At 41.2% G+C, this 144,179-nt stretch overlaps 1 protein-coding gene and 1 long non-coding RNA gene across 2 annotated transcripts; one reads left to right on the top strand and one right to left on the bottom strand.

Annotated features, from left to right (window-relative positions):
* Nucleotides 1–61,562: 61,562 nt before the first annotated feature.
* CCDC85A (coiled-coil domain containing 85A) lies at nucleotides 61,563–143,965 on the bottom strand (the record flags this gene model as incomplete). Its single annotated transcript, XM_082480221.1, has 5 exons — nucleotides 61,563–63,588; nucleotides 70,673–70,792; nucleotides 80,325–80,401; nucleotides 140,185–141,100; nucleotides 143,747–143,965. 5 exons carry the CDS (start codon nucleotides 143,963–143,965, stop codon nucleotides 63,499–63,501), a joined length of 1,422 nt encoding a protein of 473 aa, XP_082336347.1. The 3' UTR covers nucleotides 61,563–63,498.
* LOC309670773 lies at nucleotides 97,900–104,413 on the top strand. The gene is made up of 3 exons (XR_014269043.1): nucleotides 97,900–97,958; nucleotides 98,786–98,831; nucleotides 104,361–104,413. It is a non-coding gene; the product is annotated as an uncharacterized lncRNA (long non-coding RNA).
* Nucleotides 143,966–144,179: the final 214 nt, after the last annotated feature.

Below are 144,179 nucleotides of genomic sequence, written 5' to 3'. Positions count from 1 at the left end.
TGCCTCATTTGATCTTAATTAAGCACCTAAGGTGCACTTTCCAGGTTATGTCAAGAGGAAAATTCCCTTTGATCAGTATTTTTTCTCTGCCTATTTTATTCTTGTCTTCAACTGCCAGATTTACTCCGAAATTCAAACAAGACTCCAGCAACATACCACAACTTGGCATAGTTCGTGCACAGTTACATCCTTTGTGGTCTTCAAGAAAGAGAAGACTGTCATGAATTAGGACTTACCTGGTTGCGGTACCGACAGCCGGCGTCTCTGCTTTTATGAATTATTTAGATTGCTGCATTTACAAAAGAACTGCAAGGATCTACATAATGACAAACAAAAAAGCATATTTGACCTTTTAACATGTAATAAGTTAAAGTACATCTGCAGGGATGAAAGACACATAAACTACGTCATGCTGTTAGAATCAGCTGTAACATTTACAGGCAGTGATGCTCACTCTTGCAGCGTTTGCCAGTCTTTGTATTTACCTGTGCTGGAGCTTTCATTCTTCTTTACAGAAACCAAGGATTTTCTTGGGATCATTTAAACAACAGCCAACAGCTTATCTTGCTCAGAATAATGCCTTTCCCTATGTGCGTTACACACCTAAAAGAGTTTAAAGCATTTTACGGTATAATTTAGATACAAGCCTCACCGTCTTTATCACATGCTTTAGTCAAAGGAAAGACTACCAAAATTTGAAGAGGCAGCCACTCCAGCCTGCTAGGGAGTGGTCTACAGGCATCAGCATTCGTCAGCCCAGAGGTCGAAGAGAGTAATAGACTGAAACAGCAGAAAAAAAATTTCAAGCAAGATAGTAGGAAAAAACTTTCTAATTCTAAGAACAGTGAATCACTGAGACAAAGAGCTGTAAAGTCTTTATGTGTCTTTAACAGATTAGAAAGATGTCTGTCAGGAATACACAAGTAAAATAAGTGCTTCCCTGGGGCTTGATAACATCCTGAGGTCTGTTCTCACTGGATGGTTCCATGATTTTATCATAAAGATCAAGCTGACTCAAACGACATCCATGTAGGAATTTGGACAGGAATTTTGCAACCATTTGGTTCATTCCTGGTTGTAGATAAATCCTTTAATGACCCTGAAGAACAAGTTCCTGTCTCTCCTCGGTGTTTAGAAAAGCCTGAGCTAGGAGATAAGTGCCTTCCTATGTGCACTGGTGGTTTGCTTGGTTAGTCTGGTTCAGTTGCAGGGGAGGCAATTGCCTTCACTTGGAGCGATCCACCCACGAACAAAATCTGAAGGAGAGAAAATTTGCTTGAGAAATAAAGCTGGTTTGCAGCTCACCTTCATCGTTTCCTGGCATCCAGGCTGACGTTTGCTTTAATAGGAAGGTTACCATTGGTAGCGCAGGTTTTTGGTGATGAGCTTGCAGTATCTGCCCCGCTACTCCCTTCCTTGTCCCCTATCAGAATAATGAGGAGGGCTGCCTGGCGTGACTTTATACTATTTATATTTTCCTAAGCACATAGACACAATGTATTGGAATTTATTCCCATATTTCATAAGCACCAACCAAAACTTTTAACTTCACATTTCTCCCCTACTGCTTAACATTTTCTGCTTTCTAACCACTCTCCTCTACCTTGTAACCACTATCTCCAGGCTCTTTTCAGTGAATGATGGGTATGAAAAAGAATTCAGACTCTCATGTATTCAAAATATTCCTTGGTCCTTCAGCCATCCTGGCTGCCTCTGGGCCACTCCATCTCCAAAAAATGCAAACAGCTTCCTGGGTTCCTCTCCGGACAATCTGGCAGCTTTATAGATATCAGCATGAAACTGCAAACCTGACTGCAGCAGAAGTATGGCTGTTGACCTTTTGCTAACGCAAAGCATGCAAAAAACACCGACAGCTCCATTTTGGCTGCTAAAGTGTATAAAGGTTTAGTTGTGGGGCCATTGGGGTTTTATTTAATCAGAACATTTTTTTACCCTTCTGAAGGGGAAGTTGTGGAGAGAGACTATTGACATTTCTGTGAATGATCTGAGCATTAGCAACAAGATTGCTGAATCGTTACCACAGTTAGTATAATTCAGATTCAGATGTCAAAGCTATCAATTTTTCAAACTAAAGAATGGGAAAAGCTCATATTTGTACAATGCTATGGAGGCTAAAGGGGAAACAACTTTCACTTGGTGATCTCACACCCAGGGAAAAAGATGATGAACTGGCCATCGAAGAGACAAACAAAAAGACCTTCTTGGAGCAGGGAGCTGTCACCTTCATCCCAGGCCTGAACTTTCCACACCACTGTTAAGGAAGGGAAGCCCTTGATGGAGTTGCAAATGAGTATAACACTGAGGTAACAGACCTCAGACCTTTGGGGGTTTTATCCTTTCTTGAGACTAATCAAATTTGTTCCTGGCACAACACTATGGAAGTCACCCGAGGGAACAGTTTGGCCTGTTGGCTGATCAAGGTTTTAATATAAAATGACATCTTTGCCTTTGAATATGCCATTTGAGACACCACAAAAGGGAAAAGGCTAAAACAAACGCAGAGACAACAATTCTTAATAAATGTCTTGCTTTTCCTACCCCAAGTTCTGTTAAAAATAAAGCTATTATTTTGCAAATGTGTGATATATACCAGTGGGGTTTTTTTCAGTTTTACTGCCAAGTATTGCAGTTTCATGGCCTAGTAGGTCTTCTCTCACTGAACCACTGCAAACCAGGGCGAACCCCGGGCCTTGAGCTGGAGCCTCATGGACTTGTGCTCAGCACTGTGCAAGCCCCGTTGTCCTCCCTGGGGAAAGACACCATCGATTGTGATTTTTAAGGATTGGGTCAATTCTGGCCTTAAACTGAGGGTGGCTTAGATGCATGTATTATTAAACCAAGTGGTTTGAAAGCAAAAGATATCTTAATGAATTTCAGTTGCTTTGTTGTGGGTATTTGTAATAAATTATGGCAGACATTCTGATGCAGATAAAATGAAAAAGTATGCCATATTATCGCAAGCAAGCAATGTTGCAGTAGTCTAAATCACGGCACCCACTCTTATTTCCCTTTGTTTTTTAACTAGGTCCATCCAGGTAACTTTTCTTGTGTTGCTTGTGTTATACTTTCCAATTTGTATTTTAGTCAGCACGATGCACATTAAATTTGCTGACAGGAAACAGGAAATCACTGGACTATGATGACACGACAGGTTAATAATACAGCTTCCATGTGCCTAAATGCATTCCTAATCCATATTCACAGGAAAAACAGCCTTCTGAGTGGTGGCATTGTTCAGTAACTTACCATGCCAAAGACACACGACGGTTTGATACAGCTATCAAGGAAACAATCTTTTCCAGATGGCTACTTTGTGTGGCTCCTGTGATATCTGGTAGGTTTGTAATGAAAGAAATAATTATAAAAATGATAACGTAAGACAAGTAGCAAAAATACTGAAAGCATATGTGTCTTGTGTGGAGATACATACAGCGGGAGGAGATCATCCACCAGATCCGGCACTGCAGACTGTTTCTCCTCATGTAGTCCAATATAATAAGCATTCGAGGCCCCCTGTTGCGAGCGAGTATTTAAAGATTAACATTAAAGGGAGGATAAACCTTTCCAATCAATTGTGAAAGTAAAATCAGCAGTGAAGCAACAACAGAAATTGAAGCACAGCTAGAAGAAAATTAAAACCAGCTACCCCAGAATACCTGTTTTAATTAACTGTTAGTTGGGAATATGTGAATTAAAATAGGAATGACATTTGAATTAATAAAAGAGCAGCAAAATTATTCAGGATTTTTCTTCTTTGAATGATGGCCTAATTTACTGAGATTCAAGACATGTTTGCTGTCTAGACAGACCGGCTTTACGTGGACACTTTGTGAGAACCACTCCGTCTGTAGCTGTGGTTAATGCAGCACCTTTTGTGAGCTGACTTAGTCCATCGATCCAGAGTGTCTAACCAAGCTCTCAGCCACCTGTATGGTATGGGCTGTAAAAAGATAATGCGTGGATATTTTTTTTTTAGGCTGTAAACTAGTGTACAAAATGAATTGCAAGAATGTGTCGGTATGTGGAAAGCCAAAAGAAGATGCTGAGTTGTGTATGGTAGTCAGAAGAGAAAAAGAACTTTGAAATGTGACCAAAACATTTCTGTGCTGGGGAATTTTTCCACCACTTCCTTTGGTTCCAAACATACGTACAAATTGAAAACACCACAAAGCCCCACAAAACAACAAGATACAGCGAGATTAATTATAAGGTAAGAGCTATTTAAAATTATTAGAAGAACTAAAATTAAAGATAAGGCCTTAAAATCATAGAATCAAGTTTACGTCAACTGTATCTTTCCAGATTTTTAAGGCCATTTTTCTATGAACTAAACATTTCATTAGAGAAGTGTTGTAAAGTACTAAACTGGGCCACAAGTACTATACCTCACATATGCTGTTGTTGGACTGAATTAATTTATATTGCCATAGCACCCGAGATCTTTGGCTGCAAGATGATAAACACAGACTTAATATTTTTAATAAATACAGACTTAGTATTTTTGTCCACGTATTTGTTAATACATAGTGAAGTGCCATTCACTTATACGTCATGTAAGAATAATGTAGCCCTTCTGGAACCAAATATCAGTTAATATTTCTGCCTCTGCCCTCACAATCCCTTCACAAAGCTTTGAAACCACAGGGCCCTCTAAGAAGGAGGCTCCAGCAGACACACAGTGCTTAGTTTTGAACACCTACTTTTCCCGTGCTCTATCGTTGCCCAGCTCCATCAGTCTGTTTTTCTGAATACACAGCAGGGTTTTTAGGCACCTTTTTTTTTTTTTTTTCTTCCATACTTTGCTCCACTAGTACCACAAACTCATTTTTCTAAATGTATTGGCTCCTGAGTGCCCCCCTGGGCAAGACCATGTTTTAGCAGGACTGCAAGAAAAGAAATGCAGCTTGATACTCATTAAAACTCTGCTGATGGTCTCAGACTTTCCTGGTATTGAGGATTCATCAGTTTTTGCCTTTTTTTTTTCCACATAAGAATGTATTTGAATGCAGTATTTTGAAAGTAGAGCAATAGATACCAATTATATCCTAGTAAAATCTGTGTCTGCATACAAAATTTCTGTTGTGGTGAGATGGTATTAAATTTACTGGTATATTGCCAGAATTTGCAGTTATTAACTGTAAATTCTGACACAGTGACAAAAACATGTTTTTGTGGTGTGTTGGAGCCTCAAAGAGGATGTTTGCACACTCCCTTCTTCACCACACACTGATGCAGAAGAGCTCAGGAATCAGTATTTAAAAAAAAAAAAAAAAAAACACAAAAAAAACCCACAAACAAAACACAAAATATCAAGGTATTTGGGGGGGGGTGAGTTGGTGGTGGGGGTGGTGGTAATCACTATTGCAATGTGTCACCCCAAAAAAAGCTGGCCAGCTTGGACACTCTCTGCTCTCTGTTTAGGTGCTTGGAGCTGCAGCTTTGTCTCTGCTTCCTCGGTTTCTATGCTGATGATGTGAAAAAAAACTTTAAAGGTAAAATCAGGGAATATTTTCAGGCTTACATCAGCTCCCTCAAATGTGGATTTCTGGTCTTGTCTAATTTTTAAGAGTAACAAAGTACGTAAAAGATATAAACAGTTGAAAGTCAGGAGACTTGAGGCTTCCAAAGACATTTGAACACAGACATGAGCTGGTATATTAAGTCACACGGGCGCTTTTACAAAGCTCATTAGCATCCTGTTCTTGTACAAAGATGCCCTTGGTTGTTCTGCTGCCTTAACATCAGCAACCAAGATCCTATTGCTTTCCCTGAGACATGGTTTCCCCCATGCTTGCAGCTCAGCCATCACCTGGAGAAGAGTGCTGTAAAACCTTGAAGAGAAAGTTCACAGAGGTAATAAACCGGTAAGAGAAAATACCTGGGGTGGGTGTGCAATACACCAAAACACGTCTATCAAAATAATAACAGGACACAAGTCAATAAATAAGCGCTGATCTAGAATACAGTTCCAAGCTTCCACACATAAAGATGTGTGAAATGAATTGCCTGGAGGAGCAGGTTATGGGGAGTGGAGGAAATGGCAATTCATAACAAGTAATGAGAGAGAACCTTCATTTATTCACTATAGGAGGCAGCTGGAGGCTGCAACCAGCAGATTTGAACTCAAAAAGGAGGATGTGAAACTTAGAAAATAGCAGTGTAATGGAGGGTGTTGGGTGAAATAAAATTACTCTGTTAGAGAACAACTAAAGAAAAAAATAACTTGGGATTAATATTAAATGTAAGCTAGAGAAGTTGGAAAGGGTAAATTCAGCCAAATGAGGTTTTAAGGAAGGGGCAGTATGTGGTCTGGTGGAAAACAAGGAGAGCAAGTCCATGCTGGTGCTGTTTCTACATTCTTCATACAGGAAAAGAACTGGAAGCAAGCCTGAAGCAAGGCAAGAAAAATACTATATACAAGAAACAAAGCAAAAGGCTCCACATTTAGTTCATTTCAGCAATGGTAACAGTAGGAAACAAAACAATAACTGTACTAAAGCGACAGGAGAGACAGTTCATCCTCAGCCAAAGAAGAAGGACATCCACTTCCCTCATGTTATCATCTCTACAGCTCCGCGGGTTCAAGTGGATCATTTTCAATTTAGAGCAGTGCTGATGAGGGCAGATTTGCAAGGACAGCGAGGCTGGAGAAAAGACATTACAACAGAGAAGGAGACCACTTGGTTTTCCTCTCTGACCACTGTGTTCTCAGGTGCTCTCTCAGGCACGCACCCTTCACATGTTAAATATTGCATGTCCATCCCTTTCAGTATCTGTCGCTCATTTTCTGCTCGTTAACTTTGTGTAATATGAACTTCATAAATCGTAGCCATCCCATCTGACATCCACGTGCTGGGGAACCTGCCCCTAGCTATTTTTCTAGGCAACTTTGGGGAGAAGGTTATAATTGGAGAGCCAAGTACATTGCCAAGAAAAAAAAAAAAAAAGGAGGTTAGTTATGGTATTTCAAAGAGAAATATTCAAAGCTCCTGCATATGAAAAATTAATAAGCTGACCAAACATTTGAAAGCTGAATAAATAACATTTCCCTAGCAAAAATAAAGCTGAATGATCTGAAACAAAATAAGGGCGTCCATCCAGCAAGGAGAAGGAAAAGATAAGCTGTTTTCCTCTAAACTTCCCCAGCTTTCATTAGAGGTCACACAGTTCAAAGAAGATTGAGTTCAAAAAGGACTTCAGCAGTTGAGTCCAACCTTGATCACAGCGCATTTTCTTGGGAAACAGAAAGTAGGAAATTATCAGTTACATTCCAAGATAAGGTGACACATTAGAAAGCAGGGGCCTCATCCTGCACCCTGGCGCACAAGCTTTGTATTATTTCCCTGTACCCTGTGCACAGCACGGCTCTCCACCCGCTGCAGCCGCAAAGGCAGCTCGTCCTTTCCAGCCACCTCCATAACACTCTAGTTGCAACAAATACATACATCATTCCCACCCGTCAATGGGAAATGTCACCCATCCCTTACAAAACCAGCTCCACTGCTACCTGCACCTCGCAGCAATCTCACATTTTCTTGCTCACTCTTGAGCAAGTCCCAAAACTCTCCAACAGAAGGAGGTCTCCCCCTCCTGCCATAAGGTCCTGCCTGACCTCTGCTTTAACGTAGAGCAAACCAACCACACTGATACTCTCTGCCACAGTTATGTTAACTATCAAATGGTTTTCCACATAGGGAGGAAGTAAAATGCTCAGAGGAGATGGAAAGACACATCCTACGTAGAAAGATTCTTGCCTTAGTGCTTGATCGGGCGGCAACTTTGGAGTCATTTATTCAAATTATTCTTTTGATTTGAATTACAATTGAATCTTTCATATAACTGAGCTCAACCTGCGCTTTTAAAGCTTGAATGTTCATACTGAGTCAGGCCTGTCTATAAAAGTGGTGAATTGAATATTCTTATGAGGTTCTTGGGATGCTTTTTTCTCCTGAGTTCAAACAGTGGCAACTTATTATGCAGCAGCTTCTCTCCTGAGCCGCTGGAAGAATCAGCCTTTTGTCAGTACATGGTACCACCGGCACGCTCATTCTCCCCACAAAACTCCCTCGTTTCCAAATATCAGCTTGACTCTCAACTGCATGCTAGATCTGGAAACTGTTTGTATGGCGAGGGTAATGAATATACAATATATGCACACTAGCAAACAGCTGATGAGTCATTCCCAAATTTGTCATACATTAACTTCACAGCCAGTCTCCATTGGGGAACTGAAAGGCGGTGCTTGAAAAGAGCTTTGGAAAAACTCAGGGGACATGCTGAACTTTCAGCTTGTTTGCCAAAAGGTATAATTTGTCAATATCAACAATGTTCAGAAAACGTCAGGTTAACGCATTTAACTTCTCCAGGTTTTCTTTGCCATAGTCAGAAAACACACAGTCCCTACGTAGCCTTGCAAATGAAATAGTAGCTCAGATATGCTTATATAAAGCTGCCTGCAAAATTACCACAAAAAATTGAATAAGCCTACAGAAGATACTTTCTCAGCTTTACTGTGATGTCTGATAGTAATAGCACAAAGTAATTTTCCTATTCTTCCATTTAGAAAAACCTCTTCAGCCTTATCAAGCTGGCAAGTTGAAACCACTAAGACCAAAATACAGCCTGACAGACTGAATTCTCATACAAGCAGCTGGCTTTGATAAAAACCAGAGTATCCCCATAATTTTGAGTGACTATTTTGGTTTAATCCACCCTTCCTCCATTGCCTGTGAGTCTGAGTATGCATGCACACAAGCGATAATGACAGTGTATTACCATCGCTTCATTTTTAGCCCCTTATCCTAAAGAAATAATGTTAATGTAAATACATTGCATAGAAAACTGACCCATTTATTTTTCTCACCAAATTTTGTGCTTAGCGCTCAGCTTCAACAAAATCTGTCCAAATAGTTGCAGCCTTCAAGGTATCAGTTGCCAGACATGGCAACAGGGAGCCGGCCCCTCCGTGGGGCTGCAGGCAGCTCAGAAACGCACTGAAAACCAGAAACCCAGTTATTCACACAAACATTTGTCAGGTTAGCTTGTTTGGGGATGTTTGCAACTAATTCTGCTTTCCATTAAAAAGATTCTTTAACAGAGTAACAGCAGTATTTGGCCCACGTTTCCAGGGTGTAAATACAAAATCTGAAAGGAAAGCTTTCCGTTGCCCCAAACACAGAGAACCGATAATGGCAATTAGTTAAAAATAGAGCTGATGTGTTTATTGTTGCCCCGCAACCCTCATCCATTGCAGCTGAGCCTGATGTTTACCTGTGGGTGCACAGGCTCTCGGTGTGTTCAAAACCACAAAAGCTTCCTAGCGATGCTCCTGTGACTGAGCTCGTGCAGGTTCTCACAGACGGTCTGGCAAAAACCCCACTTCTGCCTTCTGTCACGGTGCTTTCACGTTGCAAGTTGGTGTTGAACAACGTGATAAAGACCATTCTTCCCCAAATCTTACTCATACCATGTGGCTTCTACCAGTGCAAAGACTTTTGCTCCCCGCCGCGCGAGGAAACGGGCCAGGCACTGCCTCTTGGACCGTGCTTTGAGACACAAGAACAAGTCTCAGTCCTTCTTCTGCATGTCCATTTTCACCCAGTGGAGCTGCTGCTATCGCTCCCTCACAGGCTTTGTTTATTTAGTGCCCTAGGATTAAAACAGCTTTATAGAAATAAAGGCTTTTCTTCTGGAACAATTCAAATTAGGATCTATGTTGGAGCATGTAATTACCCTACATGTGTCTGAAATCAAGGAGAGCCAGTCAGATGCCTATCTGTAACACTATGTTGTTTTCAGAGCATATAATTTTCAGATCAAGCACATCAATATTATAATTATGCTACGGAAGCAAAGGGTATCTTTATTTACATACATTTCTTTTAAGTCAGAGAAGTGCTATAATTTCCCTTCTCCTTAGTAAATATTTTTCTCTCAAAACCTGCATCACATTAGAATGCCTGTATGACTGCATTTTGTGTTTGAGATGGATGGCCGGTGGCTGTGAAAGCCCTGCTTGCTACAGAGGTGATTTCATTTGGTAAATTAATTCTAATTGCTGGCCTATTTCCTGCGAAGCTTGTTGGATGGAAAGCTTGGTAGATTGAAATAAATTTGTGATTTTAACCAGAAAACATTCCAAACCTAAACATTCACAATTCCCAGAAATATAATAATATTACCTACTTTAAAAAAAAGGGGGGTGGGGGGGGGAAGACCCACAAGACTTGCAAAACAGCAACACATGCTGTTTTCAGGACCACACAGTTTCAACACCCAATAAATTTTTGTTTCATATTGATTGGTATCTTGTGGTGGATTGACAGAGGCATCAGCGGAGCCTCTTCCCCAGCGACATTGATCAAGCTTCCCAAAATAGGATTGTTTGGTCTCCAGTAAAAAGCCTCACTAGAGTCTTGTATTTGGGTTGGACTTTTCTAGTGGGTTACTTACTTCAATCTGCTTAGTGCCATGAAATTTGTATCAACATAATAATTTGTGAGACTTGTGCTCTTCTTCCTTGTAAAGTTTGGTTGGAACTGGCCAATGAGTTTAAAAGTTATAAGCCTATGGAGGAGCAGGAGAGAGGCAAAAAGAATTTTCTTTAGAGAAAAGGTGACTCAGATAAATGCACACTATGACTTCTTTGTCCTCTGGTTTCAGAGCTGTTAGAAAGTACTCGGGTCGTGTTATCGATTTGTTTTCAACATGAAGACTTTTGGGTTTTTTTTTCTTGTCAAAAATGCCATCTTAGATTCAAAAGTCTCTGGAGCATGATTTCAAGGAAAACACACAAGAAGCCACAAAATGTTTGAGCTCATTATTAACACTAAAATGGGTGTTACATTGGCAGCATTTGTGCATACCTAATATAGTAGCCACAAACCTGCTCAGCCATGAGGCAAGATTTATTTCTATTTTTGTTCACGTCTTAGTGCTATAGAGTCTGAGACTGTTAATATCAGCGTCAGCTGAAATCATGTGCAGTCTTGGAATGATGAATAGTCATTTATTGCGAACTGGTTTGAAACAAAAACTGTCCAAGAAAGCTAAATAATACAAAAAAGGACAAAAAGTAAAGATGAGTAGAATGTAATTTTTTTTTTCTTGGCAAACCAGCAATACTGAGATTTACGTGTGATTAACTTTAAATATAGAGGGGTTTATAGGCTTGTCTTTATGTTTTCATTCCAGCACCTATGAAAACCACATGTGCAAAGGAAAACATAATAAATATTAAATTGGGGGTTCTTTTAGTAAGTACCAGAACGATGCATTAGTCGCAATTCCAGATTAATCCATTATGGAAGATTTCCTCACTATTTTTTGGCTTTTCAACTGTTCTGTTGATATTTTCATTGAAGTTTGCCCCTGACTTCTCTGCAATATGTTTCTTGCCTAAGGAGCTTTTGGCTCACAGAGTTTTCTAGACTGACCTTCCTGCTGTCCTTGCCACAACGTGCATCTCTCGCAGAGGACCCCATTGCTCTGATAATGCCATTAAGTAAATCTCTGGGCTCAGTAAATGCATGTCTTTGGCAGTGGGGCAACTCCACGGAAACTTTGTCTAAGCAATCTTTTAAGATTCAACCTATGCAGATCATCTAAACATTGACAAATGCAACTGTTTTCTTTCCAGAAATAATGTCCAATAATAATACAGTGAATCAGTGATCTCTGCTGGACTTCAGGAAACATTATCTTCAGGAAACAACATATTTCGGCAAGTTGTTTGGTTTGTGAAGAACAAAGGTACTTCAAATCATGTCACAGAAGTGTGCCTATAGCGCCAAGTCCCATGTTAAAAATAAAAGCAAAAAACTCTCTGGTAGAGGGGTTTAGACCACTCAAATGTTCTTAAATAAAGACTTGGATTTGTTTTTCAATTTCATGTGTCTTTTCACTTAGAAATGTCCATTTTCTGTTATTTTTTAGAAAACGTTCTTGCAATCAAACCAAGACCTTCCCTTTTAGTTTGACTTGAAGCTATTTTTGAAAATTCTTGAAATTATTATTACGACATTCAAAACTGCCAGTAAGCTGAAAAATAAGTTTCCAAACAGTTCTGATTCACTTATTATTATTCTGCAAGTCTGGCTATTACAGATGTTTCCGAATTTTCCACTGGGAGGCTCTGATCACCAGAATGAAATGATCAATTGCTCTAATTTAGCTTTTAAACTGAACTGAATCAGATTCTCCATGATGTCCTTGTTCATGGGTTTTCAAAATGAAGCCTCTAGAAGTGGGGGGGGGGAGGTACTTATTCTAAGAGGTGGCTGCAGCACAGCAGGCCAATTTCCTACCATTTAACATCACAATAGTGGAGTCACTGCTAATAGCAAATTCAATTTATAAATCCATTAAAACAACAAAACAGCCCCATTTGCTATATAAAAAGTAATGGTTGTGTCCTAGAAGAAAAGATGTTTGTTTCCACAAGACAGGGAAGAGAGTTCTTCTTGCGATTACTGTCCTTTTTGCCCCCTCTGCTTATACAATACACAAGATTTGTAAATGTTCTTACTTCCAGCAGCTTTCCGGGGCCAGTTTCTGCCCTCGGCTGTTCTCATGAAAACCTGCTTAAGGCAAGAATTGAACCAACATCTAATCGAGGGCAGAAGCTGACCCAAATGTGTTCAAGCAAAAAGACTCAGGGGCTCAGCAGGAATTCAAGCAAAAATGGGAACGAGAAGTAGCAAAGGAGGGACCCCATGTTGCCACAGGCTTTGCGCTCCCCACTTGTCTTGCCCAAACCCGGAGGGGTTTTGCCCCGTCTGAGCTGCCAGCGCCACAGACTGCAAGCAGTGCTGGACACACACAGCTCCTCCAGGTATTTACTCACCAGATTTATTTGTGGTGCCTCACGTAGTAGTCCCCATAGGTAGGGCATGTAAATGTTTCTGTAATGCCAATAGTTGTACTAATAGTACAACTGTTCAGAGTCAATTACGGTTATAAATTTTGACTGCAGAGATTCTGTATTCAGAACATCACAGTGAAGATTCTCTGAAGACAAATATCAAAAACCTAGATCATTTTACACGTCTTTCAGCAGAAATCTTTGAGCCTCGCAAATCAAATTACAAGAATGAATGATGCAGGCATTTGATTGGGTAATTATTCTTAATTAGATTTTGACACGATCTTTAGGAGACAGGCATTTCAGTCATTTGAAGAGATGTTCTTCTATCAAAATTCACAAAAAAACCCTGCAGCTTTTGGGTTGAAAAGCCAAATACAGCAGTTTAGTGCCAAAACAGGTGATTCTACCCAAGCAACAGGTAATGAGTCCTGAAGCCACCTCAGCTCTTTCCATCCCCAGGAAGCCTCTTCTGGCCTCGAGGGGTGTGTGTCCAGTGCAGCAGCAGTGCTGCCTTGCAGACTCCTCCTTCCATCCCCTCTGCTAAGTACCCTATGGATATTTCAGAGTCGCATTCCCATTTTTCTCAGAGTCCTGTTTCCTGCTATATGCCCTCCTCATCACGGTGTTTGTGTCAGTCTGTACCTTACCCCACCTTAAAAATGGGCACATTTCTGGACACCTGCAATAAACCAACCCGAGCACTCAATAACAAGGATGAAAAGAGGAAATAAACTACCTAGTTATTCCAGGCGGGTGCCGTGTCTTGCGCTGCCTGTCCCACAGACTGTGAGCTGTCTGCAAGAAGGACCATTTCCACCTTTTTTTATAAACTGTGAAAACACCGTTAGCATATAACAAAAACCCAGCAGGTACTCATTTCTTAGACTTGGACTGGATAAACAGAGATGGGGAAAAACAGAGGAGGAAAAGGGAGATTTTAGTCAGAAAATGAGAACTAAGAGAGAAAAGTTCGAGCTTTCCTTCATCTCTGCCTGATGGCAAGGAGGAATTAACCAATTTTTTTTCCACTAAACAGAATCATAATTTTATGGAAACTAAAAAATAGATTTGACCTGTTCTTAGCTCTTTATGACTGCAATTTCCAGTTTCCTTCCTTTATGTCTTTTGCTTGAATAAATTGCACAGAGTGGTTGGTTTAATGTGTAGCATAGAGATGTTTTCCCTTCTTCGTGAAGATCCTTCCCCTGGGAATACAGCCTCCTCATCTATTGCTTTTTTGGCTTTGAATAGCTGAGAGCCACATTAGCATCCCCTTGACTGGAGTGTGGACTGGGGCGTTGCTCTGCTGGTTCGTACTTTCTTTCATCTGCCTCCTGAACAGCCTTTGGTAATGCTTCTATTTGAAACTTCCCTTTTTAAGTGGTTGAATTTCCCTTTAACTCATTCGCACTATCTGAGGAAGATTAGCACTGAGGAATCAGCCACTTTTGCTCTTTCTCTCTCTTTTCTCCTGTCTCCCTTTAGCACTCCTGAGTCTTAAATACATGTCACTTTTTTTACTCCTGAGTGTCCCAATGGTGTCTATCAGCTTCCTCCCACTTTCTGCGCTAAGGAGCTGATGGGTTACCTTATAAAACAGCACTTGTGCCATGTTTTTTATTCCAGTAAATGTGTTTTGACCAGACCAGAAGCAACAAATTGTAACTTTATGGTAAAGGTAACTCTAATCGAAAGGGTCCTTCATGTTGGAGAAGACCCACAGGCAAAGAACACGTCCAAAGCTGGGTTTCCCCCAGATCTGAAAGTTATACAGTTGCATGTTCGGAAGCCAGTTAAGTCAATAATGTGCAATTGCTTAGTCCTTCATTTAATGAGAATACATCTCTATATATGTTTGTGTGCGTGTATGTGTGTGTATTAGTTACCTAATAATTCTCTAGTGACTCCTGCAAGAGGCAAGGACACCAGACACAAAGAAATAGGAAAGAGAAAAGTAGGGTCCCTTTGCTCTGCACTTAATATGTAACAGAGTGAGCAAAACTTAAATATTTGGAAATCTAGACCTACGCTAAACCTGCCCTGCCAAGGCCTTCTCTTGTTTCGACTGGAGATGGCTGCTCTCCTGATCCATCTTCAGGTCTCTACTGTGCAAATATCCTGCTTGCAGGAAGCACCTGGAAAATAAAATATGCTCTACACACATACACTTAAACCCTGAAATAAACGAGTCAGTAATCTTTCTGTGTCCTGCAGTGAAATAGGAGAAATTTTATCTCCTGTGATTAAATCAGTGCTTGGCCTGCAAAAAAAGTTGTAGCATATGCTTTCCCTGGATTACTTCTGTGTAAAACACTTTTCTTATTTTCTCTCTAATTCCTCAGTTGCAACTGAACTCCCATTTTGGGAGATGAACGTTACTCTTACACATTTCAGTCTGTAGATTACATCATCTCCAAGAGTTTTTAATTCATTGCAGCTCTCATTTGTATTTTTGTTTTCTAACACATTTTCCTGCTGCTAACTTAGCATGTTAGGAACGAAATTATCAAAGGTAAGCAGCAATGGGGACAGATTCAGGTGTGTGTATTTTTGCAGATTTCCTCATTTCACAGTAGGAGGTCCAGTAGATACACACATACATTTTTCAAGAGATCAATAATCCTGCTTTTGTTTGCTTGCATCTTCAGTGCAGTATTTCCATCTTATTCCCATAGCACACAAAAGGCTTACTTCTTATTTAGGTACCACCGAGCAACAGGTGAATGTTTATGCACAGGCTTCAAGAAGGTTTAAAATAAGACAAAACCAACTTGCTCTTCCCTGACAGTAAACATGAAAACAATAAATTGTCTTAACACAGACCAGTGGTCATGGCCAGTGGAAAATAATGAGCATCCCTGTCTGGTTTTGAGGGATTCCCTAAGGATGCTATGTAACCAGCAAACGCTTTTTTTGTCTAACCAAGAAAAATCAAGCTGCAGCCCTGTCAGCCTTTCTTGTAGAATAAATGAGACAGAAATACCGAAATAGCAATTATCAGTAGACCCATGAATTATTTACAAAGCTGAATGTTGGCAGGTCCCCCATTCACTGGACTGTTTGGAATGCACTGTCTACCATAGCTGCTCCTGCACGTAACACATAGGATGAGCATCTCGATAAAGTCAGCCTAAACTGTACCCTACACTGCTGCAAATACAACCTGTCCCCCGAATCCAATGTACCCAATGGCTGCAGCTGCAAATCTGGCCCATCGTATTTAATGGGAGTACACAACTGTGACTGAGAAGTCTCCCTGCTCTGTCCCAGCGCTAGCCAGGAAAAATAACAGATTCAACGGAGAGCTAGAAAAATTAAGACTAATTATTGGGTCTGATCCTTGAAACTCTGAAATGAAACTGCCCAGTTTAGCACCAGACTGTCAGAAAGGGGCATAATTTAGCTCTTTCTGACCCATGGGTAAATCTACTGAAGTCAACGGCAAGTTCATTAAAAGAGAGTAGTTTGAGAGCAGAGCAGTATCTTGAGCGAATGGGGCTCAGAAGGCGCTTCGTGCTCCTCATTTATAAAGACCGGTGCAGAGCCAGTCCCGTTAGCTGAGAGCACCGCTGAAGCAGCGGCAATGCGAGCCCAAACAGGATACCTGCCAGCACAATCCTGCCCCAGAAACAACACGCTCTTCTTACAAAGCTTAGTCACTGCTTTATTCTAATAAGTTTCAGATGTTAAAAAAAAAAAAGACCCAAACCCCACAACACCTTCCACATTTGCCATCACGAAAAAGGAGACCCCGAGTGCAACAGAGTTGATAAATTGGTATGGGACTTTCAACATGATATAGGATAAGGTTGGCTGCCACTACACATTTAGGCACGAGCTTTGCCTCGTTTCTACATCCCAAAACTTAGTGCTATGTCTTCCTGACTGTGCTGGCAAACCCCTGGCACGGCACACGATGCCAGCAGCTGCTTTTTGCTGCATGATTGGCAGTTCAAAGGTGTAAACTGCCTTTTCTGCACTAACCTGATTTGGGGCTGGGATGAATTATATAATGCTTGCAGATAGATATTCATCAGTGCAGGCTGATGACATTTGATCTTGCACAAATCTACAGCAGAAACTAATGAGAAATTTAAGAAAGAAGAGGAAAAAGTAGAAAGGGGAAGAGATAAAAAAGACAAATGTATTCTTTCTAAAAAAAACCCAAGCAACAACAATAAGCAGAAGAACTAGAAAGTACAAGAAAGATCATTTTTCTGAAACCCTTTGCCTCTTTTGTTCCCAAGGCATATGTGCTGGTGTTTGTGTCTCCACTGAGTTTTCTTACCCTTCTCACTAACTCTGCATTATCAATTTGTCTAACAGCAGACAGCAAAAAAAAGAGTACATTAAAAGTGATTTAGTCCATTTTCCCAGTACACCTTTGCAAACTGTATTATTTACCATTAAGCAATTTTATATTCAGCACTTCAGGAGACATTTTCTTAAGTAACAGTTCTGTTTGTCCACTTCAGGAGACATTTTCTTAAGTAACAGTTCTGTTTGTCACTCTAAGATGCAGCTGCCAACTTTAAAGCAGAGGCAATTTTAACTGCAGTCAGCAGAAATGCCACTAGGTATAAGTAACTCTTCCATAATAAATACAGAAAAGTCTATTTAATTGGCATAGCTCTGGTAGAATCAGAGATGTGGCAGCTAAGGGCTGTCCTCTCTGTGTAATACAGGGACAGGGGAGCACGCGGCAGCCAGTGGGAAGTGAAGGGAGGCTGTAAAGTATACATCATGTTGTTAAGCTGTTACCCTATTGCACCTGTTACAGAGACAGGGCGTAAAGGGCTTTATTGGGTTATTTTTCTTGTAAGTCCTCGTTACGAAGCCATCATTGACCAGGAAAGAGGAAGAGGCCATGAAGTCTTTCAGGTACATTTCTTATGGTTAAAACCTCAAGTTAATGATGTCAAATATTAATATATCAATTACTTCTGCAAATGCATCTCTAATACTCTTGGATGAACCTGCTTTGCCTTCTCTCAGGCTGACTTCAAGATGCAAAACGCTGCGCAGATTTGGGTCCCAGAGGACCAGAATGATAACAGTGTTGTAGAAAGGAGAGCGGGAAGAGATCCTACAAGGTCAGTTACTGCCTTCTCCAAGGCAGGATCAGCTCTGCTAAATCAATCCTGATATTATTTATCTAGAGTGTTCGGAAAAAACAAACAGTAGACCTTAAATTTGCAATGCCAGAGTGTGATCTTTAATACCTCTCCCGTGAATAACTCTTTTTCCCTACCACTCACTGTGTGCAGCCTTAGAGTTAGCTGAGCAGGACAGCAGTGCACCCCCTGGCACCAGTAGTTCTCAGGTGTTTGAGACTTCAAAGCAGGATAACCACATGGTTCCTCTAAATACAGGTTAGAAACGAGGCTAGACATTTAGGACTTACAATTTGCATTCTGTAATTTTCTTTCTGTTCTCTCACAATGATTTTATCATTTCTTTGCTAAACAAGGAAATGCTTAATTCCTTGTGTTAACCTTCTTTTGATACTCCAGGATTCTCATTTATTTCGGTCCCGCACAGCTTAAAGGCAACAGCGAATAAAGCCCCATGGAATAGTCTTAATGAAAGGCTAATGAATTTAAACCAGCCTCTATCCTACAAATGCAATATAAACCATGGGATTCCTGTAAAATACCACCAGGTATATTCATAGCAACAAATGGCTTTGCTTCATGCAACACTTTCACACTACAACCAAACATGTTCCCATCGCAAAGCTGAAGGCAGGGGCTGGAGAGTGAGAAGAGCCTGTGCAAACCTCTCCCCTTTCCCACTTCTTGGTTTTCCTATCACAGCTACTAACTCGATTTGGAAAGAACTGAAAAACTCATTTTTGCACCACACCAGAGCAATGGCTCCTACCAGTGGCTGCACACATGGATGCTTTTCAGAGATCCTTAAATCCCAAGAAGATTTAAAGTTATAGTAAAAACAAAGAGAAGGGTTTGAGCAAAGTCATATTTTTCCATTGCTGTGTTATGGCAATAATAACTATATGTCTAAAAAAACTGCACTGCTTGTTTCTTGGTGGTGCTTGAAATTTCATTTTAAATCGCCCAAAACACACTCACAGTTACCGGTGATAAGAAGGTTCAAAAGTTAAAGCACTAGGAAAATAAACTGATGAAAAATGGAAAATTTGACCAGCTGTTGATAAAACAAATCAGTCATGGTACATCCATGGATTGAGGAGAAATCTCACATACATTTGAGAGAAATCATAGTGTTCAAACATTTGTAGACCATTTCGACGCTTTCCATTGCCTCTTTCCAAAGTGACTTTGAATCAATGCCTGTCACAGAACAGGGTCAAATACATTCCTTTGCTCAACAGGAGGAAAAAGCAAGTACCAAACAGATTTTTGCTCCCAAGTGCTTATGCATTAAGCACATCAGTCACTTGGACATTCATGAATATGTTATCCCATTCTTCTGTAACAATATCTGCTAAATTATCCTGCTTGTCTCTGTAAGGGAGTGAGCTTGGACAGAGGCCAGCCACCAGCTGAGAGCTCTCTTGGCCAAGTCTGTCACATAAATTGATTTTCCTCCAAGACCTTTGGGCCTCTTTGAGGAAAACGAAGCCATATTTCATCTCCTTTTTGCTCAAAGGTCTTGGAGCAAAAATCTAGAATATGGACTAGAGGACACAAAGTGCCACCCAGGCACTGGCCACCTACAAAACTTTTGCACGTGGCCTAAGTTTGGGCCATCTTGACAGCGCAAGCCATTCACTCTGACAGTTTCACTGTCCTCTGCAGCCATGCTGGGCTGTGGTAAGTTGTCTGGTCACTCAGGGGACCAGAGAAATCAATCAAAGTTCAGAAAACCTCCCATTCCTCAAAAAAACAGTTAAAATCCAAAGGACCGCATGTTGCATGGCAGCAAGTCACGAGCAAGGCGAGCCCACACGTATACCTCTCTTCGTGCTGAAGATGAACTTTGCTATACAGCCTCCATGTCTGTTGTCTCAGCTGCTCTCGAGTCCACTGTAAGCAGCATTTTGGGAATGTCTAGGGCACATCTTTGCTTGTGTAGACAGCAATGTTGTCTGGTATCAGCAGCAGCTGATGAAGGATCAGCTGTGAAGGCTCTCACTCACTTCTGAGATACAAATGCATTGGTCTGTCTGCTTGTTCAGTGCAGATATTTTTAAGGTACTGTGCTTGCTTGTTTTGTTGGTTTTTTTTCCTTTCCATCATACAGCTGTGCCTCAGTTCATAAACAGTTCTGGAAATCCATAAAAATTAGTAGACTTGTAAAAAAGTAAATTGAAGATATTTGTTGCACCAGGGTAGGCTATAACATATCACTCTGGTGCATCGTTGCCTCAAGTGAAAATAACAAGGGAAGATTTATTGTGTACCCTCAAGAATAGTGGAGGAAATAAAATCTGAAGCCAAAGGTTTTCCACTGAAAATACCCACAGTTCTGCCTTGAAACAGGCACCTCTTATGACTTCTCCTGAGTTTTGCAAGAAGGGAAGCATTAAAAAAGTCACCAGCTTTCATAACACTAGAGATCTCACATTTCTAGTTTAAGGACGTGTTATACACCAGCGCCTTCATACAAGTTTTGGGGAGCTAATTAATGTATTTTCTTTCATGTGATGGCCATCAGTCCCACGTTTGCAATCACTCCTCGCCCTGGCCAGGGTGATACTCCGTTCCCTGGGTCTTCAGCAAAATCCTCGCCCCAGCACAGCCCTTTGCTCAGCAGCACCAAATAGGTAAACAAGCAAACAAGAAACAGCCTTGTAGCAATCCCATTATTTTTACCATTTCAAAAGGTGTTGTGTGCCTAGTCCTGGCACTGCTCAAACTCTGGAATAAGCTTTTTAGTCCCAATATTTCATGTACGACTCTTATTAGCAATTGATTGCTGTGAAAATAAGCTTTGAATAGTCTTAATGTCTTTTTTAATGGAAGTCAATGCTAAACACATAACGTTTTAGCAGAAATATTTCTTACTTTCTTAGAAGGGAGATAACTAGCCTCTGCAAGCTGTGGTTGAACTCTAAATGGTTTTTAGAACAGCTTTGTTTTAATTACAATTATTGTTGCCAATTTCATCAGGACAATCCCTCTGCCCTCCCTGACTTTCGTCTACATTTCCAGAAGTGGAAGAAATACATGTATATTCCAGTGAACCACAGCATTTCTGTGGAGCTTTCTTCACTTTACACTGAGTTCTGTCTGAAAAGTTCACTTTACATCATATACACCAGAAAGAAGAATCAGATATGATATAATTTACTGCACTTTGAACCTGCCAAGGTTTGGATCCAAGATTTTGGTTTAGTCTATGCTAAAAACCAGCTGTGAAATCTAGGTTTGCATCTGGGTTTAAATGTAAATCATCTATAGGGAGAGAGAGGGGAAGGTCATTTCATCTCAGCGTTTTATCTCAGATTTCCTACCCTCTCAGCTGGAACAGCAACCTGCTAGGCGTGATCAAAATCTTGTTTCGAAGCACTCAGATAAGAACCCGTCACTGTTTATGTTACAGACTTAGAATATTATAAAGTATATTGTACCTTAACTCTCTGTGGCTTAATATAAGCTCTAATAATTCCCTCACTGATTGTAAATCCAGCCCCTCTCTGGTTTTTTGCCAGGGACAGTTCAGAGTGCTCCAGGTCAAACTGAGTAATCGACCTCAGTAACACAGTTGTTCCTGAACTCCAGCAAGTCCCTCAAAAGTGGCATTGTCAACGATCTGGGAGGATTAGGGACCTGTGCCTGGGCTCTGCCCTTGCACGAGTACTGGGGAGAGCCAGTCATTCTTTGCTCACATGTAATTTAGTGCACCAGCTCCCTGGGATGCACCTACTAAATACGGTCTCATACAGACACAATGTTTTCAGCTTTTCTATATGTAACAGCCAGGCTGATTCTTTATCCAGTCAAATTTACGTGTCTGTCCACAGTGGGCGTTGGAGAGGGGAGTAATTGAGAATGGTGAGGAATGAAGATCTTTTTCTCAACCACAGAAGGGAAAAAATTCTGGAGTAAAGGAAGGACATAATGCTTCTCACAGCCAGTGAGCAAAAGCACTTGCAAATAGTGGGGACACTTGCTTGTCCCTTCTGTACAGCCACACGGCTCTACCCAGAAACTCACCACTGGTCTTGCACAGAGAATGAATCAAACTTCTTCAAAGACCTGTTCTCCTTCCTGGCCCAGGACAGACCCAGGCAGTGACCATAAGAGCTTGCAAACAGCACCAGTGAATCCATCCTCTGCAATTTCATAATTTTTTGTTGTCTCCTGTTTTCAAAAGCCTTCATCAGAAATGCTTAGTAGCAATTAACATGAAAATACAAGGATGAAGGCAAGCAGATTGTTAGTGCAGGGTAACGCTGCCTGCTGTCTGCAGAAGCTCTTTATACGAGAAGATGCAGTGTGAGACAAATTTGTGGTGCTTGATCACTGCATGGAGGCTAAGCTCAATTACTGAAGTACATGATCACATAAACAAAACTGCATCACAATCACTTGGTGAACAAAGTGACGCCAACCTTTCCTCCCACACTCGTACACTGCTGCCACTGTTCCCAGTCATTGGCAGACCCCTAGATCAAAGCGAGGATGGATGGTCTAAATCTATTGCAACCATTCAGCTATTAACAAGATGCTTCCCTATGGCAGTGACTGATATAGCACAACATGTCCAATCTTTCTCCTGGGAAAAAAGGCTGCTAATAAAAGTAGCAAAGTGTCATGAATTTTGTCCGTCTGACAGCAAGAGGCACTACAAGCATAGTTACCATGGTTTGGGCCAGACTGGCAACTGAAATGAATGACATGCTCTGCCCTACCTATCCCTTCACAGAGAGGAGGATGAGAAAGAGAGCGAGTTATGAGTTTAGAAAAAAAACTAAACTACTTTAATGAAATACTAACAATAAAATACTAAGGAGAAAATATAATAATATATAAAAAAAAAGAAAAGAATGAAATATATACAATATATGCAAAACCAGTATCAAGCTCCCAGGATGACAATCACATCATAGGCAGGCACTGGGAAAGTCCCAGACTGGACTCAGTGATGGATGGGAACTGGACTCTGGACCTGAATTCAGGAATGCATGCATCAGGACCAAAGGCAGACAAATACAGCCCTCCTCAGACACTGGCCATTGAAGAAAGAAGACTGACCATTTTATCCCTCAGCTTTTATACTGAGCGTGATGCAGATGGGATGGAATACCCTGTTGGTCAGTTTTGGGTCACCTGTCCTGTCCACTCCTCCCCACAGGTGCGACCCCCCTACGCTTTTCCTCTTCTGACCCTCCATCAGGGCACATAACAAACTTAGCTGACCTTGGTTGTTATAGCAATAAGTATAAGCAAGAGCCTCTCTGCATACCATCCCTTGGTATTAACTATAAACTTTAGGTCATCGCTCTGGAAGCAGATTACTGTCTGAAAAATACGCTGTTAATTTCAGAGTTCGGTTAGTTAGAAGAGGCTTAGCTGAAAAGTAAAATTACTGAACAGAAAGTTAGTTCTGTTTTACCTCAAACCAGGACACACATCCAAGAGGGATGAGAAGAAATAGAACAAATGGTCAAAAATCCATGGGCCAGATCTGCAGTTAGCAGATGTGGACAAGTTTTTTTTTCCACCTGCATATTTCAATGCACTATTACAACCCTGACAAAAGACGGGATGCACATGGGGTTGTCTCCATTTCAGGAAACTAGTTGTGGATATAAAGAAAACACAGTACAGATGGAGTTCAGCCATGACTGAGTTCTGCAAAAGTGCCTTTGGGTAGTATTCATTGTAGCTTTCTGTAAACCGAGGGGGTGGGGATTGCATGCAGGGCTTGTGGCTGCTGCTAGCCCCGTGTGATGAGCTGGTCAGTGTGCATCCCATCAAGGCAGCCCTGAGGGCAGGGTGCAGGTCTCGCATCACGATCCAGCCTCCTGGTTTGCATTTTCTGGCACGAGTCTGCTCTGCCGCTGAATCCAGCCAGAGCACTGCTTCTAACGCCTGTATTGCCAAGTGCGTGGAGATCAAATCGTTTTTGTGATATGCTCTGTAAAAATCAGGCTACATTGTTGGGTGCATTTGATCATCTCTCACTTGAAAACAGCCACAGCTTTCACATACTGTGGTCTATTCCCCAGCCTGGGAATCACTGGCTTTCTGTTCTCTGCTCGGGTAGAAACCGCTATTTCCATAATCACAGGAGTGACAAAGCAGCAGGAAAAGCAGAGCAGTTACATGTAAAATACAATAATCTGCAGGAAGAACAAGTATCAATGGGTGTACTGAGTTATTTAAGCCATAAAGGTGATGCTTTTTGCTCCCTGGCACGGTCCTTCCCTCATGGCAGCAAGCACCTAGTCCCCTCCAAGACCATAACTTCAAAGACACACATCTTGTTCAAGCACCACATCACTTTTAAAACCCACCACACTGCCTGTCAACAGCTCCAGAGGGTTAAAATCCGTTCACAAAATGTGCTTTTTTTGTATGTAGCACCCTAAAGTACTTATCAGGTCAGATACTTCCTGACTTGTATGTGGGGGGAGTTGACCCTCCCCACCTGAAGATCAGAAAATTCCCCAAATCACATCTAACCTTATTTTCCTATTTCATTGGTTGCATCTACCTGAGCACACACATTCATTTAAGTGCAAGGCTGATGCATTTTTTAAGGCATTCTTTTACCTTAAGAAAGAGAAGTGCTATAGCAAGTCATAAAAAGTGACCATCTGAACTGTGAGAAAAAATTGGCAGAGATGTGGAAAGCTTGGCAGAGCAGATTTTCACTCCTCACAGCTGGAAACCAGGTGTGCTGATAGCCCTGAATCCACTAGGAGTGCAGGTCAGAGCACTGCAAATAGATTTCCTTGAGACATCCTCTTTTCACTTGCAAAGGGAGAACATTTCTGCTGAGAAACAGGAGTGACATAACCCAACCGGTCAGGAATAAGCAGCATCCCTCTCCCACTGCCCCTCACAGACACAGATCCAAGCAGAAAGTTATTTGAGTTCATCAAAAATCACTTTCTTGACACAGCAATGCAAGCGGTGTACGGCCCTGGTACCAAGATCCCCCTCACATACACATTGCCCTGGTATCTGCTGTTTGCAGTGCCAAATCCTACAAGCATGCTGATGGCAGCATGAGTCACAGCGGGGAAAAAAGTGAGAGCAGGAGCAGAGGATGATCCAAAGCCACAGAAATTTGTGAGAAAATCTCTGCTCCCTTCGGTGCACATTGGGTACTCCAAAGCGGGGTGTGCAGGTAACAACTCGGTGTAATTCAACCAGTTCCTCTACAGCACCTTTGCTCTAAAAATGCAACTTCTAGTTGAAAAAAATGTCTGGCATTTTAACAAGCGATCCATAATAACAGGAAGGATTGAGGCAAACAGACCTATTTTATGCTTGCATTTGAATAAACATGCACAATTTTAAAAGCATCCATTTGCTGTTCTTTAGTGCAAATGTTATTTAGCCATTTGGTGGAGCATCATCCAAATTTCCTTTGCTCTTCATCTTAAGAAGCACCCTATAGTATATAAAGAAAGAGGCAAAGTATTTATAAATCACCATTGATTTAACATTATCCAACAGGGAATCCATGTTTGATTTGATGCAGTTTATAGTTTGCCTCATGCTTATTAAATATGAATACAAATAAATGTTCTTTATTTCCTGTTAGATAACAGCCTCTCCAGAGATAATCTCCATAAATCAAGGTGCAGTTTACCATACCTGACACCTCAGTAAAGAATGAGGTTTTGTGGCTGTTCAAGCCAATAGCTGTGCATTTGCTGTCGGGAGGGCGGGAGCCAGTCCAGACCTGCTCCCACCAGCCAATGCCACACCACCGACAACCACAGCAGACCCCAGTCTGCCTGGTGCTGGTTTGCAAAGCAGAACAAAACTCCATCCAAGTTTGCCAGTATGAAACACCAACTCATGGAGAATTCAAATCAGCCAAAATAAAACTTTTCTTTCAACACAGAGCCTCATTGACCTCTGAAACTTAACTCCAGAAGATGGCAGAGGTCAGCAGTTGGTAGAAACAAGAAATCCATTTCATCTGATAGGGGCATTGCACATGGACCAAAGTTGCTCCCCTACAGTGTGGCACGTCGCCCCTGGAGATAAATAATGCAGGTATTTAACAACTGGCCTCACAGCCTGGGGTTCAAAGAGAGCCATTCAGAGAGGCTGCAAGCAGCACTTTCACAGCCATTTGGAGCCAAAAGGCATTATGAGGGAATCGGGCATGGAGGCGCAGAGCTGGGTATGACTGTTTTTGTTGTTTGCCTGGCTGCTATGAATCTGTACGTTGGCCTCAGGTCTCACACAGGCACCTCCAGCTCAGCGTCTTTTTTGCCTTTTGGGACTTATGCAGTCCTGCTAGGCAATACGAGGTACAGTACAGAAAAGGATTAAACCGCAGAGCTAGGCAGCTGCTACCTGTCTGCGCTGATGGCGTTTCTTACACCAGCAAGTTGCAACATGAACATGTACAGCCAAGTTTTACGGAGCTTTCTCTGAAGCACCGGGTATGGCTGGTTCTGGATGGAGGCACCAGTCTGGGATCTGAGGAGGAGGAGCAAGTGGGAAGCAGTGGCTGCTTGCAATACACATTATTCAACATTAAAACATTAAACATTATTCAACAGGCAACACAGAGGGCAGTTATCCAAACCCACGTGCTCTCTGCCCAGCACCTGTTAGCAGAAGGACATTCAGGCTGGGGTAAAACAAGGCAATTCCTGGGCCTCCCAGGTAATGACAAAATTCACATGTAAAATTCACCTGTAAAAACAGGAGGGGAATGGAAATTGATGACAGAAGAGTAGAGTCCAGGAACTGCAGATTTGATGTTTGCGGGAAAAAAAAAAAAAAATCACTGTACAGTATTTTTCTTTTTTGGACCTCAAAAATGTCAAGACCTTTTTCCCCAAAGTATTCTTTTTGGAAGTTTTTTGCTTCCAAAAAAGATTTGCACAGACAATTCTGTAGAAAGCTCATCACTGTCTCACCGGCAGAGCTGATTGCATCTGTAATTAGTATTTTTTCCCTTCTTTAGTAACTGCAAGCTTTCTTACAAGCCTCATACCATATCAATGGCTGTCCTGCAAGAAAGGCTTCGCTGAAGCCCACAATCAACTATGAGGTATAAATCCATGAGCAATCAGTCTTCATTACTTCCTGGCTCAGGTAACCACTCCTCTTTTAGCTGCCTTTGCAAAGCTGAGCCGAGCCCAGTGCAGTTGAAGGTCTCTTTTGAATGTCCCAAAACTTCACTGCTCTGCCATCCTGACAGCCTGACGTATTGTTCCCACTGTGGTGCTCAACAGTGTAGTTGCTACCATAGGCTGTCCGCATAAGGGAAAAAGTCAGAAACTCAACAGATTTTTAAGGGGTATATATTTGGCTCAAAATTATTGATTATTAATGAACTTAATTTTGCATATCTGTGCATGCCTAATACAAGTAACCTTTTGCTTTGAACGGTGAGAACATAAAGAGCATAATATCCCGAGCTTTGAGAATGCACTAAAAAAAGTCAACTGTCAAAACTCTACTCTTAGAGGAAGGTTTATTTTCATAGTCTGTCACTATAATCAGATCAGTGTCTTCATCTCCCTGCACTATCCCTACATTTCACCTTGACAGTAACAGTAGTCACAATAACAACGCAAGTCAGAAAGACATCAAAGACAACTCAGAGGTACAGCACAGAGTCCTTCCCCAGTGTATGGCTGTGCCCATCTGCTGCAACTTCAAACAAACTTCCCTGGGAACTCCCTACAGAGAAGCGAGGCACACAGATGCATTTTAAAAAGCTGAGCTTCATCCTTAAGTCCAAAATCCCTGGCTTTTGTGGGTTTAGACCACTGATGTTATCTTAATGCACTTACTAGTCTTGAGAATATGTGGGAACCTTCTGAGAGTGGGGCACAATTGATTTAATCTCCTCCAGCCAAATCACCTTCTCTTTGGAATATATTGGCTTTCAGTGGTTGGTAATATGCCGGCTACTGCCAGGCCTAAAGTACCACGATGCAAGAAAACCAGCACAAATAAAGCCAACGCACTGCTTAGTGTTCCCATTAATGGCACTTCAGCAAGGACTGCAAGGGAAAGCAATGGAAGTGGAAGCCTTTGGTCAAAGACTCAAGCGTTCACCAGTTGCAGCATTGCAAAACAGGTGAGATCAGAATCAGATCCCACCCAACCAGTAGTAAATATCCTTGGAAAGGCAGAAAGGAAGAGGCCACTTCTTTGTTCAGTATTTGTTTTTACTTATGGGAGACTCTACCAAGATCAATTTCTGTGCGCTTCCCTCATACATTGATTATCTTCTGCTTTCCAGGACAGCCGGGGCACCCAGCGTCTACTTATACACCCTGGGGCAGCTGTGGCACGTGAGTCAAGAGCAGCCTGTAAATTTCTTTTTTGTTTCTGTGAGGATTTTTCAAGAGAAAAACCCTATCCATTTGGTTTGCTTCTAAACCCCTCACCATCATAGTAGCTGCTGGCATCCAGCCATCCTTGCAGCGTGCCTCTGAGAGGTGAAATCCCTACAGACAAGTCTGGAGCCAAGCCAGGAGTGCAGCCCAGAGAAAGAGTGAATTCCCCCAGCACAGGATCACCTTGTCTGCCAGCTTAGGAGCCCACGTATTTCAGAAAGGTCTATCCTTATTTTTCAAAGTGCAATGGAAGAATTAGGCCTATTGTTCAGAATTTATTGCTATTTTTAGTGCTCTGCGAGAGACACCTTCCGCTAGAAAGCATCTTCTTTTAACAAAGACTATTCTTTAGCAGAGCATCCCTCCGATTCATCATTTTCACCACCGCTTGTGGGTTTATAAAACTCATACCACCTTTTAAACAATCCTTTTGCCACCAGATACTGATAGTCTCAATCAATATTCCTCTCAGTCCCTTACACAGCTCTCTTCTCTTTTTTTTTTTTTTTTTAAATTGTAGACTCCAGAAAAGATATTAGCTTAATGCAAGAATGGCTTGAACTTTCCTCCAGCTTTGAGCCAGCTGATTCCGAGTGGCAGCCGGAGGAAGCTGGGGAGGAGATCAGCTATCCCCACGCTGAAATGAAGCTAACAGGCAGAGGTGCAACTATCATTTAATCCAGCCTCCTTTCATCAGGGGTATTAAGGATTCATCTTCAAGCACTTACGCTCTTTTATTTAATCTTCCCTTATCTCCCAAGTGGTCCTAGAGCAGCTTCTTTGAATTAATAGGGCTCAGTGCTAATAAGCTCAGGAAGAGCTCTGGAGCACACTGTTTTGGAAAGGCCATGCAAGACGCTCCTCAGCCCTCTCCCAAAGCACCTAATGCAATTGCTTCTCTTCGCAATGCAATATCCACAGATTCATCTGCTACGCGCTCAGCAATTGCACTCGGATAACCAGCTGAAAGCAGAGGACAAACCAACTTTCAGAGGGTGCAAGTCAGGGGACGCTGGTCATGGCTGGCTGCTGCACTGGATGGGAACAAGGGCAGCACTGTCCCGTGCACAGGATTGCAGAGAGCGAAGAGGCTGGGTGATCTCCCAAAAGCCGGAGCCTTAAATTAGATAGTTACTGGAGATCTTCGGCCGATGCCTTTACTTTCTTCTGTTGGGGGGTGGAGCTGGGGTTGTTGGGTTTTTTAGCTGCATGCTTTAATTAGGCTGCAAGGCTGCAGTGTTTCTCTGCACTCACACTGGGGCTCAGAGGGAGATTTCCTGGAGACAAAGCTCTAGTTAAACCAGTAAATCTCTTGTGCTGGTTTCTGGCCTCTATTATTACAAGCTGCCTCTCTTACAGCTTCAGCGGGAGATCCTTTCGGTATTACTAAAGCAATAAAGAGTTGGAAGAGAAAGACAAGAAAGGACAATGCGGATTTCTGCAAGGGGAGAGAGCAGGAAGGCAGTGCTGTCCCGGTAGTGCAATGACACAAGGGAGAGTGTCAGAAGAGCCACAGAGGGACATTTCAGGTATGTTCTCTGTGCAGTCAGCCTGGGCTGTGAGCCAGGTTTGATCCCAGTCCTTTTCCTGTCCACCCGGACACTCTTTACTGTGGTTTTGGAAGTGCCTCGTTAATGTGTGAAGATTAGAGCCAGGTCTGAAACTCTCCTTTTGCTCAGGAACCGGGAACTCATCGTTTTTTGCAAGTTAATGCAGTTGAATTCGGGAGGGTCCCCAACCCTTCCCCAGTGAGACACCATCATACCATCCACCAATGTGACTGAATGAAAAAAATCATAGATCACAAACAATCACGACATATACCCCCAAAATTCTTAGGCGGCTGCAAAAATAGTGAGGCCATGATAATTTAGGAAGGGTGTTAGTACATCTACACTCGCAACTCAGGCTACCTTCAGTAGTGGATCAGAGCATGTCACAGATGGCTGGAAAGAAGCCCTACCCACAACCAGTATAATATATTTATTCTTGGTTTATGTTTCTACAAAACCTAGCACAAGAGAGTTGTGTTTCATGGTGAGGGCTATTCTGTACTGTTGCAAAAGAAATACTTTAAAACAGATACAACACTTAACTACCTACAAATCAAAGGCATGCCAAAGGTGTGCGGAGCTGAGATCACCACTTAATGTGGCCTTGTGCTCTTAGAGAGCCTCATCCTACCCCTGACTATAAATGATAAAGACATCATATAACACGGAAAGGAACAAAAAAATCCCTTCACAACACAAAAAAACTTCCAGTGACTTACTGGCCAGCTCAAGAGATAAGAAACAGAAGATAAGTGAAGGCAAGCACCACAATAGTGTTTCCAAGTGTCAAATGCTATACCCAGACTAAAAGAAGAAAATCTATTGCTCTTCTTAGGAAAGAGAGTCACAGGCTCTCTGTTCTCTCTCTCCAAGCATGAAAATAATGAACAAGATCTCAAGACAGTTCATACTGCTTAGGAGACAGATGGGAGAGATGTTTTGTCCTTTTTTGTTGAACTTTTCTCAGCAAAATCACTATTTTACCAATAATTCAGGTTTTTTCCTAGTATTTGTGCTCTGACCTAATATAGAAAAAGGATTTGTAGAAAATGTGAGAACACAGAGAGTCCTTTCAAAAGTAATCACACATCATTTGACTAGGCATTGCTTCCCTATTGCAGTAATAATAAAAATGAACGTACCCAATGCTTTCTTCAATAAGTCATGTGGCAGAAAGCCACAGGCTAGGACGGAACAGCCTGTGAACATGTAAAAAAGTACAATTTAACTAAACCAAACCTTCTCCAGAAACATACTTCAGGTCATGCTGACTTTCTTAAGCAGAAATAGAAATAGTTGACTAACACCAGATTTTGCATAGTTTTAGTGAGGCTTCTCAGCCCCATTCCAAGGAAGAGGACCCTGAATGAAATGTCAGAAGAATAAATGGAAAAATTCATGTTACAGTGAAAGGTCTTTAGATGTGGGCCGTCTACTGTGCTCTCTTGGCAGACCTATTCATATTTACACCGGTAAAATTACTCACAATTTAGGACATATCCTTTTTGTGTCTGTCATACAGTTACTTTATCCCAGATACACTGTAGAAATACCCCATCCTGACCACTAAGCGCGTCACTGAAACTCAAGTCATTTAGGCAAGTCATGCCATCAACAGGGCAACTGGAGTCCAGAATAACAGCTCCTTATCTACGCAGTGAGGCAATTCACTCTCCAGCAAGTGCATTATCACCTGCATTTCCAGATACGCTCCTGGGTATTTGAATAGAAACCAATGTCATTCTGTAATTCATTCGTCTGCTGTACAACTCAAATTGGTTGTTTATTTTACAGGCATTCAAAATACAAGCACCTAACATTTACTAACAAGGATATTATAGCCAAGAAAAAATAAGCTGTACTACCTCCACAAAAAAACCCTGAAAGTTGGCTCCTTTGGTTGTTCCCATAATTTTTGCTGACTTGATATTATTACCAAGCAGTTGAAATCATCATCCTCACTGGTATTTATCTCCGAAGTGGAGCCACCAGTTAAGCCCATGGGACTGTACCTGAAGCTGGGAGCAAAGGCTTGTCTCACACTGGTAAATATCAGCAAGGCCTTGAGGTTTGGGAAAAGATATTTTAAAATTTGATTAGACTAAGATACTTCCAAACGAGACACAACAATGAAACAGAGCCAAAAATACATGATGGTCACGAAGTAGGAATTAAAGCAGAGGGGTATGAAGAACTTCATTTTCAGTCTACAAAAGGGAATTTATTTCACAAGCTAGTTGCTAGTTATGGCCAAATCAGCACTTCAAATGCTGAAGAGATGGCGGGAGGAGATGGATGGAGCAACAAACACTTTTGACTTTGATGATATTTTACCCTCATTTTTTGTTATGTTTCAAAATATTGGTAAAAATGTCTATACATTTAATTTTAAGTTTGGGAGTAGCCTGCTATAATTCAGTCTTGTGTAAAGGTAAGCACATATATGCAGGATCACTTTATCTTTATTTAGGAACAATGTAATTGTCCACTTTCAACCCAACATTAGATCTTCTCAGAAGATTTTCTCCTTAATGTTCACCACTAGAAAATGTAATTTTTTTTTTCCTTTTCCCTAAAGAGATTAAATGCCATTATTGCTAGAATTTGTCCTACTTCTCTACTGAACTGTTACAGGAAACAAATAACGTTTTCACTAGACTTAATTAAAACTCATGTTAATAGTGAACCATATATAGCAAATATTTTACTATTCGAAAAGATACGTTATATATTTTACTATATTGGCTATATTACATCTTCACTATCTATATTTTTTTATATTTAATATAGACAAGAATGTGTGGTTATTAAATATAAATGTGAAGTATATATATAAAATGCATATTTTTATATATATGTTCAAATGTAAGGAAATTGAACATCAATACTTTCTAAGTTACATTGCTTTCCCTTTTGGTAGGTAAAGAAATTACTTACTGATTTGTCACATGGCTAAAACCAATGCATTGAGGCTCTGAGCTTGTAAATACACGGTTCTGGAGACCCTGTGCTGTCACTAGGTGCCCAGGCCAGCCTGTGCTGTGCTCTGCCCAACTACTGATTATTTCTTGCAGCACTTTGAAGGCAATTAAGTCAGATTTATTTGAACCTCCTGAAACGTAAGGCCTTATAGAAGTAGCAAAATTTCCTAAAAATACAAATTACTACTAAAAGTACACATTCTTGCTCAGTGTTATACCTGGTTTGATCGGGACATGCACAGAATCACTCCCTTCTCATAATTTGGCCCAGTTTTCACCATGTGTACAACAAACATATTGACAGCTGGCAAAACTCCGCCTGAGTTGCAAACATATTTGCTTTTGAAGTTAGTACCTCACGCAGATACCATCTGCTCTGCAGCGAGGAGGTAAGCAGCACACAATAAACAGGTCTGGGATAGCCAGCCAAGCTCCTTCCCCATGCCTAATAGCTGTAGCTTGAATTACTCCTAGAAGCAATATCATCCCTGGCTTTAAAAACTGGGTTAGCGTGATGTCAGAAGGAGTAATCACTCCTGGGGTCTAGTGTGTCAGCTCATCATCCTCTTCTCACCCAGGAAGAGAACTGCACGTGACTTTTTTTTTTTTTTTTTTGCATTTATTTGCATTTGTTGTCCTTGTGTTTCTCCAGGTTCACTCCTTCCACAATATCAAGATGCATTTTCCTTCCACAGTAAAGGAAAAAAGGTACAAAACTTCATTTGCAGCATACATCTATTTTTCTGGTCAAGCACAACCCACAGAAAGACAGGTCTCAGGTCTGGTTTAGACCGCAGTCCAATTAAACACTGCAGGAAAACATGGATTACATGATCTTTTTATAATTTTGCTGATTTGGCATCACTGTCCCTCACTTCTGCCCATCACATGGACCAGTAAAACAAACTAAAGCAAACACAGCCCTGTGGTATCCTGGTTTGAGGGAATAGATTTGAGGTATATATTACATGCTATGACAGAGGTGTATTGTCAAGAACGTCTATATTGTTTTATTGGACATAAAGGAGAAAATGTGCTGTAATAAATTTAAAAAGTTATGCCTTTTAGCATCTAGATGGCCACTTTAGAAATTTAAGACCTCACCTTTAAAAAGCGAAACAACTAAGCTATAATTCATATTTATTTCACTCTTCCACTTCCCCATGAAAGATTTTCACTCCACATAGAACACTTTTTTTTTCCCAAAAGCTGTCAAGAATGTAAGAAATTTTGCCTTGAAGAAAAACACACAAGCATTTCTTGGTGCCCTGAGATATAATAGCATATGTTTCAATCCAGACAGGATTGCAGCAATTACATTTATGCAGATTATATTTCATAAGATTTCATCAAGGCAGGGAATTTGCCAGGAGTTTTAGAAGAGAAAGGCTAAAGCTCCAGAAAGGATTCTGGAAGCTAAATATTTCAGGAAGGACCCAAAGGGCCATTCCACACTGTTGGCTCATCTCCTTCGTGAGGCTGAAGCAGCCTCAGGGCTAAGCTTATCTGCTTCAGCCTTTCCAAAAGCGTAAATTCATGGTTACAGAGTGCAAACACATAATATCTTGTTCAACTTATTTCTGAGCATGTTTCACTTTGGTTCAACGTTGTGGTTATTTTGCCATTTCTACGCTTATATTTTTGGTTCTCCAGGCAGAGGAGCATCTGAATCATGAACACCTCGAACAAGCAAAGTCACATCTCTCATGGACCATCGCCAGTGCTCTTCATTTCTGCAACAGCCCACTTTTATTGCCGGTTGGGTGAGAGGTGTTTTCTCACAACTCTGAGTACCCCCATTTCTCTACAGACCTTATAGACAGATTTTTAGTAACGCAAAGCAAAACAAAAGCAAGAGTACAGGTCCTTCGCTGTTCCTTTTTTGGGGGGAAAGCAGTACAACTTTGCAGCTCCTTCACCTCTGATGATGCAATGAATGTTTCTCCTGCTTCACCCAGTTTAACCCCTGCAGAATTTTACTGTGGTGCACACTACGGGTTCATTCCTGTGAGCCTGCAAACTCCTGTGAAATGCTGAGTGGTACCTATTTCTCCTGACTTCAAATTAATCCAGGGTCATGAATATTTTCATAGGGGAATTAAAGCTTTTTAGGATCCCAGCCCTTTGGGTCCGCTTTTGCCTTGGGTAATGGAAATTGCCAAAGAGAATATGGGCTTATGAAGTTATTTTATGCTTCCTTTACCAATCAATACGCTACACACTGAGGTATATGCTGAGAGACAAAGTTTACAAAAAGTTACACTCACGCAACCCCAATCAGCCTCACAGCATTGAAGCAGAGGCTTTCAGCAGTACTTCAGCTTCCTTCATGCCTTTTGCCTGCAGAGTCGGTTCCTGTCATGCCCTCAGCTGGAGGACAAAGCTAAGTCATTGCAGAGGGTTGCAAACAAGCGGCTGATTACAGTGCACAATTAAGAGGCAGCGTGCAGGTCCCTGCAGATTGGTGCATCGTGTAACTTTCCATGCTCAAAAAGTCAAAGAAAGTGAACGAATTGGGAAGTTGGATTCCTGTCACCCGGGAAGCTCACTGCAAGCAGATCCTTGTCTTTTGGGGAATGCATGTATATACATTCAGATTTAATTGCAAATGGCAAACCAGTATGCCAATGAGATGACAACATGTCAGTCTACTGCAAGCATGTGAGCTTCAGTCACCAGCCTAATCCAGGAAAAAAAAAAAAACAAACACAACCTTATGAGCCTGGGAAGGTGATAAACTTTTCCACAAGGGTATAAGGATGTTCCTTTGCTGCGAGTGTGACTTGCATATATTTGTTATCTTTGAGACATCTGTCTCATAAACACAGCCTCTACACCACAGTCTGGTATGGCTTTCACTTACACTACATTTGCAGCACTTTCTTGCTGAGTTTAATGATATGCTAGCTTGGAGAAGCAAACCTCTGCATGAGTTTTCAGATCTATGCGATTTAGGCATTCCAAATTTTAGATTACTACCTGAAATAGAGGCTTACGAGATTACAGCCCTGTGTGAGCAAACGCAACCGAAGAGGCTAAAAGCAAAACGGTGAACACGCAATTCTCCCTAACACAAGCCCAATTGTATTTTCATTCTACGTGCACACCCCTGGTTCCAGCTGTTACCATAAGAATGAAAACTGAGGCTGATGCTACAAACCTCACAGGCTAAGTTTTGTCTCTGTAAATAAAACCAGTGGTATTTTTTTCTCTGAACAATCGTTAGCAGCTTGATCCTGCCTCTGGGAATGATACTTCCCTTCCAGAAACCAAGTCTGAAGGATAATTCACACAGAGCCATTAAATGCTGAGGAAAACCATCGGAGAGAGCAGACTCTCTGCCCCGGGAGGTAAGCGCCACTCACTTTGATCTGCAAATCCTTTGGCTACTGGTGAGATCCAGTGTAACCTAACATTTTTGCACCATTTCTGCAAATTTCTCGTGCCAGGAGCTGACCTTTGCTACATTCGTTGTATGTTCACATAGACTATTCAATGAATAAAGTTATGTACAATTTCTATTCTTCCCTGTGTCTTCAAGGGGTGATTTTCTGTGTTTGAAGGAGTCTGTGCTGATATTTGAAGCATCTGTTGCTAGATGCTTAAAATGGCAGAGTAACTCACAAATCAAACTAGAAGTGGTGGGTTTGCACGGTCTGACCAGAGAAAGAAAGACTGACGCTTTTAAAAATATTTCTGCTGAAACTTTCTCTTCTGTCTCAGAGGAATAAAGCATTTTTCAATGAGGTTGAATTTCCCTTTTTGCAATGCCTTCACTGGAGAGGGAGCAGTCTCTCAGGCTCCAGAGACAAAAGATTAAAAAAATCTTTCATGTCTAATTTCAGCTTAACTTCTGTTATGACTCCCTGTCTCTGGCTCTATACCAGGATTTCCTTTGCTTTCTGAAGCAAGAGTAAACTCAAGTATTAAATAAAATCTTCTCTTAAAAAAGAAAACAATTAAACTTTTCATGTGTAAATGTATACATTTGTTCCAGAAATTTAAACTTATCAGACATCTCCATCTAAAAATCATGCTGAATAAAACAGGGGTGGTGCTGGTGTCCCCTTTAGTTGTCCTTACAATGAATAAATTCAAACCAAGAAACAACTACGCACACACAATATAATAGAGTTACAGCAACTGAAGAGTTAATACTGAAAAGCTGATTATTCATTTTCTGGGCCTGAGTTCTTCTCTCAAGCTTAAATATCTATATTGCACTATTATTTAACAGAGACCAGAAAAGCAGTTGCAAACACCAATCCCTATGTTGCAGGTAGGCAGGTCCTGTACGAGCATGACATGTTGAGACACCCTTTGGCCCAAACCATACAGAGACAGTTATAAAGTCAATCTTCAGATCTAACAATGAGAAAACAGGGGCCCAAAACAAAAATGAGAAGATTAAGAATGAAAAGATAAGCTGAGGACACAGTGCAGCCTTTATCTATAGCTGATCTCATGCCCTCCACACTGCTGGAAGCTGACTGGAGCATAGCAGACATACATATACCAGTCCCAATTTCATTTACTTTGGCTCCACTGCTAGCAGAGCCTTAATACAGAGCAGAAAACAGGAGCATATTAAAGCCAGCTGAGGTACCCCAGGGCGATGGAGATGTCCCCTTACATACACTTGGATGTGGAGGCTGAGCTCCTTCCAGCCATGCTGAGAGCACTCAGTGCCCATGGCAGGGATTTGAGCATAAAAGCAGCAGATCATAGAAGAACAGATCTGTTGAAGTGGCCAATGAGATATGCAACCACCAACGGTTTCTGTAGCTGCATTGCTGCTAAGTCTGTTTAAAGGAGATAAAAGTCATACCCCATTAATTCCTGTTATTCTGGAAGTTGCAAATATTGCCATTTGTGTTCTGTAAAAATCACAACAATACACTCCTGACATGCATTTAAAAAAAAAATAAATCTTTTATACTACCTATGACCAGAAGTATATAGAAAGAAGTTTAAAATGCAGAAGCAGATGACCAGTGAAACTTGTCCTCTTTGTTCTTGCCAGAATGATGCTCTGAATTCCCCCCAAAATGTATTTCTTTATAAAGCACAAGTTTTATTTTTAAATGGGCTTAAAATGCCACCAGTGCTCACCAGACACACATATGCTCACAGACACAGAGCCACATAACGTCAGGGAAAGCTCCAAAAAGACTTCCAATATATTTTTGCTCACAGCATTGTACGCAAAGCCCACAGCCCAGTTCTGACGGCACTTGTACAAGTGTGGAGCCCCATTCTCACATCCTTATCCACAATGTGGCAAGTCTGACTTTAACGGGGTACTTAAGTTACCGCGGAAGCAAAAGCCCAACACCCCTAACATGTTTCCTTCCAGGGCAGAAATCTGGTGTTACTCCATAAACCACCTTATTCATTTAGGTAGTGACAGTCCAGAGCCAAGGCCCCAGCACTGCATAGCCCCAACAACAAGGGCGTTTCAGGTACTAAATACAGCGATATGGCATAAAAAAGTAGTAACTTCTGGCTGTGTAATTGTAAGCTGCATCATTATGCATGTGCACGACAGAAGGAGAGGACAAACTGAGGTCACCCAAGAAACTTTGACGCTGGTGTTTCTTCACCTTCAAGTATCTGACTTTGCAGCTTTAATAATACTCTTGTCATGAAGGGGTTTTGCTTAATTTATATATAGATTATGGGTTGCTGTCTATTGGCAGACACCTCTAGTATTGGCTGAATGCAATTTAAAACAGGAAACCTTCTCTCTGTTGAAAACACCTACTTTAGCTAGAAGACCATTTCATTGCAGGTGTTATTTACACTCTGAATGAAATAGCCTAATTTTGATTCTGTCATATGCCCAGGTATGACAGCATCATTTAATGTATCCATCAAAAGTTACTAACTTGATCGTAATTGAATGGGGAACAGTGTATCTGACCTTTCTTTTAAATTACCATCACAGACTTTTAATGGATTTCTCTAAAGTTATTGTTATTAACATGAATATTACAGGAATGAAATCAGCCCATTAAAGCCAGCAATCACAATGCTTAAACAAAACTGACACCTGCAAATAGTCTGCTGAGGTATCAAGAACTGTTTTCTCCCTAAAGAAAGACTAGATTGAGACAAATATATTGACTGAGGTAATGGTAGCAATATCAACAGAGTTAATCATTGTTTTACTGAAAGTAATAGAAATAGTGAATTAAATGGGACCGAATTTAAGTGGGGATACGAAGTGACTTTACAGCGTGTCCTGTGGCTAATAGGCATAGGCTGATCTTTTGCATTTTCCACACTTGGTTTGTTCATGATGTACAAGTTAGCTCTATGGTGCAGGGTACTGACGTGTTACGTATGCTGTGAACCTGCAGCTATTATCATGCGAGATCCTGCAGCCACGTATTGTTATTAATGTCAGATTTGCAGGTAAGGTTAGTGAGCAACACAAGGGAACAAATTCCTAAGCCGCTGTTAACCTCAACGGTAACTGAATCTTTGTGAAGATGCCCCCTTTTTATTCTTATTTCTAAATTAGAAGTGAATAAACTGTTCAGTCACTCAGGATGAAGGAAAAAACTCAGCCATATCTAGCTCTGTTAGTTTGCTACTAATCTTTCTTTAGTGCCCCTGGCCACTATGATTGGTGCTCCAATGGGTCCCAGCATCTGCTGTGTATAAATCACTTTTTACCTCACTGGAGGAAAAACTACAGTAGTGGGTCTGGAAGATGTCTGCTTATTCATGAAGAGGTGCAATACACACAGCAGTGATAAATACTTCCCTAATGATCTCCCCTTGAAGCACATCTCAGTCCCAGGCTGAAGGGATCGTCTCTAGCTTCAAGACAAGTCTTTGTGCTTTGGCCTTTCTGCTAAGAAAGAGGCTAGCTTTTATGGCGAGCACATTTTTTTTATAATAGCCTCCCATTTCTCACAGTTCTAGTAAAGAGTTACCAGATCACTGTCAGTAATGCCTAAGCTAGAACAGAGCCCTGTCTGCGCTGTGTCATCCAACAGCCCTTTGTCCAATATTCCTCTTTACTTGATTTAATATGCTAAATGCCATCTTGTGAGCTAAAGTACCACTTACAGAAATCAACGTATAACTAAGTTACTAAACATGTGAAATTGGCTACAAATAGCAAAGGCATTCTTCCAGTAAGGATTCAGATTTTTTCTACCGTGCCATAGTTTCCAGCTATTATTGTCATTTCTTAAGTATAATTATATATAGTTGGTGCTAAACTGAGTTTACAACCTTCTGTAATTCCCTGTTTTCATTTATTTTTCTGCCCCAGCAAGCCTAACTGCCAATAACAGGAAATATCCACCCCATTTAGAAAGAGAAAACCATTATACTTAATTCCACAGATAGATCAACTTAAATACCATAAATTTTAATATTGGGCATTGGAAAGGACACTTAGCTATGTACTATGCTATCTACACTGACTCAGTGTGTGCAATGGCTCTGTAATACAAGTCACTAAAGACACCAAAAGCTACTGGAAATGGAGCATATCTGGACCTGTGAAGCACCATGCCAATAGCTATGTATTATCCTCCTTAGTCATCCAGCCTTTTACCTGGCATTTGGCTAAACCCAATAAACTAATTATCACTAGATTTTTTTTTACAAATGGAAATGCTGCAGTTAGATGCAATCTGAGTGCTCCACACTGAGCACTGTGCATCAGGCAAACAAATGACTGCCAATTTTTTTTTTTTCCTGTGGAGAAGGCGGCTATTTGCTCTCTCGCTCCCTCCGACAGAGAAAGTCATAGCTCTGTTCTCTGGATCCGCTGTTCCCGGGTGACAGTAGCAGAGAGGATCTGCCGTTTACCGTTACAAGAAAGACGATTCTCGCAGTAGTCTTATTGAAACACTTACCTGCAGATCCCCTTTTATTATATGCAATTTCTCATTGCTTTTTCCAGATCACATTTTCACACATCATAATGTTACACTGCTGAGTTTCATCTAGTCAGGTCCAACACAAAATTTCCTGTTATAGAGAATCCCACAGGCTCCTTCAACACAGCATTTATATAAAAGCTTTCTGATAGTCATCTATCCTCTGCAAGAGCTATCACATTTCACATCATAGCTGATTACATGGCTCATGGTCTCGCTGCAACTTGCTTTCGGCACGTGGCAGGGGCCCACTAGCTTGACGCTGGGTTCCTGGCAGGGGCAGCAGAGGCACAAGCAAAGCTGCTAAGCAGCTCCGGTGCCTCCAGCCATCACCCAGCATGGTCTGTAGCCACCACCATAGCTCATCCCAATCTCACAGCCAGGATTGTGTTGGCAACAAAAAGTGCTGTTGATATTTACCCTGACCATCTGAAAAATTAGCGGCAAAGGAAATGAAATACCAACAAGGAATATGAGTCTCTGCTCAGGATGACAAAACCAGGAAGGTTATTTGATCAGGAGAGTAAGTCTGTCTCCTTCGCAGCTGTGGATATTCTAGATGACACTGAGAAGCCATCTTCACTATTCCAAAGATGCTCTTTTTGGTCTGTGACTACAGACACCTTCAGAACTGTCAGATACAGCTATCCTATCTCACAATTCCTACACAACTCCCCTTTACACTACCAAAACTGTATGTATGACAGCAAAGTGGCTGCATCAACTCCAGTATGCTGCCTCACACTGTGCCTGAATCCAGCCACGTGCTGCAGAGCCTCCTGGGTTTGAACTGGGGCTGCCCACTGCTCCCCACACATATCTGCATCCCTATGGCTTTTGGAGGAGAAGACATTTGTTGCTGGAAAGACAGCTAGAAGGCCTGGTACATTAAGTTTATTATGTTCTTCAAATTATTTGAGAATATTTACTGGAAGGTGACAACATAAGGAATTTTGTTTTTTCACTTATTTTCCTTAGTCATTGCCCACATCCTAAGGATCCTGCACTGAGCCCTCCTGGGAATCCTTCAGAGACCATTCTCTCCTGTCAAGACTAGCCCAGAAAACAGTGGATGGTAAAACACAAAAGCCGTCGCACAAAGTAAATGGGAAATTAATAGCAGTGTTTAGCATAAGAAAAACACCAAGGGTCCTTCTCCTTGAATGAGAGGATTTGCATCTGAGAATGTGCATCTGGCTGTACAGAGGGAAAAAATTAGTATGGTATAAGGAAGGACACATAGAAAGGCTCTCAGGAATGCTTTTACCTGAGAAGGAATTTTTCCCTGGGAGTCTACAAAAAAGATTTTTTGCTTCGCCTGCTGCCCCATTTACTATGCTGCTGTACAGGTCAATAGAAGTCAGCTCAGAGTGTTCAGGTACAATTGAACACATTTTTCAATCATCAGTCTCCAAAGGAGCGCAGGCACAGCACTGCCATGGACACCTTCAGACCTGGGGGCTCAGACCAGGATCTGTAGCTTCTGCAAAGTTTCAAGGGCATTCCCTTCCTCAATCTACATGGTACAAATAGAGTAGCATGAGCAGATGACTGCACCATTTTGGAGCACTTTTTCCACTGCTGCGGACATCTCTGCAGGCTGTGAGTGCTCGGTCCAGAGTTTTCACCGAAGTCATATGAATTTTGAAACAGAGTGACTCTGCAGCCTTGGCCAAGGATTACAACTGCATTCCCCAAGCGTTATGCTCACTGTGCTAAAAAGCACCTGCAAAGCATTTCTTTGTGATATTTACTCTGTAAAATTAAAGCACGGGGAGAAAAAAAAACACATCAGTTTCTTTCTGCTATTCCTAGTTTGCGTAAGCAGTCGATTGTAAATGTCAAATGGCAGTGGTGCATTAGAAAAGGATCACAGTGAAAAATTCTCCCTTGAAGGCCAGAGCCCAAGCTCCTCACCAGCCCCAAGACTGCTCTAATATCACATACAACATCCTACATTAGGACCATGTACAGTAATGCCTAATTTAGCCATCAGAACTCCAATAGGGTGGGAGTTAAAGAGGCTCCAACAGCATGTGTGCAGAGGGTTCACCCTCTGCTAAATTTCAGGCAGTGCCCCTCTGCTTCAGACAGCTCTGTTCAGGTTCGAAGGGGTGAACGGGGAATACTGTGAGATCCGAGCTCATTAGAGGAGCAGGTGGGGATGTCTGCAGCTGAATAAGCAGGTTGCTTTGGGAATAACATGAAACAGATGTCCTGTCTTCGCACCCCCCGAAAATTTTCTTCAAATAAATTGCAAGCGCAGGGTTTAAGGCTGAGTCTGCCATTTATCTCTTTAGCAAGTCCTCTTCTGTTTTCTTCTGCCTGTTTTCTTTCAGGGTAGCGCATCTTTCCTGTAAAAGAATGACTCTAGAAGCTAGAGAGCAAAAAATGCTTTTTGATGGAGCAAGTGAAATGAAGTGCTCCCTGCTAAATGAGTTTACTGAAGTTTCAGGTAGAGAATACTGGGAGGTGCTCTGCATATGGTCCAAGATAGGTACGTATTCAAACAATGTCAAAGCCATTGAAGAAAAATGTCAAATGTCATTGAAGAAAACTATACTAGAATTTACTAAGGGGATTTCCCTTCAAGATGTTTTCTCAGCAACATTTATTGCTGAAGTTGGGGAGGGACTCGGGGTTTTACATATGCTAAGTATAGCTTGTGGTTTGTTATTTCATCACAGCAATGCACTTATTCATATCAAATGTCTGAAATAGACGGAGAGACGCTGGTTCTGATTTACGTACCCAAGTCCTGGGAAACACGCAGGCAAGTCTAGAACCATTCATAGAGAGTTACCAAAAATGTGCTCACCAATACGTTTACCAAAAATGTGCTTTCTTTAAGTAAGAGATTACTTAAAGCACATACAAAACCAAATGAGACTCGATACTTCTTCACGCATGAAGGTTTTACTTTGAAAGACCAAAGCACCCAGCCGTCTACAAACAGGTAATGTTTTGGGATGTCTTTTTTTGAGACACCACCCCAGCCTCTACCAGAAGGCATCTATTGGTCATCAGAAAGTCCCTGCTAGAAATGTCTCAGTGAGGTTTCTTTAGATTAGGCAACCATCCCTCTTTGTCAAGGTCCAGGATTTATACTTAAAAACACATTGCACAGGTAATGTACAAGGGACTAAAACAGGTAACAAACTTCTAAGACTTAGTAGTGGAAAAAACGGGACTTACAGGTCCACTGTCTTTGCTTATGATTGACAACTTAACCCACAGTGATGTAGGAATGCCATTTATTGTCTCTTCTACTGCCTATGGTGCTGGGGTAACCTTTACGATGTGCAATGCTCTTAATAATGTGCATAACTCAGAATTATGCAAAAGAAACTTATAAAAATCTGCACAGAAAATTAGCTCAAGTCTCAAGACAAAGACGCAATAATTCACCAACTCCATCAGCGCTACCAGAAGTTAATGCAAAATAAATTCCATGGGAGTTTGCAAAAATGTCAGATGACAATAATACCTTAGTGAGGCAGAGCATATTATATGCATCCTGCTCATTAGCTGTAAAGCCTGTCTGCATGACTGTTTTTTCTCATTTGAATTAATCAAACTGTATATTACGAAGAGACCCGCTGAGCCCTTTAGTACATAAAGCATTTAAAAGATGTTATTAAAAAAGTTATTTTGGAAATTTGCAATTACACATCTATTTGTACACTTGCATTTATTGCTTCTCTTACTGTCAGTCTGCATCAAGCTAAAGACATAGGAGTCTGTTTACACAGATGGATGTTTGGAACCATTACAGGCACGCTTACAAAAAGTAACAGTATTATTCTTACGAAAGGCTATAAATTTTAAAACCCAAGTTACAGAGCAGCTGTTTGGCATAAGTGGATTTGTCAAACTATTTCATATTAAGTTTATACAGCATCTCAACTTTGATACGCATCCCAGTTCCAAAACCAGGAACCCAGAAAATCCCCGTTCAATCTAGGCCGTGAATAGTGCCAACAACCTCGAAACGATGCCATGTACTGAAGCTCCTCTATGTGCAATATCTCGGTTAGTCTGGAGCCTTAAACATTTAAGGCACAGAAAAATCCCTTTGCAAGTCTGTAAACCCAACCGTCTGTCTACCCATGGACGTCCCCTCACATGAACTATGTGCTGCTCCTAAAAAGAAATTCAACTTTTTGCTTCACCCTTTATAGGAAGACACTATTGCTAGCTTGAAGCCCTCTTCCAATTGATACAATAAATGCAGCCACTGCTAGTTTATCCCCATTTGCTCCTGCAGCAGGCAGCTCTTCTCCCTCTCACCCTCAATCTATTGATTTTAATAACCAGCATAAAATGTCCAGCCAGCCCTGAAAGTGAGACTTAGGCACTGATTTTTGGGCTACAGCCTCAGTTTTGTGTACAAGTCAGACAAGAATCATTTCCACACACAGGAGTCTTCACTCTGCTAACATTAATAAGAGTCGGAGAATAACAGTATGAATTTCACAGCCCTATCTTATGAAATTTGTGAAATGCAACAAACAGGTTTTGCTCAGACACCCACAGACTGTGATGGTAAAGGTTGATGCAAGGGCAGCAAACCCAAGCTCCAAATGGATAAAATGGCATCCCCAGCAGTTTTTTTTCCTCATTCATTATCAGTGTATTTTTAGAGTCACCAAATAACCCTGCCCACCCTTCCCCACAGGAATATCAGTATCGAGTCACTTGTCAGCAGAATATTGTCACATTTTACAATATCGCTCTTAAATAAGAGAGCCCTCACAAGGCAGTGCTAGAGGTTATTGATTTTGAACCACTGACGCAGCAGACAGCATCCCCCCAGCAGGAGAGATGCCCAAGGTCAAATGCCTTCTTAAAATACACATTTGGCTACCAGGAGTTTCATTAAGTTCAATAAACCATCAGGTATTGACTGGTGGCACTATTTATAAATAATCAGCCTAGTACAGTGCTGACCCCTTTTTTATTTAATGAAATTTGTTTTCTCTTGTCAGTGTCAGGTATTTTGAGTTAGCGAAATGCTGTGACCTCTCTCACGCTAAAAATGAAACTGTATATAAAGACTGTCATAAAAGCCCAGCAGTAGCAACAGCTCCCGGAAATAGCCCATATCTATTTAGGCAATACAAACAAGATGTCAAGTCTTTAAAAGCGTAAGCTGTTAAACCAAGCGCCAAACCATCCATAAACGTTTGCATACCACAGTGTGAGAGAGAGCTCTCTCCTTCATTCAGCCTCCATAAAATAAATAATATATTATGCACGAGAAAAATTTGTGTTATTGCAGCAGTGACAACAAGTCATCTTGAATTAAGACATTCAAGAATTAAAGCTCACCCTCTTTGTGCATTTCCTAATGGCAATATTTCTTGCACAGGAGCTGCAGTGTCTTGGACCAGGGCTGAGCTTCAGCAGAGCCACCCAGCTCCGAGCTCCCAGTGTCATGCCAATGTCCCACTGCACTCAAGCCCCCACACTGCCTTAGTTCAGCATTGTTTTCTCCTCCTTATCCCAGACTGGGCAGGAGCTTTATCTACCATAGGCTAGCAAAAGCTCATTTTGAATTAATGGTCCTTTATTTCCGTAGGGATTTTCCTTATTTCCATTCTTTATGCCTCCATGGTAGAGGTAGGGATCCTTCCTCCTTCTGCCCCACTGCTCATTTGCTCACTTGACCTTTAAATTCTTCTGCACCATCCATAAAGGGGTGGGGGGAGGAAATCACAACAAAAAAAAAATCCAGGAAACATAATCTTATAACTTCAGGCCATACTATATTTAGCAGTTCCCTGGTGTGCTGCTATGGTTTTAATTGCTGTTGTCAGAATATATTCAGGAGAGGTAGTTGCTGTTTTACAAAATAAGAACCCTTTATACCCAGGTGTTAAGTGCGTGACTGTCATCCAACCAGTTAACAGAGGCATGAACTGTCAGGGTCAAACACAGCACCTAAACCCTGTTATTTGCCTAAGGCACTGCTCTACTATACATGCCATGGAAGTTGGTTGGTTTTGTTTCTGTGCACACAGAAAGGGGTGTATTTTTGATGTGTGTATACATATTATATTGCATGACGATTGATTTGCAAGCGAGCGGTGTTCAATGATATAACGTGTAATGTATATGGGGGATGGATAGATACAGTTATTACAAGGCAAGATTAAAACTCTTCGGCTGATCTGTATTGATTTTATTTTCGCAGTACTGTCTGCCTGATCATACGTCTTCCCATTTCCACCCTGCTGCTAGGCGGGAGGGGGTGCACGATTCGGCTGAGACTGCAGAGCAAGGCATATATCTGCGTAGCAGAGAAAAAGCCGCCGGCATCCTTGAGTGGTTACAAATTACAGACCTCTCACTAGGGGACCAGACTGAAGCCAGGATCCAGCTTTTAGTGTGCCAAAGCCAAATACAGCTAAATTACACTCTCATCTGCTTTACCAATCAGCCACTGTGGAAGATGCAGTCTCCAGCAGGTCGTCGCCCCATGGCCAGGGCCACCTTGCGTGGCCATCTGCACTGCCCCATGCACAAAGTGTGGAGGGGCCGTGCTGCACGGGGGAGAAGCTGTTTGCGTTCCGTCATGCTTAGATCAAGTTTAACCCTTGTAGCAGTGCATGAAACGCCCAAAAATCACCTTGGGAAACAAGAGACAAGCGTAGCACAATGCAAGTGCGGAGTGAGAGCACCCACACCTCCACACTCAGCAGCTCCAACTGTTGCAGTGGTGCCTGCTGCCTGCACCAGCACAAAAGTCCCCTTCTTTGCAACCCGATGAAACTGATCCAGGAGCATCTCCGGCACAACCAACCACTTCCCACCCCTCCTTACTGACTAAAAAGCATCAGATTATTTGAAAGCAGGAAGCAAACACACCCACACCGCCTTTTCAACCTTGTTAGCGTTTGCCAAGCATCATTTCAACCCTAACGTTATAGATGTTTAACAGGTCCATACTGAAAGTCTTTGAACCTTACAATCAATACAACTGAGCCAGTGCACAAGATTTACCATTGATCTGTGTTTCACTTCATTAAATGTTAGTTTTACAAGGTTCAAAACGGGTCTGCTTAAAATTGTTTAACAACCTGTGGTTGCATCATCACCTCTAAATGGCCACGCAAGACTGACTGCAGGCAAACTGCCTAGTTATTTATTTCTTGCCCTACAACAGTATCAGTTTGGTAGACTCACTTTTAAAAGTTCGTAACATGTTCAGCACTATTCACTTTAAGCTCAAGCATGCTGACAATACCGCTTAACAATAATCTTTTGGGATTCAGACAAGACAACATCACATCCAGCTGTCCCCAATGCACACCCACCTGTAGGTACTGCAAAAGCAATGCTGCAAATACAGATTAATTATACCCCTGAGAAGCTGCAGTCACACCAACTGCATTTCAGCTGTCTCCCCTGTATTATGGAATGAAAAGTCAGTACAAAAATGGGACCAGGTTGGTACCACGGTATGTCCTCAGCTCATGCATCACACAGTGGCAGGACTGTCCATCTGAGGCAGAAAACAGTTGCAGGATTTATGTATGTGTGTTTCAAGTCACCATGGGTGATGCAAGCTTCAAGGCAGCAGGACAGAGACACAGCACAAACAATAAAACTTAAACAGTGAGCCCTTCTTTGAACGCTGTTGCTGTCAAGCTGCCCACCCAGTGGGCCTCAAGGAGGGACTCTCTTTAAAATTTTCCAAATTTTATATCGATTTTTTACAAAACATACCAGCTCCTCTGAAGCGGGCAGGCACAAGTGCTGCGGCACGTGCCATTAGTCCCTTAAAGACCGTATGATCCTGAAGTGGACTGAGCCATACAGATTTGCAGCAATATTAAGGTGCGCACTCAGCAAATTAATAATCAACTCTGCTTTTTGGCAGAATTTTGTGTGAAACACAAAATTTTAATCTATTCCTACTACACCAGGATGGGTGAGAGCATCTATCAAGCCCTTAGTGCACAGACAACATGCTGCATGGGATAAACTATGAGGGCTGATAGCAAACCATCACTCTCCTCCTGTCACTAACACCATTATTTATCTTCTAGACAAGTTTAATATTTTAGTGCAAATGGTTTTATGTACTAGTATTTCCTCTTTTCTATGGCCTTGGGTCACCCAGTCTCTATATTTTCACTTCCACAGCCAACAACTAGTAATGGAGAAAAATACTGTACATTCATTACAGAGGAGAAAAAAAACAAACCATCCACATCGACATGATTCCTTCGTACTTTGGTTAAAGGTTGGACTTTCCTCTTTATTCCTTTCTCCTGTAATTTAATGAACCCTCTGCTACAATAAAATTAATAGTAAGTCTTGGAGTAGGTAAAAATCTATTTATGCAAACAACTGATACAGTGCATAAACCATCAGATAAGAATCAGTCTTCTTTAAAATCAATATATATATATTTTTTTTTTAAAGCATATCAGTCGCTGAGGAACTTTGCCACCTACCACTTGCAGGTGCACTGGGGCAGTCAGCCCCAGGCAGGGGCCTCCTTGCTGCCCCTCAGCTTGGAGCTGCTTTTGCAAATGGAAATCTGCTCAAGTGTTTTAGAAATTGCTACTCACTTTTGCTTGTGCCAAGAGCTGAGGTGACAGTCCAGGAAACCAGAGCCACGACAACACCTGGGTGTATTGCTCCTCTCGATGCAGGCAGCACTATGGCCTTCAGACAAAGAATTCCTGTTTAAGAATAGGGTGTCAGAGAATTAGACCAGGTTTACAGCCCAGAAATAGCAGCTCGCTTGTTCACAAGGCAAGAAATTAGACACTGCAAAAACCATAGAAAAGTGTCGGTTTATATTGGTACTTCATATTACAGAGCTGTGAACCGCCCAGTACCAAAATCTCCCAGATGCCCTTTCTGAGGTGTTACATTTCAGTCGTTATTCATTCCCCCTGTCAACAAATGGACGTTGCTAAGTTTTGAGGGAAACTTCTTTCAGTTGCTACAAGCTCCATGGCCAGGAGGGGGAAACACATATATACGTTTGGATTTGTATGGCTGCACTGCACACAGCGATCGAAACCACCCTTACAGTTACATCACAAGGAGTTTCAGAGCTTCCACTAAAGTGGCATTAGCACAGGCATTCAGAAAATTCTCCTCCCTTGTGCATTATTTCTCTCCGTCCCCCAGTTTTCCTTTGAGTGGAGAAGCCCCCCCAACAACAGCAGCTGGGAGGTAGTTCCTCTGAATCACAGCTAAAGCATCACACAACGCAACACTTTTCTTGTCACCGTCCGCAGGATAAATGGCATTTCTCCGACAGACTGAAAATCATACACAAAATAAACAGATCCTCCTACAGGATAAAAGGAGTGGAGAGCCGCTCTGGTCACAGACCAGCATGATTTTGCAAGGCCTCTGCCAATTTGCTTGGCACAGCCACAAAACCAACTCCAACACCAAGGCAGGAAAGGAGAAGGACTGAATTCAGCTCTCATCTGTAAAGTTTTATTCCTCTGAGCATCAACAAAACACAGATGGACTTTTCTCTGAGTAAAGACCATTCTGCACCTGGAAAACTCAAGTTGCGAAGAGAGACCAGAAGGCGAAGGGGAGAAATCTGTTTGCACAGGCGCTTTGCTTTGCAAACTGAGCTGTACCCCTCTCATCAGCAGCAAATGTTCCTGCGCACAGCAGTACTACGTGCAAACCAAATGTTTCCCTCAAAAAGATGAAGACATTTCTTCATGTAAATAAATATTTTGCATTGACTTAAAAAAAAACCCAACAGGTACCTGTTAGAATGTTTAAAAAATGTTAATAAAAATAGTCTTAACAAGGCTGTTTGGGATCTGCCTTTCTCTTCTGCAATTATTTTGAAGGCACAGGGATTAAGTCAGATGTGGACTGGAGGGACCCTCCCCCAGAAGCGGAGTTCAAAAAGCGGTATTTTTCTGAGCACTGTTACCAAGGAAAGGCCATCAGGCACTCACACATATCTCCTAGTGGTACCATAGAAAATGACGCCATGTCACATACTAAAATAAACACTAGCTAAAACCAAATAAACTAAGCGTGCATTTTAGCACCAGGCTCCCCAAACCCAAAGTAAACCCAGTACACTTACCTGTTCCTATCAACAGTTTACAAAGCGCTGTCACTGAGCATGTTCACAGGGTTATCCTTCAAGGCATTAACAAATCCTATCTGATAGATTCCCCTCTAACAAGTTTTTAGCAAAGCATCCAGTGAAGCACAGACCAACGTGAAATGAATTTAAGTTCTCATGAGCAGAGGAACATCTTATCCATGCCGGTGCCTTATTCCTGTAAAACTATATCTGTTGTATGTCCACTCCCTCATTGAGTTGTTCTGAGCTGCACAAATTAGTTACATGGGAGTGAACAGGCATGGGAGCTATCTGATAGATCCTGTAAATTCTGTGAAGCCCTTTGACAATCTAAGCTTCAAAATGAGGAAAACATCTTCTGGAACTCCTTTAAGCTATTTTTTAATTGCAAAGCACAGATCACTGCACTTCACCCAGTAGATTTTTTTTTTTTTGTTTCAACACGGCTGTATTTTGTTGTAATTCAACTAGAATTGTAGTTTGTCAAGTACCATAGCCACGTCCTTTTGATAAATACCTAATTGTTCTACTAAGCTCTGCTATAGTTATTTACAAGAGCAAGAGCACCTGCAAAGTATAACCATTTTTGTTCACAACAATTAGATTTCTACTGTTTATGGACCAATTTTTCCTAGGAGGTACAGATGGGGAAAATCCACATACAGCTGAGGTATATCAAATGGCATTAGTTCAGGAGCTTACCTAGTGTATTCAGCTTTTATTGCAATAGCTTTGTCAGTTCCTTTCAACACGCATTATCTTTTTTAACAGAGTTACAGGTTTACAGTCTCCAATTCCCTTCCTGGGCCTTAGGGCATTCCCAGCAGCCGCTAACGAGGGCGCTTTAGCAATAGTCACAAATGATGGACATGTTGTTTCCACCAATCGTGGTAACCATTCAAGATAAAAAACTGTTTAAGGTGTTCCACCACAAGAAAGAACTTGCAAGGTTAAATTAAATTTTAAACCTTTTTAATTACTAGATTTGAAAATTTCCATGTAATTTACCTACTCCTCCAGAAATTGCAACAGACACGCCAAAACGAGAATAGAAAATGCATCATTTTGAGATAATTTTCCAGTCATTTATACCCATGAAATTCCAGTTAACAGGACTGTGTCCATGAAGCAGCAACAGAAACATGAAAGGAATCGGGTCCTTTCTTTTAAGTGAATGCCTCTCCAGCTAAGCTGGCACTACCTTTCCAGGTGGGTTTAAATATTGTAAGGATCGCTCAGGTAATTGAAAACAGAATAAAAAACTGGTTTTGTGTGCAGTTATAGTTCAGCTAAGACTCCAGCATTGCAGTCATATTTCTCCTGTCCTTTGGTCATCTTTATTTATCTGTAAAGAATGAAAACTTACAGGACACACCTGAACTGAGACCAAGCCAGAGTGTTATTCTGGATTGGTTATACAGCTCCCTTCTAATACCATCCCTTGATTTATATAATTTTAGCTCCTCTTGTTCATGCACCAGAATTCAGAGCCTAATAATGTGTGAAATAGGAATTACAAATGTGGTTAATAGGCAGTTTAGTCAAAAAACCTTTTAGGGATCATATTTGATTATTCCTAGAGAAAAAAAAAAAAAAAACAAACAACAAATAAAAAACCCCCAAAAAACTAGTTTGCCTAATATTTCCTCCCCATCCAAAAGAATAGCATGGAATAATTACACTAAATATATGTCTCTCTTGCAATCACTCTGTTTTACGGACTTCGCTGTTTATATAGTTTCTGTGATGACAGAAAACTAAAATGCAGCAAACAATTTAGAACACATTTTTTTATAACAGGCATTCAAAAAGTTTTCCACAATCTTTGATACCGATGGCTGCAGAGCATGCACAGGTAACCATGGGCAGTAAGCAGAGGAACAAATTATTTATGCAGATGCCGTTCTGCCTGAGGTAATGGACTTTTCCCTCTGTGACACAAAATGACCAGAAATCTCCAAATTCAAACCAATTTTTTCCCCTTCAGGCTCTGAGTTAGAGAGGTCTCAACACTTCCCAAATCTTAATGCCAGCCTGGAGAAAGACCCGAGAGAAGAGGGACAGTTTGGGGAGGGGGGAGCTGGCTCTGCCCACAACACAGGCTGGGCGCTGCAGGCCCGGGCGCCATGTCCGCCATGCCCACCTGCGAGGGGACGGGGAGGTAGATCAGCCCACCCAGAAAATGCAGAGCTTGTTGTGGGACTCCACCTACCCTTAGGGAGAAAATTTAGAGGGGAATTTTTAATATCTATCACGAGTACCTGCATTGGGTGTGAGTGCCTGGGCGTGGGCTGCGCTCTGAGGAGAGGCGGGGGCTGACCCCGCCCATTCTGGATGGTTCTGGCGGGTTCCGGCCCAGGGCACAGCGCAGCCCCTCAGCCTGACCAGAGGCACCGCAGGCGAAGCGGGTGCAACAACAGACAAAATGGCACCCGGCAGTGAGGCGTGAGGAAAAAAAATGTGAGAAACAGCCCTGTGAGATGGGAGGGGAGAGGAGGAGGGGTGGGAGAGAGGGCCCAGCCTCCCTCTCCTCCCCGCTTCTGACATAGAGCGCACAAGAGAGAAAACCAAGCGTGGCGGGATCAGAGCTGGCACCTCAGGGTCTGTCCCGTGGTGACAGGCAATGAGACGGTTCCTGGACTGTTCAGCTGGTCCCAAAACCACAAAACCTCCACCCCACAGCGCTGACCCTGGGAAGCAAGAGTCCTTGGGGTCTGCTGGCGACCCCTGGCGACGGAGACACAGGCAGGAACAAGCCCCTCTGTCCCTTTGTCAACAGCGCAAAACCAAAACAGACGAGGAAGTTTTCAACCAGGCACGTTAGCATCACTGAAGGATGCTGGAGCATCAATTATTTCATCAAGATCAAAGATAAACCCTTATCTGCTCATGTCTCCGCACTGCTCAGTAGCAGACCAGATCACTGTCTGAATGTTATCAAAAGCCATCTTCTCTCCATTGTTCCTTCTTCCTGCTAAGGCAGGGATATTAGCAGGGAAAAAGTCAAGTATATGGTCACATGGACCTTTCATCTGAGAAAAGGAAGAGCTTCAAAGGGCCGAGGGAAGCTACTTGGATAGTCTGAAGTAGTCACCTTTTTTGGGGGTTGTTTTTGGTTTTGTTTTTGTTTTTGTTTTGTTGTTGTTGTTGAGGCAACTGCTCAATCTTTTTTTTTAATCTGAAAGTTTCTCCAAAATTACTTTAGAGCAGCATGTTTATTGCACACTGCTGGCACATACCTGCCTTTACATTAATCTCAATTTTCCATTAGCACTTGCAGAAACATTTTGCTAGACACAATAAACCTATTACTTAACATAAGCACATATGGACTATGGATGTTATATTCAAATATTCCAGTAGTTTCCATTCTGTCACAGTACCAACATAGCATTTGTTGCCACAGTATTATAGGGCTTACAAAGTAGGGCTGCTGAGGGAGGTCATCCTTCCCCTCTCCTAACCACTGGCAAGACATCTGCAGTGCTGGGTCCAGTTTTGGGCTCCCCAGATGGTCATGGACATACTGGAATGAGTCCATGGAGGCGACCAGGATGGCTGGGAGCTGGAGCACGAGGTGCGTGCCTCTCCCCAGAGGTGCCCAGTGAAAGGATGAGACACAAATGGGAACACAGGAAATTCTGGGCAGATCTAAGGAAAACTTTTTCACCGTGAGGACAATCCAACCGAATTGAACACAGATCAACACTGCAGTTGGTAAGGGGTGACCAACCCACAGGGATGAACCCTGCACATCTGGTATGGTCTAGCCCCAGAGCCTGGTCCACGCACAGCTCCCTGCTGGCACTCAGCCGCCAGCGCGTGCCACGGCCAACGGCAACAGCTTCCCCTGCAGATGACTGCAGGCCACTCCTATCCTGTTTACTTGTTATGAATTGTTTCAGCATGCTTTCCAAAACCTTATTAAATTGTGGTAACAGCTCGCCTGTTCACATGCGGCTTGTCAAGGTCCTTGGGTGCCTGACCCCTTTTCTCCGCTGTCACGTGCAGTCAGGCCCCGACATGTAATCACCAGGCAGACCTGCTCTGGCAGACAGCTTAATTATAGCCACATGCTATTGGGGTCAACACAGAATTTAGAGATTGAACTCCAGGTAATATATGGTATAATTTATGATTATAGAAATGTACTGGTGCCTTCCTGCCTTTCTCTCTGCCCAGTTATACACATGGCTGCAAAACACACGTAGTGCATCAAGCCCAAACAGCCCTTTCCAAATGGGTGAAGGATGGTGGCAGCTCTGCTTTGCCACATCGAGCCCTTGGTCTAGGGACAAGCTCGCCAGGCTCTTCCCATGGGATGCGTCAAGGGTGCACCTGAACTATGGGGACTCCTTGCCCTTCTTGATCATCTGTGGCACCTTTGGATACAGAATGGCTATTTTCCTGTGCAGAAACAAACAGTAATGTGCTAATTACGTACCTTTGCTCTTCTAGTGAAGCCACCTTGGAGTATACCGCCTTCAACATCTATTTCATTTTTCCCTTAATGTTATTAAAGGGATTTATGGGGACAAGGTTTAATCATTCATCATTATTTTACCTTTTCTTCCCCCTTTTAAAGTTACTAGCAAACCAATTAAGATGAACATTTTAACAAAAATTTCTTGCTATAATTCATCTCTGGGAGGCAAAATCTTTTCTTTTAACATGTACGTGTATCTTATTTACTGTGATTAAATGAAGAAGCTTAGAGTCCTCCTAGCTACATGTTACCTCATTTGGACTTGAGGTGCTCTACCTGTCTGCAGGAGCAGACAATCCCAAGGGAGCACGTTTTACTTTGAAATCACTCATTCAGATGCCACTGAATGGCAAGATACAAATAAGCAGTTTGGCTACAATCCTTTTTACTTTTGATTTCACTTTGGGTTTCTCCTTTTAACTGTTTGGCACCTGATCGGTATCCTCATCAGGAAAGCTGAGAAACTGTGCTGAGCACCTTATCAAGAGAAATACACTGCCTTTTGGGCATTATAGCAGAGAACAGACTTTGCTCGGAAGAGTGCAAGACCCTATCTGCAACACCCTCTAAGTGCACTACACACCAGACCATGACCTAACCTACATCTTTCTTTGTTTCAGTGACCTTCAAATAAAGCTTGGTGTGCGCATGTGTGTACCTGCATGCAGACCCACAGAGCACATGTGAGCACCTGAGCAAAAGGGAGGCTGTACCATGCTACGTATTGATCCTGGCAACTAATAAATATGTACTATTCTCTTACTGTACTGTGCATAAGTTCAGTAGCAGCTCTTATGCATCATTACAAAAGGCTCAATGCCTATGATGTGCTTTTCTTTTTTTTTTGTTTTGTTTTGGTTTAAGTGTTTTCGGCGTTAAAAGGCATCTAACATATGTTCTCCTTTCAGCCCTAGAAGCTCCTGTTGGCCATTTAAGGCTGCCAGCAGTCTTGCCAGTGAGGCACGGTGCCCTGATGCACAAGGGTGACACTGTGTGCATCGACAGACTAATGTTTCTGCAGGGAGCTGACAGATGGGGGTGCCGTGAGGCAGCTAAGCAAGGGCAGGGGGCATCGTGGTTAAGCGAGACAAACTGAACCACAAAGCCTGAGATTTAGAGGTCCTTGTGCTATCTGCAGTATCTTGTTCTCTTGGAGAGAAGATACCTGCCCATGCTGTGGAAGATTTGCCTTTCTAGATAGCACCACTCAGAGCAGAAGGCCTCAAGAAGCTGCTTTTGCGGTTCTGTGTTTTCAAAGCTTGATGTAAAAGAAAGCCAAACCAGGGCGACCACTAGGATCTGCTGCACAATGGAAAGAAGGAGCCTTCAACCCCAGCCAATTCCTACTCCATGTTTTCATCCACTTCCTACAAACTTGGCTGCACATACAAGTTCATTATTGGTCCCCTTTTTCTACTGGGCCATGCACCTACCTGGCCTGAACTTCAGCAACTCCACTTCTGCTGCCCAAGTGTGGAAGGTGGTTAACCAAGTCCGAGAACAACTCACTTCTGGCATTCGGTATCGCAGCCTCTTCCCTGCCACATCAGTTTTTATTTGTCCGTGGCTACAAATGCTAATATTCAGCTAAGCCACTCTGAGACACCACTTGCGTGCTGCAGGAAAAAAGTACAGGAGGAAAAGAAAACCTCCAGTCAACATTTGGTAGGCTATTGGCAGCACAAAGTGAGAGTGCCCAAGTGACACATCCAAGCCTCAAAATATCCAGTACAAAACTCCAGAATTTTTAGTGAGAAGCCAAAGAGATGCTGCAAAATATCCATAACAACAGGCTTAAAAAATAAAAAAAAACATGCAGAAGTGTAAAAATCCTAACAGAAAGAAAAGCGCATTGCTTTAACATCAGTGTAAGATGAGAACATACAAGAATGCTTGTAAAGAAGGCTTTAAAATGAGTTTCATAATCTGCTGTGATTGAAGGAAAGGCCTTATTCGAGACATCATTCATCTTGCACTTAATTGTAAGCACATGTTGGGGTTCCAGCCTGAAGCAAGGGGTTAACTCTCCTATTATTTCACAGGATTAGAACTACATTTTTTTTCCCCAGGAAATGTAGTGTTATTGTGAAGCCCATCCAGACATGCTATTTCATAATTAATACTAAATAAAAAGTGAATTCTCTCCTTTGTCTAAATAGTTTGCTTTGGCTCAGCTAGGAGCAGCAATTAGCAAGACAGCCTCCCTGAACGTATTTGATCTGCTACAGTGTTTCCTGCTGTGTATCAGAAGAACAAACCTGATTTCACACAATCCATGGGGTTTATGTTGGCTGAATGTGCTATAATTAAAATGATCCTTTTTTTTTTTTTCCTGAGGACTTTGTTTATATGCTGTGTTTTTTTGCGGGAAGGCACACACATACCTAATTTAGCAGTTTTGTTGATTTACACTTCTGCTTTTTACTGGTTCCCTTTGTAGCATTCACTGTTTGTAGTTTGGTGCAGAAATTGGGACCTGTTATCATTTGTGTTATAGGTCTGTTTTATTAGCAGGAGTAGAGGAACAGTTCCCATGGAAACGTTTCCGTGTTTCATGGTGTGCTTTTCCTGGGATTTTCAAGGTTGTATAGGGTGGGCTCTGGGGGGCTCTGGGACTTTCTAAATGGGCACATGCAGCAGTCTGTAAACACCTCCCCTTCAGGAGGGGGAGAAAAATAATGTATTTTTAGATCGTATATTTCCTCTCTTACAAAGTCCAATGCCTTTGAAAACAGAGCAGCTCAACAGCCCCATGCCACAGATTGATGTTCAGGCCAATTCCCACCACTCTGACAACAGACCAGATACTACTTTGCAAGGCAACCTCAAAACTTGAGTGTTTTTCTTTCACTCTCCGACCTTTATGCTTAACCATGAGCAATACTACAGTTTAACAGGGCTCAGCGCACACACCTGAGCCAAGGGACTTGTCACTAGGGACTTTCAAAGCATCTTGAAAAAAACATGCCATCAACCCCCTCCTGCTCTGCAGCTTGAGGTGTTCAGGTGCAGGGAACACTACTGTTCGTGGGCCAACCCTGTCCCCCGGCATTTATCAAGAGGAATGCTGAAAAAAGTAAAATAAAATCACATGTGAAAACATTAAATCACCTTCTTTCTCACACAGCCTTTCTCTCAGGCCTCTATCATTGCCATACGCACAGGTGAGTTGCATAGCAAATGGGTTGTACCACTAGTCACATAATCGCTGCAGAAGATTCACCTGCAGCCTAGATCCTGGCAGGACAGGTCCCCATCCCCCTTCCCTTTGTCCTCTTTCTTTCAAGAGCCTGGGGATGTGTTCCCAATGTTACCTTTCCTTTACTTTTTCATCTGAAGACTTATAAATAAATCATTATAAAAATTTATTTCAACCTATTCACAGTAGTGGGGAAACCCACCAGAGAAACTTCAAACTTCAGGGCCACAGCTACTGCACTGAAGAGATAATTATAACAAATTCTTGTTCAAGTGGAGAGTAATTATCATGTTCTAACAAACATATTAAAAAATTCATTATTATTATTTTGGCACTTCTTTGTGAACCAGGTGTTTAGGAAGCTGTTTCAGATGGAAGCATGTAATGAAGTCCCTGGGGTCCTTCCCCATCAGCCTTTAGCATGAGAAGAACCACAAATGCTTGGACAGGGCTGGAGGTACCCAGAGCCTGGCTCCAGCATAGCCAGAAAAGACCTTGTATCAATATCAGAAGATGCTACAATTTTATTTATTTTTCATCATTCCCCATGACTATTTCTCATTTTTCTAATTACTCCCATGGAAGTGTTTGATCTTTCTTAGTTAAGAAAGATTCAAGTAAGGTTTATGTCTCTGGTCCGTGTTCTCTCTTAAGTTTTTAAAACATGATAGTATTTTTATTTACGTTAGACTATTTAAAACTTTATTTTCATTCATGCTACCATTTTTGGATTGTCTGACCCACCACCAAAGTCAGAAGTGTGCAGGGACATCCCATGTAGTCTTACTAAGCCTTTCCCTCCTCTCTGATCTTTTTGTAAAGTCGCCCCAGCATTTGGCTTTTCGTAACAACTGAAGTTTCTCTTCTACATATTGAAAATCTCAGCCACACCATGCTATTTCTGGGATTAAAAAAAAAAAATCCACGAAGACTCTGAAGTCACCAAGGAGGAAGGGGGAGAGGTTCTTTTAAAAAAAAAAAAAAAAAAAAAGAAAAAACCCCAAAACAGTCAATAACAGCAAGAAGATTATTTCCTCTTTCCTCCTTTTGCAGTTTCTCCTTCCCCCTCGCTCCCAATACTGCATATATCCCATGTGAGTTTTCAGCTCTGGCAATGCCATCTCATGATTGTTTTTGGGCCTGACTGCATGTGCTAGAGAGTACCATAATCATGAGGCAGCCCAGCAAATGCCCGTTTGCTCTTTAATTAAATAATGCAGAACCTCTATTTATTAAATCCAGGCAGATCTGCTAGCGAGTCAGCTATTCTTACCTTCAGGGTTTTGGATGACCAGAGTCGCAGAGCTAGCTGCTGGCTTGAGGATATTCATGGCTGGGGTCCCTGTATACACGTTCACCCAAGCCTGGAAAAGACAAGCATGGAGGTATAAGGAGGTCTTGGCATTATATACCTGGCAGCTGCATTTGCTAGTCCATTCTGCAAGAATCCAAAATAAAGGACAGTCTCATCAAGATTTTCCCCCCCTGAAAGCGGGGAAAAAAGTGGCTGAGCCACTTCTGTATCAAACCACCAAGATCAGTATAAAGAATTCACACCACCCTGGGACTTATTTCAAAAAACGTATAAAGAATTAAACGAACCAGTGCCCTGGCAAGAGTGTTATTTGTTGGGGAGGTACCCGACAGCAGCATGGAAAGCCTGTGGGGCATTTGGTGCTTGAGAGGTTTGGGCAGCACAAAGGAGCATGGGGCCAGGTGCCGTCCCCACGCCGCAGAGGCTGTTTGGGCTGGCTGCATTCAAAATGTTAAAAGGGGCACACTGGTTTCGTGCCTTGTTCATAAACATGTCCATCAAATGCAACCTTTGGGGAACACGCTCTACTGAAACCATTCACTTGCTGAAAAACAAACTGCCATTCTTTAGCTTCAAACCCTTCAGCAAAGCAGCTTTTCTCCACTCCAGAATATAAAATCCACTCACTACATCCGCTACACAACTGCTATTTAAAATTCACTCACATAGTGAATTTTATAGCTCATTCATGCTCAGCTCAGAAGCTGGGAATGGCCCTGTAACAACATGTGCAAATTTTCAACTGAAGCAGAATTATGCTAAAAACAACGGAATGAGGGAGTCCGTGAGGCTTGGCGCAATTACATTTTACTGAAAAACGCCTAACCATGTGGGCAGAGAGCAAGACATATGAGTTGAAGGTCCATGACTCCGACAGCAGTTTTTATTCATTAGCGCAGAGACATATCAGGAGGCTACAGGACCCCTCCAGAGCACTGACCCTCTTCACACACTGCCCACTTTCTCTCCGCTTAGTAAGCTGTGGAGCCCCCACAGGATTTATCAGCTTCAAGATACTGATTGTACCAAGTACTTTTTTTGTCCCCAGAAAAGTTAGTGCAAGTTTTCTGCTCACAGGCACAAGCAGTAATAGGCAGCCCTTTCACTGCGCTTTTGAAAACCCAACACACACAGCCTGTGGTGGGACGAGGGAGCACGGTCCCAGGGCAGAGATGCAGGAGGCCACCGACACACATCAGGACACAACCAGCCTCCCCCAGTACCACAAACATGCCTGTGTTTCTTACCTGAGGGAAACAGCTCCGGGAGCTCCATGTTGCCTGGTCCTCGCCTCAAAGCCACACTGTGCAAGAAGAGGGGAGGAAGGGCCCCACAGGGGTGCCCTGGGGCTGCCTTTGCCGCAGGGCTGAGGAATTAACACATCACACCTGGGGCACGCAGCTGGTGGCAATCTGGAGCTGCTGCGTGGCCCCCACTGTCTATATATAATACATATATTAGCTACCTCAGTCAGCATAAAAGATACAAGCAAGTCCACATATTGGGGATTTTTTAAGACACATGGACAGAAAGTGAACAAAATCCACAACATAATTTCTCAACCAAGCAGGAAACATTTCAAACAGCTCCTTCAAAGCAAACTGCCCGTGAGCCTAAGCACCTCCCGGCTTCGGTCATTAAAGGAGAGAAAACAATGGTGAGATTCTATAATTTATTACCATTGCTAAGATGAACACAGATACCTGATACCCAATCATATGCAGAACTGTAAAAAAATAGTTTTAATACAGTATCAAAATTTACACAAGTGTAGTGTCAAAAGACCAGCGTCCCTCAAATTAGTCCCTGCACATACGTACTGCAGGCACAAGTACATGTTTTACATTTTTTCATACATATATATATAGATATATAGGAATACAACAATTTAAGTTTAACTATGCAAACAATATGTATGGGAGAAAACAACGTGTAAAGATAACAGACAACTGCGTGGGCTGGGTTATATATAAGAAATTATGCAGGAGTGCAATGTTTCAAAATGGAAGGCCGGATTCTGCATTTCTAACTCAAGGAGACCGAGTGAACAGGAGTTTTGCCCGAGAAAGCAATGCTAGATCAGAGGCCTACGTCAAATGGTACCAAGTAAAAATAACAAGAGAAACCAACATAATTACTGCTGCAAATTGACACACCTTTTTCTGAAGACAGTTAGCAGATTTACATCATACTCCTATATAACAAAAGATTGTACAGCAACCGAGCTACATTCCACTGCAAATAGCCCACAAATACAGCACAGTGCAAGCTCAGAGAAAACAGAGGTTCTGACTTCGGCTCAAATCTTAGTAACCAAGAACAAACCAGAAACCCAGGAATTGTTGCATTCCTATTTTTTTTTTTAACTTTTATTAGTCTTTTTGATGCTCAGCTATGGTAAAAAGTTAAGCAACAGCATTCAGTCACAAGCCTGCCGCACATTCATACGTGAAACTATCATTGCTTTTAGATATACACAAAATACCTATCATTGCAATTCAATACACACAACTAGTATCATACACATAGATAAAAATAAACTAAGCACATCTAGGGCGCCGTCTGGTCAAATCTCAGGCAATCTGAAGGAGAGCTTTCTGCCTCATAATAATGAAAGACATGCTCCAAGTATAATGAAACCTTTTTCTTTGAAAGAACGCTACAGTGGCAAGAAAAGCTTTTTTATAATGCAGTGCAATCTTTTAGATCCTTATAGACTCTTGTTAAATAAACCAGCATGTCTCTAAATTAAACAGCAGAAATTAACATCCTGATAACTGGAAAATACTTTCAAAAAAACCCCCACATCTGATGGAAATTCCGATTTGAGACCTGTAATAGTGATACCTAAGTATTCTGTTCATTAAAGGGCTGTGAACATCGTACATGTCTTCAGAAGATGTGCATCAAAGTGAATCAAAAAGAAAGCTATCTTTACTTTCATTTAGAAAGAAATTGTGTTTCACTACAAGTACTGTAGTTATGCTACACTACTGGCTGGTTAGGAGACTTTATGGTCTTTTAGCACCTCCAAAGGCAGGTATTCTACCAAAGCAAAAAAATCATCTGGAAATTGCCTAAGCACCATTAACCAATATTTTACAGACTGAAGCGTGAGTTACTAAGAAGTGACTTTCTCAAAACTGTGGAGACCAAAGGCACAGTTTATCAATGTCTCTCCAGTCTGGCGAAAAACCTCTGTTAAATCCAGTGGAAAAATTTGTTTAGACTTTAACCAGAGATTCACTGTAACTAACAAAAATAAAACTTATTTCTTGTAACTCCTGCAGAATCCCAATTATCTTTTAGTTGGGATGCAAATACCTCAGTGCTTCTAAACATGGTGTGTTGAAGTGATGATGCGGCAGCAGCGTTTCACTAGCCAGTATACCAAAACAGCAGTATTCGGGGAACGCTGACAACATGGCTCCTCAGAAAGACCTCTGCGCAGAATCTCTACTAGTTTCCAACGAAGTCTCTTGTAGTGCATACAGACAGCCTGTCGTCAGCTGGGAAGTCACTGTGGACACAATCAGTTCTTTCTCTCTCATCGGCAGCTCAAGCTCTTTCTCTTCAGAGAGAAGACTTGCTCAGGGCCTTTTACATAGGTCCTTTATACTGATTTCCTGATAAATGTTGTCTAATTCCAGGGCACGACCCTGCAGCATCTCCAAGTTTCCTCCACACAACCTAAAGGAAGGGATGGAAAGAGATGTCACTATCACCAGTTAAAATGTACTGGGGCTCCTGTAGACATGCATCTGGAAACGCCACACATTCATTAAGCAGACCATGCAGCACAGGTAAGCACAGAGGGGAGGGACACACAACAGGAGAAGAGAATATTTCTCAAGGGATACAACATTCCTTCTGAACACAGAAAGCACATGCTTCTAGGTAAAAATGATTAAAAACAGAGACAAATGAACTAGCATGTGCTTCACCAGGATATTTTGTGCTTCAGATACAAGACTGAGGGCATTTACAGGCCTCAGCTGAAACTTTGTTCAACTATTTCCAAAACCATCTCTCTTGCAGAACGCAATTCAGAAGCATGAAACTCAGGCCAGAGGAGTCTAAACGTTTCCAGTTTAAGAAGCACAGAGCAGTTCTCCCCTTTTTCAAAGAACTTACTTGTTCTCTTAAAATCAAGCACGGCATTAAAAGCGTTTACTTTGTTTGTTCTTCCTTGAGATCAGAGGAATCGTGCACGTAGTCACTGTTCTATACATGGCTTGTGTGTTTTGTTGAACCAGAGCAAAATCTACAATTTAGAAGTTAGCAATTTTTTTCTTAGTGTGAACTGTAGGTTATAAAGCTTTCCTTCCTCATACTCACATCTAGTCCCATTCATGACTGCGTAACATCCATGTTACAATAATGGAATTAAAAATGCAGGGAAATTATAACAAAAAAAAATTAGGAAAGTATTTTATAATGATTTATAAAGAGATTGACCAATTATAAGCAGGAGAATCGGTAGCTTGTGTCATATCACCAGGCATCTCTTCCAGGGGCCACCAGAAACAAGACTGGTGATTACCGCCATACTATGTACTGCACCTTATTTCTGTTTAATAGTATTATTAAAAGATTATTTCTATTTAATAATAATCAACTCGCAACCAACTAAAGTATAACTGCTACTAAACCACTCATTAATCTCTGGAGCAATAACCATATGAGAAAGGCAAAAACTGTTTTCCATTGTCATTATTACTACTTGTATTTTAACAATACCTAAAGCCCAGGAGTGAGCAGAGATTGGAACATTAGCTGGAACTGAATAAACACAAATCAGCTAACACGCTGAAAACCAGCCCTGGTTCTGACAGCTGATGAGCAAAGGCAGAATAACCCCAAGGTCCTACTGTTATTCTGTGCAAGAGATGGGAAAATAATCCAGTTCCTCTGAGCCTTTGCTGAAGAAAACCTGAGTATACGCGTGAAAACCAGAAACGCTCCAAGACTGGAAGCAATAAGACTACAGTCTTACTACGCAGGGCCAAAAAATTAAAGTCCTCTAAAGGGGTCTCTCTTTAATACTAACGGGTGAGCATAACCCAAACCCTGCAAATTTTCCATGACCAGGATCTTGCAGCCTGAAATCAGAATTATCATCATAAAAATACACACGTTTCAGCTATTGTGAAACACTGTGCCACGGTGAAAGCATGAAAAAAGGATGAAACCTCCTGAATCAGCTGTCTACGGCTGAGCCACTGGAAAAGGCAGAGGGCTGGATATGATGAGACAGGCATTTCTTCCCAACATTTGGTTGCTGATTCTCCTAACAATATTATCAAAAAGAAAGGTCTCTCAGACAGCTTTTGTGAGAAGGCACATTGTATACCTACATACGCCTTTCAACAATTTTTCTGGTCAGTAAACATTAGACAATATTTACCAAGCAGCTAATGCTGACACAAGAATAAACTAAAAGGTGACACTTCCCAAAGTCCCTCATTTCCAGCTGAACAAATGACCCCTAATCGCTAGCAATGGACAAACGCATACAAGAGAGCCCTGGAAAGCTGACTTCCTAAGCAGAAATGACAAGGTGGGGTCAAAAGGAATACTCTCCTGCCATTTTTATGGGTAGGAAATGGAGAAATCTTTATCAGCAACCACTTCTGCTTGTGCATACAGCGCAACAGATACCTGGGTCTTGAAGGCACCACAGTAATTTTATTTGCCTCCTTTTCAGAAACACGGGATATAGGCTAAATTTTTGCAGATTTATCACCAAACTCTCCTTTTGTGCTGGCATATCTACACTTCTTTGCACAGTCATGAGAGGTGTACATATTGCTGCCTTCTGCGCACATAGTTATTTGGCCCTCCGCATTGTATATCCATTTTGGATTTGCATATAGGGTTGTTTTCTTCTCAGTTCGCTAGTTCCACGCTGACTTGTCACAAGCAGCATTAATGGAAGTACTTTGCGTTTACAAGCACTGAAAAGAAAACGTAACACATGAGCATTCCTGAATGTGTTTTAAATAGTTATGACAGTAAAAAGCCCAGTACCAAAAACTTCACTCAAAATTTCAGCAGAAACCTTGACTGAGTAAAGGATAGCTACAATGTTCATTATATTTATGGTGATTGATTTCTAGCTTACTTCCAACGCACAGGAGTGAGAGGATGGAGAAATCTTCTCCCTGGAAGCCAGGTAGAAACCTGCATTTTAACTGCAGCTACGTCACCTGCTGTGGTAGCATCCAAGGCCTGTGGTACTTCATGTGCAGCATGAAATAGTCATGAAGATCTCTGGGCTCCCTGACCCCTCTTGGCCAGCTACCCCACCAATCCCATATGGCACATCCCATCTTCCCTTTGTCTCCCAGCCCAAGTGACCATGCTGCAGCCCTGGGAACAAAACTTACCGGTAGCCTGAGGAAAATCATGAAGAACAACCCTCCAGAGTTAAGCCAGACATTTCTGTGCTTTGAAATTACCTCCACTCTCACTAATAGGTGACAAACTACCTCTAAACCTGCTGCTACATATTGCTACATTGTCCTAATAGAATGCAAGCACATACATACAAAGCAAAACCATTCCCAAATACATGGTTGATGAAGTGCTACCAATACCGTATGCACATCCTGAGGCGAGAATTCCCACATCCATTATCTTAACAGAACATCAACATGATCATATAACACCATAAAGTTCCTAAAACATGAATTACACATCCAAAATTGCATTTTGGTACCAATCAAGACTATGCACCAAAATTACAGAGCCCAAAATGAAACTTGCATCATTCCACTGTTTTCAAAGGCAAACAATGCTGTGACAAATGTTTCATGTAAAACACCCACAGTGCATAAAGCTGGAGCAAAACAGTGAGCTAAAAACTGGAAGGAACTGCAATGAGAATGCAAAAGAAAAGAAACATTATAATTAGTATCACAAATCCACTGTACTTTTACTGTAGACTAGATGAATACGAGAAAAAGTGAAACCAAAAAGGAAATAACCAAGTATTTTAAAAGTATAATAATGTATCAATAGTCAAATCAGACATAGATTCTAAAAGTCAGAAGAAAAGGTAGCATTTCACTGCCAGCAGCAGAGCTTTGAATGGCTGGGGAACAAAGAGACAAGGCAGTATACAAGTATATATTTGGGATTTACAAAAATGAATTGATAATGTCAAATTTAGTATATTAGCATTTTAGAAGCAGCATCACTTACATCACGAGAACTTTTACAGGTTACTGTTAAATATTTATTAGTTAGAAACTACTTTTTTATCCATAAATTGCAAAGAAATAGTGTAGGCAGGAAAATACATAGGTGCCATTGTACAGATGGGGAAACTGAGGCTGCCAGACTTCATCACACTTCCTGAATTTTATTCTTATGAAGGACAAATTCAGGTCAGTTGAGTCATACAGTACTTTATCCCAGATATATTATCACACATAGATTTTTCTGATCAATACTAACCAACATGTTAAAATAATGATGTTCCTAATAAAACAGTAATTGCATTATAGAAACAGTAATTGACTTAATTTCCATACAAAATCTTCAAGGGCATATTGTCCGCATTTAAACAAAAGTACTTTGCATCTTCAGGTGTTTCCAGGCTCAATATAGAATATAAAATTAAACACCTTAAACTTATACTGCACATTTCTGCAGCCACAGTTTTTTCTGTCTCACTAAGGTAGTGGTAAGAGTCTTAGGAGTCTTTAACAGCCTGCTGATTTATATTGTCCTCTGCTTCCAAGACAAAGATAAGTTCAAAAAAAAAAAAAAAAAAGAAATTTTATTCTCAAATTTGTTTTGCAGCCCCAAATAAGAGCGGTAGTATAGTTAAGCTTTCATGAGTCCTTCCTGAGTATGGGCATACATACTGACCAATTGCGTTTAAAGATAATTAGACTGATTACAGTGCTCTGGATTTCAGGGCAGGAGGGATCATTAAATCTTCTTGCCTGACCTCCTGGGTACCACAGAACACTTACTTTCCTGCAGCAACTCCTATACTTAGCCTCAGACCTTGTCTTTGATTAAAGCATACCTCACTTTAATTTGTAGATAGCATAGTAGAGTTGCCAGTAGGTGACACTGAACTCAGGACTGGAAAGCCCAATGCAAGTTTTGCAGGTTAGCCTGTGCCGTTAGTTACTCAGGCGTTCACGCTAGACAACAATCATCATTCCATTAATATAAACCCTGGTCTGCAAAGCAAACCTGCGTGGAATATGCACATATCCATGCACAAGCATGCAGTTTGGTCGTACACAACTTGCAAAAAGAAACAAACACATCCTGCCGTATACTTATATATTCCTAGTGATACCACTTGCATACAGGAAATAATCCCACAACCACTGGCAGGGGTGGGGAAGATAGCTAAGTCCCACGCATGGGGACACACACGTGGCAATTTCTTCTTTCAACCACCCTGCACGACGGATCAGGTCATGGAAGAGGCTTTATCAGACCAGCTGCATAGCAAAGCTCTTCTCTCTCTTTCACCACTGTCTTCACTAGTGGGAGATTCACAGGTAATGTTTGTTTTGTTTGTTTGTTTGTTTTTTAAGTCTCCTCATTACTCAGGAAAAACACAGCGCTATTTTTAACAATGATCTCCCTCTGTTTTCTTATGGATCTGTCCCTTTAAAATACACCCCTGCTCTTCAGATTTCTTGCTGTGCAGAAGGGGATCGTACTACTGCTGAGGTTTTGTAACAAAGACTATTCCTCTTTTTGCAGGAATTCCAAATTGCCAAATTTGTAAAGAAAAGCAGGCTCCTTACTTTGGCTTGTTCTTCCTCCTGCATCTGATTCTGAGAAGTGATGCAAGTGGGAGCTCTGCATTACCCAGAAAGGCGGGATCAAACCCACATCTTTCACTTCGGGAAACAGCAGGGTCTCCTGCCTGGCTGGGGATGGGCAGTCTGTTTAGCTGACAGCTCACTTTCCATTTCGAATAGAACAGTATCATTTATAACTATTTCTTTCTGCTGTGATACCTCCTAGCAAACTAAAAGCTGAGCTTTCACATCATATTGAACTAAATTCTGTATATTTCTTATCAATCCATTTCAGCAACCAAGGTATCAGCCATTGTTCAAATATTTCCTTCACACCAAACAGCTATTACAGGTTGTCAAAAGTATGTTGTTAAATGTGCCATTCAGAGAAGCGTCTTTGCCAAGGGGTATTTTAAGAGAACTACAAAAGGCTTTTTGTGATAATTATGCATGATCTCTCGACAAAATCACTTGGCATAGCTTTATTTTGTAGGCAACAGCGGTGAAATACATGGAAGATGCACACAGGGCCTTGAGTACAGCTGAACTGGGCACTCCTAAGTAGCCAGGAAGGTTGGTTCATCATAGCTCTCCTGCACGAGGGTGAGACCAGCGCACTCACAGGCAGAGTGCTGCCAATGGGGACGTGGTCAGGGGTGGCCATTAGAGAGGGGACCTGCAATTGTGTGCATGTGGAGCGGGGCTCAAGCACTCTGCTGCTGCTTCCCCCGTTCAGAAGCCAGAAAAACAGGTGAGGCGACTGAGGTGAAGCCCCCGCGCTGGGGTTTTATGTTACAGGAAGGGATCTGATTGCTGTAATTTGTGCACAGTTCACTTGCATAAACCTATTTCCTCAGGCTTCATAGAGGAGAAGTCAATGTCACCCAGCCATGTGGAAGATAATCACTCTGCACGTAAACTCAGATGTCCACGCAAGTCAACAGCACTACTGAGCTCTTACTGTGCACTGTGCATCTCCATGAAGCTCAAAACCAGAGCAAATGTCTACAAAAGTCCATTCCAGCTCTCCCCTGAAGGAGTGCAAACCTACCCCCTCCAAGTAACAAGCATGTCCCTGCAGTGTCTGTATAGGTGGGAATAACACTCACTTAATCGAATGACTATTAAAGCAGTTTAGCTAATGAGGGAAGTACAGGAGAGAAGACGAGACGATGTGCACAGAACAATCATGTCTGAGCCAGCATTAGGAGACAGGAATACAAAGTCCATGCTCTCTGCTCAGCTCACCATCAGTTTTTAATCCTCTCCAGAGGAGCAGCGACACAGCTGACGCACATGCTGCAGTGGGACAGTGAACTCAGCCAGTTGGGGATTCAGATCATGGATAAACTACTGCATCTCTTAACAGCTTTCTAAGTTTCCTTAATTGCAACAGTTTCACTGTTGACATAGGAAGGAACTTGCAAATTTGCCCCTCTGATTGCTTGTGTCAATTGCTGTTTATCAATGCAACACAGGTCTTTGCAATTCAACCCTGACTTCAGAGTAAATCACATCTGCTCTCACAGAAGTTTCAATGTTGACCTTGGGATCATGATGCATGGTCTTCAACCCAAAGTTCTGCTATTTTTATTGTGAATATACCATACGCATTGGTTTTATCTTTGCATTACAGTATTTCTCTGCCTGGGTTACAGGAATCCATTATATTCCATCGGGGAACAAATATGCATCCTAGATGAAGTAGAAAGGCTTCCTTATTCAGAAGAACACCGCTTTCAGCTTCAAAGAAAAACTGTACAAGTGTAAGTAACTTGGAGAGCAGCTACAGCTGGCATCACCCCCATTGTGAGGGCCAGATCCCTGCCCCGAGAAACACACAGTCCACAGATGCAATGAGTGACAAACAGAAAACAATCCCGCTTATGACAGTAACATCCCAGTGGTGTCCACAGGAATGTTGCCAGGACAATACGACACGTGTTGAATAACAGACATGACGTTTTGCATGGACTGTACCAGAGGAGCATTACCTTCAGAGCATTTACGACAGAGTCAGACTGCTGAGAGGCTGAGCCATGTCCAGTGATGCTAGCTGGCTCGTTTGCAGAGCAGTAACTCCCCTCCGCCCCTCCTGGCATCCTAATGGGATCCTTCGCAAAAAATTAAAAACTATTTAATAAAGAAAAGGGTTGGTAACTAATTAAAACAGATGTCATTTTTTTTAATTATTTTTTTTTTAAAAGGCTGAGAAGCACTGGAGGCATGTTCCACTCCAAAGTCCCCCTCTTTCTGTGCCACAGTAACCAAGATCCACGTGAGGCAGCTCAAGTGCTACTGTTGAGTGTCACCCAAACACTCTGGCCCTCGAGGGTGTCCATCTGGAAAATCAGGACATAGTAATAAAATTTCTTATGTATCTACGTTGCCTCACAAAAGTGCTGTGAGGTTCAGGGAGATGATTTCAACTCCAGAGAAAGGTTTTGAGAATGCCTAATTTTATCCCAATAATTCTGGAGGTTGGTCCTTCAACAAAACTCACATTTTTAAGCGCTGCTGCAAGGTTTGCAACACAAGCTCCGTCGCAGCCGACCAGGGAAGGAGCCAGGAGCTCCAGGCTGCCAACTCACTCTTTCCCTGCCCCTGGCTGCTCTGGTGCAAGGGCACGTCCCCTTGCTTGCCGGTGAGATATCCATTTATACCCAACGGTGGCAATCTCAAGGGCTTTTTCCTCCCAGTGAACACCTGGAAGGGTTCTTCAGGACACTGCCAAACAAATGCAAGCTACCTAAACTCTTACAGCTCAGTCACCTCAAACTTTGCAGGATGTAAAGCATCTCCTGGAGTGACTTGCAGTGCCGAGGTAACCTGAGCAGCTTGCTTTGGAGGAGTTCTAAAAATACCCCCACTGCATTCCTGAACAGCAATGGGATAGCTGCAGCGACAGAGATGGCCCAAGCAGACACTTCCAAGGTGCTTTCAACCTGACCTGCTCTTCTAATGTGATCCTTCACCGTCATTCTTCATGCAGAATTTTGTTTAAAAAAAAAATAAAAGAAATATAAAGAAGAAAAACATTTCGAAGACTGAGAGAAGAAAATTTCCTTTCTTACAGAGTAAGAAGCACTGTAGGAAACATTAAGAAATCACATAGCAGTAATTCCTGCTGGAACGTGTGGGAAATGCATTTCTGAAGGAAAAATAATGACAGTGGAAAGAGCCTCTGATCACAATCAGTGCCCCAATGTGCACTAATTTGCCCCGCTGAGCAAGCACATAGCACATTGCAGTCTTTTTCGGAGTGTCTATAATCCCAACAATAGGAAAGATGGAGGCAGGTGTGGGAGAAAAAGGGCACAGAGAGATGACAGGAGGCTGAGCTGCACAGATTCAGTTTGCCCGTAAATGTTTAATTGACAAGTAGCCCAGTCCAAAGCAAGTTTATATGCTGTGCATGATTTCATCAGGATATGCCCAGGCCTTTGTAACGAACACCGCTTTGCTCACAGCAGTGCCAAAGGGGCATATCACAGAGAAGAACCCTTGCAGCTACCGAACAGGTTAGACTCGGTCCAGCAACCATCTGCACCCAGACTGCAGGACTGAACCTCACATATTCAAAAAACCCTAAAAACAATTAAATAAAATGAGTGCACATGCTAAGCCCACAGAAAAGGTACCTTGAGTCTGAATATGAAACCCCATTTGGTGCACGAACTCACATTCCAGTGCTGCCCTCCCGCCAAGCAATGGTGCAGTGCAAACCACAATAGTGGGCGCTAATGGGTCTCATAACTAGGTTGACAATACCGGCACACACTTCGGGCAGCGTGCAGTGCATCATCCTACAATTCTCTGCAGCAATGACTATTATCAATTTGCTGTGATGTATGGAAGGAGGTTTAGGACTTATTTTTCTTTGGGAAGGGTTTATAGATCTGTTAGTGACTGGGCAGACTTAATGCTATACTTTGGGAAAGGAAATGAAAGAGGAAGGAAAAGGGGTAATAAAGCAGACTGGAGCAATTCTAGTTTAGGATAAATTCCCTCAGTCAGCTTTGGGGTTGTTTTTTATAGGTCAAAGTATTCTGTTTCTTTACTCACTCCAGGGCCAGCAAATATTTTGGTCAGTTCTGAATGGTAAAATATAAATATTGCTATTAAAAGGCTGAGAAAATTAGTACAGATAGTACATCTAAAGCCCCCTGAACATGAGAAAATCCAGAACTCCTGCAAATTATGTTGCTGCCAGAGTTCAAGCCTTCCTCCAGGCAGCTGTCCTCCACAGCCTCTTCTGTGCCATATGCAATGCATTTCTGTCTCCCTTCGCGAGAATGAGAAACTTGTTCTGAACACACTGCTTTAAGCAGACAGTGTTCTCAATGCATTGGTAGGAGACTGAAAATTAGTATTTCCCCTGTGGACATCCTTCTCCCTCCTTCTTCTGTCCTTGATAAGAGACATAAGCTTTTCTTAAAAAATAAGGCAGGTTTTGTAGCCCTGGAGCCCCATCCTCCAGCTCAGGGACTTCTCATTTCAGGTGAGGCCATTCCACAGAGGCAGTACAGCTTCTGCTTTCTTTGGAGGGAGCTTGTTGCAGCAGATGATGGGGAGGGGACCAGCCTGAACATGGGTCTCCTGTTCCCCAGCAAGTCCTGTGAGCCTGTAGACGCTTCAGCACTACTGACTGCATTATGAGTTTCCGAGGCAGTGAAGCAAAACAAGAGGAAAAGGCACTTTGCCAAAGTGGCAGTATCTGAAAACAAGGTGCCTTAGGAGATGAGAAAAGTAGGCATTTCAGACCTCTCATCACAGCTGCTGCTTGCCAGAGGGGAGCATGGCAAAGTTTAACCTTCCACCAAAACTTGACCTGTTTCCTCGCACTGAGTCCCTTCTCTGCCACTGCCCAACTCGGATTACAACTGGATCCTAAGTGGAGAGGAGAAATCCTGCTCCCTTCCTCCTCTTCTCTAGCTCTGCACACAGCACTTGCATTCAGCCACTAAAAGTAGGCATCCCATGTGTCCACATATTTTGAACAGATCTTTTAATTTATTATCGAGTAACAAAGTTATGGAAGTGGAACCAAATCAGACAGAAGGGATGAAGTTGTGGCTCCATAGTGCTGAAATCTGTATTGACTTTAAGTATCTTGAGTGGTTTTGAATAAACAGTGCTGTACGTCAATGTCTGAAAAAGAATTGGGTTTTTCACTCATCCTACACTGTTAACATTCCCTACTGCTCCCATCCAGCCCTTGTGCCCAAACTAAAGCATGGTTTGCATGTTGTCTCATCTGAGTCTAATGTGTTCTCTGTGCAGATTATACTGCTGAAGAAAGCACATTATCTGAAGCAGATAAAAACCACATGACATCTCCTGTACATTTTGCCACAAAGATAATAGAGGGAACTGCAATCACTAAGTGCAGTTCCATTTTGTGTTGCAAGTAAATCTACAAAATATCTAATGCCAACACACGACTCTAGTGAATAGAAAGCACAGGAAATCTGATTCAACCCTGTTATATCACATAACAAAAAATTAGATGAATGGAAATTTAGCATCTCCCTCACATTGACTGCAAAATGTTAAGGATACTCAGGCCGTTCTACCACAGTGCCAGAGGCAAATCCTGCACTGTACCCTGGTCACAGTCAGAATAAAGACCCCTGTATAGAACAGGGTACTCTTTGAGGGAGAGAACTAATCGTGAGCCTTTCTACTTGAGCCAGTAGAAAATATCATTTTTTCAATCCATACTGTTGATAAAGACAGTCATGAATGAAAACCACTGTAGTGCAAAGCACGCTGTATAGCTCAAGCCAGTGGCAGTTTATCCGCCAGCCCCTCCAGAGGAAGCATGCCACTTGCTGCCTGACTCACTACCTCCCCATGGCACGCAGGGATAGCCGAGGAGGGAAAAAAACAACCCACAGTCCATCTCTGCCCCAAGGACACTTGGAGTCACCTCACCAAAGCTTCTGAGAGAACATGATTTTCCTGTCCACTGGGCACTGCTCTGTTCACTTACCGTCGGAGACCTACCTCAGCAAATGCACATCACCTCATTCTCCAGCTGCCTTTTATCCCAGAGGCAAGTGGTCTACTGGGAAGTATATCCTTCCTGCTGCGTAACTGCCAGGCCCGTTCAATCACTACCTGATTTTCAAAGCTTTTTTTCCGATTTCTCCAGCCCTCAATTTCCCTGTTAGCTCAAAGGAAACACAGGCTGTGTTTGTCAGCTTGTTTCAAACAGGCAGGAGAAAGGAAAAACAGAAAGCAATAAGCTGCAGTATGTTGCTCTGCTGGATTAATAACACACTAAATAAAACGGCAACAATTTTTTTAGGGAACATTCCTGTCAATTAAAATACACAATTTTAAAATGCTGCAGTTATTCACCATAATTTCCGTTCTCAAAGAGCTCAGTAGAAACCTCTGCTTCTGCATATTGCTGCCGAAATCCACATATCCTTGTTGCATAATGGAAGCATCCTCAGATTTCTGAGTGGCCAAAACCATTGCTGCCTACACACCTTCAGAAACAACCATTTTCAGAAGGCCCTTCATGAACCTCATTTGCTAATGAATCTGGAACAGAAAAATGCTTTGGGCTGTAGCATCCCCAAATCTTGGGGGCCACACATATGAAGAGCACCACTATTTAAAATCTGGAAAATTCAGTGGACTGTATTAGAAAAGCATGAGTACAAAACAACTCTAGATTTTTGGAAATTACTCTGAAAAAATAATAATCTGTCCTTCTCCCTGATCTGCAATTCTTTTTGTACATCAGGTTTTTCTTGAATTTGTATCTTTGTAACGTCAAGCCTGTAAGTTCTTGCCATTCAGCCTGCCGATGCCAACCAAGATGGAAGAACTATGCTTATGACACCCTGAGACAAAGATTCTGGTCAGAACCTCAGCTGTTGTAAACTGAAGTTGCTCCATTAATGACCTATTAATTTAAACTGAGGATGAGAGCACATGAAAGAACAGGGTGGGTGGATGCTGTTGATTTACCTTCAGCAAATATTTGATGACACGATTAGGTAACATGGGTTTGTTCAATGGGTTTTAATTACATTTTGGTTGAAGGATTCTCTATTTTTCTACAGCTATGAAAGGGAGGAGACAAACATTATTGGACTGTGAGTGACACATTTTACAAAAAACATACTAATCAAACAGTTCCCATCTTCTCATTAGATTTGTAACTAAGACCATGCCATGTAGAAGGAAAATAAAAAACACAGATCTCAGAAAAAAGGTTTTTGAAAGATTTGGAAATGGTTTGATATAAATGTGATAATCTAACGGAAGGGGGAAAAAAAGAGGGAAATGGAAAGTGTTGAGAGTGCTTAAAAATAAACTAGTGTGTGCCTAAGGGTCACGCCTGCCATTTCACACTTAAATGTACCAGGACTTGAAAAGGCTAGCAAGGATGCAAAACCCCCCAAAAGTGCCTAAAGCAACAGTGGAATTGAAAGAAAAACAACAGAGATGGAAAAGGACCAAAAGACTAGTAAAGGAAAGAGTGAGGAAACAGAAGTATAAAAGCCCCGGTGACAGGGAGTAGCCGGGCTCCGGTTCAGCCCTGCACCACACCTGCCTCCCGGCTTTGGTGCTGCATGCTGTGGAAGCTGGGAGCTCAGCTCCCTGCATCCAGCCTCCAGCTCCACCAGCCCATGCGGTTCGTTTGCTCAGAAAGCAGCATCCTGGCAATATTTCCTTTCCCCTTCATTAAAAGGTAAAGCTAAATTACAAGGACAAAGAGTTAGAAGGGGGAAATATCTGACAATTCTCCATCTCTGCCTCGTGCTCCCTCCTCCCATGAAACAAATCAAAACTGAAGCAATTTAAACTGGGTGGCTTGCCAAGAATATCTTTTGCAAATGCATTCACTGTCATTATATGACAGATGTCCGCATTTCCATAACATTTCAGCTGAGCTTACCAGCCCTGAAATACTACCCCTAAATTCAGGAATATCTTCAGTTAATTGACATCTGGATGCCAGATCCTGATCTTGCTTCCCCCAGCATAAGGCACGGTTAGCAGTCGTGCACCACATCAAGTCTTGGAGCACATTCCTGTTTTCAGTTGTCTGAAGTTACTCACTGACTTAACAGATCTGTCACAGCCCAGGACGCTATAACTGGGATCTGAATCCATTGTTTGGTCCCTACATATTTTCTTAATTATTGCTGAGTATCTTCATCACAATATGTGCAGACACTATATTCTGGCTGGACCACTGGCCATACTATTGTATTCCCTGCCTACGGCAGGGGGGTTGGAACTCAATGATCTTCAAGGTCCTTTCCAACCTAAACCATTCTATGATTCTATGTTTGTTGGTTGGTTTATGTCAGCAGTAAAACTCAATCCACAGTGATGCTGTAGTTTGATGTACGTTTTGAAGCAGTAGAAGGCAGCGGCAGTGCCAGAGCCCATGTGCTGCAGAGAGCTTTCCTGCCCCAGCCCCACGGGGAAACTACTCTGGCCTGAAATCCATCCAGCAAAACAGAAATGTTCTTGCTCAAATCCTTTCCTCTATGCACTGCTGTCACGCACCCTTACCTACACAAGCGTTTGAGAAGCACCAGTGCAAGCTGCACACCCCTTGTCTCGGGCGCAGCCGGCACAGTTTGGCATTCTCAACAGAAGACCCAGCTGCATATGATCAATCTCGGAAAGTATCTGCTTTCTTGCACAAAAATCCTATTTGTGGCCAGAAACTGAAAGGGTCTGGATCATATCTTGTTACATGCTATCTGAGAGAAGGAAAAAAAGAACGACAACAACAAAGAACAGCTAATCACAGTTCTCACCAAACCTACAACCCACCTATGGCTTCTCATAACTTTTAAACCCACTACTATACTATAAACTGCCACCAGAACAACTGTGCAGCACAGGAAAAGACATTAACAGGCTTAAGTGAATATGTGCATTTTTATACCTTTTTTATTACCTGATCAAACTAAAATATTGACTCAGTGGTGGTACTGCATGTCCCCTGACAAAGAAGCCCTTCAGTACAGCAGAGTGAACTAAAACTCAGATTCCATTTAAACAGTGATGGCAGCACTTAAAACCATTTTCTCTGGAAATGTTCTTGCCACTAAATATTAATAAGACCTTTACATTAGAGATCTGTGGGGTTTTGAAAAGAAAACTAATATGTACGGAGGGAGACAAGCAAAGAAAAAGAAACTGGGAAAGAACCACACCTAAGTGAAAGACGAAAGGAGTGATTTATCTGAAGAGAGCGTCAACAAACGTGCCAGTGCATTTTCACAAGCAGAAAGGGGGGGAAAGAAGGATATTGAAAGCAGAGAGGAAAAAGAAGAAAAGCATGGCAAGAGGAGAGAAAAAAGCCTTAGAAAGCAAGCCAAGGAGTCTTCAGTAAAGACCTAGTAGAGGCGTCACATTCACGAGTGCGAGATGTCACCCCTCTCATGCTAAGTGCAGTCCTGCAACTCCCAAACCCTCCCAGTTATCCAGTACACCATCAATGAGGTGCTACGCTAAAAGCAAAAGGCACTCTCTTACTGAAGCCCAATGAAATTTTAAAGGCAGACGCTGTAACTGAGTAAGAGCTGTGCCAGGAACCTTCACCAGTTGCGCAGCTCATCGTATATTTTCAGCTGATTTGTCAAAAGCACTCGGTTTGGCTTAATGCCCAACAAACTCCCATTCCTCCCATTAAACAGAATCGAACCAGTGCCAGGAGCTTATGCATTTCCATCCCGCATCCTTGTCTTTGTAACGGGGCCTGATCACTGGTGATAGCACGTTCAGGGTGTTACTCACAGGAACAACAAACCCCCAGAACGAGCTCACACACATTGTAATGCTGAGGTAATCATATGAAAAGTCAGGATAAGCTTGGTGTCTACGTTTCATTCCTCTCCCCAAAGCAATGACTTTCTTCAGGAGGAAAGGTCAGTAAGATATGTCAGCAAACACAGAATCGTAGAATGGTTTAGGTTGGAAGGGACCTTGAAGATCGTCAAGTTCCAACTGACATGAAGTCTTGTCAGTCATTATTTCCAAGAATAAAGTATCCAGAGATATTAGGAGATTTTTCAGAACTCTACTACAGATCCTTGTGCCAACAAAACCAAACATAAGAAAAAATCTGACCTGTGTATTTAAAAACAAGCAGCAGTTTGCAGGCTTGCACACCTAGTTCTTCCCCTTCAAAACCCCACAATCAACATATTTTGTTTCAATTACTTTTGCAACAGTTACAGACCTAGGTGCTATTTTCACAAGCACTATTTTCTGGTTTTGGCACCCCATCTAAGATCTTTTCAATGAAGTCAATACCCACAACATGGGTGTTCCAGTCTTTGGCAAGATCTGGTAATGTATTTCATGGGTCTCCACCTGAGCACCTCAAACCCCAGACAAATAAAACATATGGCCACTTATAAAGGTTTTGCCCATGAAGAATGTTCTGCACAATTTATCCCCCAGTGTTGTTCCAGACCCAAAGCAAACCCAAAGATCAAAAGATCAACCTTTGTCTTTCCTATTGAAGACTGAATACATGTTAACAGACAGACATATAATCATTCTTGCTGTCCTCCCTTTCCAGATCAACAGATTAGGGTACAGACAAGTTACATAAATTGCTCAAGGTGACCTAGCAAGTCAAGAGCTAAACAAGAGCTAGAGAGGCCCTTCCAACTGTCATATTACAGGTGAGGAAAAAAAAAACCACCACACTTTACATAAAATCTGCCTTAAGAAAGGAAATTGTTAACCTGGGGCTGAGATCCTTCTAGCTAATCTTGGCTCATAGAAATGAATACATCAGAGCCAGTGGATTTTACATCTTACTACATTTCACTGCTATCTTGGATTTTACATTCAAATAACAGTACTACGTTCAATAAAAAGCACTTTTCTTCAGACCAATGTCTTCATTTAGTGTTTGATTTAAACAATATGCAACTTCTTTTTTCTTCCAGTGGGCAGCTTCATTTGGAGACTTTATAGATTTTCCTACAGATTACTTAATGAAATACAAGAGAAATATGCACTGGTTTGTAATATATATATATATAAAAAATACGTATCTTCGATTCATTCTTAATGAACTTCAAAATTTTTCACTCTTAAAAATATATTGGGAAAACCTTCAACTTCAAATTTGCTTATTTATTCAATTTAATTTCAGTCTTGCATTTGCATATCTAATATATTCCTCAAAATATTAAAAATAATATAAGCCAATTATTATTACTTAAAACATTTGCATTTTTAAAGCAAAATATTTTGGTTAACTATAAAAAGCATTTGATATTTTGATAATAAGAAGCTCTTGGAATAAAACCAGAATGTAAAGGGTCAGTTCAATGTGATTTTCAAGCCTTAAATTAATTAACTGTAAGTTGTGGCTTCCAGTGAATTTTTCTTAGCAAGGTATCAACACCTGCAAAGGAGAAAAATTAATGAAAGCATTGTCATAATCTTAAATAAATACCCCACTCAATCACAAGCCAGATGAACAAACAGTGGGTGCCTTTGATTATCCAAATGATCAGCCTGAGTGTTCAAATGCAGTAACGGCAAATGACAAGTAATACTGGTTTTATCTCAAGCACGAAGACCCGAGCGTTGCTGTCTAGCTGCCGGCTACTGTTCCCACCAACAGAAGTCACCCACCTGGGGCAGCATGCGATTTTCCTCCTCCAGCTGTCTTACTCTTGCCTCCAGCTGCCTAACATAGGACAAGGTTGATTCTAAAAATCAAAAAGAAAAAAACTCGTATTATCCACAGAGATCTGCTTGTGTTTACTAGCGTCAGAGCCTGTGCCACATTCTGACTTGTACTCACAGCAGATTGCCTCTCTCAAATACCCATTAAACAGTCAGCTCTGCTCCTCTCGAGGGCAGTGCAAATAACGCTGATACTAGAATTAATCCAGTTCCTTGTTTCTTGTGATTCTGAATGCTGTGCGTTAAGGTGGTGCCTTGTCAAACACAAGGTATCTTACAGAAAGGCAGCACAGACTTGAGTTCTTCCAAGCCATCCCCTGAGCTCTGTGAGCTTGTACTGTACTTTGGAAATACTCCACGAGAGTAACGCATTATCCCACCAGTCACCACTGAAAAGCCCCAGAAAGAGAAGATAGCCTTCTGCAGGAAGACACAGTCAAAGCGGCCCCTCCACACAGTCCGGTGGAGGTCTGGTAGCAGACACACAGCCACAGCCTACCCCCGCAAGCTGTGATCTCGCTTGCGGGGAATATAGCAGCTTGCCAGCGTAGAGGCTCAAGCCTCAGCCTCTGCTAGGGATCAGACGTTGACAAGGCTCAAACCGGTGCTGGAAACCAGATGTGTGTCCCTAGGGCCCTGAGAGGGTTTGGAGTCTGGTTGACAGCACGGCAGCCCTGAGCACAGCACTGCTCACAGCACGTACGCCTCATCCCACACACGCCAGGGAGGTATCGTACTAGGACATGCTCTCACAGCACTGCTTTGCTATGTGGGCTTGGTTGGAGAGCAAAATCCCGCCCACTCAATTCACAAGTAACCTCACTGACCTTCATAAGGTTATTTGGTAGATTATGGACAATACGAGTCACTCCTAATCTGCTCTGTTCCCAAGACCTTAAAATGTAAGAGAAGCAGGTCCATGATCCGTTCCCAAAAGCATCTGAGAGCTTTCTTATCACACATTTCTTGGGTCACGCAGAATTTCTGCTATTGAAGTCCTGTATCTAAGAGAAATACACGACTGAGAGAGTAGCACTCGTTGACTGTTAGAGAAAAAATGTCTTTGCAGTCCAGAAATCTGCTGCGACTCTTGTACCTCCTTGTATATAGATGGAAGCCCACCATGGACTCCTGACTCAACGATCCACTTAGCTTTCTCCGAGATGTCAATTCCAGTAATGTATTTGTACTCATACTACCACGTAACTAGTAAAACTATCTCTCTGATGATTAATGGTATGGAATCCATAGGTATTGCTGCATTGACAAAAGAGCTGTTTACTGGTTTAAATTGTCAGATGAATTTGTGCACCAGTTCTCTCTGATACCTAATCACCATGCCAGCCTGCCCCTGTAATAAAGGTGATGGGAAATGAGGTGTCACTTACTGTTCTTACGAGACTGCAATAGGCTAAAACACGCATGCACAGACACTGCATGGGAATTTACACAACGTGAAGTAATTTGTCAAAAATGATTAATACACAGCAAGGCACTGGATTAAAAATAGCCTTGTACAATAAAAGGGAAAGAGGTAATCTGAGGTTCTGCGCGCTCTGCTGCATAAGGATTTTCATAGCTAGTGATGGGTGCATCTCTGGAGAGGCGCTATGCCTAGCTCAGATGAGCACTTAGAAGATGAACAGCTTACTCAATTAACTATATACGACAGGGTCCCTCCCATCAAATCAGCTACCTTCCCAGCAGAAGCACTTTTGGGAGGAGCCGCAGAAGCTCCCTCACCATTATGGCCATTAGCATAGGCAATAGCTCTCAGCACATCTCATCTCATCTCTTTGTTGTTTTCTACAGAAGATGGTTTCTGGGGAGACATCTTTTTGGAGGGACTGAAGCAGGTGCTTTCTTTGGCACTAGCCGTTTCTAAATTCACTCCTATGTTAGCTTGGGGTCAGAATTCATGCTCGAGTCTGACTTCCCAGCTGTGCCCACCAGCCCACTTCATGCAAGCTTCCTTCTGGATTCTCTCTGACTCTGTGTCTTTTGTAACTTTCTGTTTCACCATTTATTAGCTCCTCATGCGGTGTACAGCTCTTGGCAAAGTTTGCCTCTCAGATTTGTTTCTTCACCTGTATGTTGAGAGTCCAGAGCGGAGATCTCTGCTGCTTCAAATCACACAACCCTGCTGTCAGTTCACAGCTTCCCAATGCCAGTTCATACCAGCTGAGGATTTGGTCTGAAATCTCCGTGCCTGTTAACCCTTCTAAAGTGTGAAGCAGTTATTTAAATCTCCTTTTGTAATCTGATTTAAATGGAAAATTAGGACACCTACCAAAGCCTTCATCTAGCAAATCCTTATTTATGTGTCTCCTTGACACATAGACTAGATGCATATATATATTTCAGTATCTGTTAATATATTTATGCTGTGATGCTATGAGCTTAGAGGAAAAAATGAGCAGAAAAGTCAGTCAAGGACATAAGAGACAGAGGAATTGGAAACACACAAAGTGAAACACTGTCACCAAACTTTTAAAAAAAGAAAAAAAATGTTGCACCTTGTAAGTATTTATGGGAAGGCCTATAGGATCCATCTATTCTTAATCAGCCTGGAGCCCAGTAAATTAAAAGCGTATCTTAAAATGCCACCCAGAAAATAGTTACCTGATACCACTCCCATTGTCATTCCAGGCAAATTTTCACAAGACAATTAAGCAAGTTAAAACTGAAGCAGAATGAACTGATGATGGTAATGCTTCAGCTTCTGTATCTGAGCTGAAAACAAATGTCTCCCAAAGGGAAAGCAGTACAGAAGCTTAGCATCACTTCCATAACATTACTGTTGTCTTATAATAAAGTATTTAATAAGATGCTACAGTGTGTCAGGCAACCACTGCTCGGAAACACAACCTGCACAAACAAGACGATCCCTAGCTGATGTCATTAGTCATAAAACCTTTTTGTGTTTTATCCTCCCCCAGACAGATGTACCTCACATCGCTCATTTTCACAGAGCTGCAAGTACACAGAAAAGCCTTCCCTTATTTGCAGAATCTTAAACTTGAGTTGTAGACTGCTTATTGATAAACTTCCAAACACAAATCTGCTGAGCTTCCTCTGCCGACAACACAACCAGGGAAAAACAGCATCTGTATTTACACCATAAAAGCTTAACTGCTATATTCTGGGTAATAGCTCAGAAAACGTTAACTATGTTGAGATCAAATACATACTCAAATAAAAATAGACGAACAATTAATTGGGGCCCACATCTAAAAAACATCTGACCACAGAGACATGACACTGCAGTAACCAAACTAGCAGTTTCATCACCTGTGGGCTTCTTGGTTACATTATTTCCGCTCTTTCCCATCTTCCTTTGCTGGGCAAAGCAAGCAACGATTTTGAACAATTCCCATTCTCAGGAATGGATGCCTACTAAACAAGCTTCCCTACTTGACCTTGCTATGCTCTTAGCATCATTGAAAATGCGATCACTGTGTGGTGCTTCGTTCCAGGGCTGAAACTAAAATTATTTTCCAAATTATTAGAGAGACAGTAATATCTTGCTTTTAGGGAAATTCAGTGACAATCCACCCTTTCTCCACATCTGTCACCCTAACATGTTATTAGAGAAATCAATATTTACGTAGCTGATCTCTTTTTCTTTTGACATCCACACTCTTCAAGCTAGTAGATATTTTGGGGTTATGTCAAACTTTATCAGATGGTTATGTTGCCGCCAAAGGCATATTTGTGCCTTGGCTTCATCCACTTTTTTTTTTTCCCCCTGGTTTTGTTACAACAGGCAATTCTGGGATTGCACTGGAGAACCTCTTAAAGACTGAGGTCCTCTAACCGCCTATCGGCTTCCAGCAAAGCAAATACTTGAGAACCCCACAGAGAGCTCAAGGGTTCAACCTACCTTCTTGTTCAACTCAGCTTGAGTAACAAGCACAATGCAGCAGGTGGAAGGGATTTTATCTAAAGACCAGAGGAGTATTTGAGGTAAAGGAAGAGTAGGAGATGCAACAACCCTAGTACTGATATAAACACAAGAAGTGCTTTAACTCAACAACTAAAATTCAATCTTTTCTGCATTTTTAAAAAACACTGATTCCAAATTATAATAGTTGTCTGCAAAAACTGAGCACGGGGATTCCATAGACCTCTTTTTGACTAACCTTAAAGGATAAACCCATCAATGCAGAAGATGATACTTGCTTCATGGAAGTGGAAAAAAAAAATAATCATGTAGAGAATCTTTTAATTCTGGAGAAAACTGGTAATACAGTGGATGAGCAAAACAGACATCCCAGAGAAAGTAGAGCAAAATCTTCAAGGTGAAAATAGTTAGAAGGCTGGAGGTATGAGGAGAAAACAGTAATACTGTTTGCCTTGGTTCCTCGCCATTAACTTATGGCCAGCATGAAGAGAAGATGCTACACTGGACAGGAGGCTGCTCTGAAGCAGCAGCAGTCAGTCCGTACGTCCTCACAGCCAGCAAATGGAAAAACTCGATTTCATCATAATGCAAACATCACCTTGGTTCCGTTAACATCAACATTTTCTGTTTCCACCTGCTCAGCTCTATTTGGTATTCACATTCCTAAAGGAGGTCATCAGAATCTGGAGAGCTGTCACATCCCGATATGCATATTTTAAACACTTAGGGTATAAATGAGGGAAATTGCCAACAATTTACCTCAGCAAAGAATTTAGCATGTTATGTGTAGCGATACTTTGATGTATGGCAATGAAGGTTTGGTTAAGGTACATTCAACTTCAACGGGGAAACTAATTTGTTATACTGCTCTTCCTGCACTGAGTTGGCAGGAATATAATAATTGCACATCAAATCGGATTTTGGTCATTTAAATCCACACCCAGCATCCCACTATGAAAACTTAATAATATTTCAATAACTGGAAGATGAAAAACAAGGCTGTGCAAGGGCTATTTTAAACCCTCCTGTAATTAACTGACAGCTCCATACGTTTATGAAAGGGTTTCTATGCTAACTGGGGAGCAGATTCAATGACACGCAAAGTATCTCCCTCTCCTATGATTCCTAGTCATCTGATTTAATTACTTCAATATTAATATTCATCACTAAAACACATTATTACTGCAATCCATACCCTTTCAGCTACCTTGTTTGAATATAAGAAAAAAAAAAAAAAAAATCACACTGCTGGATTTACACTAACACAAATTTACACCACCTGCATCTCTACATTGGTGAAGCTGCTCAGTGTTTACACTGGCAGAATCCAGCCTCCCAACGGCAGGATTAGATGACCTCCGAAGGTCATTTTTAGCCCTGTCTTCTATGATTTTCTATTATGGTTGCACATCTTACATAACACTCCTATTGAGTAAGTGCTGGAGAACATCTTATTAAAGTGCAGCTGAATTCCCCTGTAATGCAGCAACATTAGGATTAGTGCTATCACGTAGCCAGAAAGACATTTGCCTAAGGCAAAATTTTATTAAGCTCACCAGAATGTTTAGGAGCCATTTACCACTAAGGCACATCTTTTCGGAAACTTTTGGAGCAGCGAACACCACAGCATTAGCATTACGATAGGGTTTGCATTTCTCAATATTGCTGTTGTCTGAAATTCTCCCACCCCAAGCTGAGATTTCTTGTGATTACGGATCCAGCACTTGTTGACTTCTCCCTGTAATTAAAAATATAATTAGCTAAACTTAGCTAGCTCACTGAGCATTTCAAAACTCTATCGCAGCAAAGGGAAAAACTTACATATGGTAATTCAAACATCCAGAATGCAATGTTACCCCTGCCACTTAGTTTTATTTCCCAGGCAACATGTGCCGTGTTTCCCCTTTTCAGCACACATTACACACAGACATGTGCTAATAACGTTATCTCTGTAATCAGACGTTTTTACACAGAGTTCATATAAAAATTGTGTTTTCTCAGTTGCAGCAGCTTTTAATCACAAATTACCTATTTATTACAGGAGAAAATACTTCTCATTGCCCCGAGGCAGCTCTAGCCATGCCTTTAATGAGTCATCAATGCTGTCTGACTCAGATTGCCAATGTGTTTGCATTTGTCTGGATTTAAGTACCACTTTGACACTGTAGATTATGCACTTGTAGCGAGCAGGTCTGGGCTGAACAGGCTGCTGGGCACACGCTTCCCGATGGCGAGGGGCAGGCATCGCTCTGCTGCGGCAGTACCCGGGGGTTTCACTCTTGCTGAGGTCACCCAAGGAATGCTCGAGGTCACCCAAATGCTGCCTGTGACACAATCTACTAAAAATATAGGGTTGGCTTCCACTTAAGAACTTCAGCAATTTGGGCTGGCATTTGTTGGAGGTTTTGTTGCATGTTTAGCTTTAGGGTGCAACAAAATTTCCAGTTGAATTAATCTACGGAAAAAAAAAAAAAAAAAAACCTTAAAAATTTTAAAAACTCTCATAGAGAAAGAAGATTTGACTACAGGAGTACCTAAAAACGATATCACATGCCAAATGAGGTAAGGTTTTGTTTCCTACTTCTCTGAAGCTATCCATGACACTGGTAACAGCTGGATAACACTGTCAGACTAATGGTCTGCTGTAACACTAACCTTGGTTTATTTGGGTTTTTTTGGTGCTGGAGGTGACAACGGCAAAGCTTTTCTTGCTGGCCTGCTTGATATCCTGTTAGCTCCACTTCAGCCTGTGCTAAATGCATTTGCCACGTTATTGATGAAAGCTGAGAAAATCAAATCCATTATGCTATTGCTAAAACCTTTCCCACTGGCTGCTAACTTGTTCTGGTATTGATTTTGTGTGTTTCATGATTGGTAAAATCCTTATCGACTCCACTTACTTAACTGCTTGGGTTTGTCCCTATGCCATCACACTCTCATTTGCTCATTAGGAGTGTCCCCCAACTGCCGGCACATGCCCCTAGGCGAGAAGCACAGCAGAAGGAGAGGAGGGGTGTTCGGTGGGCTCCTGTGCAAAATCAAATGAAAGACTGGAAAAAGCAAGCCTGCGAATAGGGGAGGAAGGTAGATGAGGGCACTGTCTCAGAGAGATAAATAAGGGAGGGTTTCACTACTGGTGCATAGAAAGAAATCTGCAAAAAGACATTTTGACCTTAGACCAGTGCCTCCTGATCACGTTGATTTGCATATTTTAAGGGCTGAAAAGGCCCTGGGTCCACTGCAAACAGTTGGCCGGTGTGAAACCATGCGTGCCTTCATGGCCCCACGCATCCAGAGAGACACCTCCAGCTTCTCCCAGTTCTGCTGTGCCCATGTCAAGTGACCATTTGCATTACAATGAACTGGAAAAAAAAAACAACAAAACTTCCCAGCAGCAGATATATTAGTGCAAAAAGCAGAGGAACAGGAGGTCAAACTGACTGAGGTGTGAAATGCATGCACTAAAGGTCCCTCATTGTCCCCGCAACTCCCCACAGATGCTCACAGCCACTTTTCTTATTGTGTAGAATTGTATTTCATGGGCTTCAATCATCAGATGTTGAAGAAACATAGTGTAGAAAAGTTAGTTTCATTAAGAATTTTAGTATTGATACAGCAAGCTCTAGTTAATAATTATAGTGGCTTCCACTTGGAAGACTGCAATGTAGGCCAAAACTACATCTCCAGGAATTCTGAATCAGATCAAACATATGAATCATTTTTATGCTTCTCTAGTACCTCTTTAGGAGGCAGTTATCCAACCTATAAACTCCTTTTTCATGGGTTACTAGGCGTGTGACTCAAAACCAAATTCAAATGATGTTCCAAAGAGAGCAGAAATAGCAGCTTTCACATCACGTAAGCACACACACTTTGTCTTGCTACAACTACAACATAGACACCAAAACTCAAAACAAAGATCGATAGCCACGTGAATATGTGGAGGAACAACCAACCCACACACTTCCTCCTTGGTAAGGCATCTTCTTATGCGAGTGAAACCAACAGTTCAAATTCTGAGTTTATGTGGGGTTTGGATGGAGAGGCAAAGCTGGAAAGGATCCTACAGCTGCGTACGCCATTAACTAAGTTGGTCACGACGGACTGCAAGTGTATGGCAGCAGACTGCGTCCTACTGTCTACAGGCTGCAGACCACAGCACGCAGCAAGTTGTGTCAGGGAGTCTCTTCCTGACCCCTTACATCTCTCCCTGCTCAGAGAGGCCTCCAGTGAGGTAGTCTCACCTTGGGAGAACCTGGACAACCATCCGATTGCAGCTTCAAGAGATATTTGTGGCAGCAGGCAGTGCCACAAAGGCAAGAGGGGCAGTAAGGCTACCCTCTCATGCTCTGTTTTTAGCTCCTTGGCTCAGTTCCAATTCTGCCATTGCTCCGTTTCCTGCAACACAAGCATCCCGCAGTGAACTGTGGTGTGCAGACAGCGGCACGAAGCATAAACCCTGCCAGAGAGCCAGCGTGGCGACAGCATCTCTCATGTGCAGAGCAATGCCGGCACACCCAGTCTTCAGGGGAAAAGTATCACGTAATAATAACCCAAGAAAATACTAGGATATAATACAGCTATTATCTGCGAGAATCTGCTCTCTCAGGGGTGCAGGAAACGCTTTTGAGAAGGTCAGGAGTCTTATGTTCACTCTTAAACTTAGATGTGCAAATTGACGTGTGTCCTGTCAAAGACAGGCACCAACCACTTACAACACTGTTTGGCAAACTTTTAAACTGCATTACACAGCCCTAATAAAACCATTTTTTTTCTCCAAACTTTTTGTGGTTTCCCTTATTTCTAAGTGTTTCTGCAATATAGCAACCCAGACTGCAGAAAGGTTTTCAGAATGCAGCATGCTGAACAAAAGAGTAGCATTTACATTTAGCAAACACAGGAGGGATAATAACTGTCTCAACCAAATGAAGAAATCAATTCCTTAACCAATGTCAGAGAGGAGAAGGAAGAAGAAGGAAAAAGCAAGCTGAATGCCAAGATGCTATATTTAGATCAGCTCTTGTTACCGCTCCGCAAGTATCTGCAGACAAAGAGCCTTCACATTGAGTCGCCATTGCAGCTCATGCAACCTAAAATTCAGAATTAAAGCACACGTCCCGAATACCAAGTAAAGTTACAATGGCAATTAGTTCTGCACAAAAACACCAAAACACATCAAGCTACATGAATTAACCAGGTACATTAATATCCCGGATGTTCTTACTGCTTACATCATCTCCCAACTAAATGTGAAAATAAAAATACAAGAAATTTTAAATGGTTCTGCCATTTGATCTCAATCAGCACTCAAGCAACAGAATAGAAATTCTCTTGCATCCAGCCATCTCGCTCACATGCACATCTTGCAGATATCAACAAGAAACATTATGATCTTTCGTTGAGAAAACCAAGTCAGTACACGGCCTGTACACCATAAAGGAAAGAAGAAATTGAACGTATTTATAGAAAGCTTTCACTTTATTTGTAATAGAAAACCTCAGAGTCTTTTCATAATATTGTGGTTATGAAATAAACATATCCCAGTATTTTATGAATGATGAGGTGTCGATAAGGGACATCATTATTCAAATACACATCCAAGATAAATGTATTTGATGAATAGTGATGAACTGCAGAGATGTTTCTCTGTGATGCCGTGAAGTCCTTACTTCAATTCTCAACAACAGAATGGAAAAGAAAGGGAAAAAAAGTATTTGGGCTTATTGCCAGAGCTGTAAACATTTCCAAGAATGTCTTACTCGCTGTGCTAAAAGCTCTGCCAATATACAATTTCGTATTGGGATAATGAATCATACTTTCTAATGAGCAAAAAGTTTAATTTTGAATTTCAGACCTATCCATTGCCGTCCCCCCAGCTAAACACCGCTGCCTGGGGCACAAGACATGCCCGGTAGCACTTGAAGGGAAGGCATCATGGAACCCACAGCTCCACGCCGCACCTGCCAACCGGTGAACTGGACCGCATCACTAAGTGGAGAGGGCAAAGGGGGCACCCACGCCTCTCGCCTCTAGAAACAAAGGCATCAAAACATCCAGAATTTCCACGTGCCCGCAGGCTGCCTGGGGGGCTGAGATACCCGTCTGAGTGGCCGGTCCCTGCAGCAATGAGCACTTGGCAGCAGTGCGGCATCTCCTCCCAGAGGCAAAGCATCGGCAGGAGACACCAACTACAGCAGGTCACCACCAGAGAACCAGGACGCTCCGCCCACCCAAAAAGAAGTGTGAGAATGCGGTCCCCAAAATCCTGAGTGTATTATTGCAGGATGGATATTTACTGGGAAACATAATAGGGAAACCTATGACAACAGCAGGACTCAGAAGGAAAGATAAGCTAGATTTACACAATTCCCCATCTCTATGGATGAGCAATGAGGAGCAATCCCGTGATCAAGCAAGAGCAGAAGCTGGGGAGCTGCCAGAGGAAGACAGGCTAATGTGGGCAAACACAGTGCAGATTCAAGATTATCAGGAAGAAAGAGGGGTTAGGATTAATTTCTCTACACAGAGCAATTAAGATGTAGGACAGGCTGTTAAATGTAGTAAAAGACGCTGCAAGATTAAATATGTCCTCTAGACTGAAACCACCCTCTTGCTTCCCACAGCCCATTAAAGAGCCATCATATAATAACGCCTTCTCTGTCCCTACTGAGTCACATTTGAAGTAGGAAAGATGACCCTTTTGTAAAATTACTCCACTGGCAATCTCAACCCAGAGCCTAATTCTGAAGAAAAAATAACAATCCATTTCATGCTGGCAGCTACACAATAACAGAGGAGAAGCCTGTCTGTATAGCCTCCAACTCTTCTGGAAGACTTTTTTGGGCCGGTTGAGGAAGGGAATAATAAAAGGAGGTATTCATCTGACAGATTTTAAGCCAAAATCTGTCAGTGAAACTATGCCACTATCTGTAGGTAGTCCATCTCCAACAGCCTGTCTGTCAGGCCATGTAACTTGAGAGCCTGGGCTGCTTCCTCCTCAGCTAGAGCATCCATGTCTCCAAACAAAATCCCTGGGAGGTGAAAGCCTCAAGAGGGATCTCAGAAAATGGGAATCAGCTTAAATATCCATCTCCAGCTGAAATCAGCACCTTACTAAACTACTTCAGCACTTTGAAAACCTCTGTAATTGTCTCCTGCATCTTCTAGATATGTCAAACAAACCTGACCTCAGGGGCATAGAGATGCCTGTACCAGAGCAGACCAGGCACCCAAACCTAATGCAGGATCCTGTCCCAGCTTCACCTCTTTATTTCCTTAATTTCTGGAGATCTGACTCACTATCTCTGGGCTCCTGATAGGATGCTGAGATTATTCCAGTGAGGTTCTCAGCAGTCATTGCTTCTTCAGAATCACATCCAGGGCAGCGACTGCCAGGCAGAGGGGACTCGGGTGCCGCACGCTGAACCCTGCCACGTTGCATTTTAAGCATACAAGCTCTCCCAGGGACAGGGTTTAGGCACCTTTTACACATTTCCCCATTCATGTGGTCAGGCATATGGTTCTTTCTACCCTGCCCACATTTTTCCCTGCCTCCCTTCAGATCTCTATGGCTGTATCCTACACTGCTGCTGGGCCTTAGAACTAATCAAAGACTGCGTTTTATTTTGTGAAAGTATACAAGTATAAGCACACAGCATCAAGTGACTCAGAACAAGAACACTTGCGAGAGGCATGAAACATGGGAACCTATGTTTTATCAGGGCTTCAGAGGAAACCAAATGCACCACATAAACAGAGTTTTCTGGTTTCTCAGTCCCTTTTCACGGTTATTTCACTGCAGTCACAATGTGCTGCTATTGTATTAACGTGAGGCTGATTAAGACACTAATAATTTAAAAGTAATCTCAAACACAAGTAACAAAGCACAGCACATATCATTACTGATAGGCTGCACTATACACATTTATCTGCTTTAAAGCTATCAACTTAACGACTGTTTTATGATCTACCTCCCAAACCCAGCAAATAGGTGGCTGAGCCCCCTCGTGCTCTCTTTCCCTTTCTGCTAGCAGTGTATCTGCAACGCCTTCACAGCAAAACCAGCTGAGATTTCCTAAGTCAGCATGTTCAATAACCAGCTGACCATTTCCTGGTCAGCATAATCAGTTTCTCCAGTGATCCCGTACAGGTTGCGTTGTGATGGGGCAGCTCCCTTAGGATGCTACTGCCTGCCCTGCTGGCAGCCCCCGTCCAATGATGTGACTTTTCACCAGTATTAGTGATGCTAATATTTGGGCTTTAATATGATGTGATCATCTTCCCAACAGAAGAGGTTAATGAAGTGCTTTCACTTTACTATACTTCCAAAATATTTAGGAGAAAGGACAGTAATAATAATACAATAAGGATTAATAATAAGGACAGTAAATCTTCTGCAGAACCGCCCATACACCTTTGTTGCTACCATTGCCATCAACCACCCAGCAAGGCCATTTCTGAATCTGCACGTCTCACTCTTAGCTCTCTCTTAAACGCACGAAATGATGCCACACTGCTGGTGGCTGCCCCTGCACTTTTTCCTTTTATGTTTCAAGTACCATTTAATTCAGCAGGGACAAAATCAGTCAAATATAGGAAGTACTCTAGAACCTGAAAACGGTAAACAAACAGTTGCAATAATTCTGCAAGTCTTTAAATCATCTGCATGTCTTTAATCAGGGATACAGTGCTTTGTTCAGTTGTACAAGGGGCTTCGACATCCTGACAAAGCTCAGAATGATTCACGGAGCAAACTTGAGAGCTCTCACAGCTGCTTATCTGCATCATCGGAACAAAACAAATATTTTAAACAAGGTCTCCTCTGTTTATTTCCTTGTTACTTCACTAATGGGAAAGCAACTTACGTATTTCCTCTCCTCAAACATATAAATAATTGAGAAAGGCTTTTGGTTACAAAGGCTGTTGGAATCTCATGTCCTTCATGCTGAGATCTACAGAGCAATTCGTTACTAGCCCTTCTGCCCCGGCATAAGGAGTGGGGCTGCACGACCTCCTGAGGCCCCTTTCTTGCCCCGTTCGGTATCAGGTCCCTCTTACGCTACACAGTGCACACAGAATAATGAGGCAGACCTCAAAAATCAAGACTGCACATTTGTGTGCGCACATGCGTGTGAGGTGAGAGTCTTTTCATTCACTACCTGCCTTAGAGTTATTAGGGTTTCATTCTGGCCACATTCTGAAGGCTTTTTTTGTAGGATTACAAGAACTAAAAATTTGATCCTTCAGCAGACAAAAAGACAGAAGAGAGATTTTTGCTCCTTAGCTGAGCATTTCCTAAGCAGGTGGTATGGTACAGTCACAGTTACGACGTCTTTCCGATTAACACTAAAACTGAAATATAATAATGTTGTGAAATATAATAAACTCTAGAAAAATAAAAAATACCAACATTTTACTCTCCCAGCAGCTGCAAACTAGGACTGTATCTCCTGAGACTTTCTAGAATGAAGACAAAAGGACATAATTATTCCCAGAGTTCTGGGAAATAAGAGACATACGTGACTGTAACTACAAACTGAAGTTAAACTACAAGTAAAACGGGAGGCAGGGGTGGCAATTACAAATCATATTACCTACATATGACCACTGCAATTCATGTTAAAAAGACAACAAAACATCAAATCGTCTAGGTTGGAAGGGACCTTGAAGATCATCGAGTCCAACCATTAACTTAGCACTGACAAAAGCACCACCAAACCATGTCCCTAAGGACCACCTCTACACGCCTTTTCAATACCTCCAGGGATGGTGATTCAACCACTTCCCTGGGCAGCCTGTTCCAATGTTTGATAACCCCTTCTGTGAAGAAATTTTTCCTAATATCCACCCCAAACCTCTCCCGGGGCAACTTAACGCCATTTCCTCTTGTCCTATCACTTGTTACTTGGGAGAAGAGACCAACCCCACCTCACTCCAAGTGAGGTAGTTATAGAGAGTGAGAAGGTCTCCCCTCAGCCTTCCTCAGGACTACCTACTTTTTTATTACACAGGGATGAGCTCAGATACTATAGTACTGAGGACAAAGAAGGTAGAACAAGCATATAAGAGAGCTGTGAGGGTAGCTGCTGTAACAAAATGCAGACAGCATCCTGAAATTTCTGACGAAAGCTGAGAAATATAGAAAGCCTCAGAGGTTTAAGGCTAGAAAAATGCCATTAAAACAATGCCGTCTGGCTTCCTGTCCTGCAGAGACAAGGGAATTTTGAGAATAATTCCAGGAATTCTGTGAATGCCCGGTTTCCTTTTCGCTGATGGAAGTGGATACGGCCAAAAGGCGGCTGGGGGCTTTTTCCTCTACAGAAAATTTTGGCAAAAATGGGAAAGCAACTGGACCAAAATTAAGTTTATGAACAACATTCTTCATGTGACTTAGGACATAAACATAAGATCTGTAGTAACAATTTGTTGCAGGAGGTTTATATCCTCTATTTCCAGTTCCAACCCATCTGCATTACTTCCTGCCATTCATTAGGACAACCCTGCTTTTATGTTCACCTACGGAAACAGCAGGAGAAAACCTGTATCACTTACCCTCTGTCACTTCGTTTACATCCCGTTGCACACCAGAAGGAAACCCGTCCGCCCCAGCTGGCAAACCCCCACTGGAGAGCATCCTGCGATGCCTCCTCCATCCACCTGCTTCTATGGGAGTACAGGAATAGGTACTTTAGCACCAAGATTTATCATATTACATTTAAGTGTTACCGAAGTCCCTAAATAGAGTGAGAAAGCTTACACAGAAGATGAGCCCCAGCAACCCAGGTATTTCCTAGATGGTAACAGCTGCCTGGCCTCCAGCAGAGTTTACCAGAGAACTGCCCTTAGCTCCTCTCTGGCAGAGACTGGGGCATACAGTTCAGGGGCACACTTTGTGCAGGGCTCGCGCCACCGGCTGTGGAGAAGGCAAGGTTTGGAAAAAGACTTTTGCTCACAAACTCAACACAAATTTCCAGTCTTAATGGAGACTAACAGAAAAATCTCAAAGCGTGGGATTGGAGAGTAAAAGGAATCTCCTTTCCTCCCATTCTTCTAATAGCAGCAATTACGACATACTGACTCCAGAAACAGTTGACACACAAAACAACTTCTTCCTGGAAACATGCCAGGAGCTCAGGAAAATTATAAGCTTGCTTTTCCTGTAGCATAAACACATTTCAGTGAAGCTCCACAACAACAGCAGCAGCAAGAGAATTATCAGGCAGAGCAGCCGCTAAACGCTACATGCCTCTCCGCTGACAGCCGCCAGCACAGCCAGGCCAGCCTGCACTTTCCAAGGAAGACGGCATTTTGTCAGACAGCTGAGATAACCTTTTCTTGAGTACTCAGGATTCAACACTGGTGGGAACTGAACTCATCCAGCAGAGTGGCAAGTTCCATCATTTCTCATCAGACAAACAGAATTTGGTAGACCAAAGCCCTTGGGCAGCAAATGGAGCTACAAGAATAGTAATGGCAACTTTCTGCTTTGGTTTTGGGGTTTTGTTTTGGGTTTTGGTTGTCAGTTGCTTTTTTGTTGGTGTTGGGGGGGGGGGGGGGGAGGGAGTGTTTCTTCTGTCCCATTGTTACAAACAGGCACAATTAAAAAAAAAAGGCATTGAACACATCTCTAAACCACTTCATAGGCTGGGAAGTGGTAGTGAGTTGATATTTTTTCCACCTCGTTCTCCAGTTCCCACACCTGCTTGTTACACGCAGGTCTGCGGATAAAGTCCTTCCACTTCAATGACTCCCAATATTCCTAAGTTTCATTTTCACTCTTTGTTAAGGGAATGCTTGCAGGGGCAACTGACATAGTTGGCTGAGTTTTGCTGAGAGTATTTGTTATATTATGACCAGAGGCCTGGCTCCACAGACAGCACGCAGGAACAATTTACACTGTATAGGACAGCAAAAAAAGTGCTACAGTCACAGAATACATGCGGTGACTAGAGGGAGGTTATTAAAAGGCCACGCGCTTTTTCTGGTTTGAAAGAAGAATTTCCTTTAGTAAACGATACAAGGATGCTATGAATCCTTAACTTCACTGATCGGAGTGCCAAGCTGACATTTATACTGGAGATGAGCAGAAGGATTTGGTTTCTGTATTCCCCACAAAGGGAATTGTTACCTGCTCTTAAGACAGAAGAGAACATTCTTGGTATCTCTGTTTCATTTTGGTTTTCTATAAACTAACTCCAATTGCTCTAAGGGGCAAACTCTAGATATCTCGGTGATACCCACACTCCCAGGAACCCTGACTCCAAGGGCTGCTTCCCATGATCAGAGAAAAAGGAAAAGCCCAAGATTCAACAGTGTTATACCAGACTTAGCCAGCTGTATGAATTTGGTAACCATGGTGGAGTCTGTAAGTAAAAAGAATTAGAGTTGCCTGGACACAACATTTTAACAAAACAGTTATGACTGTGTCACCATCAGGGCTGGGATGGATTTAACTTTTTTTGCTAGCAGCTGGTGTAGTGCTATGTTTTGGATTTGGGATGGGAATAGTGTGATAGCGCATCGGTGGTTTCGGTTGTTGCTAAGCGCTCAAGGCCCTTTCTGGTCCTCACATCGCCCCGCCAACAGGCAGGCTGGGGGGCCATAAGAAGTTAGGAGGAGACACAGCCGGGACAGCTGGCCCCAGCTGAACAAAGGAATATTCCACGCCATATGATGTCACGCTTAGTATATAAAGCTGGGCAAAGAAGAAGGGGGGGGGAGACACAATGACATGACACTTGGAGTTATGGCATTTGCCTTCCCAACTAACCGTTACATGTGATGGAGTCCTGCTTTCTTGGAGATGGCTGAACACCTGCCTGCCGATGGGAAGCAGGGAATGAATTTCTTGTTTTGCTTTGCCTGCATGCGCAGCTTTTGCTCTCCCTATTAAACTGTGTTTATCTCGACCCACGAGTTTTTCCTCACTTTTACTCTTCTGAGTCTCTCCCCCATTGCAACTGGGGAGAGTGAGCAAGCGGCTGCGTGGTTCTAGCTGCCGGTTGGGGTTAAACCATGACAGTCAACAGTATTATCTAACCATCATCTAAACATGACTGAAAGCTGTTGCAGTTGAGGCCACCATTTTCAGCTGAATGGAGAAGAGGTACAACATGCAGCAACAACATTTCCTCTAAGACTGATCTGCCCCCGAGCCCCCGGTTTTGACCTCACATAGAACTTCAAGCATGGACAGAAAGCACAGGTGATCCTGTGACCAGGACACTGCTCCAGGGCAATAAATGATCAAAGACCACCCTTTTATTTCAGACTGAACAGACACCAGCTTTCCTTACAAGAAATACCAGTAATGAGAAGAACCTTTTGTCACCTTCCAGATTTGCTTGCTGATTACCATCCTTACCCAGGACATTTAATTTTTTGATGAAAACGCTTATATTTGTGTTAAGCACAAACATGCAAGTCATTGCTCTGTCTTAGAAGAATACAAGATTAAAGGGTCAGGTCTCAAAAGGATTGGATCTTTTGGTTAGAAAAAGATTACAGAATAGACTGACACTTGGATTTGAAGCTTTCAGAATGGAAAAGAGAAAGAGAGGGAGGCAGAGTCGGAGAAAGGAAACTTGACCTCAAGTTGAACTAACAAGCGAGACAAATCTCTTATTGTGGAAGTCAGAGGAATGCAGACCTGTTTTGAAAAAGTAAAATCAGAGGAAGTAAGTAATAATCAGTAAACTTATTTTCAGAAAATCACCTTATCTTTACTGCCTTAGTCCTAAAATGAACACAATGTTTCTTATGTAAAGGAATAGAATTCCCTGTAAACTTAAGAACTGATTTTTTTTTTTTTTAGACAGTTTTCTTCAAGTCATCCATTACCTCCAAAGAAAGTCTACAATCCCTTGAGCATCAAAGCATTTGTCACTGAACATGTTAAATGTTGGTAATAGCCAATTTTGTTTCAGAAATGCTCACTATGCAGTATCAAAGTTCCTACATTTCTCTACTAGCTCTTGTCAAATCCCAAACAATATCCACTGCTGGTGCCACCTAACCAGTTCTTTCCTCAGCTGGCAACTAAGTACATTTCAAAACTGTAAAATAAATACATTAAAATAAGTTGAAAGTGTTTTTTCTTGAAAGCTCTTATGACTGCACATTTGTTAAGTACCATACTTACTGCAACAATAGTTGCAATACTGCCAAAAGTGACATTTTACTCTGTTTTATTAAAAATATTTGTGCTAGCACATAAGATATTTAACAACTCTAGTCAACAGTGTAAAAAACAGAAGTCGGCGACTCTTCTAAGTTCAAGATAACACATAGAATCTAAGCTGAAAAAAAAAGTATATACTCTGCAACTGTACAATGTGTTTATAGTAAGCATTAGCCAGATCTAATCTCTGGCATTTTGATCAATACAGAAGTTTCATCTGCAAACCATTTTTCCCCACTTCTATATAAATATTCACAAATGTAAGTAAAACGACCAGCAGAAATGACTGTTCTAACTGAAAACAAACTCTGTTTCTCTCCAAAGCACGGCAGCAAGAGTTCTCGCTCAACTCTATAGTAGCACAGTAATGGTAAGTGAACATACCTTAAGGCTACCTGGAGTGACTGTGCCTAGAGCTGACATTTGGACATGTAGAAATGTCCATTTTTATGAATTCTGTAAAGGAGCCTCAGTCCATAATCCCCAGGTCTTCAATTCTGACCTATCTCACAGGCATGTCCTAGGAACAGAACAACACATCATAGACACGTACTGCTTTAAGATCTGAATCAGTTTTCCTAATCTTTCATGACACACACATCACTTTTTAAAAGTTTAATGCACTGACCTAGGACTAATGCAGGACTGTTGTGATTTGACTTGCAATTTTAATAATACTCATGAAGTCGCAAGATGCTTTTCCCACAAAGGCAAGACTAAAATTCAGCCTATGCTTAACATATTTACATTGGCTTTTATCTTCATCTTGTAAGAACGTTCAATCAAATCTGCTGATTCAGAGAAATGTCTTTACAGGAAAAAGGATATTTGTCCTTTGGATTCAGGTTTGGAAAATATCATGGAAAAAACAAGTTTTCACAAATTATGCAGTAGGTGCTGATATTCTGGGGAAATGTCTTTGCAAGTTATTTACTGCTTGGAGATCATATTTGAAGAAATTTCACGTCACAGAAAAGCTTTCCCATACTGTAAAGCAAATAATTTCTCATACTGCATATTGTGACCTTCTCAAATTAAATTCCTTTCCCCATTGAAATAACGGATCAAACCCATACAGCCTACAGTTAATTTAGCGCACTGAACAGATCACATATCAAGCCAAAGTCACTTTCATCCTAAAAAAAAAAAAAAAAAAGACTGTTGAATCAGCAGTGTCATACACTAGATTAAATTTGCCGCTAATCCAATCAGATACACCACTCACTTTGTCCTACATGTTAAGCATGCACCCCCACAATCTATTAAAGACCATGTATTTCACTAAATAGCACTGGTTCATAATTCCCAGTTAATGTCTCGGCACAAATTAAAAGGGAGTTTAAATTCTACTTCCCCTTGCTGATGTGTATCTTTGTGATCAGCTGCTTTGCCACCCCTGGCAGGGCGTATTGCTACTAAGTGCTTCCGTTTTTACAGTGCAGTAAAATGGGTCATATAACTTTGGAGATGACTGATATCAGAGCAGACACAAACTAAGACGCAGCGTAACTGGGCACAAACTATGAGTCTGGCCAAGCCCACTGCTCAGCTGGGCACAGATGATGCCAAGGCGGAAAGGAAGGAGCTAGCCTGTGTGCAACATACAACCAGGTGAACACAGCGCAACCAGCAAAGGAGTGTACGACCTGCTCAAAGTTTAGTTGTACTCCTGGGCAGAGATAGATGGATAAATCGTATATTTATATATTTTTTTGATATTTTTATTATGTATGTATATTGATACATATGCGTCAGGCAGGCTGCTGCACTCCCTCTCTGCAACTCAGCAGAAGTTCAACTGCACACTCACTGCTCTCTGTGGCAATGCTGCCCATAACTTGATGGGTCGTGTAAGACCCAGGGGAGGTGTAAATCTTCATTTGCAGAATTTACATATTAGTCAATTTAAATATCCAAAGTTGGGACCAACACTAAGGTCAAATTTGGACTCCCCCTCACCCCCTGCCCAGTTGTAGAAAAAGCTTCACTGTGAGTTGCAGCCTCAGAGCAGTGCTGGGGTGGCTCTCCCAGGACAGTCTCCTTTCCTTCACCAGCAGCCTAGAATCAATATTATTGGATTGGTATATATTTTCATCACGCTGAGCATCATCTCCCAAACACTATTCTTTACCTGCTAATTGTTAAGTTTACATTTTCAGCAGTAATTGGCTTTTGCCTGCTGCTCTTGCTGCTACAGACTTTAAGAGACCTTAAACACTTCTTACCAGGAACTCAGCCTATCCGAGGATGGTGAGTTGCTTCACACTATAATTAAGTCTTCCTGGCCCTGTGAACCACACTATAAAAGTTAATCAAGCCTAAAAGAAATTAGAGATGTTGTTACTCAAAACATGCAAATTTTACAAGTCACATTTCTTAACTGTAAGATTATTTCGCACCTGTCGTTCGTTTGTTCTAGCTTTCTGTGAAAAGACTGCAAAAAATTGTTACCTTTAGCAATCTTCATACCAAGCTTAAGCTCAATAAGCTTATACTACATTAAATTGAAAATCTGTTGAAAGATTTGACTGAACTGCAGTTTTCATAATGTAATAGCACATAATCAAAGGTAAGATTGCTATCCCCAGCAGAACTCTCTCTAGTAAAAAGTCTGTTTCATGGTAACAGGATAGGTTAATTACTGCTTTCCCCAGTAAAATTACTTTTATATATTACTTCTGCTTATTACATTAGAACAAATGATGTATGCACATTTTTAAATACGATTTCTGTCTTCATGTAGGTAATCATAATTAGCAAACTCTTAAGCCCTTTCTCAGTTTTCAGACTTTTACTTGAAGAAACTCTCACTAATGATCAGAGCAAAATCTTCAGACATTATCCCATTCTTACTACTGTCATCCTCTGACAATTTCTAAGACCGCAAATTAGTATTTTCCTTACACTGCAACTTCCTTACGACTTCATATCCATCAGCATAACTATTAGCTTGAGCTAAGCTAGAGATACGCCAACAAAAACAGCTGAAAGGCCACGGAAAACAGTAAGAGTGGATATATGCCTCCATTTCCTCAAAACTTTGCTTCCTATCTTCTTGTCAAGCACATCTCTTGTATTTGACGTATTTATCAGCTGGATAAATATGCACATTGTCAAATTTTACACTCAGAAGCATTGTTTTGACCCTGGGGTGAACATTCACATTGTATATTTTTGCAGCTAGAGAACCCGTAGAAAACAAATACGCTTTGAAAAAGGCAGCAAGATCAAGGCCATATAAATGAAGATTTCAGATTAAATTTATTTATGCAAACCAAACTTTAAAAAAAAATAATAATAATAAAAAAGACTAAACAAAAATAACATTGAAATGAAGTTAGATCCTGTTGCAAAGAAAAGGCAGAGGACAAGTTTCAAAAGAGTGAAAAAAGTCCATTTTCAAGTGTGCCCCTTAGGGCCTTTTTCAAAGTGCTAGCATACATACAGAAACTTTTGGAATGCTTACGTAGCTATATTTCACCTCTAAAAAATATGGACCATTGAACATTAGCATGCTGCAGATCTCATATTTGCTGTGAGAATAGCTGTACTACCAATTCCCATGAATTAATTCAGCATTTTACAAAAGTATTGGAGGATGAAATATTTGACGCTGAATACAAACACAGATTTCATCAGTGCATTTTGAAGATCTGCACAAAATGTTCTTTTATGCCAACCTCGATCCCACAATATGCAGTTTACCAAGAGGGGCAGTGCATATGAGAGCACTTACGAATAAGTAACACCCGTGCACACCAGCATTGCCATCCCAGTGTTTTCACAGCACTTTCATTTTCAACCAACAGTTTTCTCTCACATGTAGAACTTGCCACATAGCTGTAATTTAGGACGTGCAAGGGTGGATGAATGATTTTAGTAAAACTAACATAATCTTAGCCAAGATTGATTTAAAAACCTCCTTTGCATGCCTTTTCATTCTGAAGGCTTCATTTTGTTGCTATTTTTTCAGATTTATACTAGCATAAGAGGGGCCTGTATTTGGCCATAAAGTGGTTTGTCACTTCTTTTACTTGTCTGACCTGTTATATGTACTTTTGCTGTTTTGACTGTTTCTCTGCATCCCCCTTTGCAGCCAGCCACGGACCCAAGAGTAGTTTCTCAGAAGCTGAAATTCTGCCCAACTCCAAAGTTTTAGCTTGCAAACTGTGTCACCGAGCATCGGGCACACGCACCTTTCAAACATCAATGTCCACCAGCTTTGCGGGGGTATTTTCAGCGATTGTCCTCGCGTGTATCTGCTCCTACCATGGCTGTTTTGTTATAGGAGCAAGTAATAATCCTTCCAAATGGGAGTTACAAGAACCCATTGCACTTGGTGTTATGTAGCATGGAAGGAATAAAAAGAGACTAAAGTTGTGAAGGGCCACCTTTACTGCAGTTTCAGGAATTGGTAATATCTGCCCAGCCCCACTGCACGTCCCTCTGTCTGTCCCACAGAGGAACAGATCCTCTCCTTTAAATGCTCCTTTCAAAACCAGAATTCCCCATATTCATATTTCTGGAGCCTCCTCCCACCTCCAGAGAGAGGAGCTCTCCTCAGCTCATTTCAAAGGGTATTCACTCACTGACTCACCTCCATGGGAAGAACGTATTTACAGCATTTTCTTTTAAAGGTTTCTAATTCTGAAAGTGTCATAGATGTCATGAACATTAAGATATACAAGTTCATGACATATATTTCCTGTAATAAAACAGTTCAAACAATGTCCCTATCCTAAAGAGCCATGATGGGAAGCTGTATGGATAAGATTATTAATGTGCAGGGGCTGAGTGAAAATTTGGTCCTGATTTGTTTACTTGAATTATTCAACGCAAGCGGGTGTGAAGAGAAGCAATTTTCCCTAAAAATACAGGACAAGTTCTGTATTCTTTATTCTCTCTGGCTTCCGTGTCAGAAAATCATAACAGCTTTCTAACTTCCCATTTAGAAAAACAAACAAAACCACACACACCCCAAAAAAAACCTACCAAACAAAAAAAAACAAACCAAAACAAACAAACAAAAAAAAAACCACAAAAAAGCTTCTTTAAATTACAGTAGATGTGAAGTCAGTGACTGAAGTGATGGGAGACTGTCCATGAAGCCGTCCTAGAGGACACGCTGTCAGTTAAGGATTTGGTTGCAGCTGCACCGAAGTTGTCACCAATCAGAAAACATGTCTCGCCCACAGCCACTGGGCCTCTGACAAACAGGAACACAGTGGAGCCGCAGCTCTTCCTGAGGGTCTGGACCTGACATATTTGCCCTTGAAACACCAAGTGCTGCTCTTCAAGAGAGACATACGTACGCCTACCACCTACATGTCCCTTTGGTTTCAAGTTAGATTTAAAACAGATTTAGACACCTATAGCAGAATTTAGGTGGAACTCAGACTCTTATATCCAAAACTGTACTCTTTCCTTTAAACGCACTGACTTGGGCTCCCTGAATAGGCAGAATGCTAAGAAGTGAATTCCACCAGCACAGAACAGTAACTGTTTTACACAGCAGCACGTTTTGTGTTGTGCGGTCCTGCTGCAGCACATCCACTGCTTTTCTCTGTGGTTCTTTCCACTATCGGAACACCTGCACTCAGCTCAGTGAAAGCATAACAATTTGATTTTCACTTCAAGTTATGTAGATATCATACAAATATGTACATGTATTTGCATTTTCCTATACAACTACTGCATTAATAACTGCTCCAGGCTGTAAGAGGAACTCCAGCTTGTGTCAAGCAGCACAGCCCTACTGAAGTGACGGGGGAGCCGGCCCCAAGAACAGACCATAAGCTGCCGCTGGCATCAGGAAACATGGGTGCTAACCCTCGGCTGAGACAAGATTTTCTTTGTAAATCACAGGGCCTCTTTATTTCTCTCTTTCCCTCTTTCACAGGCAACCACTTCAGTAAAAGGGACGGCCTCGTACTACGCGTTTGCATACTGCCTATTCCAGCAGAGCTGCCATACTGTCTGGTCTGATACACAGACACTGAGCAAACCACCATCGTGCCATCGTGACAAATTCCCGAAGAAAAAGCCCACTGCAACTATCCAAAATTGAACAGCCTGGCCTTGGCTGGCAGCCAAGCAGTGTCCCAGCTGAAGCTAACAGTAACTCTTCCACTTCTGTAATGATTAAACTAATGGGCATATTTATAGTCTAAATGCTGTATATACCCACTGTAAATGCTGACATCCGCTGTAAATCCACTGTAAATGCTGACAGTGATTTATTGTTTAATAAATTATGGGCCTGATTTTCAAAGGCAGCCAAGTGCCAGCACTGTTACCATTGAAGCCACTCGGAAAAAATTCTCTCTTGATTTCAGTAGTCAAATGGAAACTCAAGACTTTTACATCTCCGTATAATTAAGAATCTTTAAAAGCTCACTGAAACAAAATGAGTATGTAAAACGTAAACTGCTTAAACAATTCTTTAAATTTACATCAGGCCAAATTGTGCAGTTTGCAGGTATTTCACATCACAGCCATAACAGATGTGAAAGCCAAAAGGAGCAAGGGAGAGAGAAAACTGAGATTCATGGCTCTTCCGTTTCTTAAATCCAGATATAACACATACTGACTAAGTCTTAACATTGCCCTGAAGTATAATACGTGACAGTACACTGTTTCTTACAGAAAAGGTAGCTATATCTTGTGGCAGTAACATGTAAAATTTAAATGACATGAATAATTAAGAAGATATTAATAGATACCTTAAATAAAAAAGTTTTATGAAAACAGCATCACATGCACGTTTTAAAACCCTTAACTGGAAATGTAGTAAACAGTAAAGCACTTGCAGGAAATAATTTTTACTTTCACAAAACAGTATATCAGTTTATAATGATTTTACAGCAGCAGCTACCATATATTCAGAGTTTCACTATTGGGTTTTCTTAAGGGCAACTTAAACTAGCTGTTTTTTTTATTATATGTAAGTAAGGATCGGATTTGCTATCTTTACTCATGCCGAGCTCATTTTACTCAGGATCTTGTCTTGCATATATGTTCAAATTTGGCATCAAGAGTACAAAGGTTTAGCCATGTGTCACAGCTCCCTGGACAAAACCCATTTCCTCAAGAAATCCCGATTTATTTCAAAAGTATCTCCCCATCCAATCGCTAGCACATGTAAACCTCAGTACCTAGATATTTAGCTACATTCAAGAAGCTAGATCCCATAACATCTGGGTTAATGAAACAAATATTTCCAAAAGAAGTGCCGGGGAGGAGAACCACCTCTGTTAGGCTCCCAAACCCTTTCAGCACTTAAAAGAGCAGAAATCAGCAGCTGCAATTCCCATGGAACTAACAGGACTTCCTTGCCCTCGAGGCAAAAGATAACAGTTACAAGAATCTAATAAATAATTATTACTAAAATAACTTCTTGCATGAGGTTCTACAAATGTATTAGGTAAATGAGGGGCACTTAAAATGCAGTGCAATGCTTACTTCTGACAACGGGCTACGTTACAAAATATAGTGGGGAAGGGATGACCTCGGAAACCAGCCACAGCTTTTAAGGGCACAAGGTAGACAGACATCTCTGCATTTCAGAAATCATTCTTCAGACCAGAATACTGAGCCCTCAACAGTCAGAACATTTCCCATCTGTAACTGCATTCTCAGCTGAGGTCTTAATGGTGAAAAGCCCGAAAAGCAACAGTATTGCCAGTACACCCTGCAATCGCCCTCCCCTACTGTTGCCCCGCACAAAGATGAATTCAGGCAAGCGACTTCTGGGGAGCTCGTACAACCCAGAGCAGTTAATGGAACAGCAAAACTTCCCTGCCAGGACATCAGAGACCTCACACAGCGCATTTCACCTGAGAGTAAACGTTTCAATGTTTGAGTTGTAAACCTCCAGAAATAGGACTTCAAGATCATAATTTTCACATTCCCTTGGCTAAGGTGTTACTCTAAAAAGAAACTGCTAAAGAGAGATGTGTTACCTGAGGTAAGATTAAAATCAAGGTTTCAGGGGAAGTAAGTTAAATGAAGAATGTATATGTATTTAAGAGACCCATTTATTCCATGCAGTTACATTTCTCCCTGATCTTCCTTGTCTTTTCATGCAATTATGTTTAGAATTAATGGAATTTAGAATTATATTTAGAATTACACAGTCAAAACTGCAGAGCTGTGTCCATCTTCTTAAGATGCGTTCTAAATCAATTTTATGAAAGATTTCTCAGCCATCTGAACTAGATATGGATTTGTTTTCCCATTTTGCAATTTTACAGATCTCTGGATTTTAAAAAAAAATAATGCTTAAACAAAATTAAGCTTAAAAAGGGTACCTGCTAATAACAACCATTTGCTTAATGGTAGTTGTACGGACACTGCAGTAAGAGATTGCTTACATCTGCAAACAGAAGCCATTTATAAAAATTAGTCTTATAAACCACCACACAGAAATCTATGGGAAATCAATGCCCATGGTTTCTATTAGGAAATAGTAATGAATTATTACTTATCCAAGAAGTAAAATAAGCTCTTTCCCCGCCCTGTGAAATTCTGAAGGCCTTAACAGTCAGCGAAGCTCCTCACTGACTTCTGTGGGCTTGGGATGACACCCTTCGCCTGTCCTTAATCTTGTGAACAAATTCTATCATACCCTTCAGAGAAAATCCTGTAGTTGTTTTAAGTATGGCTAATCCATAAGGACAAAGCTTTAATGAGTTTCTAAATTTGTATCTTAAGAAGTAAAATAAAATAAAATAAAAAACCCCGTGACCTAGAATCTATTCCAAAGCACTGCTCATCTTTTCATGGGCTCCGTGCACTCTCCTGCAGTGAAGTCTCTAGATCAGATTTATCTCACGTATGTGAGCTAATCGGCAGAAAACAGGGAAGAACCCTCATGCTACGCAGAAATACGGTTTTCACCATATCCCTCAAACGACAGCAAAGGGGCCACACTCTGCATACCCACTGTCACCCCAGAGAAGCTACAACTTCTTCCACCTGCAGGTGTATGGCAGTAAAAGGCTACATGCATTAATCGTGGTTATACGACTTGACATACAACTTGCTAATGGCACATACACATGTGTGTGTGTATATAAACGCACGTGCGAAGAGAGAGATGCACAAGATGCATATGTCTTTACAGAAGAGATAATGTAAAACTTATATGGAAAAAAAAATCCTCACTACTATCACTTCCCACCACAGGGGCAAAGGCAGATTTCACCTTTCAATGAACAAACAATTTCTTACTCAGGCGAACGTAGGAATGACTTACCATTCACCAGAGCTTCATAAGGGTGAAGCAACAGTATTGAAAGCTTGGGGAGACAGTGAAACGGTCATCACCGGGGGTTTGAAGAAAAAGTTAGGGAAACATTTGTCAGGGAGGGTTGAGACGGAGCTGACTCTGCCTTGGGCAAGCAGGTGAGTTAGCTGACCCTGTAGAGTCCCTTCCATATGAGTTTTCTGTGAGAAGGCGTGTGTCTGTCTGTGTGTGTGACAGCGTAACATCAGTTCTAGATGAGAGATACTAGTTTTACTAAAAATGAGAAGTCAAATAAATGAGGGATGGAGTAGGCCCCTGGGAACAGTAACAGACTTCTTGATTCTCACTGTCCATCCCTTAGGTGGTTTAATAAAGGGCAGGATATTGAACACCATAAAATGAAAGAGATAAAATTCATAAGAACTTCTTGTGTTCCACTGAGCTTGTTTATAATTTGGCAGTTCTGTAATTTCAAAGGAATTGAATGGTACTTTCCGTGCAGACTTTATCAACCTGAGAACAATAACACCCTAGTCTGTTACCTAGGGTTTATTACACTTCTAGCAAAAAGACAAATGAAAGCAAACACCAACTTTTCTCTTGTTCCTATTCAAAAATTTAAATTTCTTCAAATGACCCAATTCTGTACCCTACAGGAAACTGCACGTCAAAATCATTTACTTGGCTCCTTTTTATTTATTTTTTCATTTAAGTTTATTCACTTTAAGGTAAATAAAATAAACAAAAGATAGTAAGCAGCTAGGGGAGTGGAATATGAGTGGGTGAACTCATGGGAAAAAGAAGGAAATTTACTCTGTTTAGTCACGCGTGCAGAATGTACAGAAAAATATATGAAAATATATAAACAATAAAGAATGTATTTATCACCACACTAATCATCATAGCTGCTTGGCGTAGTGCTCTTTGCATCCCTTTTTTCTTTTATTGTTTTTCTAGCCTCTTTGTGGAAAGAACAATATTCCTTTGTGTTTTCACACTGCTAGGCACATTTGGGATGCTGCTACAATCTAGCCCATGTGAACCTACGTGTGAACCCCATATCACCTAAGATACAGCAGGGAGGGCCAAGAGAGAAAGCAGCAGAAGGGAAGCAACCAACATCTGCTGCAGCAGATGAAAGTACAAATCAACTAACTTAGTCTTCTCTGGTTTTGAACAGATTTGGATATTGCTCTTAAGGCTTGACCTGGAATAAGTCGTGACTACATCAGAAAGAAAGGGCTGAAATAGCAGAGGGCACAGGTCAAGAAGATGTAACTTAATGTCATCATACCTTTTGACTCCTAATGGTGATAAAATAGTCCCTATTGACGTTTTGACCTTCTCCCACCTGATGCCAGACAGAATCCTAGAAAAAGACCTGCCTTTTGTAGAAACAGATGGGGTTGTAGACAAGCTAAAGGGGTGAGCTGCCAGGCACTTAACATTGCAGTGTTCCCCATCACATCGCTGGCATACAGAACTGAGGGAGGGGAGCAGGTAAAACACCCCAAACCAAACACCTCTTGTACTGTGCATCTCTTTCTTTCTGGTCCTACAGCTTCTGTCCTGCTTGATGTTGCTGAATACATAGTAAGTAATGCCTTTTCTCTTATTTGTGAATACCGTTGGAGGGCTTCTCCCTCACGCTTGTTTCACATTTATATCTATTTAACCTCTTTCCTAACTGTTCAGCCACATTTTCGTATAAAAATGTGCGCATATCTTTAGAATTCAATCTGTATGGTGTTATTTCTGCACATACAGCCTAAACAAAGTTTCTACTTGCAAATTCCCTTTAATTATAAGTATCCATGCAAACTAAAATAAGCTACAGTATTTAATGCTCACAGACTTCAAAAATGCAAGCCAAACAATGCATACAAGCTTTATCTATACTGCAAACACGGGCAGACTCTTCATGGAAGATTCCTCACCAAACGAGCACATCTCTGTGCACTGAAGTGATCTATTTAAAAAAAAATAAGTAATGCAAACGACGAAACAGGACTTAAATATAAAATGAAGCTTCAGCATAAAGTAGTAAATACAGCCCTTAAGTGAGCAAATCGACTTGCTGTTTCAGCAACCCAGGAATTGCCACACTGATCTGAAGTCAGACTAGTCTTTCAGCGATTAGTTCCAGATGCTGCAGAGCAACAGGCGAACACCTCACCACAAGCTGACAAAGGTTAATTTGTCCCTCTTAGTAGGGACACCCTGTTCTTTAATAGACAGGAGTAAACAGAATCTTGAAATGTAATTATTGTGGAACACAGTTTGTTCCAGTTGATTATAATGACCCTGAACGTTCCCAATATCTATATTTCAGTCTTTTTTTAATTATAAATATCTTTTAAGTATCAGCCACCTCTTTTGGTTGTAAATTTTATTTATATATTTAAACATGTTCGTTTCTTTCCTTGATTTTGAATTTCCTTTTACTGTATTTCATTGAGAATCTTCTACATTTTCTCGAAGTAAAATAAAGCTTCAATCAGTTTTCCAGTTACTCATCATTTACGTATTTCCAATTTTTTTCTCCTCCTTCTCAGAGATTAAAAATTCTTTTCCAACTGTCTTTCACCAATTTATTCTTTTTTGTCCCTGAGACAGAGATGATCAGAACTTCACTTCTTATTTACAATAAAGCTTACACAAAATATCCACGCGATGCTCTCTGTAGCATTCACAACCCCAACGTGACCTAGCATCATCTTGGGTTTTTCTAACCAAGGCTACACATGCACAGGAGCGCCTTTCAGCTGTAACGCCCAGGTTCAACACCAGTATGGATAATGCTATTATTTTAGCAGTGGAAAAAGTGCCTTAGTTATTTCACATTCCTATTAAAGTTATCCTAGCTGGACAGTACAGTGGTCATTCTGGGGCCACAAACAGTGGCCTGTGTGCTCTTTAGCCTCACGAATCCAAGTAAAGGAAATGACTCACACCACCAAGGAACAAAGTATATAAAAATGGAAGAGGGGTTGCTAGCACTAGCAAGACAGATAACAAGACAGAATAACTTTTAAAAAAATATTTAGGTTGACACAATACAATGAATTAACATCAAATTCTAGTGGAACTGGAAATTTTATGTTATTCAAATAAGTTGGTCTTGAAGTTTGTTTTATTATGGAACACATCTTGAGTAAGTTTGTTTTTCCAAGTACAACTCACATGTTAAGCAAACACTGTCCACAATGTGTTTTTACTTCCAAAGACATTGGAATCTTTTTCTTAAAAAGTGATGAAGTACAAATATTTGAGACCTCTTCTGGGGAAAATCTTTGTTCAATTGCTATTTTACTGGGATTTTCTTCCAGTACTCAATCACACCTTGGTTGCAAATTCTGCAGATGCACCCTTTGTTCTCTTTCAAATGTCACTCTCTTTTCATGTCCCAACCACTTAAAGACAGCTTTTTTTACCTGGTAAAAGGGCATTTGAAGGCATATTAGTAGTCTAACATTTTAAATTCCAGTCCTACATTGTGGCAATTTAATCTCATCACTTGCCTCAAAGCCCTTTCATTCTTCTTGTTTAGGAACCTACAGACAAGTGGCAGTAGTCATTTAGAGACAGAAAGAAGTGATACGTGGCATGAGCTTAGAGCAAGCTAAGCAAAATTAACAAGCAAAAAGTAAGGGTTTTCACTAGAGGTAACAGTGTTATATATATAATACAGTACTAAAGCGTCCCAAATACAACAGCAGCACTTTCTGCATGTGTGCATACGCTATAAATACTTGATTTTCAGGTGGCAGATTTTGGTGGAGTCCAGGCGAGGAGTACTATTTCTCCTCAGCTGAAATGCCAGTGCTTTCTGTAGTTTCAGTCGAGGAGAACAGCATGAACCCATGAAGTATGGTATGGAGCTTGATTTCCTTAGCTATGAACCCCAAAGCAGAATGGTCAAACCCCAAAAACACTATCCACAGTTTAATTCATCTTATTTTTAAAGTTCTGCTGCAGCATCAATCAGCTTTGGATTTGCTATGAGGCCTTCCTCGTACATCAGACTACAAACCACACACATAGCCCTGCTTCAGCTGTCAGCTCATTAAAGAGAGCACATTCAAAGCTACAGCACTATGAAGACGTCCACTAAACTATACTTTTTGCATAAGCTTCTATAGAGGAGGCAGACAAGCAAGAGTCTGGGGTCAGCTATGCACACCAGGTGCCATGGTAATGGAATGAAGTGGTTAAATAAAAGCACTGGAAATTTAACATGATTCATGTTACATACATGGGATCCCTTAAAAAAAGTTCAGTGCTGGTCTGCTTTCAGACAGAGGTTAAGGCAGTTATGTTTTTGACAACAGTGACAGAAGAGTTATGGATACATAATACCACACCTTGCAACCGGATCTACTGCGTATAACACAGCTTCAGTGAGTTCTATAGCATGACTTTCATAAAATACGCTGGCTGAGCTTACCAGTTAAAATTGACTTTTTTATTTTATTAAGCAGTAAGTCAGGGTATGGAAGAAAGATGTAAAAGAAAATCTTGCGCATCACTGGGATGGCCACTATCCAAGTCTTTGCAGCTTTCATAAGACCTGTCATTATTTGATGTAATGTATGAAATAGCTTGAAGATCTGAAAATCTAAGCCAAATTCTTAATCCATCAGAAGTCTGTTGCACTATGCCACCTTGCATTAGATAAGGATTTGGCATCTCATCCCTTAAAATGTTAAGCTTTTGGTTGATGATTTGGATCACCAACACAAACTGGTACCTGTCCCCTATGGCTGCAGGGGGGAGTCGCATTCATGAGGTCCTTCTCCTACCACTCCTAAAGGGAAGGAGAGATTTAATTTTCACAGCTCTTTAGTCAGGAATCATTTTCTTCCCTCCTCACTACACTTTCTTTGCATTTCTTAAAACTCTTTGGGGAAGAAAATAAAAAGAAAGTGGAAGTAGCAAGATGTATTAAGATGTATAAATAAGTAAACAAAAAAATATCTGTTTTCCAGCTACTACTAAATTAGATGAAATTAGCTCCTGTAATCAGACCCACCTCTTATTGGAGAAAGGAGAAGTGAAGAAATGGCTATGAGACAAGAACTAGCCTCAAGAAAAACGTCATCATTATTCCCTTTCCACTCCAAAACCTTAAACATATTCAGTCTTACTTGATTTCATCAACCTACTGCCTGGGCAAGTGAAGAGATTCCAAAAATAGTGTCAGCACCAAGACTACTTGCACTGCAACATATTCCTGGACACTTTTCTTCTGATCTATCCCTCCTGACATGACATCCAGAACATCACTAAAGCTTAGTATCAGACTGTGGCATTCAGCATCTGACGTTGCAGCAATTACTGTGCTACTGTGATTGAACATCTCTCCCTAAGTAATCCCCACAGACTGGTACTCTGCACAAGAATTTGACTTTTGAAGAGAACACTGATCTACACTCCGACACAGGAGGTGTTTCCAGGTCCTGCATGTTCAGCGTAACTCAAAGCAGATCTGATAGAAATTTCAACCAGCACAGTTCTGGTGTTCTGCAACCTCTACTTAACTTCCAAAGAGCTATTATTTATGTCTTCTATCTAGACAAAAATCACCCTCAGCACATCCCATTGCTTCTTAGCTTTCTCCCCTTTTCTTGGCTCTAGTACAGTATCTTCGAAACTTGACACCAAAGCTGCTCATTGTTTTACCCACTCATTGCATTATGTGTAAGGAACACTGCCTATAAACTCCATCTTGCATTTCTTCACTATCCTCCTGTGCTTCAGAGGCTGTTCTGATTCCTGCTGACACTGCCTACCTGGGAAATCTCAGCTCTGGAAAAGGATTTCATTTTGGTTTCTCTAAGGAAAAGGATATGCAAGAAAAAAAAAAACAAACACCACAACAAAACTCGATCAAATCACTTCCCTTACTCATAAATAAGGCAAACGTTTTGGGGTGCTTCCATACAAGAGCTCTATTTCTGTTCCATCCAGATTAAGAACCAAAACTTCCACTACAACGCGCATCAGCCTCAGCGGGTGCAGAGGTAATGTGACTTCATACACACAATTGGAGTTGTTTTGGAAATCCAAAACAAATTCGGAACAAGACAGACATTCATTCCTTCTTTACTACATTTTTGCTATTCCTTTGTCATTCAACTGGGAAAAGCTAAAGCAAAGCATATAGTGCAAAGTGGGCATGTGATACAAAGAGCAATATATCCACAGGTAGGCATCAAATCCAAATTCTGCCTTGGGATGCAAGCATAAAGCTTCTGCAATTATCTAAGAGGGAGAGAACTTTGTCAAGATTTAAACAAGATCATAAAGTAGAAGTGTAATGTTCAAATTGTCTGAATTGCCAGAACCAGAAGCTGGAATCATGCCTGTGCTTCTTGGAAATACAACACTTCATATGATCCAATGCACAGCTCCAGTCAACCTCCTTTCCCTGCACTCATGGGCATCTAAAGACCAGGCTATTAGTCCTTCATTGTTTTCTTTTCCAAAGTTTTATTCTGTTTCAAGATTGTCTCTCATTCCTTGCTGTTTGACAACACTTTTAGCTTTTTAGATGTTCTAATTCTACTAATTACTTATATTCCGAAAAGTATTACTTTTCATGCATATGCTGTTCTTGGCCAAAGGCTTTTTTACCCCCTTTTTCCACCCATGTGGCCTGTGGAACCATTTTTGTTTTGTTAAAATGTCCAAAGAAGGAACACTTTTACCAGCATTGAAATACACAGCATCTTGTCTTATATAAAAATTAAGCCCATCCTGCCATCTGTTCAATCTGTCACATGTAACACTTACTGCGAAAGAGAGCTAGTTTGATCATTACCCGTCTAGACTTTGATAGCGCCATCACAGGATCCTGTCTAAAGGATAGTAACAAATTTTAGTCTCTCTTCTGTCAACAACTGTAAGGTATTTTAAACCTATGATGAGATGCAGAATTATGCAAAATTTCCCTGATTATTCATTATAAGAAGAAATAATAAAACCTGTTATTATTATTGTTATTACTTATGTTGTAAAGAAAGTGAGGAGTACACCATGGAGACAGAAGGGAAACTGAAGTAGTATTTGCAAAAGAAAACCGTAAAACATATTCTACCATTGAGAGCAAAGGCAAGGCTGAGTGGTTCTGAAAGAGTTCATGCCCTGAGCATCCTGAATGATAAGGCAGAACATCCATAGGCAACGTGGGAAGTCTATACCAGGGGGAACAGCAAACAGATCTCGGATTTGGCCAGCTTTGTTCTGCTATGTCCAGACAGTAGCATAGAGTACCAGTACAGCCAAGTTAGGATCATTTCTGAGAGCTAGTAAGGAGCCCACAGAGGTTTGGCTAATGAGGAAGACAAATAAAACTATTTTTGACCTAAGATGCATTTCTCTAATATAAAAAGATTTTTCCATAACTTCACATTCTAGAAGTCACTAATTTGAAATCATTGTTTTATGACTACACTGAGCATAAAGCTTAGTCCTTGAAACCAAACCCATGTCTACTGCAACATCAACGTTCATTCACTTTTTACAATTTTTCCAAGGGTGAAGACTGAGATGCCAACAGCCCTTTAAGTAAACTGTCTCTTTCATATCTACCGTTGCTCATCAGACAGTCAAGCCAGATGTAAGTATGAAAGTCCAAACACTGATTATCCTGATAAATCCAAGATGACAGATAACAAAACAGGGATATGTAGAAAGAATAACCATGATTGATTTTTACCAAACTCTACATTCACTGGCTTGTTGCACTGCAGGGCTCAGTATCTGTAACGTACAGCAATCAGTTGTGAGCAGCTCAGAGTTAGAGGGCACAGCAGCTGTTCTCACACAATCAGAGTATGGGGGACTGCAGAGTCACCTGATAGTTATTTACTTTACCAGCCATGAAAGGCAGAAATCTGGCTTATATATTTTAAAATTCTTTAGGACTGAATTTTCTGAAGATGTTTAGGGACACGTAAGGGAAACAGCATTTCCAAGAGAGAAAACAAGTCAGAGAAGGAAGTTTTTCTCCAGAATGGGAATGATCTCTTCTTGACAGAGTCCTGGACCAGTTCCATCCTCAGCAGGCATTTTTGCTTATAATTAAATGTATTTTATCTTCCAAAAATATAAAGCTGAAGAGTGGCAGGGACAAGGGGCAAAGAAATGACATAAGACAAAACCCGGCTGTGATAAAGAGAATAAATAGGTACTGTGATGAGAGAAGAGAAAGTGAATCTGCTTCAGGACTTGAAGCAGATGGGCATACAGGGCTGTTTGCTTAGAAGCACATCGCAGCATCATACAGCAGTTTCTGACAAGAAGTGAATGATAATACATTCCACCACCAATGTTTGCAGAGAGCCTTGGAAAGACATTAAAGCTCTTGGTCTTTGGGACTTCAAATAACAAGTAGAAAGAATGTCAGCTTAATATTTCAACCTTTACCTTCACAGTTTTTATGACTGACTCAAAAGATGTTTTTTCCATCACTAACACACCTGTGTTCTTTCCAGAGGTTAAAAATCCAGGTAACGACCCAGACTGACCCTGCTCAGCTGAGAAGAGCCTTGGTTGCAAAAGTATAGCTTCTTTTCTTTTAAATAAATAAAGAATTAAATAAAACACCAAGTCTTTGCTTTTGTTAGCAAAGACACTGCTGAGCTCTTCTGTCACTCTGGAACTGCACAAGAGCCTATGTATAAAGGAGGATTATGAAACAACCTCTGAACAAAACAGAGTCATGGGCTCACCTGAACTCCGTAGGGCAAGGACCAAAACAACAAAGCACCTGAAAAATTTCACTTAAGTCCAACATTTAGGTGTTACTGAGACTGCAGAGCATATACCCTGTGTTGCATCACTCCACGGATTTATGAAGTACGGTTGACACTGATGCTTCCGCCAGTAGACATGTACAACCCTGAAGCCTGATGCTGTGGAGCTGTTCAGCAGCTGAGCTGCTCTTTACTCCAGCAAGACTCTCAAATACGCACTGCTCACCTACAGGATCCAATGCACATCACCAGCTCATTTTATATAGTCAAGATTACCAAAATGAGACCTCCAGTACAGGCTAGCTGTACACATGTGCAGATCTGAGTTTAAGGAACCCACTAAGGAGGCAGCATGGGTATTTTCAAACCCCCACAGCAGAAGAGTCAAAACCAAGTCTTGTTTGCACCAGGAGAAGACACAAACTCTCTGCCATTGGGGGCTTGCCCTCCAGAGTTAAGACCATACCACAGCTAATAATTTTATTTAAGAGAGGCTGCCTCTAACATACCTCTCCCCTCTCCATTTTCTGCTGGATGGATTCTCCTCCCAGTTTTCTAGTTTTAGCTAATCCCATGCCTGGGGTTTCAAACTGAGGCCTGTCAGCTGAGAGCAGCCCAGAAACTGCCATGCGTAACAAAGGACCGTGCAGAGAAGGATGATGTACACACTTAAGCTTATGTCAGTCCCCTGAGAGCTTTAAAGAATAAGACAAGTAATTTGATAAGGAACCAGGATAAAGTGAGCTATAAACATCTTTTGCAGCATAAACTGCTGCTTGATTAGGTTTGTAAAACATCTCATGAGGAAAAAGGGGGTATTGTTGCGAACCACACAAATTTAAAATAAAAAAAAAAAAAAGGTTTTTAGTTCACTCTTTTAAAATTATGTTTATCAATCATATAAGATTCCATGGGGTACAAGCAAGTAATAACATGAATAATCCACTGAAAATTAATTCTGCATGTTGGTTCATACAGTTTTAGAGGTAATAAATAATCAACCACCAGCACAGGACCACAACATCTATTTCATGCACAAAGCAGCACTTTTATCATGGTAAATTTAGCTGTGTCTTATTAAACCAACTACAGTTTCTGACCAGCTAGTAGAACCTGAATAGGTTTTCACATTATATTCCTCAGAGCTCAAAATAAATCAAAAAGTCTCAGCTTCATGTATCTTCGTGATTTTTAGAAAATGACTTAACCATTTCAACTACTGAACTACTTGGCAAGCTCAAGCAAGTTCAGTAGTCTGAGGAGTAAGACTTCAAGGAAAATCACCCCTCAGCCCCCATGGCTCAGGCATAACAGTCATGTTAAAGATTAAAACATTAATTTAGTCTCCATGCAGTCAAGTAGATTTTGGTTATTCATTTTTTTTTTGGGGGGTGGGGTGGGGTATTTTTTGAGCATCAGTGAATTAGTCTATACCAACAGAAATGCAAATAATCACAGGCAAACAATGTGGCTATATCCTGTTCCTCTAGAAATCAATGGCATTATTTCTACAAGAGGATCAAACCACGTATGATCAATTTCTCATTCAAATTCATTTCTTCTTCCCACCCAAATGAAATTAAAGCAATTTAAGCATTTTCCAAACTCCTCTGTCCCTTCTCCCTCCCCATGGTTTACTGGCCATTCTTTTCTGGAAGAAAAGAAGTTTTCCCCTCTGCTTGTGTTCTAAAGGATGTATTACACGTGGCCGACTGTGCCGAGGTTTTATTGCAACCCCACCTGTTTCCTTCACTATATACACATGGATTTTTCATACTTTAACTACTGTGGGAAGCAAAGATTTAGGGAAAGAGTTGACTATCAAGTATGAAACATATGTTCCCATGAAAATAAAATCAGAAGAGAATTCTTTTGTGACCACTTCTTCGCAGCAAGATAAATTTCCTCTCTCCTTCTGACATTCCATTTTCCTTAAAAATCAAAATGGGATTGAACAGGCTGGAAACAGCACTTTGGAGCTACCCATGTCATCTGCTAACCTACAGTACCCAAAGTATTGCAAGGTCAATTGCTGCTCCTGGCAATCGTAGTTCTTATTCGTGCTTCAAAGGCTCCGCTGTTTGGCAAGAAAACAAGCCCAACAATCCTAGTTCAGTATTTTGAATCTCTCTCCTGCATGTATATAAGAAATAACATAGGATACACTTGTATATAGATTTCTCTTCTTTTTTACATCTTTAGTGAAGGGGGTAACTGAAAAAGCATATTGTGCTCTTTTCATTCAAGATACTTAAGGACCAGAACATCTAATGTTAAGATGCGTTTAACGAATTCATGGAGTTCTGCTGATTTACCCTCAAGATTCTGGGCTTATCATTTCAACACGTCTGTTACTGTGATGAACACGGGGTCACAGCACTGGGATATGAAATGCTCATCACACTGACAGTCAGAAGCTACCAAAGCATACCCAAGGCAACCCTCTTGTCTTTTTTAAATCTGAGACATTAAAATGTAAAGTTTTCAAAAGATAAGTCTCTGATAAATTTAGAAACACCTGTTTCATCTCTATGGAGTTATAAAGCTTTGCACCTACCACAAATTTCTTTTTGCCTGTCCTTTTACTCGTCACTGCTAGTTAAGTCCTGCTCATATGGCTTTCTTCATATGCTTATTCACAGACCAACTGTTCAGAAATAGGAGTCAATGCAAGTATTTCCACTGACTTTAACCTCACCTGAAGTGATGACAGGAATAACTGCAGCACAGAACATCATCTAAAGGCTGCACAATCCTGTACTTCTCTACACAGCTTCAACAGCAACCATCACCATCACATTTCCCCATCTAGTTCTACTTTCCTGAAAAGCAGTGAAATACTTCATGCAATTCCATGACTTAAGAGGAAAAATTTCTAAACCACACAGCCAAAAATCACACTCGCATTAATTGTGACTTTTACTATATCAGAGACTAAAATCTGCATTTCCTCAAGGAGAACAGTCATCTTATCAGTCTATTTAGCAAGCAAACACTGCTGGCCCTTAGCTGTCACCAAAGCAATGTCAAAAGGAAACAGGCAAAAAATTACTCCAATCTCCAGAAATGTAATAACAATTCATGACATAACACCTCGAGTGCTACTCACATATACTTCTTCTCTTGAAGCATTAGATACAGCCTGGTGCACCCCCAGGATGTCTCATATACTTTCATAATATTAACTTACTGCAGAGAGCAAGTCTAATTTCCTGCCCTTCATACAGTAATAGACTGGCAGCACTCTTGTATTAATTCTACTTTCTCTCTTATTGTTGAATCTCGGACAGCCTGTATATTTGAATATTGAGCTTATTTGTATCGCTACAATATAAGCAATACATTACCGCACACCTTCCTGCGCTTGACCTATCCTTTTGAAACAGATTTAGAATTTCCCACTAATAGGTTCATGTCCTATGTGGAGTTTTGTACAAAAGCATACATACTACATGGAAGGAAGGGGGGGTGTGGCGTGTGTGAATGTAGCCCATATCTGTATTTTCCCGAGAAGCACGCATTACTTTACAATGAAATTGGAAATATAAAAATCCTCTGATAAACATTTTCACTTTTCACCAAATCCCCTGGCAGTGGGGTGGCAGTCCCCAGGCACCTGCATCGGAATACTCTCTGTTCTCTCTGTCTCAGGTAGACGTTACACTTTTTTGAAACAGAAAGGCAAGTTTATGTTAGCTCTACGCAATTAAAAAAAAAAATAAATAATCTATTTCTTTGCTCAGTGACCTTCCAGGAAAGTTTTCAATCCCACAGTACCTTTGGTTCATGTTAAATTTATCAGCATTACCATTTAGACAAAGGTTTAAAGAGATTGTAAAAGAGAGGTTTTTAAAGAGGTTTTAAAAGAGATTAAAGGTACTTAAGGCTACAGTCAGAAATATTCATAAGGCTAAAACTAAGCATTACAAATTATTCAAGAAAGCTTTCAAAACTGCTACCTTTGTAAGACTACTTAGCTAAGTTTCTTGATAATCTTGAAAACAAAACAAAAAAACCCTCATAATGATTGACCAAAAATTTGTAGTTTAACATGTTAGTTATATGGTGCCTTATATCTATGTAACATATAATTAAATGATTATCAAGCAATGCATGGCAGCCTTTGCAACTAAAGTTAATTCACTGCTTTTACTTTAATTAATATGATAATAGGTATACAGATGGATAGTCCTATTTGTGCAGTTGAGTGAACATTTTCTGTTTGATTTAAAATAAAACGTGGCCCCCTAAATTAATAAATGCTACCATGTATGGACACATATAAAATGAATCATCAGCTTTTTCCCCCATTCAGTTAATCTGAGACTTTTTTTCCAAGTGCTAAAGCACAGGCACCTATAGGAACTTCATACCACCATAAACTTCATGCTGCCATATTAATCAGACAGCACTCTGTCAATTATACAGCTGCTAGACAAGGACTAACAAGAGGAACCAGGAGGAATTCCTACATCCCTGTCTCACTCTGGATAATACATCACCCACCATCAAAAATAAATTAAGGAAAACCCAACATTTCAGAATAGTCTCATCTTTTTAGTCACTGACTGATTTGCAGTGATGCATCTCAGTGTTGGTATGGGCGAAAGTCAGCCTTCATGGGAACAGGCACAGTGCTGTTGAAACTACAAAAGTCATGTCAGGTCTGGATATGATCCCAAGTTTATCTGACAAGCCGCATTATACACAGGTAGAAAACACATGCACTAATCTTTTACCAAAACACAAAAGAAAGCCTATTTCTTACTACACTGCACCCAATGTACCAAAGGCAACAAAATATAACCCAGACAAAAAACATTAATTAAGTGCTGCATTAAAGCAGCACTCGGAGGACAACACTGTGTTTTACAAAGACAGAGAGTACTCTCACACCCAACTATCGGCTGGGTTTGTGTTGTGTAAGAAAGCAGGGGCAGACCATTCTTCTTTTTGAGGATTCTGGTCAACAGTATCTCTAACTTTGATCTATATAACATTTCTTTTGCAATGCCCAAAGCACGGTTTCCAAACCCAGATTTAATTAAAGTTTACTTATCAACATGGTCTGAACTTTTCAGTGTGCATCGGACTCCCTGAACCACACAATCTCTTGTACTACCAAGTTTAATGAAGAATACTTTGCCCTTTTAAAAAGACCAAGTCCTCAAATCAGCAACTGCTGCTTTTGTACTTTAAATTCAGAACACACAGAAAAGCTTACAGGAGACAATAGCATCACTTTAGCACATTAGGTTAGAGCTGTTTGTAAATGACCACAATTCAGATATAAGGCTAGACACGTTGAAACTGCAACTTCAATGCATTAGGATGACTGAACCAAACTTATCTACTAAGCTATATTTTTTTTATTTCAGAGTAACGGTCACTGTCCCTGGCCTGATGGATCATTCTGATTATGTTTACATGCACTATATTACACTTTGAAGCGGCTCTACAATGCTGAAAGAGCAATGTAGTGAAAGGCATCTGGATCTTCCACTGAAAATCTTCATAAGATCTTTCTGTACAGCTGGACTCAACCTCTTTTGCCACTTGTGCCACACTGCTGAATCTGTCCAATTTTGCCACTGAATCTTCAGTCAAATCCCACCAGATTAAAGCAGATGCAATGAATTTTGCCCTTTGAAGAAAGATGGCTGACAAATTAATTTTTAAGAATATATATTGTTGCAGCAACAAATTACGAAAAAGACAACTTCGCTATACCCTGACCAACAGGGTATTCCACCCCATCTGCCTCATGCTCAGTATAAAAACTGAGGGATCAAAGGATCAGTCTCTCTTCCTTCAATGGCTGACGTCTGAGGAGGACTCTGTTCGTCTGCCTGTGATCTCGATCCTGAATGCAGATCCAGAATCCAGTTCCCATCCATCACTGAGTCCAGCCTGGGACTGCCCCAGTGCCAGCCGGTGTTGTGATTGTCATCTCGGGAGCTTGATATGGTTTTGTATATATTTCATTATTTCTTTTTATTTTATTATTAATATTTCATTAAAGTAGTTTAGTTCCTTCTAAACTCATAAGTCTCTTCTTCCCTCCTCTGCCTCTCTTGTTGAAGAGGGGAGCATCTGTCAGTCCCATCTGGGGTCCCCCAGGTCCCCAGCAGCAGATTTGGCCTAAAACACGACAGGTTGAAAGGGACCTTGAAGATCATAGAGTTCCACCCCCCTGCCATGGGCAGTGACACCTCCCATTAGACCAGGTTGCCCAAGGCCACATCCAGCCTGGCCTTGAACACCTCCAGGGATGGGGCCTCAACAACTTCTCTGGGCAACCTGTTCCAGTGCCTTACCACCCTCAAAGTGAAAAACTTCTTCTTAATGTTTGATCTAAACTTGCCCTCTTCCAGTTTAAAGCCATTCCCCCTTGTCTTATCACTACATGCCCTTCCCCAGCTCTCCTGTAGGCCCCCTTTAGGTACCGGAAGGCCGCAATAAGATCTCCCTGGAGGCTTCTCTTCTCCAGGCTGAACAGCTCTGACTCTCTCAGCCTCTCCTCATAGCAGAGGTGCTCCAGCCCTCGGATCATCCTTGTGGCCCTCCTCTGGACACGCTCCAACAGGTCCGTGTCCTTCTTATGTTGGGGACTCCAAAGTTGGATGCATTACTCCAGGTGGGGTCTCACGAGAGTGGAGTAGAGGGGCAGAATCACCTCCTTTGACCTGCTGGTCACACTTCTGTTGATCCAGTCCAGGATACGGTTGGCCTTCTGGGTTGTGATCGCACATTGCTGGCTCATGTTGAGTTTCTTGTCAATCACAGCACACCCAGGTCCTTCTCTTCAGGGCTGCTCTCCAGCCCTTCCCTGCCGAGCCTGTATTTGTGCTTGGGATTGCCCTGATCCAGATGTAGGACCTTGCACTTGGCCTTGTTGAACTTCATGAAGTTGGCTTGGGCCCACCTCTCCAGCCTGTCCAGGTCCCTCCCCTCCAGTGTGTCTACCTCGCCAAACAGCTTGGTATCATTGGCAAACTTGCTGAGGGTGCACTCAACCCCACTGTCCATGTCACCGACAAAGATGTTGAACAGTACAGTCCCAGTACCGACCCCTGAGGAACGCCGCTCGTCACTGCTCTCCACTTGGACGTCAAGCCGTTGACCGCAACTCTTTGAGTGTGATTGTCCAGCCAGTTCTTTATCCACCGAGTGGTCCATTTGTTGAATTCATGTCTCTCCAATTTAGAGACCGGGATATCGTGTGGGAAGACCAGGATATCGTGTGGGGAATAATTGAATTGCCTCCGTTCTTGCCTGCAAATAGTCTAAACTGTGTTTATAAAAGGCAGCAAGAGGCTGTCTCTGCCGTGTATAACTGATAGAGAAACTAGCACTGTAAATTTTTAATCTCACGTTAGATTTTCAGTTGGTCTCCTAATGTAATTGCTTTTTCAACAGCAACAATCATCAAAGGACTCATAGGAACGAACTTCACAAATCGTTTGCTTTCTCATTTTTAAATAGGAAAGCTCAGATTTAATAGCAGAGTTCATCAACCAACACAGACTTTTCACTGATGCCATAGCAGCAATTGTTTGAAAGATGAAATATTTAATAATGAAAGACTTCTACCTTCCAATACACAGGGGAAAAGTCCAGCTTTAGAGAAAGCTTTGGCAGAGGAGTAGAGAGTATGTAAAAAGAAATTCACATTTCTAAACTATTATCTGCCAGGATTGCTACAGTAGTTGCAATCATATTTGTCCACTCTCAATCACAAGTGAAGACTTGCAGTAGGCACCTCCAAGTGCTCAAGACACCAAAAGCCACGGGGAGCTCAGAAATGCTACAGAAGTAAAAATCCCGAGTGCCCACTGTGAGTTGGTCAGGATCAGCACTACCACGATAGCAGCTACACCATGGCTGGCAGACACTATAAAAAAAATGTTCTGTTTTTCTTCTGATAGCAGAACAAGAGGGGCAGGATATCAAACCAATATCTGCAACTGACTAAAAAACTGCATAGTCATTATCAAAACCCTTCAATTATTATTTTTATCACCCACAAAAAGTGATATATCAAGTGGTCATTACTTAGAACATTTCCTACCATTTCAAGTTTGGAAATGCTGGAGCTCTGGTTGGCCCTGTAATCTAATTCTGCTCACCTGCACCTGTTTTCTGGAAGCAGGGATATTGTTAAAAAACAGTGCAAATTCACTATAATCCAACTTTGGGTAACTGGATTATGACCTTTTCCCTTCTTCAAATTCCTTTACTTTGACATTTTCCTGTCTTCAGAGTCCTTCACTTTACAACCCGTGTGCTCCTTAATATAACTCTGAATCTGTCTAACGTCATGTAGTTTTTTTCCCCTCAAAAAAAACCCTCAGAAACTACAAATTCTCTTCTGAGCAACTTGATCAGCTGTGCTCACTAGGGCGCGACTGAAACTTTCAGCATCAAACACAGCCTGCTCCCATTACAGCTACAACACCACCTTCACATCTTAGTGACATTTCCCTAGAAATGGTAATCGGCTTCTGAACCCAGTTTCAGGACTGAGGAGAAAGGAGATCCTGTTCAGTTTGTCCTTCTCTTTCCTTTCCGCTTCCAGCAATTGTGCACTTGCTACTCCATGTGTAACCCCTCTGGGGAAGACAGCTCTCTGCCTCCGTGCTCCAGCCCCCCAGGCATGACTGGTGGAGGTGCTCTCTCTCTCGCTCCTTTCCTGGAGACTGAAGATGCTTCATCCCTTGTAGTGTTTTACAAGGTATACGGGTTGTCAAGAGCTCTGTACTTGGTTCAGTGTTTCCAATGCAGCAGAGAGGGAGCCTAACATGCTTCCTCTGCTACTAAAAGCTGCAGAGGCAGCTCCTACTGTGTCTTCAGGGAGGGCAGGAGCCCAGTCCTGGGGTGATCAATGAAGGCAACACCCCAGGAGAGAAAGGCCATAGCGATTTTTTTACTGTCCTCAAACCTGAACTGAGAGTCTCCATGTCAAATATCAATCTTACTGACAGCAGACAGTGGAAGAATAGAACTTCTGAAGGAAATCCTGCAGCTTTTCTTTCAAGATCAGAACATGATGGGCAAAAAGGGATTGCTGCCTGCTTCCCCCGGAATAAAATTTTAAGTCCCAGCTCATGTTTTCATGACACAACTAAAAAAAAAAAAAACCACAAAAAAACAAAACACCACAAAAACACAACCAAGAAAAACACCACCTGCTTCTAAAAGCCTGTGAACTTGGTGGGAACATGCAAGTCTAAAGTCAGCCACTTGCATAAACAAAAGCAATTATCAAACCCTAAATGATTTCATGACAACACAGTGAGTCATTTTGTTTTCAGAAGCAGCAAGATTACAGCACACATCTACACACATGTGCATTTCTATAGCACAGTACACAAGAGGCTGAAACAGGCAAGCAGTCATTTCTTCTAAGTAGCAAGAGGTCCTTCAGGCGTTGGTTTAATACAACCTTGCCATATTCACATGGCTTAGGCAGAAGAAACACTCTCACTTGGAAAGTTTGTTCACTAAACAGAACACAAAACATGAGACATAACCAGTTACCATGTGAGCATTCTGGACACTGTATTAGAGAATTGCGTGTCTACTGTCCGTGATATCCCAAGAGGTCAGCTTAAAAACAAAATTCCTATGTTGGTCCTTTCAAAACACCTGGGAAGTGTTTTGATAAACTATTTTATTTTTTATGCAATTATCACTATTATATTTCTTATTAGTCTCTTCGAATTTCTAGCTACTTACTGTTCATTTTTCTTATCCAGGGTTCACAGTTTAATTTCTTGACCTACATCCAGTAAAAGTTTATGATGACAAAAACATGATAATCCCATGCTGTAGTTATAAAATTGGTTAAATATATTAGGAATGTTTTTACAGGAGAAAATTACATGGCTCTGCAGAAAATTTTACAAGCAAAGATATTTAGACAAGTGCTACATGAGAAATAGCACCGTATGTTCCCATACTTCAGCATGAAAGACAAAATGCCTGTAAAATGAAAAGCAATGAAATTTCCAAAAGCTACTGCCCTGAGAACTTAAAAATATGCAGTTATTTCAAGTACCAAATAATCAGACCAATCTAATTAGGAAGGAGATAATTAAAAGACTAACAGGTTGCTAAATCATGCTCAGGACACACAACCTGGTGTTTGCTCTACTTTGTAAGTAAGATTAAAATAGTAACAGTACCAACGTCTCTTTAATCTCTGCACAGGCTTGAAACACTAAATTGCACCCAGACCACATTTCGTCATAAGAAGTGCCATTAAAAACTCACTACTTAGCATGGCAGGAAGCTGCTGTAATTGCAGTAACTGTCTACTCATAACAAGAATTGTTACTGTAGTCCTGTCATCACATATCACTGACTGGAAATGTTTAGGCTGTCGGTTTTGAATGGCAAAGCCCGACTCCCCACTGAGAGTACATTACTATGGAGCTTTAAAATCCTGGACTGAATTCTGATCAGTGCCAGTCATAAACATTTTTAGAAGTGACTTTGCTACAGTTACCTTGTACAGGAAACCTCCATCTTTTGGCAGACGGCAAGAACCTTTACCCAGTCTTCCCTCAAACACAGCCACTGCTTCACATGACTTAAAGTAAATATTTCAGACTGCAGTATTTGATAGAGAGCAGCAGCAACCACCTACCTGCTAGAAAGGAGTCTACTGGCACTCAACCAAAAAACCTCAAAATCCACTAGTTCACAAAGTTCCTATCTTCCACATCTGCCAAGTCACATAGATGTTCAGACTGAGGCTCATCATGAAGATTTATATTTGCCGAGTACTACTTCCCCTCTTCTCTGGCATATCCACAAGATGCCACACTTTTGACTGCTACTAAGGGCCAAACGACCATCTTGCCAAAATATCGTGTTCTCAGTTTTTTAGTGTGTAAGAGCTTTCATTTCAAATTTTATTCTGATGAAAGATGAATACTCCTTTTGATTGTACCAGTTAGCAACCTGAAATCCTCAGCTGATATCTGACCATGCCTCCAATTCGTATCAGCATCTTGATTTCCTAAATGAACACAATTACAGCTACACAACTATTCTGCCACACTTAAAACAGGCCACAAGAAGCAAGACAGAAAAAAATAGCTTCCTCTAGTAAACCTATCACAGCACTTCAAGTCTGGATTCATTGTAAATCACTTTCGCTATGTGCAAGGACACTTTTAAGCTCCCCTGTAAATGCAAAAGGTACATTAACATCTTCTAATATGCCTGCTGCACACACACTCAAAATAATTAAAAATAGCTTCGCTCCCCACTGGTCAGGTTAGCATAATTCAGGAAGGAAGGAAACATTGCCTTAAAAGTTGATTTCGAAAGGAAACACATTGAAAATGTTTGTACCAAGCTAATTGTTCATAAAGGTGTTTTCTAGGCATGTGAGTAACCTCAGCCCCAGTTTTTACACCACACACGAAACAGACGGATCTAAGTAAAAAGCTGTTAGAAAAGTGGTATGATGCAATGGAATAATTGGGACCTAAAATGCAGGAAACATGGATTTAAGGTGTAGTTGGTGGTGGATTAATCCTGTCTTGTCATTTGTTTAGCTCATGGTTCTTCATACACAAGATAACTATCACAATATTTGCTTTGCTGGTAAGTTGTTTTGAGAACTACTGATAAAAAGCTTTAAGTAACAGGTGTAAGAGTTTACTCAGGTTAACAGCATATCCATAGCTCTTTATACACATCAAGGTCTCAACTGCACAAAGCCATTTTTTCTGACTTTGTTCATCAGATATCTTGGCTGCATTCACACACGTACATCAATGTGTGGAACATTATACTGGTCAACACAGGAGAGATCTCCAGGGCTAGAACTACCATGAGCTAATCCATCTACAGCTGAAGAGCCAAGGCTTTCTAGTCAGAGCTGATTTATCTCCTAACAGTCAGGAGAAGCAAGCTTACACAGCACAAACCAGAGCGAAAGTTTTTGGACCAACAGATTGGGCCTGAAAAGAATGGACATACTGCAATGGCAATTTCCAGAAGATGCATAAATGTCATTAGTCTGATGACCAACATGTTACAGATTTTCAGTCCTTCCCTCTGCCAGATGTTCATTAATTCAGCAAAATTTAAACGTACAACCAACACACAACATAGATATCACTAAACATTTATTTCGGTGGCTTTCAGACCTGATATATACTTGGGTTTGAGTTTTTCGGAGTTCAGCTTTGTGGTTTTGAGGGTTAAGTTTTCTGCACAATACACAATTAAAAACACTGTGTTCACAAAACCAGAGCAAGATAACGGGATACAAGCTCTGATGACCCGACTGCAGTGATGTCATACCAGAAGGTGAAAGAAGCCACCCAAGCAGGGAGGAGCACACCGTGGCTTTGAGGAGGGCAGAGGACGCTCAGATCTCTCTGAGAACACTCCCCACCCTGTGGGAAATTAGCAAACTTGCATGCAACAAAATTGATACCAAGCCTTATCTAAATAGCTATCACTAAAATCTCACACCTCCACAGAGTCTCTAGCCCAGCTGACTGCTTTGCAGCTACCAGGCCACACCTTGCATGGCATGGAAGATAAGCACTGATGGACTTGAAAGCAGACAGGCCCACAGATGACAGCTTAGTCAGCATCATGGCAAGCCAAGATCTACAGTCTCATCCAACCCTGGACCTCCACAGATTTGCAGCTGCCTTGAGCCCCGAATTAGAAATACATTTGGATTGCTAAAAGGATGGTGTTTACATGCCCATGAACTGGGTCTGTAATCTGTAGGTCAAGCAGCTATTTCTGATTTATACCATTAAAACAGAGAAATCTATGTTTGTTGAAATATATTTCTTTACATATAAAAATGTCTCTGGATGTAACTAAAATTGAGAGTGTTCTCAGCTTTATTCTCTCCAGATTCCTGATCAGACTTCCGGAGCAGTGAAGAAACTGTCTCTCAAAGAACCTTTCCCACTGTGTTTCACCAGATATAATTTAGTACTTAGTAAGCACCATATCAACAGTCATGCTAGCTAGATGAATAACCCAACTGGCTGGTTTATTCATCATCTAACTAGCACAACTATTCACACTCCTGAGGCACCTGAATACTATGCTGATGGGTAAAAAAACCAGACACAGTGAGGCTCAGTGTTTAGAATTAAGATGCTCCTGGTTCCCTGGGAAACAGCATTTCCTAATAAATAGAATACAAACATTGTCTGGATTTTTCACTGCCCAGAGTGAGAAACTTTCATCTTCCATTACAGATCCTTTCCCACAAGTGTCAAGAGCCTGTTGCTTCCTGTGCATCATGATATATTTCTGAGCAGCACTGCAAAAACAAATCAATTAAAATCTAACAAAATTTGGGGGGTATTAAAAGCACTTAATTGAAAACATTAAATTTGAGAGCAAGTGTCAGTTGACTGCATCTTCACTCTCAACAACCTGTTTCTCCTGTAGCAAGCACAATGAATATTCAAAAAACTCACATTAGGTTTAAGTGACGTGTAGGATTGATATCTAACATCAATTAACTGAAAAATACATCTGCTAAGTTCACCTCTACCAAACACAAAGCAGATAAAGCCAAGGTTTGCTCCATTTAAAGTATAGATCTTTTCCTATTGATAAATTCAACAGATATTTTGCTCTCAAAGCAAACAGAAATTATTTCTCATTCAAAAGTTCTTCACTAATGCTTCAAATATTCATTTTCAAAACTGGCATCAGAATAAACTCTGTTGATTTTGTTAATTAAAAAAATAAATAAAAACGCCATCAAGCAACAGAGGTGGAATACTATATGTTGCCCAGGAAACTGCCTCTTAGCTTCAGTGCCTGAAGCACACATTTCCAGGTGGCAGTTGATAAGCGTTGACTTGTCATTTAAGTACAATATACTTTGTTTAACTTGGATTGTTGTAGTTATCATGAAACACGGTCAAGTAAGTCCTTTTGTGCTACATCTCTTTTTGGACTTCCCCAAGTATCTTTTCAGTATTCCATGGGTCTACAACTTGAAGTAATTGCAGCAGCGTGATCAATACAAGGGGTTAGCACTATCCAACTCATTCTTGCCAAAACCAGGATGATGGAGTGACTTGAGAGGATAAAACTCTAAGATCCAAGCTTCCAAGATAGTCTGATCAGTCATTTCCATGTTGTTAGGCAATCCAGTAATTCATTTTTATCAGCCTGCATGCAATTTTTAGTACACTCTAAAAGGTTAAGAAATCTTTCCATATTATTACTTTTATAGGGAAGGTAAAATATGTAAATATCAATGCCTGAATGCTGAAACGAGGATTTCTTTTAATATGCTCAGGATGCTTTTTATCCTCCTAGTTCTCCAAAATATTTGCACATGCTATGGTTGCAAGCAGTCAAAAACGTAGCACTTGGTAGCTTTGACTGGAGTGCAGATCAGGTGTCAAGTTCCAACAACAAGGAATAAATCAAAAAGTTCTTAGCGCCTGTACCTGGAGGAGACATAGATTCTGCATCTGCTACTGTTTAATTAAGACTGCAGAGCCTTTGGTCTTGGTGGTTGAAGAGCTAGTTAGGAAAAAAGAAAACATTGTTTTGCTTTCATGTTTTCTTTATGGATTTAATGATATTGCAAAAACCTAAAATTAGAAATTTAACTTCAGGTTACAAAAAATCCTAAAATGGACAAAAGCAAGCAAGTTGAATGACAATAACAGACAAGTGACTTCATTCAGAGCACTGTAAGAGCATGGATATTTAAGCATCTCGCTTCTGTCTGGGGATCCAATTTCAGTGCAAGTCAGGTGCCCAACAAGGAGTGAAGTGCTCAGATACTTTGAGGATCTGCGCCAATTTTCAGGTTCTACCTCATAGCATTCATACGCTTGTGCTTGATGTATTCTGCTGCCTTCAGTGAAACGTTCTTTTTCTCTCTCATAATCAAACAGTATTTTTAGAGACCCATCTTAACGTTATCAATAATGTTTTCAGACCACAAGAATCGTAAGATGGGTTTTTAACATCATTAAGATTCAACCACTGTAAAATGAAAATAGACTCAGAAACTAAGAGGGGGTGTGGGTCACCTATCAATGCTTTTTCTCCAGGCTTATCTGAACTTCGCATAAACGTGAGCTACATAGTGATGGATCAGCCCTGTAACCTTTGTAAAAAGCATACATATTTTTTTCTTTGAATCCAAGTTACAAGTACATACTCCAAAAGCCTACAGCAAACATTGATCAAGGCAAATTTTCACAATTCACTGGAAGTTAAAAATGCAGTGAAAGAAATCTAGTCAGTTTTGAGGCCAAACAGTTGAAGGAGGTATCTCACTACTGATCAATTAGAGAAGTTTGCTATTACAGGCATAAAAGCTCTGGAATAATTTGGGTAACCTTGAGGAAGTACCAAAATGGAGACCTTTAGGAGACATTCAATATTGTTGCTGACCACATGGCTCACTGTGCTCTTTCAGCTACAACATACCTCTCAGTCAGTGCCTGAACACTACTGCGTTTGATTAGTCTAAATAAGCACTTAACTTATTATATGGAGTTTTACAAATCAGTATTACAAACACCATTTTCCCCCCTCTGTAACCTGACATAATATTCGTAATAATTTAGTGCAAAGTTCATACAAATCATGCAAATAAAAAACAAAGGGTTGAAGAAACACATACTTGCTGAAGTACAGAGGTGCAAAACTGCCGGTTTCTTCCTCTCTGCAAGAATACACAGAAACAATGCAAGTATGCCAGAAGTTTTATAACAGAACTGACAAGTTGAACTAAGACTATTTGTTATTCACAGTCTTCACATAACTGTTCATCTTTTAAGACAGCCTAGCTCAAGATAGCAGCTTTCCCATTCACAATCAATAAATTTGCAAACATTTTCATGCTGTGTACCAAATGCTCGTGGACAGATCTCAAATCATAATCCTAACTCTTTTCTGTGTATCTTGCAGAATTAAAAGCACTTAAAAAAAAGTTTACAAAAATATTAAATGTGCACAGACTAGAATCATTAGTGCATTTATTTTTTAAAGACAACTTTAGTATCCATCCTTCCCCCATGGTATACTTGTATAATTAAATTCCTCTGAAACAGATGACTTATTACTAGTATATCTTGCTGTCTTTCAGTCCCACTGTCCAAGGCTTCTTCCAAACTAATCCTTCCCTTTTCTCATTTTGATATCTTTCTGTTATGATACTGTCTGAAAATCCCATCACAAGTGCTTAGATTTCAAAAGAAGAAATAGCACAAAGAGGGGAAAGGCAGAAGGGTAGGTTTTACTTAAATATACTTTTAGGTGTCTTGATTGTGAACACCCCCAAGATTATAGAAGATTCATCTATATAAAGGAAGCAAAGAACATTACTAAATCCCTTCACAGTACTCAAGTTCGCACTAATAGTGAAGACCATATTATTAAGTCCTTGAGGAATATTACAAGTCACAGCTGGAGAATGAGTGTATGGAAAAATTGTATCCACATACAAAGGAATAATGACCAAAAGAACCACCTTACAGAAATTAGAAATTGCCATCCCGGATCAGACCGATGCAATTGAATGCAATTGGTATTTTAGCTTACTCCTGCCCCCCCGGGCCCAGGACCACTGGTTTTAATGGCAGAAGTTTCTGTTTGCCTCTATTTAACAGCAACAGAACACCACACCAGTGTGAAATACACCCTCAGTTTCTACTACTTAGAAGCTAATGTTCACCATAGACCAAATGAATCCCATCTCTTCTCACAAACACCAAGGATTCCCATACTAGCCTTCATTTTGTATTATCCAAAGGAACGTATGATACTTCTCAGGGCTTTAACCGTTACTGGGCTCTGTGCCATTTCACAGCAATGAGGGTGTAGCTAAATCTGCTAGTGTGGCTTAAGAGTTTAGTTACAACTGAGCACCCTATTAAAATAATTCTCCAAATTCATGGTACAGTACTCCATGCCCTTTTCTTTACTAAGGCTTAATGCCGCAGTTATCTACAGACAGACAAGAACACTGATGGTTACACAGTGGACTTTTCTACAGATTCAAGTATAAGGTTGTGGTAAAACAAATCAGACCACAAGCACTATATAATTTGGTTTTAATCTTTTCACAATGATGGATGTCGTATATCAAGTTGCACTTCTTTCTGCATTAAGCAAAATTCAAAGCTCAGTGTTTCAGTCCTAGCTGATTCTTTTAACAGAGACTACCCTTTAACTATTCAAGAAGCACATGCAGACAAGATTTATAACAAGATCATGACTTGAAGATAATTCTCAATGCTCTCTAACTATATATCTGAGCATATGACATTAAGATCTAAAATAAGCTGTGCTTCAGTTTACTGATTAAGATACGACTTACTAGCTCAGAAGCCAATGCATTTTCATTGCTAGTCATTGTCTTTTGTACACAAAGCTTTATTATACCTCATTAAATACCCTATAATTTGGAATGCCTCACTGTCCTTGACTCCCATCCACATCTATGCACTTTGTGTGTGAACTGTAGTACAAAATTTTAACCCCACGCTACAGACTGCTATGGGCTTCCCTAATTGTCAACTAATTCAGCTCCAATCACTGCACAACCTGCAGCAGCTCTTCATTGTTAACTTCCTGATAAAAAAAAAAAAAAAAAAAAAAATAGAAAAGAGATGCCATTAATAGATAGAACAGAAGAGACAGGACACTCTTTGACTAACACACACAATATACCCTGCAAGGCTGAAGTTCTTAAACAAGCAGCTCTTACCAAGAGTTATTATAATATTCTAACTCTGCATTATAACCGCCAGAGTTCAGAGAATTTGACAATTTAATCACTGTAATATTCCTAAAAATATATTCTACTATTATAAAATCATAACACTGTAACTCAGAAAGCTGTGCAAAGGACTATGTTACACGAGGTCCTGTCCTCAGGTTAAAGGTATTCTCTCCAAGCAAGAACCCAGAGAAGGCTTTAATGTGAGGACTTTCCATTCTGGCACTAAAAAAAATTAAAATAAAAATCTGCCCGCATATTTCAGCCAGACAACACTAACAACTGTGCAAGATCCTGATGAGCTCTCAGAGGTAAAAGCAGATGTTTTGCATCTTGACCCAATCACCATGAAAAATAAATAACTTTTTTATTGTCTTCAGTACATACTGAAACAAGCTCCCACTCACTACTCAGAAAATGCATTATTTTTAAAAACATACAACGAAATAAACAAAATAAAAAAATCTGTATGTCTGATCCACCCCAGGTTTAACACTAATAAAGTCAGGGGATGCGCACAAGCACTGGCTTGCAGAGTGTTTGTCAAGACACCGTCAATAATGGCACTGTGATTTATTGTTAGCCTTTCACTTCTGGAGGTCTGTGGTCAAATGTCAGTGAAGTTCCAACAGACACCCAAAACAAGAGATACGGCCACACATCTCAAATTAATCAGCCAGCCAGCATAGCTGCTAACCTCCGCTTTGTACTGGTTAAATGCTTGCAAGATACGGGCACTATTCACAGGTCTGAAGGGAAAGTTACTGAATGGACTATATCAGTGCTTCTGTGGTACTGTGGCACACCACATGAACTGAGGGAAATGAGTAACTGACTCATTGGCAGAAGCTGTACAGTCATCACCAATTCCCTCCCTCCTTATTGACACGCCCCATCACGGACTAACATAGACCTTGTTCTAAAAGATACATGGTATAATGGTGATGGTTTAAAGATAATATATCTATATTCCCTACTCTGATTCTTACAGTGAAAGTGTCATTGCTTCCATCAAAGAAAGACTGCATTAGCATCAAGTCCTTACTGAAAAAAAAAAAAAAAAAAAAAAAAAAGTCACCTGTGGAGCAAGATATGCAACCTACAGGAAAAAGGAAAAAGTATAAAACTTGAAAGTAGTGACTTCACAGAAAGTGCTGTGTATCACATGCGGCTGTCGTGTATTCACAGTCCTGTAATGAGAGAGGTTTGTTCAGCTGAATCCTTCCTATACTTCCCACCATCATGTGTAGGGCCACTGCCTGTTTAGCATCAAATAGACAGGGACAGAAGCAAACCTCTGTGGTCTGCACCAGTCCGTTTGCCACTTCGATCATCCACTGAACTTTTCAGTAACCAGAGTGCTGGAACATCCATGTAACTGTTTGAAACTAGGCAAGTCTCTTTATAAGGAGAGGCATCAGTCTTCCCACTAACATACCAATAGTTTTGCTGGAAGGACGATCCATCTTATACTAAAACATTAAACCAAAACTTGTTTTGTTAGTGAAGTTAAGTGTACGTAAGCATAAACTTCTCCCAAAAGCCCTACAACATGAGTTTCTAGTAGGTTCATTGTTTTGATATGACAAGCCACACTTTCAACTTGATAAACTACTCCACAAAAAAAAAAAAAAGTCTAGTAATAAATACAGCATGCTCTAATCACATACATATTCACATATCATGCCCCAGTTCTCTTACAGCGTGTAATAGCTAAAACTAATTTACAAGTCTGACACATGGAATTCAATTGGAAGATTCCCACCAACAAAGTTTCAGAGCTCTACGCTTAAAATAATAAACTTCTGAAATAAGTAGTAGATTACTTCTTACTGACAAGCAACAAAATTCTATCGATCCTGTAGCCTTTAATTAAACAACAGGTTACTCTCAAGAGTAAGTAATGCTGTATTAGGCTCCCAACAGCAGATGTACAGTGGTTGGTGCCATCAGGAAAGCTCAAGTCACACACAAAGTACTGCACGCTGCTATTAAAGTTGAATTGGAAATAATTTCCTTCTCATTAAGAAACATAACATGTAAGCAAACCAACATCGAAACATGACATAATTTCACTGTTTGGCCAGCAGGATGTGAGCTATTTCCACAAAGAGGGTATCAGTTAACTCAGTAACATTATTGTAAGTTTTTTCTCTATGAAAAACTCATACTGCAGTTTCCTCTTTCTACTCAGCACAGTATTTTCTGATTTTGTTTTCCTTATAAGAAGCACATTTATAGCAGAAACTGTTCAAAATTTAAGATGAGTCTCCATTTAGCCTACAAACACCTTTGTTCAAGGAGAGGTGCTGTTGCATTTGCTCTGTAAGAGTCCTCACACCTCCAGCAGTACGTATAGTGCTAGTCAGCAGTTTTACTTCATTAATAACCTCAGCAGGAAGCAAAAAGCACATACGAAAGCCTTCTGATACTTTCCTTTCACGCAAAAGTCAAAGCCCAGAGTAAAACAAAGGACTTCTTAAAATAGAAAGTTTACAATAAATTGCTAAGAATAAAAACCACCACAGATTGCCAACGCTGAAAGCACGTTAATTTATATAGAGGCACTTATACCCCACACATTTATGTCAGAGTTAAACCGTCAAGTATTATTCTAGTTGTATAAGTGTTCTTTTTAAAATGTTTTTACCACTGGTATTTTCTCTTTTAATTTCAGCAATCTTTCTGTCCCAAATAGCTCTGCGCTCTTTACCCAGAACATTTAGGTGTGATCACAGCAAAAGATTGTTATCATGTTTTTTTTTTTTTTTTGGTTAGAGCCTTTAAAATGAAATACATATGTTTTCAATTAACACACATCAAGCCAAATTTAGCTCTCGCATCCCATTTTCTGTCACTCCACAGGTTGAGGACACCCATTTCAGAAAAATATGTAGGAGAACCCTGAAGTAATTTTTTTTTTTTTTAAGCTTTATAAATCCTATAAGTGAAAGCTGACATGTCATACAAGAAAAAATACCAAGAGCAAACCTTTGAGCATAGAACATGAGAAGAATTATGAAAGGAAATGTTATCACCTCATCCTTAATTCCTTCAGCTGTGCCTGTGGACCAAAGACAGCTTCAGACTGAAGTAACTTTCTGCATACCTCATGACAGTTTAAAATATGCATGAAGCCCAAATGATGAATGCATATACCATATCCTGTAAAGCAGACTATAGCTACACATCATATTTCCAATACCATTGTAATATTACATTGCAGCTGCTTTAACTTTAGCTTAAGAGTTTGTCAGAAACCTGCAAATACTTCAACTCCATTCCCCACGTCTTTACACAGTCAAAGTTCTGGTATAGATAATTGTACACTACTGAATACACTGCTTCCCTGTGGGCACACAAGTGCTAACAGAACCAGAACTCCGGGCAAATGGGAGCTGTTAGCAGCGTATGGAAGCTCTCGTTTCCACAGGAATGGCTAGGCTGTTCGCAAACACGCTTTCCAGTCAGGAACAGCAATTTTGGGTAGTCAGTATAGTACTTCTTAGAACGAGGTTTGACATGCAGAGGAATACCTTCTGCCTCTCAGACCTGATTCAGAGTCCAGTTAAGACCAATGGAGATGGAACAGGCCTGTACTGAGTCTATTAAGTTCTGCTTATATAGTTAAAATATATTATTTCATTCCTTTATTTACAAAGGAGTCAAAAGGTGGTAGGTTTTGCTCTTCATCACTTAGGATCACAAACCCTTCACTCTTGCTGCTCAAATGACAGTCCACAAGTACTGCAATAAGATTAGAAGTGCCCTGCAAAATAATCAAACAGATGTGCAATCAAACACCTACTGGCTAGATACACTGCAAATTTTAAAACAAACTATGTTCCACCATCGTGATATAGTATACTTACTACATGATTTTGGGATAAGAACCAAAAATAGCATCCTTTTAAATTGCTCATCAGAGTTTAGGGCCAGGTTTCCACACCACTTTCTAACTGATGTTTTCACAATTTCACCATGCCTTAAAATAGAGGCAAAAGATCAGGATTTTCATTACAGCCCAATGCCCAGTTCTCCACCTATACTTGATTGGCTCTGATTAAGTCAATAAACAGACTCCCAAATCACCAGCTGCCCTCTCCAGCATCTTGTGGCCAAAGTCCAAACTGTAGACAGTTGGAATACCCAGCACAAAGGATGCCAGTCGACTCAGCTTTAAAGTAGCAACTGCTTTCATTGCACTGTTAACAGTATAGCCAAGTTCTTAACAAGACTATTTGGACCAAAAAAAAAAAAAAAAAAAAAAAAAAAAAAAAAAATCAGAAAGCCCACCACGTTGAGAGCAGAAAAAAAAAAAAAAACAAACATATCTTTGTCTGTGCATGAGTTTTAAAAACATATACTTAAAACCTTGAATCGCCTTTCTACATAGCCAGTGACTGGAATGATGATCGTAAGTGGAAGAAAGAAGCCACTTTTAGGAAGTCTGGTTCCATGCTTCACGCTACTTACAGCCAGGTCAATTTTAAACAAAGAATGGAGAAAGAAATACAGTATTTAATGGAAGTTTTGTAAGACCAACTTTTATAACTTATGTATTACACATCTTCATAAAGTTGTCATACACTCATCTTACTAATCATTTTAAAATCATTGAAAGGAGAAGTCTCCACACTTACCACTTTGGGGTTCATCAGCCCTGTCAAGTATATGCATTTCACTGAAAGTAATCTGGATATACCCCTACAGAGCAGGTTGTCTTAACTGAAGGCATTCTGTAAGTTAATCGTGATAGGTAAATGGACCAATGTGAGAAAGCAATGTGAAAAATGATGAGGACAGCACCCAGCACTGAGCTCACTCTCCTCCATCTCACAAGCAGATCCAACAAGTGCTCAGTTCCACCATTCTCAACACAACTTCTCACAGCTGCTTATAAAATGGAAATACATTAACTCCATCCAAGACAATTTATTAAGGCAAAATCATCAATTCACTTTCCACAGAGCTTGACTTCAAATCTAAGAGTCTGAGAAATGGATTTTCAACTATGACACTAATTTCCTTCATGAAAACATGTCAAAGCACATAGAAGAAACAAAATGGAGCAGACTATAGAAATCCTGCTAACTCTTTATAGAGTTATTTCTACAGCATAGTAGGATGTTTTAACTTTGTTTTTAATAATTTCATTTGCTGTATTTCATTCATTTCAATATGGTTGTAACCACTTGTTCAAAATAACAAAATAAATTGTGACTATCTTAAAAAAAAAAAGTAATTTCAATCAGTGAGGATACACAGCTCTTAAAAGCTAGGTGTGTTTATTTGGTATCTTTCGAAAATGCAGCAATAGCAAAAGAAAAAAAACCCACCCTTAAGATCTTCCTTAATTTTCAATTTAATAATTAAACACATGCAAACTCAAAGCTTTGAAAAGCAGTAGGAGCTATCACACTCATTTATATCGAGCCTACCTGTTCATCTGGGGTCTTTTCCAAAGTTTATGGAAAAGGATGTAAGAAGCCTTCCATCAATAAACAGGAAATTTTTAAATCTTTAAAGCTACAGACAGGGTAGGTTAGGAAAGTGGAAATGAAATTGGAGACGTTCACCTCCATTCTGCTGACTCAAATATAGGCGGGACAAGAAACATGCACAATTCCTCTCTGATGTAAACAGAAATCTACCTAGGGACAAACAGTTTACACCTACCAACCACACAACAGGATCAGGGCCAAGAGCCCCTTCTTGATACCTTACACCAACACTCAAGATGCATTCTTCATCTACTTTTTTAATCCACCCAACACCTGCTAGATGGACCAACAGGTATACCCTGATTCATTCAATTGCTAAAGGAATAATGCTGACACCTGACTTGTTACCTTTCATTTCACATAAAACATTATTCCTTTTCCAGAAATCGCTGAAATAGCACTGAAACTATCTTAGTAATTTTCAAAGTGAATTTTCACTAAACGTATTAACCCACCATTCATTCCATTGTATATACTTCTGTGGTGAGGTGACAGGTCATCTGTTACTTGTCTCCTGAGGGTACCTTCTCTGCTGCCTCCACTGAGATGTTTGAGATGCTCTGGGCTCCCTCCATAGTGTTGTTTGAGATGCTCAGGGCTTGTACCCCTCACTTTGTGGAGATGTTCTGTACTTCCACTTGGCGTGTGCTTTTGAAGATGATCTGGACTGCCACTGCTGTGCTTTTGATGCTCAGGGCTACTACCAGGCCTCTGCTTTTGAAAGTGTTCAGGGCTACTACTCAAAACATGCTTTGGAAGAGTTTCTGGGCTACTGCTGCTGTGCTTTTGTTGTTCAGGTGCTTTGACAATGGTTTTGTGATGTTCTGGACTTGGTCCTTTCAGGTGATGATCAGGACTGCCAGAACTCCTAGGCTTCTGGAGGTGCTCTGGGCTGATACTCCTGTGTTTCTGATGCTCAGGGCTTCCTTCACCCCGAGTTTTTTGAAGATGTTCTGGACTAGTACTTGGATGATGTTTATGATGGTCTGGACTGTCTGTACTTCCCGTGCTAGAAGTACTACTCCCATCACCGACATCTCTTATGTAAGTACTCGTTGTGGTTAACTGGCACAGGCTGATTTGGCTGTCGATAGAGCTCCGGCTGCCTGCTCCACCACTTTTCTCCTCATCCAGCAACACACACAATTCTTTCAGCTCCAGGTTTTCCTTAACCACTTCTTCCTGCCTCACTTCCAGTTCTTTCAGCTTCTGCAAGTATAAGGCAACCTCTTTGTGCATAACACTAGCACTGTATCTGCCCAGTCTCTGCCATTCACGGGACACTTTCTTGCCTTTCTGCCTGTCATCATCCAGAAAGCAGCAAAGGTCTCTCAGTTCTTGGTTATCTTCTTGCAGCTTCTGGTTGATATCCTTTAAAAGAAAGATAATCATGACAGAGAAGTGTCTAAAAGAATTAACATTATACTATTACCATTGTACAAGCCAGTGAACAGCATTGCTATAAACCCATCATCTAAGCACTCAAAGTGAGGCATAAATAATTGTGTGCATAGATCAGGCATACTCTAAAAGCATCAAGCTTCAAACAAAGCTACTGCCCAGTAAAAAGTAACTATAATGTGGAGCTAATCTTGAAGGGTCCAAAAACTAACTTCTGCTACGGCAAAGTTTCAGGTGCTTAATTAATTTGCATGCTAAATATCAGAATAATTTAGCTCCCAACTAGGCAAAGATCATAAGCTCTCTCATGATGACCTCACTCCTTTGAGAAATATTCACCCGAGAGTCATTGCTGAACAAAACTGCAAGGTACATCAGAAATCTCACTGAAATAATTAATTATTAACATTTATACTCTCTATTCCCTAAAGCATATTCACATATAAAGATGAACTTTTCAGAGATTTAAAATATTCGAGTTCTGTTTGATTTTGTTTCAGATTTGCATAAAAGAACCTTGTCAGTCATCACAATCAGAATTGCTTCAACCGCTCTGAAATGAAATAATCTGCTTTAATAGATTTTTCACTCCTCACAAAATGAAGCACATGATTCCATACCCTTCTTTAAGCGAGGAACAGTCTGAAGCAAAAATGTTCAAGCTATTACTATAGCAGAATAATATGCCAAAGAAAACATTTTCAGTATCTCATCCCTTTTACTGAACTGTCTTGAGACCATATTTATCTTTCTCCCATCTAAACATTCATTCCTTCTTATGTATGATGATAGCAGTAGAGATTAGCCATAATTCTTAAAAATTCAGCCTTACAAAAAGATGATTTTACCCCTGTTTTTTAAGAAAAGGAAGCTCTTGTAACTCCATTGGATTTGTGTGCATGCATGCTTCTGATCTTTGTCTCAAAATAACTTTGAACTTGACCAATTTCAACCCATATCTGACAATGGAAAAATCTCAACGAGGCTACAAGGTATCCTTAAAAATCTGTGCTGGTGAGAGATATTTAAAACGACCCTATGGCAGAATAAAGTTGTGGCAGCCCACAATTCATCAGTCAGAAGCAGGAGGCACCCACCCACCAAAACCAGGTGCAGCTGGTCATTGTTACTCATGGACCAGTTGTTTCAAACAGGACAAAGGAGGTAGATGTCCAGACAGCAACATAGGGTTCAAAACCTCATTCTCCCAAATTGCTTTTAAAAGTTCCAGCTGAGGCGTCTGAACAAAAGGCGGAAGTTAAACATCACTTAAGGAGTTCAAAATTGAAAGAGGAATTTGTCACTCCTTCCTACGCATCTTGATGTGCTAAGTAACAACTTATCTGGAAGATGCATAAATCCATATGGTGTCACAACACCTTTGCACATAACCGGGAGAAAGAGACTATTGTTGTAATTTAGCTTACATTTAAAATGTTGTAATTGAACTTACATTTTAAATGCAAGCTTTATTTTTACTAGAGTACTATCATTGATGGGTTGTTTTTACCCCCAAGACACCATATATTGTCAATAAGAGGGAGGACACAAGCACACACACTCATACTTTGCAGAACAGGAAAACTCAGGAGACAGGAACAGTCTTCCCCCACATGCTGTTTATTCTATGCCACACTATTATCAAAGTCACTTTCACAATAATTTAGTTCTTTTAAAGCCATTCTAAAAGTCAAGAACTCTCTTCTAATGTACTCTCAATGTAACAATTCAAAAGCCCACACTGCATGTGTCTCTCCTCTCCTTCCCTCCAATCTGACCTCACTGAAGGAATTTCCTTTCTCAAAGCAACAAGACAGAAAGTGTTTTGTAGTCATGCCTACATTCAGACAACTTTCTAGGTCTATGATACACGTGTACATGCTACGTCAGGGTAATTATCTGTAAGTAGTCACACTATCTTCCCAGTCCTTGGAATTGGGAAGGAAACATTAGGGACTCTGCTTCTCATGCAACAAGAGTTAAATTAAGAAGGTCTAAGTCATTACAGACTTGGTCTGCCTCTCGCTGTAGTCTGCATACGTATACAATCGAAAATGGTTTGATCAGCGATGCGCTATCACACGTCTTTTTCAGACAATAAACTAGGGCTTGATTCTGATCATCCCAAACCTGAGCCCAAGGGTTTGCCATCACCATACACTGCACTGCATCCTGGAATGACCAGCTCTCCAGCAGCCTACCAGACTGCCCGACAGTTGAGCAAGTCATCTTAAAATAGTGACAGAAAACAGCATAAGCTACACAAAACCTTTTGAATGTCTACAGCTCTGCACACTATTCTTTCACGTGTACTTCAGACAGCATAATTTAACCTTACTAAAAAACAATGAGGTCTAACACAAAAGTGACAAGACTTAACTATTTTCATCAACCCAAAGCATACAACAGCTGTGCTCCACAGCCTGCCGAACCTCTTAACCGGACACTCGATTTTTAAGCGGGACCAAACGCTATTCACTCCTTCACTTTTCACGCGATTCTCGGGAATGGCTCCTCCCGGATCGTACACCTGATGAGATCGCTGCCGGCGAGACGGGCGGGAGACGCGGAGGCACGGCAGAAACTTCAGGGGTCCCACCCTGCCCACCCCGCTACCTTCAAGCCGCGGATCTCGCCGAGGTGGAGCTGGAGGCGGCGGTTCACCTCGCGGATGAGGTTGCTGTGGTCCAGCATCGCGCTCATCTTCTCGGCCTCGGCGCGACGGAGGCTGCGGATCAGCTCCTCCTTGCTCCACTTGAGCAGCTCCTCGTCCGACACCTTGGACAAGTCCTCGGTCGGCGCCGCCCCGCAACTTTCCGCCGCCACTTTCGACATGGTGGCGGCCCGGCAGCCCGGGGGCACCCCGCCGCCAAGGGGCTACAGCCCTCCCGGGGCCGCCCCACCGCCGCGGCCGCAGGGGGAAAAGGGCAAACCCGGAGCCCGCGGCAGCTCCTGCGGGAGGGCGAGTGAGCCCCCAGCTCCACCGCTGGCGGCGGCTGCGCCGGGCTGGGGGTTGAGAGGGAAATCACTTCTGGCCCCAGGCAGCGGA

The sequence above is a fragment of the Vanellus vanellus genome, assembly GCF_965231255.1.
Source record: "Vanellus vanellus genome assembly, chromosome: 3".
NCBI classification, from domain to species: Eukaryota; Metazoa; Chordata; class Aves; order Charadriiformes; family Charadriidae; genus Vanellus; species Vanellus vanellus.
This window is presented reverse-complemented; position numbering and strand designations above follow the sequence as displayed.